At 37.1% G+C, this 125025-nt stretch overlaps 8 protein-coding genes, 1 long non-coding RNA gene and 3 pseudogenes across 14 annotated transcripts; 8 read left to right on the forward strand and 4 right to left on the reverse strand.

Annotated features, from left to right (window-relative positions):
• Positions 1-7707: 7707 nt before the first annotated feature.
• On the forward strand, positions 7708-12426 carry LOC137708138 (muscle M-line assembly protein). The gene is made up of 7 exons (XM_068447140.2): positions 7708-7979; positions 8836-9267; positions 9358-9410; positions 10092-10129; positions 10298-10616; positions 10726-11039; positions 11164-12426. The coding sequence occupies exons 1-7, from the start codon at positions 7967-7969 to the stop codon at positions 11963-11965; spliced, it is 1971 nt and encodes a 656-aa protein (XP_068303241.2). The 5' UTR covers positions 7708-7966; the 3' UTR covers positions 11966-12426.
• Positions 12427-12698: 272 nt separating this feature from the next.
• On the reverse strand, positions 12699-14112 carry LOC148689478 (uncharacterized). The gene is made up of 2 exons (XR_015958607.1): positions 13894-14112; positions 12699-12981 (listed from the first exon to the last, which is right to left on the reverse strand). It is a non-coding gene; the product is annotated as an uncharacterized LOC148689478 (long non-coding RNA).
• An 880-nt stretch (positions 14113-14992) lies between these two features.
• LOC137708360 (O-fucosyltransferase 36) lies at positions 14993-18527 on the forward strand. Of its 2 annotated transcripts, XM_068447416.2 has the most exons (4): positions 14993-16668; positions 17757-18006; positions 18126-18267; positions 18389-18527. In XM_068447416.2, the coding sequence occupies exons 1-4, from the start codon at positions 15347-15349 to the stop codon at positions 18397-18399; spliced, it is 1725 nt and encodes a 574-aa protein (XP_068303517.2). In that variant the 5' UTR covers positions 14993-15346; the 3' UTR covers positions 18400-18527. The 2 variants fall into 2 exon arrangements, with proteins under 2 accessions (XP_068303517.2, XP_068303516.2); XM_068447415.2 differs by having other exon boundaries at positions 14994-16668; positions 18126-18527.
• An 8196-nt stretch (positions 18528-26723) lies between these two features.
• LOC137708670 (uncharacterized) lies at positions 26724-30350 on the forward strand. Of its 3 annotated transcripts, none has more exons than XM_088688431.1 (9): positions 26724-26863; positions 27272-27529; positions 27636-27700; positions 27808-27906; positions 28390-28437; positions 28911-28980; positions 29116-29187; positions 29379-29504; positions 30050-30350. In XM_088688431.1, the coding sequence occupies exons 2-9, from the start codon at positions 27308-27310 to the stop codon at positions 30191-30193; spliced, it is 846 nt and encodes a 281-aa protein (XP_088544557.1). In that variant the 5' UTR covers positions 26724-26863; positions 27272-27307; the 3' UTR covers positions 30194-30350. The 3 variants fall into 3 exon arrangements, with proteins under 3 accessions (XP_088544557.1, XP_088544558.1, XP_068303894.2); XM_088688432.1 differs by having other exon boundaries at positions 27307-27529; XM_068447793.2 differs by having other exon boundaries at positions 26734-26863; positions 27278-27529.
• Positions 30351-32302: 1952 nt separating this feature from the next.
• LOC137708535 (26S proteasome regulatory subunit 7) lies at positions 32303-35536 on the forward strand. Its single transcript, XM_068447633.2, has 10 exons — positions 32303-32499; positions 32651-32732; positions 32836-32927; positions 33020-33097; positions 33227-33288; positions 33736-33880; positions 34011-34229; positions 34329-34510; positions 34627-34802; positions 35072-35536. Exons 1-10 carry the CDS (start codon positions 32416-32418, stop codon positions 35227-35229), a joined length of 1278 nt encoding a protein of 425 aa, XP_068303734.1. The 5' UTR covers positions 32303-32415; the 3' UTR covers positions 35230-35536.
• A 116-nt stretch (positions 35537-35652) lies between these two features.
• LOC137708534 (protein STRUBBELIG-RECEPTOR FAMILY 6) lies at positions 35653-43122 on the reverse strand. Its single transcript, XM_068447632.2, has 16 exons — positions 42792-43122; positions 41404-41536; positions 41241-41312; positions 41080-41145; positions 40341-40412; positions 40175-40246; positions 39804-39875; positions 39656-39721; positions 39477-39539; positions 39078-39379; positions 38400-38683; positions 37663-37934; positions 37415-37547; positions 36670-36806; positions 36422-36578; positions 35653-36235 (listed from the first exon to the last, which is right to left on the reverse strand). The coding sequence occupies exons 1-16, from the start codon at positions 42886-42888 to the stop codon at positions 36083-36085; spliced, it is 2151 nt and encodes a 716-aa protein (XP_068303733.2). The 5' UTR covers positions 42889-43122; the 3' UTR covers positions 35653-36082.
• A 6880-nt stretch (positions 43123-50002) lies between these two features.
• Positions 50003-50539, reverse strand: LOC148689479 (uncharacterized). Its single transcript, XM_088688481.1, has one exon. The coding sequence runs from the start codon at positions 50537-50539 to the stop codon at positions 50003-50005; it is 537 nt and encodes a 178-aa protein (XP_088544607.1).
• Positions 50540-51365: 826 nt separating this feature from the next.
• On the forward strand, positions 51366-53669 carry LOC137716469 (THO complex subunit 3-like; the record flags this gene model as incomplete). Its single annotated transcript, XM_088688482.1, has 7 exons — positions 51366-51571; positions 51667-51764; positions 51853-51944; positions 52099-52167; positions 52746-52803; positions 52891-52990; positions 53250-53669. Coding segments are annotated over 7 exons (714 nt in total), but the record flags the coding sequence as incomplete, so codon positions are not given.
• Positions 53670-55558: 1889 nt separating this feature from the next.
• On the forward strand, positions 55559-62355 carry LOC148689480 (uncharacterized; annotated as a pseudogene). The gene is made up of 5 exons (XR_015958130.1): positions 55559-55699; positions 61064-61203; positions 61652-61937; positions 62035-62108; positions 62185-62355. The product of XR_015958130.1 is annotated as an uncharacterized LOC148689480 (transcript).
• Positions 62356-63145: 790 nt separating this feature from the next.
• LOC137709061 (triacylglycerol lipase OBL1-like) lies at positions 63146-88084 on the forward strand (annotated as a pseudogene).
• Positions 88085-89696: 1612 nt separating this feature from the next.
• On the forward strand, positions 89697-91798 carry LOC137709060 (triacylglycerol lipase OBL1-like; annotated as a pseudogene).
• Positions 91799-92306: 508 nt separating this feature from the next.
• Positions 92307-98529, reverse strand: LOC137707660 (ATPase 10, plasma membrane-type-like). Of its 2 annotated transcripts, none has more exons than XM_088688943.1 (21): positions 98290-98529; positions 97751-97834; positions 97540-97659; positions 97347-97445; positions 97116-97253; positions 96894-97028; positions 96554-96733; positions 96262-96468; positions 95994-96113; positions 95703-95822; positions 95493-95615; positions 95169-95273; positions 94926-95070; positions 94615-94776; positions 94291-94529; positions 94153-94185; positions 93954-94035; positions 93582-93742; positions 93285-93458; positions 93011-93193; positions 92307-92913 (listed from the first exon to the last, which is right to left on the reverse strand). In XM_088688943.1, the coding sequence occupies exons 2-21, from the start codon at positions 97814-97816 to the stop codon at positions 92653-92655; spliced, it is 2853 nt and encodes a 950-aa protein (XP_088545069.1). In that variant the 5' UTR covers positions 97817-97834; positions 98290-98529; the 3' UTR covers positions 92307-92652. The 2 variants fall into 2 exon arrangements, with proteins under 2 accessions (XP_088545069.1, XP_068302672.2); XM_068446571.2 differs by having other exon boundaries at positions 96554-96729; positions 96890-97028; positions 98290-98428.
• Positions 98530-125025: the final 26496 nt, after the last annotated feature.

The following is a 125025-nucleotide window of genomic DNA, read 5'->3' on the forward strand; positions in this document are numbered from 1 at the left end:
GTCCACCAATGCACCTTCCGCCGAAGCATCGAGCATTTGCCTTTCAATGGGAAGAAGGCCCTCATAGAAGTATTGAAGTAGAAGCTCCTCCTTCATTTGATGTTGAGGACATGATGCAACAAGGGCTTTAAAACGCTCATAGTACGCTGGAAAAGATTCTCCTTGACTTTGTTGGATTCCGCTAATTTTCTTCCTCAAGAGAATGACTCTTGAAGTAGGGAAGAACTTCTCCAAGAACGCTCTCTTCATGCTTTCCCAAGAAGTAACGGTCCCGAGTGCCAATTCATAAAGCCAATCCTTAGCCTTTTCCACAAGAGAGAATGGAAAAGCTTTCATCTTCAAAATATTCCCATCGACATTAATGGGTGTCATGCTTGAGCATAACTTCAAACTCCTTCAAATGCTTGTTTGGATCTTCCATGGACAGCCCATGGTACTTGGGAATATGATGCAGCAAGCTTGACTTCAATTCGAACTCATCGGTCTTGCCTTGGGCCGCCCTAGGATATTGAATGCACAATGGCATGGCATTATCTAATCCCGAGGCAGAAAGCTCCTTGATTGTTCGATTATCCATCGCCATGACTTGTTCTTCTTCCTCCACTTCTTCTTCTTTAGATTCGGCCTCAGAACTAGAACTAGGTGGATTAGGTTCTGGTTACTTCATCTTTCTTCTCAAAGTTTGTTCAAAATCGTCGTCAAACTCCAAGATATTCTCACGAACGGGATGAGAACTACGAGTCATACACTTGTACCTAGAACAAGGAAACAAAACAAATCAGCAACCCTTATAGAGGGTACGGCAAACACACAAAAACTATGAAATAAGGCACGGTAAACACTAAAATAAAGAACAAATAAACACGACACTCTTGACCTTAAGACACACTTTGACACGACACAAACACAAGGGATTAGCAAGTTTGCTAATCCCCGGCAACGGCGCCAAAATTTGGTGTGAAAAATTATGTTAACACACAAATTAAACCCTATTTGTGACAATTGTAGTATATATGCAAGTAGGGATCGTTCTAACCGGGGATTAACTAGGGATGCTAATCAACTCTAAACTGACTTAAAAACACAAAATTAAACTTTAAAACACTTACCTAGACCTATATGACTCAAAACAACTTTAAAAGACTCAAAACAGCCCAAAACACTCAAATAGACTCAAACTAGACTCTAAAGGGTGATTTGGACGAAATTTAACTAACTTAGACTCAAAACACTAATCTGGACAGATTTAAACATTTTTCTAACTAATCTAACACACTTAATAAAATGGGGAATTGATTTGGACGAAATTAATTAAAATGGACAGATTGCAATTTAAACAGATTAGTCACTAAACTAGGTGAATTAAATGGGAAAAAGGCTAGTTAGGGGGTTCTTCTCCACACATGCACATATGTAACATAAATTGATTTCCAGATTTTATTCCTTTTAAATCATGAATGACAATGCCCCAAATTAATTGTGAAAAGCACAAATTAACTCTCAGATTTTCCTAGTTTCATTGAATTGGATGGAATACGCATCGACAATCAAATTATTCTTATCAAATTCCCTACATGAACTGCATAATAGAGATAAAATCAAAGATCATTAAGCTTTTTGAAAACCCTAAGCATTGACTAGGCATTCGTAACTATGAATTGCATGATACTCTTGCCTAGAATTTACTTAATACAATCATGACTAGTGATTTCCACTACTTATGAATATAAGGTCATAACGATTAGGTGAAATTTCCTTATATCCTAGCATCAAATTCATGTATGCAAACTAAGTATGCATCCTTAATCAACACACAAGAACAAGTTCTCAATAAATCAATTAAGTAAATCACATCCACAATTCAAGAAACAAAATCTGGAGGAAATCAATTCATATAAAACATATGCCCATGGTTTCGAATTCACCCCTAACTAAGAAAAACTTAGTTACACATGTTCATAACAATTGAGAAGCAAATTAAAATAAACATGGAAACGAAATGAGGGAAGAAAGAACTCCCAAAGTCTCCAATGGATGCAGATTTCTTGCGGCACAAGGTCTCTTCCTCCTATGGAAGCCACGGCACTCCTTCTTCTCCCTAGGACTTGCGGCACAAGATGTGATTTCTGAATGAATGATGGCTGATGTGAATGGATGAATGAATTGAATGTTGAATGGCTGCCTAGGGTGTCTCCAAGGGTGCAGCAACTTTAGGTTTAATATATATATAGCATGGCAAAACCCTAGCAATCAGATTTAGGGTTGAACCTAGCCAATATAAGTGTTTAGGGCCCCTAAGTTGCGGCATGGGTTTGGGGAATTAAATCCTAGCCCAATCAATGTCAGATATGGACTTATACAATCCAAATCCAAGAGAAAAAGGGCCAAATAAAATCAGAATCCAATCAGAAATAGGTTTAAGAATTTTCGTCCAAAATTGGGCCTTCTAGAAACTAAGTGTTTTATGACTGATTTTGGGTGTTCTAGAAGGCCTAAAAAGGGGGGAAGGTGTGGCACCCTTTTAGGGTCAGATAGGGCTTCTAGAAATTAGGTTTTTATGTCCACTTGCAGCTAGGATTAAGGTGGAACAAGATTAGGTTATGATAAGATAGGATAAGGTTTGGATAAGATAAGGTTGGATAAGGTTTTGGATAATGTTTCCTCTTTTCTTGCACTTTCCTTATCTTCCTTGTCATGAACTTTCCTTTTCTGATTTGTAGCATGTTTCTAACCTCTTTTGACTCCAAATTCGTCCATCCATGTTGCTCCATATACAAGCTATCCAAAATAAGCCCAAAACTGCTCTAAAAGGCTCAAAATTGCCTTTTCTTGCCAAGTTTGTCATTAGGACCTACAAACAAACGAAAATAGCTCAAAACACTATAATAAGTAGTAATTAGCTCACTAAATGTAAGGAAATAACATAACTAAGTAGCATAAATATGCTCCTATCAGCAAGCGGAGAAGAGGCCAAAGAGGCAGGGAGGTAGAAGATGACCAATTTTTTTTTTTTTAATTTTTAAGTTCCACGTGGACCCCTTAATGACACGTGGCATCCAGTCATTATCCACATGGGCGCCACATCATCAGTTAACAGGAGACTTAACAGCCAGACTAACGGATGCATGAGACTTTGTCCCAAAATTAACATTTTAGGTATGACTCTGGGACGAAAAAAACTTCATGTACCAAATGTTGAAAACCACGAAACTTGAGGGTAGTAAACTGAGATTTACCCAAGAAAAATATATGGGAGAAATGAGAGATGAAGTGAGGAAGAGTGGAGGAATGATGTATAATACGAAGGAAGTTAAGGTTTCAGAATAAAATCAATTGGCAATATAAGAGTAGCTCAACTTACTTATAAACTTATATAAGATCTCTCTTCCGATTAATGTGAGATTCATTCTCAATATAATTGGAGAGACGCTGAATAATGTATATATAAAATGATTCTTAAAATGAAAACTACAACTCTAGTACAATGAATGAAAATTGAAACAAAAGACAAAAGGACTATGAAACGGAGCCAACAAAACTTTTACCGTGTAATCTACATATTTTTCTTCTTTGTTCCTAAAGTTATATATATCTTTTTTTGACAACGTTCCTAAAGTTATATATATCCGAGAAATGTGATAAAACCAGATTTCATTGTTCCCCCCATGCAACAACCAGATCTCATTATTGACTGATATGACATGTTAGAGAAAAAGTTGTAAATAAATTTGACAGTGGAGTGGGTGAATTGGAGTGTACTAATTCAGTAATGTCTTAGGAAACTTAACTTTTTCATCAGCAAGAAATGTGAAAAAATAGATGAACCCCTACGTACGTGAGTACAATATCTGCATAATCTCAGAGACCAGAAGATCTTCCATTTATTCACGAATGGTTTGAAAGATGGAAGCAACCGTGCACGCGATGGTTAAACTTGGCTAATGAATTTAATTAGTCAGAAATTTACATTCAGGGGTCACAAATAAGTTTCTTCTGAAAATTAAATATACTTTTATTTATAATTGGTAACTACATGTTCTTATATTTTAGAACGATGTATCACAACATCATCATCAATAAAACCAAATACGTTTTTCATTGTATATAAGCAAGCCATCATTAAACCATTGATTTCCATTCATTTTTCATATAATGTGAATTCTTTACAATTTTGATCACTTAAAAAGTTCTCTCTGTTTTGGAAAAGTTGTAATTTTGGTATGTTTTAATTAAAAAAAAATGTTAATAAATGGTCTCCTTGATTTGTTTGTCTTAGCTATTATATGGGTCGTATAAAAATTTAAAGAAGAGATATTGGAAGTTATTGGTGTAATATCCCACGTTGTCCAGGAGAGTGATCCTTATATGTATATTCTCATCCCTACCTAGCACGAGCCTTTCGGGAGCTCACTGGTTTCGGGTTCCGTTGGAACTCCGAAGTTAAGCGAGTAGCCCGCGAGAGCACTCCCATGATGGGTGACCCACTGGGAAGTTCTCGTGTGAGTTCCCAGAAACAAAATCGTGAGGGCGTAGTCGGGGCCCAAAGCAGACAATATCATGCTACGGTGGTGGAGCGGGCCCGGGAAGTGGTTCCCCCCAGGCGGGGATGTGACAATTTGGTATCAGAGCCTAACCCTGGCTGCGTGTATGTCGACGAGGATGTCGGGCCCATAAGGGGGGTGGATTGTAAAATCCCACATCGCCCAGGGGAGTGATCCTTATATGTATATTCTCATCCCTACCTAGCACGGGGCATTTTGGGAGCTCACTGGCTTCGGATTCCATCAAAACTCCGAAGTTAAGCGAGTAGCGCGTGTGAGCACTCCCAGGATGGGTGACCCATCGGGTAGTTCTCATGTGAGTTCCCAGAAACAAAACCGTGAGGGCGTAGTCGGGGCCCAAAGCGGATAATATTGTGTTACGGTAGTGGAGCGGGCCTGGAAAGTGGTCCCGCTCGGGCCGGGATGTGACAATTGGAGTTAGTGGCAACCAATGCCCTCATGTGGGCTCCGTCATTGAATTTAATTCGCAATTTTTCAGCTCCTTGTTATTTGTACGTGAGTGCGTAAAAAAATTAAAAAAATAGGGAATTGTTATTAGCACTCTAAAAATTTCATTCTACATTCCTCACAAGTGTATTTTTCTTTCTAATTATAGAAAGTTTAGAGTGCCAAATGAGATTTTTGGAGTGCTAATAACAATTCCCAAAAAATAATTATTTTAGAGTTCATATGCTTAAAAATCTCTTCACTATCTATGATTTTTTTTTTTTCTTTTTTTAACAAAAGATATTATCTATACTAAAAAAAGAAGGTGAGTTTAGCCTCACAATGAGCCAGCAATAATATAGTTCAAATTCGTCTTTGACGAGAATTAAACCTAAAACCTCTCACTTACAAATAAAGAGTTTTATCACTAAATCACAGTACTAAATCACCAATGATCGTTAAGCTTTTCTTATCGTGATGGTTTTTTTTTATTTTTTATTTTTTTTTATTTTTTTTTTTTTTTTCCAAATCCTTAACGTGATGGTTGAGAGAGGAGGTTTTGGAATAGCATTTGTGCTCAGGAACGTTGAAGTTGACCAGGAAGGAGAGGAAACTCGTGAAGATTCCAGAAGGATAGGCTGCTGCTTTGGAAACTCGTGAAGGTGGCCAACCCAAAGCCTTGACGATACTTGTATTCTACCTTATGATGTACAAATACCCTCCTATTTTGTGTGGTCACGGTTAAGCCACGTCAATATTTTATATTATTTCTTTTTTATAGAGATAATAAGACAAAAAAGAATAGTAATATAAAATGTTGACGTGGCTTAACTGTGATCACACAAACAGGAAGGCACGGGAAGTGGGAGGGCAGAGAATCTGCGTACAAATATGGGATTTGGATCCTATTTGGATTTAAATTGTGAGGATCTTAAGACTCCTCACATTTTAGCCGTTCATCGTATATCGTGAGGTTATAAATTATTTTAAATATTTTTATTTAAAATTAAACGTAAATAATATCTAATAAAAACTTATCATACGATATACAATAAATAGTTGAGATGCGAGGATCTAAGTATCCGACGATCCTCGTCCCAAATATGAGACTTGTTAATTGGTTTAAATACTCATGTGATGGGATGGTATGGGATGAGATGGGATGGGATGTGATGCTTTACATTCTTAAAACTAGAACAAATTCGAGTTGCAAAGAATCTTTGATGGGAGTTGGACTAGTCAAGGTCAAATAGCATACCTACAAGTAGATCAATTAATCTCAAAACCTCCTATTCATCCCTAAACACACAAATTTGACTACAATGCTTCATGTTTGCATTGCATTTTATTAGGCTTTGTTCTAAGTTTGTTTTTACCCCACTTATCTGTGGAGGAGTTCTTCTGTCCAGAAACCGAGCTAGCGTCAAAGAGTTTTTTGAAAAACAGGGGAGTGAGGTAGACGTGTTTTTTTGCATTTGGACCGTATGATTGATGTGATTCCCAACTCATATGTAAACATTTCTCCTATCTAGACACTATGTGACATTCCAATAAGCTGTTAATAATTTATTAAGATGCAGTAGTAGACTAATAATTTTTCTTCTCGCATACAAAAAGATGGCACGTCAATTTGCCTAGTTGGCCTTGGCTCGGCCTCTTTGAAAGACTTTGTCGGATTTCTTCACACATGGCAGCCGTATCCCTTTAAGGGGAACATCAAAAGAAGATTGGGCAACTTTGTGTTTTGGTGCAACAATAAAAAGGGTAGGTGCAACTGTATACATTGGCTCTAGTGTTGATTTGTCATTTAAACATGTGTTCACTGATTTAAATAGTATATTCTAAAATAATTGCGTCGTTCATGTATTATAAAGTTGAATGAATTTAAAACACAAACATTAACAAGTCACGTAGTGTTACAGTTACAAGCATTAATATTTTTAATGATTCAATTATTACAAATACAAATTATACAATGGGAAGAACCTAATTCCATGCTAACCAAATATGAGATACTATTCTAACAATTCAGTCTATGATGAATGTGTCGTTCATCATCATGTATCTAAACTAGATATTAATAGAACCCTCTTGTCAACTAAAATCTCATAAAATTACCATTCTAACCCTCTTATCAAAGTGTACATAAATAAAAAAACATAGGTAGTAATGTAATTCACACAACCAAAATTTTGCTTTTTTTTAAGCCTCACCTACATGTGATTCTAACATATCTTTAATTAAAAATAAAAAACATAAAAAAAAAAATTCTCTCCCCTCTCTCCCAACTCCCATGTTCTCTCTCACTCTCTTCTTCCCTCCTTCCATTTTAAGAACAAAAATAGGCGTAAGCTAGTATTTAGAATTAGAAGGCTAAATGGTCACTCAGTTCTGATAATATTCCTCGTCACTTGTAAGTTGTAAGTGAAAGGTCTTAGATTCAAATCTGTTATCTATTATGTAGCTTAGCCGAACTTACCCTCCCGTTGTGCTAACAAAAAGAAAATAGAAGGCTAAATTGAAAATTGGGTACCTTTTGTTTTGGGTGTCCATAACAATGTCAATGAACATAAAAGGCCACTTTTGCATACCAATGGGCTCAAATTACAAGCCCGCATAAAAATATCAGAACAGAAGCAGCCCAGCGCCGACGCAGTGTGTGAACATAAAGGCCCCTGGAGTGAAATCTCTCCAAAATATCTATCATCAAATGGGCTGCATACAATTTTGAACTCATTCGTTATCCGTTCTTTGCTGCCACCGTTATCAGACAGTGTATGCGTCTGTGGCTCTCGCAGTGGCAAAGACCCTCTGTTTTCTTCCTTCCCCGCCACCCATATTCTCAATCCACCCTCCTCACTTCTCTGCTTCTGCTTTTCGGCTTTTGCTTTCTGCTTTTCTGGTTCGGTAAGCTCGGGTGAAATGCTGGCTGTGCCCAACAGTTGCTGCTGAGTCTGAAATTGGCTGAATGAGCTCCCATGCCTTCACTTGGTACTCTAATCCAGTCTCTTCCTGCATATATCTTGTGCTTTTGAATGTGTTTGGTTACAGTTTTAGAAACCCTTTGTGTCGAATTCAGTGAACTGTTTGTAGCTTTTTCAGTTTGTGGTTAAATTTACTGATTCATGGTACTTAGAGCTTTTCCATGGCACCTGCTGGCTGCTGCACTTAAATTTGCTGATATTATTTTTATGAATTTCGCAGTAAAGGGTATTTAAGGAATTTCAATTATGTGGCTGGTGACATTTTGCGTGTTGGTGTTCAATTGTCAAATGACTGATTTTTATGCAAATACTCTTATTGATATTTGTGGATGTTAGTTTGATGGATTCCCAACTCTTTGGCCTCCTTCGGTGTCAATGATTGCATTGGATTGGATAAGTCACTTGTTTCAATGTATGTTGAACGAAGAAATGGATGACAACTTCCAAATTTTGTCCAAGTTGAATGTAGAAGACATTTTCTTCTTGTTGGAAATGGTAGAAGATGGATTAGTAACGAAGGAAACTAATCCCTTCCAATTCACACATGAATGGTCGGATTGGCAGGGATAAGTTTCTTTCATGACTAGTCCATCTTCTACCTTCAACTTGGACAAAATCCGAAAGCTGTCATCCTTTTCTTCCTTCAACATATATTGAATCCACTGAGATCTCCAATCCAGTCCTAAATACCAAATGAGGCATTTGTTAAAGAATTTAGATTGTTTGGCTACTGGCTAGAAACATTTTATGTGTGTATATAAAAAAATGTTGAGTTGTTAAGGACTGATGTTTATGCAAATGCTACTTGCTGATATTGTTGTGGTCTTGAGGGTATCTCTTATAATGCCTGTCCTTGTTTGCAGAGATTGCTGCTGCACAGCCTGCCTTCCAAATTCATCTTGGTACACTCAGGTCTCAAACCCCTCTTCATGGTAAAGTAATTTCAAGTCCATTCGCCTTCGGAAATGACAAGAAACTGTCCTCTGTTTGGAAATTCTCTCGTATATCTATAAAATTGAACTTCAATTTGGGGCACATTAACATCCCAAGGGGAAGTCTCCAGATTAAGGCAGTTGCTACTCTTGAATCCAAAAATTTGGTTCAGAATGAGAATGCACACATGGGTTTCGACGGTTCACAGCTGGCCATGGATTCGAGCACCTGGACAGGTCAGCCCGAGCCTTCAAGTGAAGATTCTGAAGAATTGGATGAAAGGGAGAAGTTAAGGCGATTGAGGATTTCCAATGCTAATAAAGGGAACACGCCATGGAACAAAGGCAGAAAGCACAGTCCTGGTAGTGATATAATTATCCAATCTGCCTTTTGCGTTACCTATTTGCTTCCATTTTGCTTATCATGCGCTAATTATTAGTACAATATTGCAGAAACTCTTCAGCTGATCAGAGAGAGAACAAGGCTTGCAATGCAGAATCCTAAGGTGATGTCATGTAAGAAGAATTTGCATGTTCTCATAGAATGATCTTAATGCCTACATTCAAAACTTCGCTCTCTAATAAAACTTTTCACACATAAACTTAAATGATCTACTTGGTACTGTCTATGTATGGAGGTTGCGTCTCTTTGTACCATTCAGTCAGTGCGTGATACTTATAACGATGAGGTTTATCGTAGGCAAAAAGCTTTCCCAGTCTAGTTGGTTCCAAGGGAACATTAGCTATTTGGATATACAGGTCATTGACTTGTCAAACCATCTTATTAAGACCCATCTCTTGAGCTTCTTCCTAATTCTGCTCGATTTACTGCTAATCCTATTATTTCATAGATAATGGTAATCTCCCCCGAGTAGATAACTATCTTGCAGCTCTTCTACTTTCAAATGGGCAGGTTAGCTGGTCTTTGTCCTATGAAGAAACTAAATGTCTTGTTGATTGAAGGATCACTTTGCTAATGCTTGACCGCTAACCTAATTTAAAGCACATACTACTAAATTTGTAGCCAATCGAAAGATAGTGTATTGCCAAAAATGTATGGTTTACAAGGATGCAACAGGTTATGTGTTTTTATGAGATGGAGGTAACAGGTTCTGTAGATAATAAACATCATCTCAATTGAAAAACGACAAATTTGTTTGCTCTACTAACAATATTTGGCTGTACAGGTCAAAATGAAGTTGGTGAACCTTGGACATGCTCAAAGGTGGGTATTGCTTTCTTCTGTTTATAAGGACTTGAGTGCTGTTTTACCACTACCATCTTTGCCATCTAATTTCTTTGCAGTTTGTATCGAAAAGTCTGAGAATACAGGTTTCATTTTAGTTTTCCCTCATATCTATTTCATGCATCTTTGCTTTTATTGATCATATAGTGAAGAGACAAGAGTTAAAATTGGGCTTGGAGTGCGAATCGGGTGGCAAAGGCGGCGTGAGAAGCTATCATTGCAGGAAAATTGCTGCTTTGACTGGCAGAACTTAATTGCTGAAGCCTCTAGACAAGGATACGATGGTGAAGAGGAACTGCAGTGGGATTCCTACAAGATCTTAGATGAAAAGCTTACAGAGGAGTATTTAGAGAGTGTCGAGCAAAGGAAAATTATGCGTAGGCCAAAAGGAAGCAAGAGAGCACCCAAGTCTCTTGAGCAAAGAAGGAAGATTTCACAAGCAATCTCTGCAAAATGGAACGATCCTGTAAGTGCAAATATGGTAATCTTTGTTATTACATGTTTGGTAATAGTAGCAGGAACCTGAGCCTTGTTTTCTTTAAGATTGTATTTTGCTCATATGGTTCATGTATCAGAATTATCGCGACCGTGTGTGTTCTGCCTTGGCTAAATATTACGACACATCGTATGGACCTGATAGAAAGCCAAAGAAGAAGCCAAGTAGTAGTTCAGAGTCCACAAGAAGGATCCCTGCAAAGAAAAAAGTTAGTGAGAAAACCAATTTCTCTAGTAGCGAGATTAAAATCCAAAAGCAACGACTGAGGTTGAGAAGTAAAGCACCCATGTACAAGGATCCTCTCGCGAGTTCTAAGATGGAGATGATAAAGAACATCAGAGCACAAAGAGCAGCTGCTGAAACCCAAAAAAGGGAAGCCGTAGAAAGAGCTAGGTAAGTTCGTTGTGTATATTGATTGGTTGGAAAACTCTATGAACTCCTAACAGGGAATCACTAGCCTGAAAATCATCTCTCCTTCTTTGGTTTCCGTTTCATCTGTTGTCGTGGTATTTTACAGGTTATTGATTGCAGAAGCTGAGAAAGCAGCCATGGCCCTCGAGGTTGCTGCAACAAAGAGCCCTGTTGCTCGAGCTTCCCTCATTGAAACCCGACAGCTTATAGCTGAGGCAATTCAGTTTATTGAATCTATAGGGACGGCACAGATTTCTTCCTCCGAGAATGAAGACCCTTCAGTTGCGTCAAATGAAGCGATTAGTCGGGATGAAAAGGAGACATATACTGGGGTTGGGGCTGAAGCAGATAATGGAAGTGTAAATGGCACCCAAACTTTGTCCTCCCATGGGAATGAAGAACCTATATTTGCATCATACGAAGTGATTAGTGAGGGTGAGGAGGAACCATGCACTGCGGTTGCAGGTCGTACTGAAGCGGGTAATGTAAAGATAAATGGCACGAAAACCTTATCGAGTGCAAACGAGGACTCCAGCTTTGGCAACTTCACATCGCAGGATATGCTAGATGCTGAGGAGGACCTTTCCCCATTGCAGGATATGCTGAACGCTCTCGAGGACCCTGCCCCATTGGAGGATATGCTAAATAGTGAAGAGGACCTTCCCCCACCGAGCACCAGTGGATATGGTTTGCCTCCGTTTGGTTTTGAGGACCTAATAAAGCAATCGGATGGGCGCAATGAACCCAACGAATTACAACCAAATGGGGACAGTGAATGCAGCAAGAACCTTCAACTCAACGGGACCAAAGTTCAGTCCAGAGAAGAGGAAACGCCTTGTAAACCAGCGTCCGCCGCTACTAAAAAGTGGATTCGCGGGAGGCTTGTTGAAGTAGGAGAAGAAGCTTAGTGCTAAGAGAGGAATCACAACAAACTGTAGTGCAACTGTTGTTCCTCAAGATTCTCAAGTCTTGAGCTGAATTTGGTCGCATCGGCTTCTACCAAGCAGCAGTTGGTGTTCATCGGTCGAGTCGTTAAATTTGGCTACCGCTGTCCTCGCGTAGAGCTAGTACTTATTCATCGACGATGATTGTTATATATGATACTGAAACAAGTATTAGAGTTTCAGGGGGCTGCTCTCTCAATTCTGTCAGTACCAACAAAGAATTGCTTCTGTAATCTTATTTTATATACTGAAACTAGGTTACGAGTTTTACACATTTTTAGTCTGTAATATGGTGTGTTTTTTACTGCCTTGCGCAGCCTCTTGTTTTTACCGCATGGTGAAAATTTGATAAACTACTCCTCTTGTTTTAATTTTAAGCAACTCCATCTGTTTCCCCATGGCAGAAGGCTGGATAAGTTCCCATCCATGCAGAATTGTCATGACAGTTACTTTTTTCCTTTTTGAAGTATATAATTCAATTATTCTACGATCTAGTGGTATTTCTCTTCACTTGGAAGTGAGAGGTCTTAGCTTAAGTTCGAATGTCGTGAATGGTGAATTCGATATCAAATTAGGCTGTTCATTGTGTGACTTGAACTCCCCCTTCCTTTAGTGTAAAAATATCGATATTATTTCATAATTATTGGAAGAGTAAGATTAATCATACCTCCTTCTAATCCTATCCAATTCCTCATCGTACGTATCCAACACAATCATCTTTGGCGCATTATGTTGGATAATAAGTTGTCCACACAGACAAATAAAAGCATGTATAAGTAACTTACAACATGAAACACCAACGGTTTATGAGGCTGATGGTAGATTAACTAACTAGAACTAGAAGCACTAGTCTCAGGAGGTCAGGCGTCGCCTTCGCAGCGGCTGCCGTTGAGTTTGGAGTCGACGGCCTTCTCCACCTCCCGCCTCTTTTCTTCTTTCTCCTCTTTCCCTTTCTCTATCACCTTCTGTACTTGTTCCTCCTACAAAACCACAAACAAAGACCCCCCATCGGACATGAAACATCGAAAGGGTTGTGGATTCTCAGAATATTAAAAGCATCTCTGCTATGACGGAGGTGCCATAAATATGCTGTTATATGCTCGTCAAAACTTTCATGCCACGTCTCGTGCTATAATATATATGTAACACAAACATGTGAGGGTATGAAGGATTGTTAAAGATTGGAAGTCAAAAGGAGCTTAAAAGAGATTATAAGGAGTTGAGCTATGCACCGTCACATTCGCTAATTGATTTCGAGATTAAACTTCAAACTTTCTAAACTTTCTTTGATAGTAGGTGAACCTCTATGGGAAGCCCAACCACGGACTTCACGTCATTATATTTGTTCTAATTGATTTTAAGATGAAACCTCGAACTTTCTAAACTTTTTTGGAGAGTAGGGTAACCTATACATGCAGTCTAACCATGGACTTTACGTCACTCAATTTGTTCTAATTGATTTTAAGATAAAACCTCAAACTTTTTGAACTTTCTTTGAGAGTAGGTTAACGTATATATAAAATCCAATTACGAACTTCACGTCACTCAATTTATTCACAATTAACATTTTAATTTAAAAACACAATAATACGTGTGAGGATGTGAAGACTTGTCCACACTAAAAGTTAACCTATAATGCCTTATATAGTAGTTTTCCTATTATTCCATTTTCACTTGGATTTCAAGAAAACTGATAAATAAATAAAAAAAATAAAAATTATGTGCAGGACGTCAACTCATTATTAAAGAAACATAGCATAACGCGATACATTAAAAAATAATATACATTGTCAATTAATTTTAAAGTAAAATCTCAAGATGTAAAAGAAAATATATGCATTAAAGAATAAATTCCCGTTAGACAAGGAACATGAAAACGGAGCATAACGTACATCAATGACGCGAGGGATAGGCAGCCTATGTCCATGAACGGCGGCGCGGTTGGGCGCTTTGACTGTCATAAAAAGCGGCAGCTCCTCCATGTTTGCGCAACCTGGTGCACTTGGGCCAGTAATGCCTCCAGCTCTTGACCACCATCCAAACACTAGTCTTCCCTGCTGCTGCTTCATTATTTTTCTACAAATGAGGGCGTGATGAACAAATGAATCATTTGACACACGGCATTTATATGGGCCGCCACATGTCCTCTTAGTGAGACGTGTCACAGTCTTTTAAATTATTGAAACTTGTAGAAAATGCTGGAGCTTACTATTTCCTTGGATCCCACTAGAAATGATTTGATTCTGGACGCGTTGTTTATCACACCTTCCCGATCCCACTAGCATATTAGCAATTAATGTGATTTGTGATGTACATTTCAAACAATTATTAACAAGCAAACTGCCATCCACAATTTCTTCTGTGACAAGTTACATGAGGTGGGCCTCGTTGAAATTGCATCAAACACTCTTTTATTAGAAGCGCAATGAATTTCTTTTATTAAAACTCAAGTGATTTTTTGAGAGACAATTCAAAGTGTTTTTGAAAAAGCACAAAAAATATGTTTCTTTAAACGCTTCAACGAGATAAAAGTACATATTTTCTATTATCTAAAATATGTTTCTTTTATTGACTTGTAAGTTATGTTACTTCCTATATTAGCGATTAGTTTTATAGTGAAATCTCGATTTTATTTATGATATTAAAGCAAGTTGTCCCATATGTGAAGCCCAAATGCGACATGTGCTCAACATAACCCATGTGTATCAAAGTAGTTTACCCACGTGTGAAGCTCAAAGTTGCCCCGCATGTGCTCCACATAGCCCACCCACGTGTGAAGCTCAAAGACCACACATGCTCCACGTCACTTCGCTTATGTTGTTCATATGTTTGACTGAAAAAGTTATCATAGAGGAGGCTGCGTGTTGAGAATAAAATGGAAAAAATGACCTTTCATATACTTACCAATTGATTTTATAGTAAAATCTCAAACTTTTTTACCATTTTCTATAGGCAAATAAATAACCACTCGCCTACCGAACTACCAACGAAACTCACAGCAGAAATAGAGAGGTGGTTGAATGGGCTGAAGACCAAACCAACCTCAACCTGCACGGTGGGCCGCTACGTTGTCACTTTCGTCCACCGACACCCTCCATTGACAGCTCCATCCCACATTCCTCCACCACTGGGATTCCGCCTTCCCCCTCTGCTCTGCGTTTCATTCACTCCACCACTCTCCCCCCATCTCTCTCTCTCTCACTCTCTCGTCCGATAGTCTCACGCGAACACACACAAGCAAACAGCCGACAAGAAAGCGCCTTTTCCAACCGCCACTCCAACTGTCGCACGGCCAGAGACATTCCATTTTGCCGCTTCTCCGAAAAGGCAAAAGCACCAACCGAAATGGAGAGAACATCTTCGTCGTCCTCGGACGACGACGACGATCGCCAAAACCTAATCGAGCAAAACGACAGAAAGCTTCCCACCCCTCGATCCGATGCCGTGGCCGCCGCATTCCGCATTGCCGACGACGACATCGACAACAACAGCAACAACCGCCACTACTTCCACCACCAATTACGACACCATTTCACCTCCCTCAAACTCGGCGACCTCTTCAACAAGCGATCCTTCATCCTCCTCGCCATCTTCGTCCCTACCTTCGTCGTCATCCTCTTCTTCGTTACCGACATGAAATCCCTCCTCTTCACCACCGGAAACTTCTCCTCCTCCCCCTACGACTCCGCCTCCGGTAAGCTCCTGGAATCCGAGCTCCGCGCCCTCTACTTGCTCAAGCAGCAGCAGGTAAGCCTTTTCAATCTCTGGAACCAAACACTCCCCAATCCCACCAATTCCACTTCCAATCACTCCGATCCAGCCCAAATCCTGCTCCTCGACGATTTCAAATCCGCCGTCCTCCGTCAGATTTCACTCAATAGAGACATCCAGCAAGTCCTCTTATCTCCCCACCGTACCGGAAACTCCACGGAGCCCGATTTCCGGGATTTCGGAGATTTTGAAAACCCGAGTCTCGGCGATCGCTGTCGAGCTGTGGACCAGCAATTCTCCCAGAGAAGAACGATTGAATGGAAACCCAACTCCAGCAAGTATCTTTTCGCCATTTGCGTTTCGGGCCAAATGTCAAACCATTTGATCTGCTTGGAGAAACACATGTTCTTCGCCGCATTGCTGAACCGGGTTCTGGTGATTCCCAGCCCCAAAGTGGATTACCAGTTCAGTAGGGTGCTGGACATTGAGCACATTAACAAATGCTTGGGCAGAACGGTTGTGGTTACATTTGAAGAATTGGATGAGAAGAAGAAGAATCACGTCCACATTGATAAGTTTATCTGCTATTTTTCGCATCCGACCCCTTGCTATGTCGACGATGAGCATGTTAAGAAGCTGAAGGGAGCTGGGGTGTCGATGAATAAGCTCGAGTCGGCTTGGGTTGAGGACGTGAAGAAGCCAACCAAGAGGACTGTGCAAGATGTTCAGTCGAAATTTTCGAGTAATGATGATGTTATTGCAATTGGGGATGTTTTCTTTGCTGATTTGGAGCAGGAGTGGGTGATGCAGCCTAGAGGTCCTCTTGCTCACAAATGCAAGACTCTGATCGAACCGAGTAGGCTTATAATGCTTACTGCCCAGCGTTTCATTCAGACATTCCTTGGGAAGAACTTCGTAGCTCTTCATTTTCGGCGACATGGGTTTTTGAAGTTCTGGTACATTCTCTTTCACTTGATTGTTTTTCATAAAATGTAGATAGAGTTAGAAACTTAGGCCTTGTTTGATAGAGACGATTGGTTTGGGTGGACTTTTCACTATATTGAAGGCGTTTTAAGGAAGAAATGGATGTCTTCTTCCTTATTTTTCCTTATTTTGTGAAGGTTCGAAAGTTACTCGCGGATAAAAGATATCTCTATTAATCCAAAAAAATGGTAGGATTAAAAGGGGCAACTTTTCGTAACCTTGAACTTGGACAAAATAGGGAAGTTATCATTCATTTATTTCTTTAATATACCCTATAGTGAGTAGTCCTACCCAAGCAAATCCTCTCTAACAAACGAGGACTTAGAGTTCATATATAAGCAAACATTTTGGTTTACTTAGGCCTGGTTTGGTATTACTGTGCTTTGAAAAAAATCTGCTTCTGCTGTGAGAATAAGCAGCTTTGAAATAAAGCAGCAGAGTGTTTGGTAAACCTTTTTGTAAAAGTGCTTTTGAAAAAATAAAAAAAAGCAGTATTATAGTGTTTGATAAACTAAAACAGATGTGAAAAAAAAAGCTGGTTTTTTAAGACTAGGTTTTGCAGCTTTGTGTTTTTGGCTTTTGTTCACCTAAAACTGTGAAAAAAATGCTGAAGTTGAATGTTTACCAAACATAAAATAGCTCTTAGCTTTTTTTGATAGTCACTTTTTTGAGAATCACCTCAATACCAAACTAGGGCTTAGAGGTAGCTGTGATATTGATTAAACATTCCCAGACTGTTTTGGAATGGCTAAATCTAAACGAGCTTCCGACCTTAAATGTCTGATCTCCAGGCATCAAAAAGTGCAAAACCGTGGCTATAACTGGACTTAACGATGAAACAATTGATCATTTTAGGGAGATCGATGTGAGGGCTTTGGTTGTCACTTGTTAATTTACAATGATATCAAAGCGTCAGTATATAGTCTGATTACGGTGTGCTTTTTACTTATCGGATTTGCGTCTTGTGAGTTGTGGCATTAAACGATTGGGGTGCACGCCATTAGCATTTTTTGTTGGGATGTATTTGTTTACTGCCTCTAAATTCCTTGCTTATTTCCAGCAATAATAAACAGCCAAGTTGCTTTTACCCCATTCCCCAAGCTGCGGATTGCATCATTCGGGTGGCAGAAAGGGCCAATGCACCAGTCGTGTATCTTTCGACAGACGCGGCTGAAAGTGAAACTGGTTTGTTGCAGTCACTAGTTGTGGTGAATGGAAAGACCGTACCACTTGTTAAACGGCCTGCACGAAATTCTGCTGAAAAATGGGATGCTTTATTATACAGACAAGGAATCGAGGGCGATGCTCAGGTAGAGTATGCTACCATTTTAACATTCGATTGTCGCATTAGTATGCAGTCTGTTGTGATGCAGATGATCGCGACTGCTTAAGATCCGTGTAACTTATATGCCTTCATCATGTTTTGTAGGTAGAAGCTATGCTGGATAAGACCATATGTGCAATGTCAAGTGTCTTCATTGGAGCATCTGGATCCACCTTCACAGAGGATATCTTGAGGCTCCGGAAGGATTGGGGATCAGCGTCGTTGTGTGACGAATACCTCTGCCAAGGTGAAGATCCGAACTTCATAGCAGAGAATGAATGAAAAAAATAGTATATTCATTGTTTGGTGATTGTTGATATTCTTTGTGGTTTAACCTGCCTACGTCGTATGCTTCCTGTTTGTGGTAGGTTTGCCCTGAAATTAATTGAAATGTATATTAGTGTATGATAGCGGCATCTACAACAAGAAGAACAACCAAGCTTTATCCCACTAACTGGGGTCGGCTCTATGAATTCTAGATTGCCACTGCGCACGGTTTTGCTCCAAGTCTTTTGTTAGTTATAAGTACTTCGTATCTTTTTTTATGCACGTGTTGTTTGCAAATGAAGTATTGAAACTGCGAAAATTTCACATCATCATATATTATTGTTTCATCTAAAAACATTTAGATCTAACCGTATATTGATTCCTAGTCGAAAAATTCTTGAAACTGTTGGGGGTACTAAACGCACCCTCTTTTATTTATATACCACTGTTGATTTATCTCCGAAGTATAACATGCACACTACACTGACCAATTTGTCGAATTTTCGTTGTTACCAAGCAATAACTTGATTTAAAAGAAACTTGTGACACCAAATAGATGTGATAAATTATGACATAGCATCAGTTTGGTATCAAAATCATGGATGCCTGACCAAAACCAAAAAAAAAGTGCCAATTTGAGATGAAACGGCATTAAAACACTCGATTTAGAATTTGGAATTTGGAATATTTGGATTTGGATTTGGAATCCGAAACAGTTGCAAATTGGAAAATAAAATAAAAAGCAGGGATAGTTGAGTGAGGTGGTAATTAGTAAGCAAAGACAAATACGACATGTTTAATTATTGGGACGAGAGAAAAGTTATAAATTGAGGAAGTGAAAGAATGCGGGTACAATAAAGGCACAAAAGAATCGTTACATTGAAAACATCAAATTTCGATTTGATAGTTAACTTGACAATTTAATATATTGCTAGTATCTTTCGATATGCTAAAATTCATTGTCTTATTTATGTTTTTTTTCAAGCAAAAATAGTAAAAGTTGTGTGGTTACTGGTTTAAAAATAATAAGGGTAAATTACACTAATCTACCTTAACTTTGGGTCGCATCACAATCTCATAGCTTATCTTTTAAACATTGCAATCTCATATATCAACTTACAAAGTCGTTGTAACTTACAAAGTCGTTGTAATGTCAGACCTCCGTTAAAAAATCTGTTAAGTTAGCCATTAAGTGATGACATGGCCACAATGAGTTCCGAATTTGTGATGACGTGTCACCCACCTTTGCCACATGGCCAAACAACAAATAAATTTTTATTCAATTCATTTAATATTTTATTAGAAAATTTAAATATTAAAAAAAAAAAAACCCCCCACACCCAGATCCCCTTCTTTCCCTCTCACCTCTCTACAACTCCCGTACACCCACATCTTCTTTCTTGCATCCCACCCCTCCTCTCCCATGCCATGAACCGAACCATCAAAACCTCGTGCATGTCTTCCCCTCCGTTCCCACTTCCTACCAACATCTCACTTTCCGTCAGCTCGCCACCGCAGAAAGTCACCATGGTCATCGATATCGGTAGCTGGCTCTCGTTGGATTTTATATTCTTCCTCTGCCCGTCTTCACCTTCCACAACCCTTGAGATGGTCCTTGAAATACCCAACCCTACAAACGGTTTCAGATTGCAGGAAAGGGTTTTAGGGTGGTGCTCACGAAGGTCCTTAACTGAATTGACGCATACGGCTGCTTCCTTGAGAAGAAAGAGGCGCTTCTTTTTAAGGTAAATTACACAAAACTGCCTCAACTATTGGGTCAACCACAGTTTCATACCCCATCTTTAAAACATTTCAATGTCATACCTTATCTTACGAATTTGGTCAATGTCATACCTTTCATTAGTTTGTCTATCAATTCCTCTGTTAAATGTTGACGTGGCTTGAGGCGGGACCCACTCTCTATTAAAAAATTAATTAAATATTTAAAAAATTGATTAAATTTCTATTAAAATTTTAACTAAATATTAAAAACAAAAATAAAATTATTTAATAATTTTTTTAATACGGGACCCACCCTTACAAACCCATCCCCTCACCTTCTTCCCCAGCCTACCCGTGCCCCCCACCTCCCTCCACCACCAAAACCAAAACCACTCCCCCACTACCGTCCTTTCCTCCTTCATCTCCGCAACTGAGTTATCATCAACCCTCCCAAGTTAAACTATTAAAAAGGGCACCTCCTTCTCAAGCAAGCTGCCACACACGTCAATTCTGTCAAGGACCTTCATGAGCACCACCCCAAAAATCCTCACCTGCAATTTGAAACCGTTATAGGGTTTGGGTATTTTAAGGACATTCTCAAGAGTTGTTGAAGGTGAGGATAGGCAGGGGAAGAATATAAAATCTGACAACAGCAAGAAGAGGCAAAATTCGAGTCGAGATCTCGGACCCGAAAAACTGATTCCTTCAAGAAAATCTGGGCAAAAATCCACATTTGAATTCCCCAAACCATTTCCCAACTCGCCCATAAGGGGAATGGCGATGTCGGTCAAGCAAAGAAAAAGAGGGTGATGTCGGTCAGCAAAGAAAAAAAAGGGATTTGAAATTCCCCAAACCATTTCCCAATTCCCCAACTCGCCCATAGGTTGTTCAAGCTGTTAGTCATATTGGGATGGAAATGGTGATGTCGGTCAACAAAGAAAAAAAGGGGAATGGTGATGTTGTTGTAGAAATCGCCCCAGATTTGGGGATCGCCATTTTCCAAATCCTGAATTTCTTACCTACTTGGGCGAAGTGGGTACTTTATTTGGTTGTCTAGGTCGATTCAGGGAGGAATTTTTTAAAATAGAGCTTGAATTGAAGATGAAGGATGAGAGGACGGTGGTGGGGGAGTGGTTCTGGTTTTGGTGGTGAATGAAGGAGGTGGGGGGACGGGCAGGCTAAGGAAGAAGGAGAGGGGATGGGTTTGTAAGGGTGGTCCCATATTTAAAAAAATTATTAAATTAAATTATTCTTTTAGTTTTTAATAGAGTGAGCCCCGTCTCAAGCCACGTCAGCATTTAATGGAGGAATTGACAAACAAACTGATGGAAGGTATGATATTGAACAAATTCGTAAGATAAGATATGACATTGAAATGTTTTAAAGATACGGTATGAAATTGTGGTTGGCCCAATAGTTAAGGTAGTTTTGTGTAATTTACCCTTCTTTTTAATATTTTAACTTGGCCGAGTTAATGATAACTCAGTGGCGGAGATGGAGGAGGAGAGGACAGCGGTGGGGGATTGGTTCTAGTTTTGGTGGTGAATGAGAGAGGTGGGGGGACGGGTAGGTTGGGGAAGAAGGTGAGGGGGATGGGTTTGTAAGGGTGGGTCCCACAAATGTTTAAATAATTTTTTTACATTTTTTTATATTTAATTAATTTATTAATTTAGTTGGATTAGTGATATACCCTGACCCGATATGTCCATTAGGACTCCGAATCGAGCTTTGCTGGCCAACATCTAAAAGGAGACATAGCCACAAAGTGTAGTGATGTGGAAAATATGAATAAATATAAACCTAAAAGTGCCTAAATACAAGAGTGCGCTATGAGCGCGAATGAACCCAATTCACATGTGATGACAGAGCATAAGTACAATACAGTAAAATAGGAAGAGAAATTATACCATCGAAGGTAATCATCTACACCAAGATTTGCTAATAATTCTTGTCGGTACGAAAACTCTGCTACTAGAACCTGGAGGGGACGAAAAATAAAGGTGAGTGGTCCTGAAAATTAAGTTTTATAAAAACCTTTCTGAAAGCATCATAATCCCTCGCCGCAAACAAGTATAGTTTCCAAAATATACTTACTACGTATAGTATAAAAATACTTACCGTAACCTGCAAAATCTCAAGAATTCATTATATCTTGTAAATAAAAGCATAACATCCATAATCACAAAATCTCAACAATAGCATAATAAAATCAAATGATCATCGATCTATGCTAGCACATAAGTCGGAGTCGCCTAATGCAACCTATATGACTGAAATGATGCTCATCAATCTATACTAGCACACGAGTCAGAGTCGCTTAATGCGACCTGTATGACAGGACTGGATGTAATCATAATATACGCTCTAGTGCTACAATCACATGAAGACTAGCGCTATTTGCGATCACCTACGAGTCAGAGTTGCCTAATGCAACATGTACGACAGGACTGACACCTACTTGGATCTAAGGCGAGTGTGCGGTGCGGAGGTGAACATACATGTGAAAGATTGGCCCTGGCCCTCGGCGAGCACTAAAATCAAGGTGCAGCAATGATGCGTAGACTACATAAATATGAGCATGCCATAACAATTCAATAATTATAATCAACATAATAAACTTACATGTGCATCCCGTAGGATTAGCATATTTCATAAATTCCGTCATTTCACTAATTCTTATAAACTTTAGTCTAATCCAGGTGTACGTAAGAAATTCTTTTTCAAATGTATAAATGGAAACTATCAATCATTTATATATATGTATATATATATATATGCATATACTAAAAAAGGGAAAGACCCACTCACTTGAAGTCTGCGCTACAACTTCCTAGCACGAATATCAAGGCGTCACGAACGATTATCGCCTAGAACAAATATCAAATCACGTCTTAGAATTCTTATTGATAGAATAATAACTTACATAAACACATCTCCAAGGACGTTCTAGAATGATTTGAAACCCATTGACCAAAAGTCAACCATCGGTTGAAGGTCAACGGTCGACGGTAGGGTCTACAACCCTACGTAACTTGATCCGGAAGATCCACACCTCAGATATCCAATCCGTAACTTCCAAATATCCACATTATACTTCTAAAACAACATACTAAAATCTTAACATGATCCGACAGTTGGATCTCCACCAATCACAAATCAAATGGCGGTTAACGTTTTATTTTACGAACTTACAAATATAATTTGGGAAGATCCGTATGGCGGATTCTTGATCTGTAAGTTTCTAATATCCTCAAATATTATGTACTATAATCTATTAAGGTTTGGTGACGATCCAACGGTCCAATTGTCGTTTCATTTAATACTCAAGTGTTGGTCTCTATCAAAACTATAGGCTTACAACGAGATTTCATCAATCGAACATCACATATGAAAATCAGAGTAACCAAATTAGTCTAGGAAGGGTAGGTGAGGTATCGGCCCATGCGCCGCCCCAACTCGCTGAAAAATTTAATTATTTCCAAAAATTCTCAAATTTTACAGAAATGAAGAACTCAATGAGTAGAGCAAGTTTTATACATGTGGCCAAGTCCAATTTGGCTAGGAAATGCCCTAAATCGTACTCGAACCGCCGAAAACCCTAGAAATGGTGGGATTTGAATCGACTCCATTGATGTTTTGACGCCCCTGCTAGTGTTTGGGCCTTGCTCATGGGCTTAAAAGGAGTCAACTGGAGGTAGTGGTCGAAGGAAATCGTTGTAGGAACGGCAGATACGGGGCTAAAACCCCATCAATCTTGGGTGTAAAATGGAGAAGGGATGATGGTGATTGATTTCCAGGTGGTGGCGAACCTTGGATCGCCGGAAAAATGCCAAAAAACGAAGGAAAAGTCACCGGGTCGCGAGGGTCCATAGGGAAGAAACGGATTATGAACCGGGTCAAAGGGATATGGTGCTCATCCACTCTCACCTTTCCCTTCCTTTCTCTCCTCTCTAGTTGGTCACTCTCTCTTCCTCTTCTTTTTGGTTGGGCATCAGCCCTCTCATTTCTCTTCTCCGATTCGGCAGCAGCCCCCTCTGCTTTCTCCCTTCTCTTTTTCCTCCATTCATTCTCTTCCTTTCCCCTCATTTCTCACAAATAATCTTTAAATAATAATAATTAGGATAAATGTATAAAATAATAATTTGTAGTCTTTACAAAAATATTTTTCGTATTCGTAGTTCTGTAAAACTTTTATCGTAATTCAAATCTTGATTCTGCTTGCACTTTCATGTTCGTATTGTTGAGTACTTCAAGAATACGCTAAAAGAATATTTCGTACGTCTTACTATACGTTGGTCAATGAAAGTCAAAACCCTCGGCTCTAGGGCATTTTCGTAAATTCACATTTTAAAATTTTATAAAATTGTAGAATTAGGGACGGGTTGTCACAATTAGAGAGTGGGTTCCGCCTCAAGCCACGTGAACATTTAATAGAAAAATTGACAGAAAAATCGACCGAGGTATGACATTGTAATTTTTAAAACATAAGGTATGAGATTGTGGTTCGACCTGTAGTTGAGGTAGTTTTGTATAATTTGCCCAAACAATAAAACAGTATAATACTAAAAAGATTAAGTTTGTAAGCAAAATTTGCAAACTAAAGGATATGAAAGTTGATGATTAGTTTATTACTTGAGCGTTGATAAACGTGTTTATATCTATACTATTATACTATTATACTATTATTAAGAGAACCCTCATTGTCAACTTTTTGCCACTTTTTTTCCTATTTTACCCTGACTTTTGATACACATTACTTACATAAGGAGGGCAAAATAGTAATTTTGTATCTTTTGAGAAAATGACAATCATATCCTTATTGTTTCTATTTTACCCTCACTTTTGATACGCAATATTTACATAAGGAGGACAAAACAATAATTATGTAATATTAAGATAAAATATGCACTTATTAAGAGAAATTGTCTCACTATCATACTCTTTTTAAAATTTTAAAAACTAATCACACTCCTTAATAAAAAAAACAAAAAACAAAATGAAATTGTTCACACACACAGAGTGTGTGCTCATCGGTAAGTTCTTATTAATGACACATCATTTAGTTTGCTAATTTTGTTTACAAATTTAGTCTTCCTAATATTAACTAAAAAAAAAACACTTTAGTATTATATGAATTTAATGTAAGGCAAGTTGAGTTCCTTTAGAAAAAAAAAAAAATGAAAGACTGATTTGACGCCTATGCTTCATGGGGTCAATTTTGATATCCAAAGCCTAGCTTTCTTTTAAACGTTAGTTTTGCATTGTAGTTGGGAGTAAAATAGTACATTATTTGTTACTATTATATGTTTATATGATATTTTTGACATCTCATTTAGAGATGGTATAAGCTCTCATTATCAATTACTATTTGGATTTTTGGGGACTTTCATAAATTTAATACGACATTTGTTGTAAATGTGAGGTAATTGGAAACTAGATTAATCTCATAGCATTCTCACTTACATGAATGAGAAAGTGAAACGAATCGGAGAACTAAAGAATAGAGAATTAAGGCCCAGTTGGTTTTGTTTTTTATCACCAAAACTGCTTCACTGTAAAGTTAAGCAATAAAAAAATGTTTGGTAAAAGTAAAATATCCTACTTATTTTAAAAGCAATGGCCTCCAGACAACAATTTAAAAAAATAGATTGTAGGTTGCTTTTAAAAGCTGGTTTAATAAAAAGCGAAGTTGAGTCTTTAATGAATATTTTTTCTGTATTACGCTCATTAATTTAAAAAATGGCATTATTTGTCCAAAAATTGGAGAACAAAGTGACCACCACCACCTACCACTACAAAACCTAACCTCTTACACCACCATTGTCATTACTAGCACCACACTACAATCGCACTCCACCACCACCACCAACACCACTATAATTATCACCACAACCACAACTGCCACTGTTGCCACCATTGCCACTGTCACCACCACACTATAAACACAATAGTCACCACTACCACCACAACCACAATCGCCACCATTGTTGTTGTCGCCACCCCTACCACCATTGTTACCTATGCAGCCCAACTACCACACCTCGTTATTGGCACCACCACCATCACAACCATTTCCCTTAACCCAATTATCGTCGTCCTCGCCTACACCATCATGTCTATTTTTGTCATTATATACAATTATATCACTTTTATATTAAAATCTATCAAACGCCTACACTGTTTTTCATACTCACAACTCTTTTAAAAATCCAGTTTATCAAACGTTTAACAATTTTATTTAACAGTTAATTATTCATAAAGCACATCCGAAGTAGTTTAAAAAAAAAACACATATTTTTCGATTACATACATGTGATCTCATAGCGTGCTTACTTACTATGAACAAAAAAGTAAAATGAATTGAAGAACTAGATCAATTACTTTCATTTAATTAAGAATTTTAAGATACGATCGCATACATTTTCCTAGTTTCCCACATGTGAACATAAATGTGAAAAAAATGAATAAATTTAACGAAATATCTTTTTCTCGTAAGTAAGCAGTCAGATTCTCAAAATTCTATATAAAGTAAACATTTTATATCCGATTCTCGATATTCTATATAAAGCAGACATGTCGCAAAAATACGGATCAGCCCAGGAGCGACACACTAGGCCGAATAATAGCAAAATGACTAAATTCCATAGTCCACGTGGAAAAAAAAGGAAGTAAAACCTTCCATTCTAATTCCCCTCCCACTCACAAATCACAATCACAAAACTCACAATTTTCACCAACACGCACGCAACCATGGCGCCACTTCTCCCTCCTCCGCCTCCCTGTACCATCCGTACTCTTCCTTCCACTGTCCGTGACTCGTGACTCAGTATTTGGTGCTCGTCGCTTCCCAGCTGGTTGGTTGTATTTAGCTTTTCCTTTCTTTTCTTTTTTCTCAAAACTTTCAATCCTATAACTCTTACATTGCAGAATTGCATCATCGTATGATTTATTGTTTAATTTGTCGATTTGATTTGAAATATTTGCGTTTCTGTTCCTGTACTTCGTTGATTTGGTCTGTGATTAAAACAAAATTTTTAATTAATTTTAATATTTGTACCATTTAATCCCTGTCGAAAATGAAGATTCAATGATTCTTCGTCTACTTCTTGGAATATACCAATTCCATTGATTTATTTTAATCAAAAACAAAAACCCAAATCAAAGATTCAATTTTTTGTTATTTAAAAAAAAAAAAAAAAAAAAAAACCTCTTTTTGGTAATTTTAATGTGCTGAATGATCACGAAAACAATATCTGTACAAGAATTAGGGTTCATATTCTTTGTGGGAATTGGGAAGGATGAGAGCGAGAGTGATAGTTTTTCCGGTTAGAGGGAGGAACTGGTGCTTCAGCAGATCCGTTGAGCCTCTGGTTTCGGACTCTGCATCTTCCCCTCCCTCTCAGACTCCTTCAACTCTCAAAGACCTCTGGAAGAAGTACAATTCCAATGTCAATGACAAGGCCATTGCCAATCCTTTAGCTGTCAACGCTGAACTCCTCGTCGATTTTGTCTCTACCAAGGTCCATAGCAAAACCCATTTTCCTATTGTAAATCTTGCTGCTTTATTTTTGAATTGGGTTGTCTTATATCTGTTTGGAAATAATGGTTTTGTGTTTTGGTGAGTAGATGAACATAGCTTGGATCGGTCTGGAGAAGTCTCCTCAAGGAAGTTTTAAGAACAAGATTCATGGGTAAATGAAACTACAAACTCACTCAACATAGTTTGGTGATTTCATTTCATATCACCACTCAAGGTTGTTTCTGTATTTTTAACTTGAGAAAGCTTTTAATGGTGTAGATTGGGATTGAAGCTGTTGTCTCGTGTTAAGCCGTCTGAGATTTTCCTAAAATCGATCTCTAATGAGGTCACAGGTGTTGAAGTTAAATACCCTTCCAGGTTTATTTCTGTTTCTCTCACTTGCAAACCTGCTTTTTAAAATGGCTGTCGTTTTTAACTTCTTCCTCCACTTTCTGTTAGATTTATATGGAAAACAAAACCAACAGTCAAACATATAGAATAGCTCAGTTTATTCATTCGTTGCTATTTGTAAAGATAACACATTTAGTTTTAACGGCAAATGCAACAGCCCATGATGATCTGAAATTTTGTTTCAATTAAAGTTGATAGAGAGGACTTAACAGAAGTTATGTGGTGCTTTTTTCTATTAGATAGGCTCATGGGAATAAAAACTAAGCATTTCAACTTAGAACCTATTCCCATCACAACTCTTGACAATGCACACTTAGTAATTTTCAGTTGAAGTATGTCATCGTGCTAGATAAACAGTCGATCTTCTAGTTTTATTTGTACTTTTTCTTTGTGCGATATCCTTTCACGTTTTAAGTTCTGGTGTGCTGATCATATGTTAGGGTTTTGCAGCTTAAACGCACGACTTGTGCGTAGGAGGTTACGATATATTGCCATGAGGTATTCTCTTGCTTTCAAAGTTGATAATTAGAGTTTGAATCTACATGTTGTCACAATTATTGATGGTATCAATTATTTTCTCTCCTGTCCTTCATATTTACCAAGAACCGAAACACTGAATCTATATGAAATCAAACTGATGCATACTGTTCCTTGACCCAACAGAAATCAAGTAGCAGCTTTCATTCAATGTTTATTGTTTTATTTAAAAAGTTCTTATGACTAAACCCTAGATTTTGAAGAAACAGAAATTTGTGTTTCTTTGCATGATGTAACATTGAGTGAGTGATATGAAATTTGGCGTTGAATATTTAACCTTAGGGAACTAGTTTGCCTAAAGCTCCTACGTTGTGGTACATTTGGTGCTTGTTTCTTGAAGGGATACTGAAGATGGCATTAATCTTCATTGGATGTATTATACTAATCTATGATGAGATCAAACTGTACTGATATGAAGTTTATCTGATTATCAGGGGATCTATCATACACAAAAAGTATTTATATGGTTCGGTTACGTTGCTTCCTCTGACATCAGCATGTGCTGTACGTATGTGTTGACTTGAGTTTTCAACTCTGATTTTACTCAATCTGTTGATCCTTTAATTCTTTTTCACTTCTCAATTTACATTTCCTTTTGCCAGATCAACAAAATCCACATTCTTGATATTTTCTATGCAGGTTTTGCCTTTGCCTAATATTCCCTTCTTCTGGTGTTTATTCCGTACTTATTCTCATTGGCGAGCTCTCAAGGTGCGTTGCATACAGTGTTTTCATGAAACCATTTGTAGTCTGATTTCTTTTGTAAAATAAATTAGCAAATGAGTTAGCACTCAGTTGAAGAAATTTGTATCTACCCCTTCCGTCCTGATTGTTCCATTATATATTGCTATATTTCAATATGCTATATATTCTTTGTTGTTTTGTTTATGTTGATGTTCTAGGGAAGCGAGAGGCTCCTTAAGCTAGTCTCAGATAGCTCTGTGGCACCAATTTCCACTACCGATGGAAATAAAAATGAGCATATTGAATCTCAGCATGGAAGCAAAGAGAGATTCAATTCTCCTTATGTAAGTTATTTTATGATTTCCTGCAATTACAGACAACGCGATTGATTTTCAATGGTCTGTGACAGCAGTCCTAAAAGAACCCTGTATTGGTCTAAATTATTGTAGTTTTCTTGGTTTTTTATTGCATCCCTTTAACTACGCAGTTAGTGTTAGATAAACGTAATTTCCAAGAGCCTTTATCACATTTGCACAATTGAGACTTTTAGGGTTTGTTGTGGATGACAAGTTGACCTATCTTCCGGTTTTTTATTAGTTGTATGTGTCTAGTAAGTTTTACTGGTCGTTTAATCACAAACTGGGCTATCAATTACTTGTAAGTTTTGGTTACCCTCTCCGTATGAGATCTGATCGACACTTAAACGTGAGATACGAATGTTCAGGCCCTCCTGGAGGCAGATGCAAGCTTTGCTTGTACATACACAAACACACCTTTTTGCAAATGCATATAATATCTAATATCACGCACATTTATCTGTGTCAAACATACCAGCATTCAGTTTTCTGTCATTTTACTAATTTCTTGTTTGGTTGCTCAATGTAAATAGGTTTTGCAGCCATCGAAGGAGCTTGAGGAGCTTCTTTGCCATGGAGGCGAGCGCGAGGGTCTCAAAGACTGTGCTATATTGGATATCTGCAAAATCTATGATTTGAACACAAATGACGTTCTAAAGTACCGGGACTCGATGTAGTTACATAGTTGCATTTATTTTCTATTGGGGAAAGAAGCTTCTTCTTTTTCTTCATTTGTTGAACATTTGGCCTAAGGTCCAAGGAAATTTTGAACCATGAGGATGGACAGCATCCGTGGTCCATCTGAAATCAGAGGACTCCCACTCCCATTCCCAATTGCCTTTCCAATTCATCCTTTTGTTTACTTATTAAATATTATTATTTATATCTAAAAAATAAGTAAATTAAGACTTCTTGGTTTTGCCTTTTGTTTTCGTTTCAACACTCTTCGCTCAAGAATGGGGATTCGAACTTGGTGCAGGAGTTTGACACACTTTATTGGTCAACTGTCCGAATTAACATTTGTAATTTGAGTTTTGATTAAAGTTAAAAGTTTATAACAAAAACATGGAGGACGAAGTTCAATTCGTTAAGAGTATTTTTTATGCGACTCAATGTTTTGACTTACTTTTTTCATTTTCATCAGTATTGCTTTTACAAAATAAAAAATAATAAATAATAAATAATAAATTTGTAACAAAAACCAGAAAGGCACTCCTTGCCAATGTTCTAAAAAATGGCCTAGGTGGCGTCTAGACGCTGGGCGGTGGTGACCCGAGACGTTTTCTTGTAAATCGGTTGGGCTTTAGGCGGGCTAGGTGGCTAGGAGGTTTTTATTTTTATTTTTTTGAAATTAAAAAAAAAAATCCTATCTACATTACTATATTTCCTTATTTTCCTCCTATTTTGCATTTCATGTGGTTTTAAATTGTGAACTTATTCTACATGTGTCATCCTACAATAATCCTCACTATGGTACTATGGCATATATGCTTAATGTGTTTTTAAATTTTGGACTTGTTGGATACTCTTTTTGCATTTTATTTTTCTTTTATTATCTTATCCATGGATTTCATACAAGTTTAATTTTTGTAAGTGTCAATATGCTACAAGATATACAAGAAATTTACCTAAATCCCCCTAAGCCGCCTAGGTGCCCGCCTAGACCCCGCCTAAGTGCTAGGCGCCAGCCTACCGCCCGACTAGCGCCTAGCATGTTTTAGAACCTTGCTCCTTGCCTGTGTTGAACACTTGACCAATATATGCTTATGTTTGATATGCTTATGTTTGATGTGACAAGGTGGCCATTGGATTGAGCAGGAAGAAATTCGATTAAGTAGCATGTAAATTTAGAGTTTTCAATGGCGTCAAACTTGAAGATATACAGAGCGGGAAGATTCTGTGTCCCTCAACGATATTGGGAAAGGAGGATTGGAACACAAAGTCTCAATTGTAGAGGTAAACAATTTTAACCACTCGAATTACAAATTTCCTGCTAGGATTTAATTGTATAAAAATAGAGAGGAAATTGTAGTGATAGTCTCCCAACTTTAATTCAATTGAAGTAATAGTCACTCAACTAAAAATCCATGATCATTAGTCCCTTAACTTATCAAAACGTACAACTATGATCCTTTTCGTTAACTCCATTAGAACTTTTGTCAAAATAAATTACATGCCACAAACGTGAGATTGAATCAAGGGACAAATATGAAAAACTAAATGAGAAAAATTGTACGGTACGATAATATCATTGGCAATGGTATCAAATACCAATACTGTACCTAAAATTGTGATTTTGTACAATACCGTACCATTATCAATTGACACAAAATCGATATCGTACGATTGACAATTTAGTTGCGATGGTAACTTGACAAAAAATTCCACTCCTACTCAAGCCAAGCGCAGCCCACATACATAAACATTCAAGAACAATGCTATTCTTACACAAGGTTTTGTAAATTGTTTTTAATTAAATAAAAATTTTGATTAATTTAAATAATATAATTGTTCGCATTAAATGTCATTTGAGATGGTATAAAAATAGGGATGTGTTATCCACACACCTCTTGTTAATTTCTATCCATTGATATTCTTCAATTCATCCGATCCGACGGTCGAAAAACCAAAAAAAAGTGTGAAATAAGTAAAAAGAGACGTGTGGATATCATACCCCTAAAAATAAGGTATAATTACATGGTAAGAGTAACATTTGAACTTTCACCAATCCTTGCACGCGCAGATCACGTGACCAAAACCCAGAGTATCGTATTTGAGCATACAGCTAGCTTGAACAAAAAGAAAAGGTCGATTGAAATACGAAACATTTACCAGAGCACAGTCCCAATCTCCAAACTTCTACTCTTTCTCTCTCTAGTTTCTCTCACTAAACTCTCCGATGGCGCCAGAACCAGAAGACATCAAGGATGAGAAGAACCCTAGACCCCTCGACGAGGACGACATCGTCATCATGAAGACCTACGTAAGTTCTTCAACTCAATTCTTTTTCCAGAAACCCCAATCCCACCGATTTCAGATTCAGCGAAAACCCTAATTAATAATCCTGAAATTTCCCGTAGAGTAATTTCTTTGATTAGCGCTAATTGATTGTGGTGATTTAATTGGATATGCAGGGATTAGGGCCGTACTCGAAGCACATTAAGCAAGCAGAGAAAGAAGTAAAGGATTTGGCTAAAAGGGTCAATGATTTGCGCGGTATGTAGCTTGTTTGCTCGATTTGTGCCCCGAATTTTGAAAGTTCTAGTTGTGGGTGGTTAGCTTTGTGGATGGGCCGAGTTAAATTTGATTGCTTTTACAGGTATCAAGGAGTCCGACACTGGGTTGGCTGCACCCAGCCAGTATGATCTTGTTTCCGACAAGCAGATGATGCAGGAGGAACAGCCTCTTCAGGTTCGTTTCGGTTTGGTTACACACGCAACCATACACTCACTGATTTGTGTTATAATGTGATACGGAGGCATTGATTAATTTGTTGAAACCAGGTGGCTAGATGTACAAAGATTATCAATCCCAATTCCGAGGATGCTAAATACGTCATTAATGTCAAACAAATTGCCAAGGTCTAACCTCTTTTTTCATCAATTTTTTCCATACAGCTATTTATTTCTTTTTTACTTTTGCTCTATTTTTCAATCTTTCATCTGTTGATTTTCTTGTTACATTCTTAATGCTGTGTAATTTGTTTGCAGTTTGTTGTGGGTCTGGGTGACAAGGTTTCCCCAACGGATATAGAAGAAGGCATGCGCGTGGGGTAGGTCCTCCTATTTGTGAACTCTGATTGTTTTCCATCTTGTTTAAATCTTATTTGATTATCCATGAGCATCGCTCGTTTAGGATGCAGCACATAATGTTATGCTTGATAATAGTTGGTAAGCCACTCACCAACAAACATCTTAAAAGAATTTTCTGCAATAGTGAAATTTTTAAGAAATAGGGATAGTAATTTAATACAGCAATGCAGTTTTGGGCCTTCATTGCATACTTCTCATGTCCTTGCTCATCACCATGCTATATTATGTTTTGCTATAGCATTCCATATTTGTGTTTTTAGTGATGAAAATGTTTGTTCTCTTGGGATTGCAATTAGTGCTGTGTTTTATCCTGTGCTCACATCTTTAGCAAATTTATAGTGATTATAGTTGGGGTTTTGTTTAAAATCGTAGCGTCTTTCTGGTTAACCTTTAGTTTGCCACTGCAGGGTTGATAGGAACAAGTATCAAATTCAGATTCCTTTGCCTCCAAAAATTGATCCAAGTGTGACCATGATGACCGTGGAAGAGAAGCCAGATGTGACATATAATGATGTTGGTGGATGTAAGGAGCAGATTGAAAAGATGAGAGAAGTGCGTATGGTTTTGACCATTTTATTTGCATTGTTAGTTTGTTTCCTTGTGTTTAACATGTATTAATATCTACTGTTTTGAGTTTAGGATATAAACTTAACAGTGTGCATATATACTTGATCTATCTTAGGTTGTTGAGCTGCCTATGCTTCACCCTGAGAAATTTGTGAAGCTCGGGATCGATCCACCTAAGGGTGTTCTCTGTTATGGGCCTCCAGGAACTGGTAAAACTCTTCTGGCTAGGGCTGTCGCGAATAGAACTGATGCTTGCTTCATTCGTGTGATTGGGAGTGAGCTTGTTCAAAAATACGTTGGTGAGGGAGCTCGGATGGTCAGAGAACTTTTTCAGGTTAGAAATAGTTGCATGTTTTAGCATATTGAAATATTTTGAGTACTATTTTTCTGTTGCTCTATTCTCTAACTATGTGGTAATTTTTTTTGTTTTTAGATGGCGCGCTCAAAGAAGGCCTGTATTGTGTTTTTCGATGAAGTGGATGCGATTGGAGGAGCTCGGTTTGATGATGGTGTGGGCGGAGATAATGAAGTTCAGAGGACTATGCTGGAAATTGTGAATCAGTTGGATGGCTTTGATGCTCGTGGAAATATTAAAGTCTTGATGGCAACAAACAGGTTGGTTTGTGTATTTGTTTTGCAGTTTTACACGATTTATATTTGGTTTCTTTCTGATTTTTAATTAACATCTGCCTGTTTATTATACTATGGGGTTTTATTGGATCTTTTTTCAGGCCTGATACGCTGGACCCAGCCCTACTGCGGCCAGGACGGTTGGATAGGAAGGTCGAGTTCGGCCTTCCTGACTTGGAGAGTCGGACACAAATCTTCAAAATCCATACAAGAACAATGAATTGTGAAAGGGACATTCGGTTTGAACTGTTGGCTCGTCTCTGCCCAAATTCAACTGGTAAGGATGCTTTCTATACCATTGATAAACAAAATGTCATTGTTACCTAGTCCTCCTGGTGTTGTTATTTTTAGTTTGATCTGATGTTGTTATCATTTGCATCCTCACCTTACGGTAACCAAAGGTGAGAATACTGTGATTTGCATCTTCGTTGTAATGTTTGATGTGCTCCCATGGTCTCATGCTTGTGATATGACCTGCTACATCCCTCGTATCTTGACATTGTGTTACTGGACTTTGGTTTTGTGACATTGTTATCTCTTTCACAGGAGCTGATATTCGGAGTGTTTGCACGGAAGCTGGGATGTATGCCATAAGAGCCCGAAGGAAGACGGCAACAGAGAAGGACTTCCTCGATGCTGTTAACAAGGTCATAAAGGGGTATCAGAAGTTCAGTGCAACACCAAAGTACATGGTTTACAATTGAGCAGAGGACTTAGTCTAGTGTGTTGCCAGATGCCATCAAGAATTGATGCATTCTCTGGTGGAGGGAGATGGTTTCGGCTGCTTCATGTTTGTTGTTTAAACTTTGTATTTTGCTTGTTTTATAAACTAATCTCGTACAATTTATGCTTCACTAAGCTGGTCCAACCGAAAAACGATACGACACTTGTTTTTATTGCCACACCAATTGCTAGACAATTTCTTTTGCAGCTGTTCCAAGTGGTGATGGTGAATGTTTACAATTAGTGTTGAAGATGGTCAATAATTCAGGTGCTTGCTCCTTGTTATTATCCTCTTCTTACAAAACTCCATCTTCTGTTGCCATTTTGATGCAAACAGCAGAGACGCCACATGTAATGCTGCCGTGAATACTATCGACTCAATCTTAAATGTGCCGGGAAACAAATAAAGAATTTTGAAGTTTTACATTATTTACTGGAATATTGTACAGCTACAAGCCTACAAGAGAAATCAAGTGCGTGATTCCCGCAGCCTGCACTGCAAACTGATCACTGATACATTTGGCCGACCGGAATCCGGCACCACCAGGGCTCGTTTAATGGTGCACGCACTGGTTTTAATGTATACATAAAGTGAGAAAAATACTCAGACTTTCTCATTTGAAACATGCTCCAAATCCACCCAGTTCAATTTGGAAAAGTTCTCAAAAATGAAACACCTACCTCAACTGCGTAAAAATATTAACAGGCATATACTACCAAGGGTATACGTACGCTCGGTAACATATGGTGTAGCCAAGCGAATGTACTCAAAATGTACACGGTTTTCCTGAGGCGTGTCTTCATGTGTGTCCCCATTGTCACCTCAAGCTGTCCTCAAGACGGGTTGTCCTGTGCATCGGCATTGCCACCTCCATGGGATGATCCTTGATCATTTCCAACTGTTCTCCTGCTCATGTTGGCTCGCTGCACTAATCGAACTAATGCCTGAACCACTTCTGACATGGGAGGTCGAAATTCAGGCTCGGGCTGCACCATAATGTGGAAGGTAAGGATCAGATCTTCACTTCAGTTCACACTACACTATGAAAAGTCCCCAAACTCCACAATCCTATAATTTGTTATGGCATGAATAACCGACGGTTGTTCTTCATGCCGCAACAAGTTAGACATTATTAAATTGAGTGTAAATTCCATACTCTACGTGTGCATTACCTGGACACAGAGGGCAATCACATCAGCAAACCGTGACAGAGATTTAACTGGATAGAGCCCCTTGAGTTCTGGATCTACCATTTTCGAAAGTGCATCGATATCATGGAGCTGGGGTGTTGCCCATCGAACCAGAGATTGTTCAGACCTAGGCTTCAAGCTGTCAAGGAATTTTCATACAACAATTAATTTCACCAATCTTTACAAATGGCATTAATAAGATAGTAACACTAATCTATGTCAATATTTACTTATCGAATGGTTTCCGCCCACTAAGAAGCTCCAGCATAACCACTCCAAAACAATAGACATCACTCTTTAGTGTATATTGGCCAGACATGGCAACCTCAGGTGCGCTGTACCCAGATCCTGCATTGTGGTCCAATGCCTGCTCATGTGAAACTTAAACCATCAGCACTCCCACAAAAATAATGATCAATCCGACTGATGCAACAGGTATGCACGTGTTCTGTTACCACTTAAGCAAGACACCCACTACGTCGTATAATTTTCCAACAATCAGAAATGGGTGACACTTGAAGTGAGCTATAAAGTCTCAACCCTTAAGAGGCATGAAATGGTCGTTTAGCCGAGTTTCACACATGAATTTTTTCTTCCTAACAAGTATAGATGATTTTGGGTCATGGAATGTGTTCCATGATTACAGGAAGTAGTTTTTAAAGTGTTCTAAAGTCTGCTCCTACCTTATTTCTCTAGGTCCATTTAAGTAAATGTTAGACAAATAGAACCTTACTATCATTCACAATCATACGAAGATAGAAATTTGAGTATGCTTCCATTCGAACTCAGTATCTTTGATTCTGAGACTGGTGCATCTGAGTTACGAGTTTTCGTAAATCCTGGTAATTATAATCATCTATGTCTAAAATACAGCAATTCAGCTAGGATACAATTTCAGATAATGGAGTTATCAGTTCATATTGGATGTATATGAAAACAGTTAAAAGTTCAAATGTATGATATTCCAAATTTAACCTGATCAGCATTGGGGATAGAGCTTGCAAGGCCAGAGTCCGAAAGATGAGGGTTGAGCTCCACATCCAATAATATGTTGGTTGACTTTAAATTTTTGTGAATAATAGATGGTGAACAAACTTCATGCAAGTACCTAAAAGAAAGCATTGTAAGTACCAGCAACACATTTTTCCAGTCAACGAGGTTTCAAAAATGATTGTGAGCTTAAATATGTAAGCCAAAGCATGGACGTCCACTAACAAACTTACTCTAATGCACGTGCGGTCCCCAAAGCAATCTTGACCCGAGAGTTCCATGTCAATGGCTTGTTGTATTCATCTGATAGGTGCAGGAAGTCATGCAGCGAACCATTTTTATGGAACTCATAGACTAGCAGGTGCTGTCCATGCTCTGAACAATAACCCACCAGCTCTGTTACGTTTGGGTGATGCAACTGGGAGATGCTTGAAACGATCTCGGTGAATTCTTCGGACAACTCACTAGGAAGGACAGATGAATCTAATTTCTTCACAGCAAGAACCTGTAACATTGTTAAAAGTAGTAACAAATTATTCTGCTCTGTCTTCAGTCTTTGGAACAACTGGAATTGAAGCATTTGAATAAATAAATAAATAAATCAACAAATGCTTAACCAAGCATATATGCATTCAGGATATCATACTGGCTCTCCAGAACATTCACTCTGTGTGTGTGTGTTGCAAGGGTGTCCATACACCAGTGCGTGCATGTGTGTGTGTGTGTGTGTGTGTGTGTGTGTGTGTGTGTGTGTGTGAGAGAGAGAGAGAGCAGAAGATTTCAACCAAAAAAGTAAATTAAATGGTTGAATTAATATGAAAGTAAACAAGCAAGTTGGTCATCTTCAGACAGGATATGAAGAAGAAAAAGCATTACTCCTTTATGTAAAGGGACGTCACTGAATTAAAAGAGATTAAACCTTTCCAACATCAATGTCATGGCATATAGATTTATTAGGGAAACGGTATACCTTCCCATCATCGAATTGAGCCCGATAAACGCGTCCAAAAGACCCCTCACCAAGAAGGTTGTCAATGCTAAAGCTGCCAGTAGCCATCTGCAGGTCTGCTATTGAATATGAGGTCACATTTAAAGGAGCTTTGACAGTTTTCTTGACAACAATGGGTTTCTTTGCGAATTCATCCTCATCAAATGATTTATTGCGATCAACTGGTGGGGGTCTAAGATTTAGTATGGCGGGAGTATCAAAGGTCTTCAAGTCCAATGGGGCAGGGGTTTGTACAGATTTCATTTCTGCATTGGAGTGTGGGAGACAAAGCAGTTAACATTCAACAACCATTTCATGGTTAAAAATGGTTCAACAAAAAACTTAAAAGAATCTGAACAAACATGATTGAAATGCGGATGTGGCCTATTCAGAATACTTTTATTTTATAACACCGTAGATCTTGACCTTTCAATTTCAATTCAATGATTTGGGGGGTAAATTAATAAACTCAATCCAACTGATAAACAAAGAAAGCAGTATCATACACTAAAACCAGCAGGAATATTGCAGAAAATAAATATAAGCATATCCAGTCCAGAGAAGTCAAACCCAACAGCATGAATAGCAAACCATCGGAAAGGACAAAATAATTTCTGATAATGCTCAACTAAATGTAAAATGTAGACAAATTGTAGGTACCTTGCACTTCACTTGCAAGGGGATCAAAGGGCCGACTTTCAAACTTTTCCACATCTGAGGATGACTTCTTTGACCTTTTCTTTATGAGAAAGAACGCTACAATTGCAGTAACTACAAGAAGAGATATCACTATTCCTGCAATGGCACCACCCCCAATTCCTGATTTCTTATCACCTTCACCTGAACCACCTTTTGACGGTGAGTTGTTGCTGCCAGATTTGTGATTTCCGTTGCTCTTGGCTGGAGGTGTACCAGGTGGGGGTGGAGGTGCAGGACCTGAGTTCCACATGTTTCCATCCTTCCTGTAATGAAATTCCTTAGAACCATATTGTATATTGTAACCATATTCTCTCCAGAGTCCAGATTTGAAATAACTGTAGCTAATAATAGAATGCTTACTCCAGATTAATGTTTCTCAACTGCTCCGGAATCCAGCCGGTAAAATGATTATTTTCAATATTCCTAAGAAACACAAACAAAAGTACTTTAGTGGGCTGAAACTGAAAGCCATGACACTTTGAGGAAACAGAGTGGGGAGTGGTAATGAGTTATCTGGCTAAGTTGTATGGATATCTCACAGATTATCAAGGGGCAGATTGGCAAGGACATCAATAGTCCCTGTCAACTGGTTATTCTGCAAGAACCTGAAAGAAGACAATTCCAGGGAAGAGTCAAGACTACAAACCAGACAATCATTACCATAATAACAAAAGTTTCATTACTTACATTGTTTTCATACTTGAGAGGGAGCTAAAACTCTCAGGAAGGCTGCCTGACAGAGAATTGAAAGACAGATCCCTGAAGCGAAGAAAAGAATTATCGTCATTTGGTCCTTGAGTAAAACCAACATAAATTATTTAGCGACTTTCAAAGGAGATGATTGACACTTGCAGAATTTCATAGAAAAACAAAAACATAATTCTTCAAAGATTGTTTATATAGACTGATTGTGCAATATGGTAAAATGTTATTGCTAGTTATATTACTATTTTTTGGTTTTTGATAAAGGAATGGCCAAGTTGCAAACTACGCACTCATGCCAAAATGGACTTCATTGCAGGCTACTTATATACAAGAAGGATGGAAGGAGAACTCACAATACGGATAGAGAAGAGAGCTTTCCAAAAATGTCACCCAGCTGGTTCTGAATCTGATTGTGACTAATGTTCCTGCAGTCCCCAAAAGAATGAAACTGGTTTACTTTAAACACTTTCGATAAGTTGCGAGTCTTGTGACCAAAGTTATAAAGAATTATTTACTTACAGGTATATAAGAGACGCTATCTGAGAGATGGAATAAGGGATGTCTTGATTGAAGTTATTACCACCAAGGTTTCTACATAGAGAAGATGGCTTATGTTATAAAACCAATGTATTAAAAGAGTGAGGCGTGGGCAAGGCATCCAGGGGATAGCCCGGCCTAGGAGTGAGACATGAGGTGAAGCCTCACGGGACCTAAATTTTTTAATATATACACTGAGGGTACACATATATTATATTAAAAAAAAGGAACACATATATTATATTAAAAAAAAGGATTATTAATCAATAATCACCCTGAGCGCGCGCGCGCGCACACACACACACACACACATATATATATATATATATATATATAAAATAGAGGATGAAAAGCACAATGAGCACACATAACAATGCACGCAGACAGCACACACATCCATTACATAAAAAAATCAAAATCAAAATAAAAAGGCAGAGAGACAATAGTGCAAGGAAGAGGTATGAGGCAGTTAAAACCCTACCCAAAATTTGGGTTTGGGAGTTTGAAAAAAAAAAAAAAAAAAAAAACCCTGAGGCGCGCCTAGGCGGCTCCGGCGAAGCCTTTCGCCCACTCCAGCAAAACAGAGGCGTTAGCCTTAGCGCCCAGCCTCAAAGGCGCCCTAGGCGTGCCCCGAGGCTAGTTTTTTAAAATATTGTATAAAACAAACAAGAAGTGCGACAATACACACAGAACAGTAGATAAATGTGGTTATGAATCATACAATCGTGTCATGTTCGGAGGAAGTTGATACGGTATAGTGCCTGCAAGATTATTATTGCTCATGTCTCTGCAAAATTTGTCAAATACTCAAATCATGAGATCAAACTAATCAGCAAAATAAAATGGATCAATCAATTTGACACATGCAACCATTGATCTTACAGGTTGGTTAGTGCTGTCAGAGTCTGAAGCTGATACCCTAGCATCCCAGAAAGTTGAAGACCTGATAAATCACTGATAAAAAAGAGTAATGAAAGAAGAGGTATCAGAAATTAGCATACATGTGATAGTATCTAGGAAAATGAATGAGGAAGTAGGGAATCACATTTCTGTTACTCGTGAGCCCGAGCACTTAACACCTTTCCACGACTGGCCACATGGATCATCACCATTTTGAATCCATTGGGTTAGCTGAGATGGGGAATTTAAGCTACTGTACAAGACCTTCAGAGCACTAACTGTGCATTGAACATGCCAAAAGAAAATTCAATACAAGCAGAAGTGGACTATGAAATGAATTTTATGTAGTTGCAATAATGTGCTTTCTTCAGAGCAATGAAACTTGAAGAGAAGTAAAATAGGGTCCAGACTCCAGAGTGAATATGATGTAAATCAGATAAGATAAATGTAATTGCCGAAGCATCTTTGAGCCAGAAGGAGAGCAGCTACAACTCAAATTCTGAAGGGATTAGACTTGCCAACAATAATGGTACAAGCATGCAAACCAATTGAATTAATCTAAAACACGCTCAGAATTCGGAAATTCTCTGTCATTCATAAATTTCCCAAACCAAGAGTGCATCCTCACCTTCACGGGACGTAGAGGAGCAAGATAACCGTTGGTTTGAATCAACCAAGTTGATGTAACTTCTCTTATGTTGAACGTTTTACATATGCATTTTGTCATATGATAAAATTGTATATAAACGTATACTTCAGTTCCTCATTCATAAATTGATGCATCTAAGGGAAATAAGAAATTCAACTGAATAGGTCAGCCAAACCGACTTTAAATCCTGTAACTTCTAAAAATAAATTTCCAAATTGCATCCTTTTGAAATCCAATGGTAATTTTAACTTCCTAATAACCTATCCTAAACACTAGTGGGAATTGTTGATGACATAAAAGTAGCAATTGTAACAGTTTTTCATCATCACACAAAGTGGGAATTAAACGCTTTTGAAACTCAAAAGTGGCAATGATGGTCACACAGCGACATCTAATTATCACTTTGATAAAGAAAAGGACTAATTTTATTATCTTTTCAGAAGCTCGAATTACATGAATGTCAAACAGCAATCACATTAAAACCCAGAATTTTTGTTTAAACAAGGCAAAGTTAATCTACATCACTAATATCAGACCAGACTGTGCGCATAAACAGTTCCTCAAATGCCCCTTCATACAGATACAACTCTTCAAACCAAAAAATAAATAAACAAACTAATGAAAAAAAAAAAATCAAAAGTAAAAGCACAAATCTGGCTCCCAATAAGCAGTTCAAGAACAACTTGTAATTTCCTAAAGAAAGTCAAATCCACAATGCATTCAGTGGGTTTAGTATTTATTTAACACGAAAGGAAAAACCTAAAGTTTCAAACTTTATGAAGATTTGCCAAAAGTTAGCTCATGAGAGTCCAAATAAACTGATACTAATTCAAACAAACAGAAAAAAAAAATAGAGAAAATAAGAGTTGGGTGAGGCAACTGACCATCTGTGGGATCTGTGGCGGCATTGATGGAGCTTGGACTCCACCCAAAAATGCAGATGCTGAAAACCAGCAAAACCCACCTCCAAGTCTCCACCATCTCTCTCTCTCTCTCTCTCTTCTTCTTCTGAATTTACCCACAAAACAAAACACAAAGGTAATCAAACCATTCCCCTTTTGGGGTGAATTGGATTGCTTTTGTTTTCCCAAACAGCAGATTTGAAAAATGTTTTATTCCTAAGCTGGCAGACACGATTTGGCAGAAGAATCCGAAGCCACAGAAAAGAAAACCCTTTTGTTTTTACTCTCTCACTCTCTCTTTTGTTCTTAATGCAAATTTTCTGTCTTTTCCTTTCTATTTAGGTATGAGGAGGAAAATACAAAATACCCTCTTGGTTGCTGTGTACGTAGCTCTGTATCTTCTGTATAATTATGCTCTACTATCATCTTCACATTCTGTCCCTCTCTCTCTCTCCTCTTTCCCTCTTTCTCTCTTTCTCTCTCCTAATTTATTTACCAAGTCAGATTTTAAAAGTCAGAGCTTCACCAGCATCACACGGTTTCATCATTAGTGTCCTTCATTTCAAGACCGTGTGGCACTTACTTAAAAAACTTAATTAAACAAAAAATATTTTAAAATTTTAAAATCTTACAAAAAAAAAAAAAAAAAAAAAAAAGAAAACCCAAAAAAATATCCTTTAAAAATAATAAAACCCATGAAAGAATCCTTACTTTCAAGTTTCAAGTTCTAACTGAAATCGTCACCTTTCCATTTTTCAGTGGAGAGTCACGAGATTCTCCTAAGGGAAATCATTTCCTTTTTCCTTTTTTTGTTTTGTTTGTACATTCTGAAATTTTGAATGTGATACGAGCAACCTATTTAATATGATTATATCGACACAGTAATGTTTGTACATATATTTATGTTATCAGTACGAAATACTACTATGATTTGTTTATTATTATTTTTTTTGTGAATAATCAGATTTAGTCTTTGATTAGATGGCAACCAACTAATTTTAGTGAAAAGTTAGATTTGGTCTCTGATTAGATGGCAACGAACATAATGATAAATCATAAATGGAGGAGTAAATATAAGTGAGCCAATCAGCTGCGAAAGCAATGGATGAAACGGTGGGATTTGAATACTGACATTTTGGACTGCGAAGTAGCCGTTCCTCCCCCCCTCTCTCTTTTTACTCTCACTTGTCACCTCTCTTTTACTTCCACTTTTTCTCTTCTTGCCCTTTAAATCCACGTACGTAATGTAAGCTAGTTCCAAGGAAAATTATGGGCTTGTAGCAATGGTCTTTAGATTTTGCCTTAGCTTAATTTTAATTTTGAATTCTCGTATTAGTTTCTTTAGTCATTAAACGTAATAATATTTATCACTTATTACTACAGTTTAGTGATATTCTTCTTCATTTGTAAGTTAGAGGTTTGAGGTTCGATTATCACCAAAGACAAATTTGAGCCACATTATTGCTAGCCTATTGTAGGCTAAGCTCACCCCCTCTCCCTTAGTGCAATGACGGAGTTAGTGTAGGCCTATGGGGTGGATGCCCCCACTCATTTAAAAAAAAAAAAATGTATGGTTGCATTCCAATTCTCAATAACCAACCCTAATTAAACTACAATTAAAAAAATTGGTAGCCAACTAAACTAGTCTACCATTTTGCATCCCCAATGCCCTACCTGATAACAATTTAATTAACAATTAATTTAATTGTGCTTCCTTGTTTTCTTAACCCTAGGTCGTTAATACACACAAAACTCATCCCACCACGTACGGCAAAGTAATCCAGTCCTCATCTTCTCTAGATTTTTCCTCCCCCTTTCATTCAACCAAAACTCAATTAAATTTGGAGTTTTATAGACAGTTGGAGTTCAAGTAATCAATTATCAAAATTCAACACAAGAATTTTACTCCACAAGGTATTTTATACGACTTTACTTCATTAATTTGTTTTTGGCATTTTAATTTAGAGATCAATGGATGAATGATAACGTGATTATTTTTATAGAGAGAGATATTTAATGGTATTGGTAATGATATTATCATGCAATGCTTTCAAAACATGAAAACGATTCGAGGAATATTGTAATATGTTGTATGAAAAACTTTATGGATTAATATATTAGTGTTTTGTTCAATAAATTCTTGAGATTTTTAATTGTGACTTTGTTGTTTGAGGATGCTCCCCTTCATACAAATCTCTGGCTTCATCCCTGCCTTAGTGTAGATAAATTATCGTTTGTTAAATAAAAAAAAATTAACAATATGTTGCACCATTGGTTCTTTTCACTAACGTTGTCTTTTTGTTTCCGTTAATTCTAGGAGTATAGTAGCAATTTCAACTTAAAACTTCAAAAAACAATAGAAGAAGCTAAAAAATAAATGAAAATTTATAAATTAATATCTAAAACTTAAAACAAAAGGAAATTTGAATTATAAAAATACAAAATATAAGTTGGGGTTTAGTAAAGAAATATACATTTTGGATTTGCATTTTTTTTAAATAAAGAATAAAAATCTAAGTTGGAAAGTTTCCAACTCATTTCATTTGTTAATATTTGATTGTATTTACAAATTGAGTAATGCTAGGGAGACTCATATTTGTATACCATCTTACGTGGTAAATGCTGCATAAAATTAAAATTCAATAAGATGAATTCATTAATTGACATGGTATATACATATCAAATAGTACAAAAATGTGGTCTTCTTAGGCATCCTTTTTTATTTTCAGTGGTTGAAACAGCAATTGAGGTTAGTAGAATTTATTTTCGCTCATTGTGTTTGCAACAAAGCAGAGCATCTAGGGCTTCTTTTATTACCTAAGAAGGAGGATTTCATAATTGAGATGATCTTGTGCTATAATGACTATTTAATACTTTGGCTTCAGATGTAAATATTTCCATTCGATTATAATAAAATTTCTTTCTTTCGAAAAAAAATGGCATTTTTGGCATTTTCCTGACTAATTTTATTTACTTTTACTGTGAAATATAGTATCATATCATTCATCATGAAAGTATTTAGTACTTGAATTTTAGATTTTCTTTTATTTATTATTTTGGATTTGAGTGATAGGTAAAAGTGAAACAAACACAGTAACAGAAATCCAAACGATTTTTTCATTTTTTTGGTCAATGATGCGAATTATTATGAATAAAATCCTTTTAAAAATAAATGAGATACAAAATCAAGGGTTTTTTTTTTTTTTTTTAGTACATCGATATTTTTACACTAAGTAAATGAAGAGTTCAGTCAAACCACAAAATGGACAGCCTAATTTAGTATTGAATTTGCAAAATCAAAGAGTCTTCTTGTTATATAATCTATTGGCTAGAGCATGACATCTTTGAACGAATTGATATATACAAATATCAATGTTTTGGGTCGATGTCTTTCATGGATCGTTAAATCAACATAAACCATATTTATCATACTGGTTTTATGTCTCTCTTCTCACTTTCAAATCAAATTATTTGTCATCACATGTTAAAGAGTTTTTATTACAAATGATTTTTGACATTAACCTAACTCATCATGTTGATCTCTTAATTTGAAAATCGATCAACATTGTTCCTAAAATTGACCATCACAAATCAGTTTGGTCCTTGCTATTTAATCCGTAAAGTTTTCTCTTATTTTGCTGACAGGGCATACAAGTAGAGCCCACGTGTCCGATTAACTAGTGGCATGTGGAAAAATCTATAAAACCATAAAAAGACGAATTTAAAAACCCCTAAAAAATACCCAAAACTTAAAAAGAAAAAGAAGGAAAAGAAGAAGAAGAAGCACGCAGCATCATCATCTTCCTGGGGTGAGTTTACGTAACCGTAATTGGAATTAAAACAAGGAATTGAATTCCGATTACGAGGTATACCTTTGTTTATTAAACTTGGGGAGTAAAAGAAAAGGTAAGACCCATGCAAAATTTTGGAATTCAATTCCAAAATTTGGAAGATTTGGATTCCTTAGATTAGCATGATATTTGGATTTCTGATTGCTTGGGCAATAAGAATGACACTTTTGTTCCCTTTATGCCCTCACTTACTTTTTTTTTTTTTTTCCAAGATTGTCCTTTATAAACTCATTTACCCATATCTAATTGTGCATAACTCCATTATGCACACCTCTTTACTTTTTTATTTCTATACTCATTCACATTATACACAACTCCATGCATATGCCGAAAAGAAGATACTATAACTTGAGCGAGAAAATTTAAATATTAAAGTAAATACTTAAATTTATAAAAATAAATAAACAAAAACATTTTAGTGTGTTTATGAAATAAGAAATCAATTTAATTTTTTTCTTACTATTATATATTATATCAAATTTTATTAAAAAAAGTATATAAAATATTTGATTTGGGACAAGAGCATTTTAGTAATCATATTGGTTTATATTCCAATTGTGTTAAATTGGTAAATAACTTTATGAAATTAATATTATTTCTATACCGATTCTAGAACATTTAAGTAAACAACTCATTCAACTCCTTGTCAATTTAATTTTTCATATTTTGTTACGTAAACCGCCTAAGGTTCCCACAACCCAGCCACTACTTATGCCAGATCCCAACCAGCAACCACTCCTCCTTCCAAATCCCAACCACCAGCCACAACCCCTTGATTCTTCGACTCCGTCCTTTGATCTGTTGGCTCGACCAGCCACGGAGCCACCCATTCTCCCTCCGCATATCCTTCCATCGACCAGGCAGTGGCGTAGCCCGTGTGCTGATGCGACACGTCTTCTATCCGTCGATCTACTTATAACGCCGCTTGCAATTTCGTTCTCTTTCTGCAACACCAACGTTGCTCCTCTTGAACCCATATTCTTGCTTTATCCACTCTCTTACAGCAGCACACACTCTGACACTGAGTTCTTGGAAGGGCTCTGCAACTATGTTGCCAGAACGAGGAGCAAGAGACGCCCGTCAGACTGGGCCTTTTTTTTTTGTTTATTTGTTTTTTAAATTATTTTATTTGTCTAAATAATAATATTGGTATCATTTACATGGCACTAAATCATTGATTGTGTTGGCCACATGTGTGCTACGTCAGCAAATTAACGGAAAACTTGAAGGAATTAAACGGCAAGGACCAAGTTGATTTGTGGTAGGCAATTTCAGAGACAACATTAATTGATTTTCAAATTGAGGGATTTAAATAATGAATTAGGTCAATTTCAGGAATTGTCTGTGATAAAAATCCTATTTTAAACTTGTGCGATATTTGTGAGTAAAAGAATTTAATATCAAGTTGGTGTTTGGTTGGTTGACTGGAATAAGTGTCATAATGAAATGGACTCTGCCCTAAAATTTGTGACCATGAGAAACTGACTAAGATTCTTGTTCCAAAATTTGTGATCACGAGAAACTGACTCGAAACTCATTCTCAACTCTAAGCATTGAACTCTTGACATGGGCTCAAATTTGATTTCGAACTTAGTTTCAATTAGGAGCTAAGCCATAAATCAATCATTTTTGTTTCATTAATTTCAACTCAAATGAAATCATTCCACAATAAGAAATGAGCATTGATGAACTTTAATCGAATTGAAGCTTTTCTAAACATTCGTAAATATTGGCCTCTGAACTTTATACAACGTGGAACAATGATTATTCTAGGTAATTTTGTTAGAATGTCCCTTATTTGTCTCTTTAAACACTTTATTTCATATGAAAGTTTTAACAATTTACCCAAAAAAAGATTGTTGCTACAAGGCATGAGAATTTCAAAAACCAATACTGACGAATTTTTAATTTAATAATCAAGTTCTAATTGGATCAAAATCCAAATACTAATGCTTTAATCTTCTTTTTCCCAGCAAAACATCATCACCTAACCTTCCTTTTCCCAGCAAAACATCATCACCTAACATGGAAGAAATTAGTAGTTTAAGGTAGGTTTGCAAAATCTTAGTCATGACTCATAAGATGGTAATATCCTCTAGTTTTTAATTAATTTCACTAATCATGAATCTCGTGGCAATGTGTAAACATTTTGGACGTAAATTAATGGAAATACGGGCAAGAGTAAAGAATGAAAAGGGCTGACAAGTGTTTATACTTTGTACAGGTGGGGCCTGTGTCAATTCTTTACCTTTGTGTTGAAGAGAATTTTCAGTGTGATCGGCATACGAGGTGAGACATCACGTGTCATTATACAAATGGTGGGATATGTGTATTAAAAAGTTAATAACTTAAAAAATAAAATTTCTCACCACTTAAAAACACGTGGTGTACCACTCGTATTCCTATCCCAATAAAAAAATTATCATAATAATTTAATAATTTAAAAATGATATTATTTACATATTTTTTAATTCTCGGCCATTAAATTGAATTAAAGAGCATTAAAATTACATAAATTAACATAAAATGTAAAAAAAGGATGTGGATAGCACTACGCTAATCGAATTCCATTGAATACTGCTAAAAGGAGAGAATTTCAAGAAAAAAAAAACCTTTGCTAGGGATTTGACTTTTTTATTGAAAAGTTGAAAGTGGTGGATCATCTTATAACCAATGTTTAATCGCCATCGATCAGCAGTAGCTGGCAAATGGGTGGCAGCCACGGCTTTGTGCAGTGGAAAATGAGAAAACTCCACGTTTGCATGCAGACCCACATGGACATGTACGTTGATGTTGTTGCCCTCCTCCACTCTTCCTTTTGCCTTTTTATTTTCATCTTTTAGTCGTGTCAGTCGTCAGTCGTCGATGACAGGTGCTAGGTGCCATGTGGTGTTTTTCTTGACTCAATTGGCTCTTTACCAGGGCCGGTCTTGAGTTTTTGGATGCCCAGTGCGAAAGCTCAAAATGTGTCTTTTTTTAATACGGAAACATATGTTTAAAAAAAAAAAAAATTAATGAGGGCTGGAACCCAATCAAAGTTGGGGGGCTAGGCCCTTACGCCTAAATTATATTACTTGTGAAAATATACAACCGGGGGGGGGGACATAATATCTAAGCCCTGACAATAAAAAATACAATCATATACAACCATTCCTAGCAAAACTCCTTGAAATTTCAACCTTCAAGAAATTGTCTTCTGGCATTTTTTGAAGCAAAATTATCAATTATATCATCATACTCCAAGTCTTTAATCTCATCATTTTCAATGCATAAGATTGCTAATCCATTTAGCCTATCTTGAGTCATAGTGGTCCGCAAGTAAGATTATAATAATTTCAATTTTTAAAAACTTCTTTCTGCAGATGCCACGGTCACAAGTACAGTCAACAATACACGATAAGCAATCAAGACATTAGGACACATGTCAGTTTCTTTTACAAAGTTTGCTATTTCCATGGATGTCCAAGGGTTATTAGAGAGAAATGCTTCTTCAGGTAACATCATTTGCAACACCTGTAATTCAGAACATAAGTCGGCTCCATCTACATCCATGGTATTTCCATGTTTCAAATGTGCTTCAAGATTCATACAATTTTCTTTTAGTTGTTGATCATCCAATGAAATTAACTTCGGTGCATCAAACAAGAAGCCAAAAATAAATTCAAAAGCCTTTAACTGTTCAAACCTGTGTTTCAGTTGAGAAAGAGCAATATCCACTATAACAAGAAAATAATTTGTCCTAAATGATTCTTCTGCATACTGTTGTTCCCTGTCATTACCATCAACTTTATCATGATGTCTTTTTCTAGGTCTATGACGTTTAGTTTGAAAAACAGGGTCAATTTCCGAATCAGGTACAGTTTCTTTAACATCACGCATGGCAGAAGCAAAACCAGTTTCTCTGTAGTTTTCAAAAAAGGTAACAAGTGCTTCCAATGTCTTTACTTTGGAACTATCTCATGGTTTTTGGGGATTTAGGTTTTGGGTTGATGTTGATTGGGCTTTAGATTTGCCCAAGCCTCTTTTGGGAAGAGATCCCATCCAGATATATCCCACCAAATCCTAAATATTCGAAAATTCGGGCTCTTGAAATTTGATCCAACAGTTAGAAACAGGGGGCTTCTCTAAAAGTTATAATAATTGTAACCGTTGGATTAAATTTCAAGGGTCCGGATTAGGGGTGGGTTCAAAAAACCGAAAACCGAAAAAAATTGACAACCGAACCGGACCGAGGCCGAAAAAAACCGAACCGCAAAAAAATCGAACCGAAATTGTCAAACCGAATCGAACCGAATCTGACCAGTTCGGTTTCGGTTTTTGAGGCTCGGAAACTGAACCGAACCGAACCGATATATATATATATATATATATATAATTTTTTTGAATATTTATAAATAGTTTAGTCATACAATCATAACAAAACAGAACCTATTGCCAAGTTGGTTTCAATGAAACTTTACAAGCTAGAGGCATGGGCATGCCTCTAGGATTTATGAGGTTATTTTTAATTTTTTAATCTTTTTAACAAAACCCTTAAGCCTTAACAAATAACAACCCTGTAACTAAAGCCGCCGGTGTAAGTTGTTGTAACCCTAACCCTTAAGCCTCTTCTCTCTCATTCCCTACTTCCCTTCCCTGCCTTCAGTTCTTCTTCTTCAGAGTTCTTTCATGAACCCTAGGCCTAGGGGCCTAAACCCAGTAGTAACCCTCTCACAGTCTCGCGCAGCCTGAGGCCCTGAGCCTCATCTCTCTCTCTCGCTCTGTCTCTCTCAATCTCTCAGGCGACTCGCGACGGCGCGACCCTTTTCACTCTCAATCTCTCACACCTTGCCCTCGTCGTCAGTCACTCTCTCTCATCTCGCCGTCAGATTTTTCTTGCCGTTTTCAAGTCTCGACAGTCGACAGCAAAAGGTTAGCCTCCTCTCTCTCTCTCTCTCTCTCTCTCGGTCTTCAAGACTTCAACTTCAATCACTCTCTGTATCTCTCAAACTCTCTGTCTCTCTCAGTCTTGAATCCCAGGCGACATCGAGTTCGCGACCGGCGGACCTTTCTCACTCTCAAATTGTCTCTGTCTCTCACACGGTTCATCTTTGGGATGCTTGGAGTGAGTCATTGCTCTTTCAAGTTTTTATTTTTTCGTTTTTTAGGTACAAAGATGGGAATTTGATGTTATCTTTATGTGGGTGTTTCAGGTGGAAAATGTGCACAGCTAGCAGAACTTAGTGGGGAGAACATTAACATCACCTATAAACCTGATGGGACGCACATCGCCGTTGGTAATAGGGTAAGTTGAGTTGTTCCAAACCTCGTTCCCCGGGTTTTGTGCAGTTTCTGGTTCAGTAACTTCATTCTGTAGAATTCTGAGTGGTGGGTATCAGTAGCTAATAGCTATTTATTGCCGTTCTTAAGCTGTATTCTTGCCCGTTGTTCAAATGTAGGATGATGAACTAACAATTTTGGATGTTCGGAAGTTTAAGCCAATTCACAAGCGAAAGTTCAATTATGAGGTAATTATCCCCTATTTCACATTTCGTGTATGATGCTTAGTTATATCGTCTCATCAGCATGAGACTTTTAAAAAAAAACTATGATGCTTAATGGTGCTTAATCTTGAGAAGTCATTCAATTTCTGTATGATCTTCATATGTAACGTTAGACATTGACCTTAAGAGCTTATGGTTGTAGAACACAAATCACAAGATCGATTTCTCCACACATTTGATGTTAATCATATCTCCTCTATTTTCATGGTGGTGTTGAAGTCGTTAAATTTATGAAATTCAGAAATTGTCAATCCAAATTCTTTCTTTTTCATTGAACATTGGTGCTTTTTAATTTTTTCAAAAAATTTGACTTTACTATTCTGTATCCACATGATTATGTTTTCAATGATTTTTTGCTAGTAGAGCCACTAAGTAGTATGACTGATTCATAGTTGTGAAAACATGTGTAACTTATCTGTATACCATTTATGTGATCCTTCCGCCTATTGCTTCATCCTAGTACAAGGGATACCCCCTAATCCTGTTTATAGCATCTTCCTTTGCACCTCAAATACTTATTGGACAGTCTTCTAAGTTTCCAGGTTAATGAAATTGCTTGGAGCACAACAAGTGAAATTTTCTTCTTGACGACTGGAAACGGTGAGAAAAACTGTCTTTAAGTAATCTCTTTTCTTTCTATATGTTGGAACTTGGAATGGATATTTTATTATATATTCTTTTACTCAGGTACGGTTGAAGTACTAGCATACCCATCTCTTAAACCAGTCGACACTCTCATGGCTCATACAGCTGGGTGTTATTGCATTGCCATTGACCCACTTGGAAGGTTTGCTACAAAGATGTATTATCTTTTAAATTATTTAAGAGAGAAAAACGCTTTTTGATGTCATCTGGGCTATTAACTTGCTATATTAGTTGGTGCTGCCTATTGAACTCCACCATCTTCGATCCAATCACTATAAAAAGGGTTATATGCTCAATTTATTTAATTATATTTAATTTTTTTTCCAAAATATTCTCGTGACGCTGTCACAGGAAGACCTGCTTGCCTTGTACTCTTTCTAATGCTCTTTGTACCTTGACAGATATTTTGCTGTAGGGAGTGTTGATTCCTTGGTGAGCTTGTGGGATATCTCAGAGATGCTCTGTGTGAAAACATTTCCAAAACTTGAGTAAGTTCAACCATGTATATTCCTGTACAGTTCAATTATATTTCTGCTAACTCTACAGTTATTGGATGACTAGTTTGGCAGGTAGACTTTAATCATAAGTGCTATAAAAAGATATTGATTCATGTCCTCAAGTGCTATAAAAAGATATTGATTCATGTCCTCAAGATATTGAAATTTGGAATGTTTATTTTAGTCTTTTAGATGTGGAATACTTGAATTTTGCTGTTTATTTTAAGTTTGGACTTTTGGAAGATTTAAACTTTGATGTTTATTTAACTTTGGACTTTGGAACACTTGATTATAATTAAACTTTGAATTGAATGTTTATTTTCATTGTCTTTGAGTTGAGACTATGATTATATTAGAAATTTGGAATGTTTATTTTGAGTCTTGACGATTATGTTGAAATAGGACTTATTACAAAATGGATGCAAGTTGTTTTCATATACTTTTTTTAAGCTACTTGGGGAAAAAAGCAAAAAAAAAAAAACCGAACCGGCCCGAAACCGAACTGAGAAAACCGAACCGAACACAAACCGATAGAAAACCGAACTGAACAGTAATTTCGGTTCGGTTTCCGGTTTTCGCAAAAAACCGAACCGAACGGAACCGAACCCACCCCTAGTCCGGATCTCCGGATCCCTAGGATTTGGTGGGAAAGATCCGGATGGGATCTCTTCCCGCCTATTTTTCTTTTAGAGCACTTTCAGTGCAATCTCCACCCCTAAACTCAATCTCCCACCCCTAAACTGAATAGCTTAGGTAATTCGTATTAAAATATTAGTTTTTATTTTATTTTATAACATAATAAAAGATAACTTCAATTTCGGATAACAATAAAAGATTGGTTGGAAGTATTTGAAAATATTGAAATGTAGTGTAAGTGGTCTTGTTAGGTATTTATAGAAAAAAATTATGATTTTTATATTTTAATTAGTTTTTATTTTATTTTATAATTTTTAGTAATTTCTATAATTTTTTAGTAATTTAAATTGTGTCAAACGTCAGCCTTACGTCACATAAGTAGGGAGCTGGATTAGGTAATTATTGTCTGACTTCTCCATTGGGCTTGCCTTAAGTCCAATTGTTCAAGTGAGATGCGGAAGGAAGAAAGTGGATTAAGTTGCCTATCCCATACTATCAACTTGAACCAAAATTGAACCAAATTAACAATTAAAATCAGTCTAACTTGGATCCAATTTGCTTTGAATGTAGTATAAACTATTAATCGCATATTGTTGAGATCCATTTTCTGTATTTGCTTGTTACTGTTGCAAATAGGAACCATTAATTATTCATGTTATGCTTTCCTAACTGACATCATGTGTATATGTTTTTTTTCACAAATGATAATATTTACACTGAGAGTTGGGAGTGGAATAAGCCTTAAAATAGACCAGTCAAAATAATGTGAATTAAATACGTGAAGTCGAATTTAAGACCTATCGCTTACAAATGAAGATATATATCACTAAGAGGGGTGTAGTCAATTTGAATTTAAGAGGATTTTGATGTATTTTTTTAGGTGACTAATTTTAAAGGATTTTAATAGACTCTACAATTCTTTATGGATTTTGACAGATTTGTATTATAGATTTCTATGGATTTGTATGGATTCTTTCTTGGATTTCCTAAGATTTTAAAACAAATTGAGAATCACACGCAAAGCCGTAGGATCATTTTTAATGAAATTCCTGTGATTGGGATTAACCTCTCCAACTCTCTACAATTGAAAACCTAACTATTTTTCTTTTCTTTCTGGTCATTGCCCCTTCTCTTCAAAGCTGAGACGGTCATCGGGGATCGTCAACAATGTCATCGAGAATTCATTTATGTTGTTCATGGTGTCAATGCCAAGATTTGTTCATTTATTCCAAGATTTGTTCATTAGTTCCTCTAGTTGAGTCTGATCTTCTCCTATTTGTTTTACCATTAATGATTCATTTGTTGTTTTTGCAGCATTTGGGATGGCATGAAAATTTGGCATTGCGTCATCCGGGTGAAGCATTCACTGCTGTGAACTGATTTTATTTTTAATCCCCTCTATTCGTTGACAATTCCTCCGGCAGTTCATTTTTTTTTTCTGCTTCAAGAACAATGTAGTTTGCTGCACTGGAATCCATAAAGATAGGGAGCACCAGTTTGCTGCTGCATTCGAAGTTGTAAGCCGCCCGAAGTTTACAAGGGCAATGGTATAGTGTACACTGATGAAAAGCTTGAAAATGAGGAGAGGGTTAGACCAAAGTGGATCACTATTGGTTGAGCATGGGAGAAATGGATTCGAGGGAGATGGGAGGCAGAGTGATGGCCGAGAAGTAAGGAATGAGGAGAGAGGGCTAGAGCTTGAAATGAAATCCTATGGGGTAAAATAGGATTCTTTCTTGTCTTGGTTATATATTTTTGTGCCCATAAATTCAATAAAATTCACAACTTAATGAAATATTGGCAAATCTTTGATTTTTTGAATACACCTAGATTTATAATCACTCTAAAAATATTCATTAAAATCTCAATTGACTACCCATGAATTTGGATGTATTTTTAAAATCCTATGAAATCCTAATTTGACTACACTACGATTTCAAAGTCTTTTAAAATCATCTTTTAAAATCTTGATTCACTACACTATTCTAAAGTCTATTAAAATCCTATCAAATCGTAACTTGACTACACCCCCTAAATTATAGTTTTAAGTGGCACATCATGCTTGTATTTTAAGGACTGAGATTCTCTCCCCTCTTATTCATCCTCCTGTCTAACGCTTTTTTATTTGAACGCTCAAGATTTTATCATGTCAAGATGGTTGAATCCCTCTTGTGTCGCCTTCTCTATAGAGATAGAAAGAAAAGAAAGCGAGAGATGGGGGACTGTATATATCTGTAAGCAATGGCGGACATGGATGACTCCACTGCAAGCCCGTAGAAGAGGAGAAATATCAAACCCTCAGATCCGCCTTGGCAGCCAAGTCCAAAAATGCTTCATGGCCGATCCCTTTCCTCCTCCCTCCTCTTGTTGTTGAAGCAATGAACTCAACAGTGTCGCCAATGGCGGATCTAGGATTTTAGACTCGGGGGTCCCAACAATAAAGATAAAAAAAAATTATAGTGAAACATGTCCTCTCCACGGAACTATTGATCTCCCATTTTGTTGCAAAGTAGACACTCAATGATATTCATAGCAAAAAATGTCCTCTCCATTGTTGCTTGCACATCCATAGAGGCAACAAGCCTCTCCATTGCACCCAATGGCAGATGCAGGATTTTAAGATTAGGTGGTCTCAATATAAAAGTTCAAAAAAATATTAGACGAAAATATAAATTACAAAAACTAAATTTGTCCATAACGAAGTTTCATACTAAAAAATGTGTCATTATAGATTTATTGCAAACTAGAACGAAAATATTCAGAATATAATTGAAATTATCTAAAATTGGAATTGAACTACTTAGTTTGTGAAGACGGGGGAGGAGACTGGGGTTGTGCTAGTGGGTGGGGAGGCGACTGGAGAATGGGATTAGCCAATTATGAGTTAGATATGGAATTAGAAAAGTTCTGACTCTGTTTGAAAGTTGAACTATTTTGTTTAGTAAAAAATTGCAAAAACTATATATTAAAGAACGTTGTATCGACGCACCATTTTACTTAGAAGCTTTTTTCAAACCATACATCAAACACACCGTTTTCTCAAGTCATTTGAATAAAAAGTAGTCTTCTTTCTTCTTTCTGGTCTGCAGAATACCAGAACACTCTGCAGCTCCGCTCCCCTTCTCCTCCACCATATATGCCCAGACTTGGGTGATCCTTGGAGGTCCTCACAGAAATTTATCCCGGCTTCCGGTGGTACTAGGACCACCTAGGCCCCTTAACAGTTTCGTCCCTCTGCACCTGCCCAAATTATTAGAGGGTCCCGAAGGTCGATCACAAATGTTTCTTCGAGCTTTCGAAGGGTCGAGGGACCCCCCGGGTCCCCATATAGATCTGTCACTCGGCATCGCCTTATACAAAAAAAAGAGCTCGAAACTCACCCAAAAAAAATTTAAAAATTAAAGAGAGATTAGAATCGTAGGGAAGAAGAGCACGCATATGAGAGTGGCTTTTTTGGAAAGCTTTGTTTCAGAGCTTCTGTCGGAGGCAATTGCAGAGAGAGAGAGGGGGACTGCAGGCTGCGGCAGGGCGGAGACGCCTTCTTGAGGTCCACGAACACCGTCGTTCGGGTTTAATGAAGTATAAGGATTATTGTTCCGCGTGGCATAATCTTCAGCACCGAATCAACATGGAAATGTTTTGAACGGCTAGGAATGAAAGGAGGTCCACTCCTGCTATATTGACTAACCCAATTTGGATGATTGAGAAAGTGGGCTTTGTGCCAACCCAACGGCTAGTTTTGTAAAATCACCCAACGGCTAGATGTTGCAGACCACACCACCCGACAGATTACCGTGTGAGTTAAAGACCAAATTATAACCCCATGATTCTGGACTTGTGCTCATTCCTCATCAACAACCAAAAGGGCTTCGGAGCATAATCATTTTCACATGAGAATGAATTATATGAAATGAGCTCACCAGTATCGTAGTGTCTTTTCAATAAAATAATGGAATCCGTAAGGATTTTAAGATATAACATTATATTATTATATTCAAACGTCACGTGGTGGTAAACATGTTTCATGTTTGATCTCTATTGAAGTTTTTCTATCCCTTTTTTTTTTCCCTTTTACCCCTTATTCTCGACTTTCAATACTTTCACGCATTCTCGAAACCTAGTCTTTTTCCCATCTGGCATGAAATTAAATCAATCAGAATTGAGTATTATAACTTCTTTCCGGTGACAATCCAAATCTTGCACATCACGTTTGCTTGGAAGCAAAACTCACATTGTGAGATGGTTTCATGAGTTTGCAGTTGTTGGCAATATAAGGTATATGTATCTCCCTTTTTCTTCCCCCTCCTTTTTTTTTTTTTTTTTTTTTTTTTTTTTTTTTTTTTCAGTTAACAATAGACACAACAGTTAACAAAAAGGGAAGAGGCAATACCTTATCAAACAAAAAGAAGAAAAACTACTCCTTACTTACACATCATCTTCTTATTATATTTACTACAAACTATTCAAAAGACACGTGAGCCATGTGAAATGTGGCTATGAACCAAGTTACGTTACCACTAACACTTGAAGACAATTATAGTAATTTGTAATTGTATTGTTATATTTTTGCAGGTATTTTGAGGGACAAAACTTATTTTGTCTCCTTAACAAGGGTATATTTCTTATTATTAATGAAAGTCTTTTGTATAGTCGAGTTTTATCCATAACAATTTTATTTGGGTGTTGTAATTGTCACTCTAAAAAAATCATTGTGCACTCCTAACAATTATATTTTTCTTACAAAATCAAGGAAGTTTGAACCTTGAAGTGCACAATGAGTTTTTAAAATGTCAATAACAATATCCTTTTATTTATGTCCAAACCTAAAATTAGGAGGCTTTTTAATAGGTTGTGTAGCTTATAGTTACAGTCCACTCGAGAAAAAAATTATTGCTCTATCTTTGCATGCAGTGTCATCATTCCACATGTTATATAATATAGAATTAATATGTCTCACTTTTAAAAATATTAATAAAAAGAAATATACATGTTATAATTTGAGTAAAATAATAACATTACATGACGATGTTTTAGACACATTTAAAATTTACTTCCTATGATGGTCACCCTTTATTTTTGACGATGATAAAGAACTTTACAACTTTGACTGTTCGAGTCAACTTTAGACCAAAATACTCGTAATTTCCTTTGTGACAGCCCGTTCCGAAAATTTTAAAACGTACGCGTGAAAAGACGATTTTGCCCCTAGTGTGAATTTTCGTTGTGTGGTTGTTTTTTAGTTTGGTGTGGCTAGTTGTGGACCACACACATTTCCACACACTCACCCTCACCATTTTCTGCCCTGCACCCCCTGTCCCGAGCCCTCTCTCTCCCATTTTCCCCCTCCATGTGTACGGACACACTCCAAAACCCATGTAATCTTCACAGATCGAAGAAACAAAGTGCATATCCATGCTCGTGAGGTCCGTAGAAGTTCAGCCATACCCATTTCAGGTAAGGATACCTTCGTTTTCACGTCGAACTCGTGATGCCCGATTTTTGGCACTATTCATGCACACGTAAATTCTTATGTTTTTGGGAATTTCAAGCTAGTAGGAAGCTTGGTGAGGTCCTTAGGAGGCCCGGGGTGGTTCGTTTGAAGGTTTTGGACGTCGGGATCGTGAGGTTCGAGGTTGGCCGGAGTTGGGGGTACTTTCCCAGCGAGATTTCGTGGATTTTAGCACTTGAAAGTGGTATGATTTTGTTCCTCTCGTTGTAAGCTTCATTTTGGTACCAATTTTGTGAAATTTGGTTAAAAAACGAAGAAGATAGGACGATTTGAAGTTTTTCCCGATTTTTCGGCGCCGGCTACGGCGCCGGAGCCTCGCCGGAGAAGACGACGGAATATTCCGTCAGTTTGGACGGAATATTCCTAACGCCGTTGACGGAATCCATTAAAGTTAACGGAATATTCCTGACGGCGTTAACTGACGCCATCAGCGTGCCAGACACGTGCTTGCGCGTGGCTGGCGCGTGGGGGCGCGTGCGGCGGTGAAATTTTTTTCTAAAAATATGGGGATGTTCCTAAGGTTGAGTAGATCACATTGGTGTATTCATACACCCCATTTGAGCATTGTATGAGAAGTTATTTCTTAAGGTTGGTTATGTACTTTAAAATTAACGTTTTTATAGTTGTTTCGCATATAGGTGATACCTATCCCGAGGACGAGCGTGGTCACTCGAGGCAAGGGGGTTACGACCCTTCCACATACCAGTGAGTGGGCTTTTGGTTTTCCGTATATACCTATATACTTATACTTTTCCCATAAATTGATTTAAAACGTTTATTCGTTAATATGCCATGCATTATATTGCCGTTTGTTATGCATTGTTAGTTGCATATATATATATATATATATATATATATGTTGGGTGTTGTGGACGCATAGGTAAGTGCCAGGTGAGTTGTGATTTATGTTTACATTCAGTAGTGATTTGAGATGCATAGAGAGCTCATAACTTGCACCCCCGGTGTTAGTGCTTCCGCCCAGAGTTGGGCACAGTCCTTCACGTGATGTTCACCTCTTGCACCACACGCTCAGTTTGGATCCAAGTTAGGTGCACAGTCCTGTCGTACAGACCACTTTAGGTGGTTCCGACTCGTAGGTGACCCGCGATTATTCGCCCAGCCTTCACGTGATCGTAGCACTTGAGCGTACTTATATTTAGGGCTGGAAAAAAAATCCCAAAAATCCCAAACCAAACCGAAAAAATCCCGATCCCAAACCAAAAAAATCCCAAACCAAAATTCCCGAAATTTTCGGTATGTCATCCCGAACCAAACCGAAATTTTCGGTATGGGATTCGGTATTGCATCTCCATTTTTTCGGTATTCCCATACCGAATTGAAATAAATATTATATATATATATATATATTATTTTTTCATTATAAGAAAATTATTTCAACCGTTCATTGTTTTAGATTTAATCTGTGCCGTTCATTTGTTTTTAGGTTAGATCCCCATTTCAATTTTCACTTCCGTTCGATTTCCATACTTCCAGTAGCCTTCCTTCACGGCTTCACCAGAATCACCCATTTCAATTTGTCTGTGAGCTTGAAGTTGAGTGCGGATAGAGGTAGTCCTTCAAGGAGTGGAGTGTTTATGTTGCAGGAGTGCCTCTGATTTTGAATGACAGTGACTCTGTGGTTCAGTACTACGTCCCTTACCTGTCCGGCATTCAAATATATGGCCGCTCTGCGAAATTGGCAACTAAGACAAGGTATACATTTTACTCCATACTTTTGGCTTAATTCGATTTATCATTTGTTTTGTAGTTTAGAAGAATTTCGATATAGTTCTAGTTGGTTATAGTCAAATGCATGCATTGTTTGTATTTTCTTTCATGATAGTGAATCAGTGATAAGTGTACCGTTATCTCTCTGCAAAATGATTTTTGTCCTGCATTTACTCAGAGGTAAATCCAAAACTGAATTTGAGAATTTGTTGTTGTTCTTGATTGTATGGTGCATGCATTTATGGTAAACGGGTTTCATGGATTACTATGTTTGTTTACTCCTTGCATCAGAATATATACTTTTAACGGAATCAGTGTATACTGACTATTGCCCGTTGCTTACTTTAGTTTACATATTTGCTTTTTGTCAAAACATGAATGGTTTATTTCATTCATTTATGTTATTCAAAGATTGATGGTCGTTTATTGATAGGTAACCAGATGAGGACAGTGATAGTGACTTCAGGGATTCTAGCAGTGATGGTAGCTGTGATTACGAAACTGATAGGCTAAAATATTTGAGTGAGCAGCGGAATCACCAAATTCTGACTAGTGAAATTCCTCGTAGGATAGAAAGATTATCTTTGAGAGACCCGCATTTACCACCCCATGAAGACTGTTCCAGTGATGAGGGCGAATCTATAAATTCTCAAGGTTCCTTACTGTTTGAGTATTTTGAACAGGACTTTCGTTATTGCCGTGAGCCTTTAGTTGACAAGGTTATAATTTCATTTCTCTCTAGCATCAATAGTGATATATCTTGCTATTTATGACCTCCCTTTTTTCGGATGTTGTTATGAACTTCCCTTTCTACAGATACTCCATTTTCCTGAGCTAAAGACACTAAGAAGCTGTGATCTACTGTCATCCAGCTGGATATCTGTTGCATGGTACTATAGATCACTGTTTTCGTTTACTCGTTGTACACTGTCGTGTGACTAATTGGTTTTGGTATGACCTTTTCAGGTATCCAATTTATAGGATTCCAACAGGACCAACTCTAAGGGATCTTGATGCGTGCTTTCTAACATACCATTCACTTTTTACACCCATGAGAGGTACTTTTTAACTCTTTTAGTTTTGCTTAGGATGAAAGTTTGTTCCCTGACATTTGGTCTGCATAATTGATACTCTTGAGATGACATGTTATTTCATTTTGATGTTTTAGTCTGATTTTATAAATTGTAATCATACATCATAAATGAGATACCACGTTGTTTCGTTTGGTGCTTTGGTCTAATAATATATCTTTTATTCATATAGCTTAATGAAATAACAAACCATAAACCATATATTAGTTTAACTGCTTATGTAGTTAGATAGTTTTGTATGCTTATTTGAAGACCAAATATAGATAATATCTATGTTACTGCGACACCCATTGCGAAGGAATATGAGATAAAGACCGGTAATATGTATACTATTTATATCCAAAAAATATCTCTAAACAGTACTCATTATAAAGAGTCTTTGAACAAATTAATGTTAATCTTCTCGTAGCGAACTGCTTATTTGATGAATTATGGATGGCTAGACGATATTCAATTTGATTGATTATTTGTTATTAAATGATACATGAAAGTATTGAATAGGCAGATTTCTTTTGATTTCTGTTATATATTTTGAGTTATTTTTCTCACAACCATATATTTTCTATGTTGAATGCTCAAATTTTTGAACCATTTATTTTATTTATTGATTAGAATTTGGATATATGCTGAACTGTGGTTGTGATATATTAATGTGCATTGTTATTTTATTTGTTAGGATGGACGGGTCTAGTAGCCAATCTAGTACACCTATGGTCTCGGTATTAGGAAAACGAAAACAAACCCAACCTAGTGGTACCCTTCAACTAGGCACTCCCTCACCTCAAGATTATTTGCATAATGATTATTATGAAGATTGTTGGGATGATGATCCGGATATGGAGGGGGATATTGCATTAGAACAAATAGAAGAAGATGAGGAAGAGGGGGAAGAGGGGGAAGAGGAAGTAGAAGAAGAAGAAGAAGTAGTGAGACAATGGGAGGGTCCTCCTCGGAAAAAGGGCAATAGGAGAAAGGGTCCAAGTCCGGCGTGGAATGATGCTAAGAGGGTAACGATCACCGATAATAATGGGGAGAAATCTTTCATGGCTGAATGCAAGCATTGCAAACTCGTAGTACCGGCACACCCTATAATTCATGGGACGACGGGAATTCTTAAGCATATGAGGAAATGCCCGGGTTCTAGTCTCTTTGAGAATGTGGATCCGAAGCAACTTACATTGACACAAGCGAGGATTGGAGGTCCGGTTGTCACTCACACTTTCAATCAAAAAAGAGTTTGTTACTTTATTTATTTTAAAACCTTGGCTTGTAACTACTATTTTTGCTTTTGAGTTTGTTACTTTATTTATTTTAAAACCTTGGCTTGTAACTATTATTTTTTCTTTTGGGTTTGGTACCTAATTTATTTTTATTGCATGCATGATGCATGTGTAGTGGGCAGATTGAAACTTTGTTATTATTGAAACTTTGTGCACAAATGGGTAGTGGGTAGATTGAAACTTAATTTATGAAATTATATCAAATTTGTGCAGTGGGCAGTGGGCAAATTAGTATAAAATTAAATAACAAATTGGCAGTTTGGGCCTAAAAGCATAATATGTCAAATTTTCGCCCAAAAACATAATATGTCAAATTTTAGTCCAAAAGCCCAAAAGCATTTTGGGATTCCCGATTTGTCCCGAAATCCCGAAATTATTTCGGGATTCCCGAAAATTTGGTTTGGGATTGGTATTGAATTTGGGATTCCCAAAAATTTCGGTTTGGGAATCAGGACAAGGGTTTCGGTATGGGATCCCATATCGAACCACCCCTACTTATATTACACCCAGGCCTGTCGTACAGACCACTTTAGGTGGTTCCGACTCGTGCGCAGGTCTAGTTAGTGAGACGGAGATTTGAGCTCTAGATTCAGCCGTACAAGTCACGTTAGGTGACTCCGGCTGACAGATTATATGATATTGATGCGATATTATCTGAGCATTTGCATTTTACTTCAAGGTTTTGGCATAGCATGTCACATCCTGGCCCGGGGCGAATCACTTCCCAGGCCCGCTCCACCACCGTAGCACGATATTGTCCGCTTTGGGCTTACCATTCCCTCACGGTTTTGTTTTTGAGAACTCACGAGCAACTTCCCAGTGGGTCACCCATCATGGGATTGCTCTAGCCTCCTTCTCGCTTAACTTCGGAGTTCCTACGGAACCCGAAGCCAGTGAGCTCCCAAAAGGCCTTGTGCTAAGTAGGGATGAGAATATACATATAAGGATCATTCCCCAGGGTGATGTGGGATGTCACAATCCACCCCCCTTAGGGGCCCGACGTCGTCGTCGGCACACATACGACCAGGGTTAGGCTCTGATATCAATTTGTCACATCCCGGCCTGGGGCGGATCACTTTCCGGGCCCGCTCCACCACCGTAGCACGATATTGTCCGCTTTAGGCTTACCATTCCCTCACGGTTTTGTTTTTGGGAACTCACGAGCAACTTCCCAGTGGGTCACCCATCATAGGATTGCTCTAGCCTCCTTCTCGCTTAATTTCGGAGTTCCTACGGAACCCAAAGCCAGTGAGCTCCCAAAAGGCCTCGTGCTAGGTAGAGATGAGAATATACATATAAGGATCACTCCCCTGGGCGATGTGGGATGTCACATAGCATATTTCTGAGCATGACTTATATAAATATAAATATATATATATATATATATTCTATTTTCTGGGAAGTATACAGGTTTTACGGCGAGGGGTTAGAACTTATTTATTAAATAGTTTTCGAAAAGCTTTGTTTTTGCCCACTCACGCTTTTGTTTTGCGCCTCTCCAGGTTCTAGTTAGCTAGCACGTTTGGTGGCTTCCCTGAGGATTTCCCCGGCATATCTGACAGACCACCACCAGTGTAGGACCACCTTCGGGTGTGCTTTTGTTGTGTCGTTTTCTTTTGGACTGCATTAGGCTTTCATGCTCTGAACTTAGGGTTCACACTTACGCTTGCACTTGTTTGTTATTACCTTGTGTAAAGCTAGTTTTTATTTTTTTCGTACTATTTATATTATTATTTTATTAGCTTCCGCACTATGCACATGGTTATGTCACTTCCACGTGACGGTCAGCATGCCCTGATCTCGATCGGGGTATGTTATCCTTTGTCTGTTTGTTCGACTATTTCTTTTATACAAGCTGTAGTTAAACGGATTTGGATCCTTTCTTGAGCAAAGGAAACAGAGCCTTCTGACCCAAATACACGGGCTGTTGGATTTTGATCCAACGGCTACAATTATTATAACTTTTAGAGGGGCTCCCTAATTGTAGTCGTTGGATCAAAATCCAATGCCCCGTGTATTTAGGTCAGGAGGATCCGTCTCCCTTGCTGAGGTGAGGATCCAAATCCTAGTTAAACATCACTAATCTATTTTAATATACACTACCTAGAATCTCTACTCTATAGGATGACTCAAACAAGAAAGTATACTTTACAAGGGAAGCTTATACAAGCAAGTAATCTTTGTTTAGGTCTAAGTCCTTACAAAGGAAACATACACATATTTATAGATCTAGGAGGAACTCTCTTGAACCTCTCCTGGAACAATATGGAAACAAGAGGCATCATTCTCTTTTGTCTCTTAATTACACAAGATAAGGAGAAATCTCATTTACATCACAATCAAAATTTACTTTATTTCATGCTCAAACTATACTAGATAAGATTCCTTACTTTACAATACATCAAACAATATTCTATGATTCCATTGTCTGCTTGCCACGTTTTGTCTTGCAACTATCCAAGGAAACGAACTCCCTATCTCTTAAACTGGCAAAAAAGGCCTTTATTCAAAAGTTATAAATGCTTTCGAATCAAAGTTTACATACTTAATATGGTAAAATAATGATCAAACATGACACAAAACCACCCAAAACGTGGTTTACTTTTGCTTTTGTATTTGTGGCATGTAGTAACTAGGCGCTCTATCCCCAACACCTGAGACACAATGGCGATGAATAATATGACCCTATTTCGAGTTTAGCGACAAAAGGAAGAAGCAAATCAAAAGCTACCAATTCCAAACCAAAAACACTTGGATGATTCTGTAGCTACTTGCCATGCACACGTAAACATTCACAATCTATCCTTACCCATCTCTCTCTTACTTTCCCCTTCCCAAATCCATATATGTCAAAATTATAAACCCCATTTATTATTTCCCTCTTCCAATCGACCCATAAAAAAAAGTTTCAATCTTTCCCATAAAAAATGGAAAAAAACCAAGTACCAAGAGAAGACTCGTGTTGGAGTTGAAATTGACGGCCACGATGAGTTCCGCTACCTGATTGTACGGACGGAGAAGGGAGGGGTGCGGGACTTTTTTAGGTATTCGGTGTTGGCGGACATGGGAAGTGGGGCCTGGTTTCTGGAGATCTCAGATGATGAAACGATGGATGGAGTTGCAGAGGATCATAGATGGGTCATTGTGGTGTCGATATATAATTGCTTGGAAAATAATTGGTTTATTGGGAAGCCGATGGAGTGGATTGGTTACGTTGTGGACTTCATCCTCAACCTCGTGTCTCTCAATGGCGGCGTCTTTGGCTTGCTCACTGCTCTACTTCGTGGTAAAAACAGTAAAACATAGACAAAAAAATTTATTGTTACTTCAGTTGTTATTTGCACCCTGAAATAGGAGAAAAACTTTGTAGGACACTTTAACCGTGATTTGAATGCTAACCCTAGAAAAGTAGAGCATCCTCGTGTGTTTTGGTCGTACCTATCTTTGTTGGTCCCATTCCATGTAAGAAGTGTCATAGCCTTCCTGAAGTTTCTCTTCTAAAATGGACTGTTTGGTGTGCTGGTTGAGATAAGTTGTGATCAATTAAAATGGACTCGAGTCTATTCGCTTGTTTGTTGTGTCAAAATGTGTGATGGACATGACTGGACATCATGGGTTATGAATCCACACTAGAGTGGGTTATCTAACCTATCCTTATACATGGATTACAAGTATTGTCTTACAAATCTCTGTCAATCCAATCATATCCCTAAGAACCAATCCCATCTAGCCCACTAAATGGACCCATATTCCTCCTTAATTTGTTTTCTTCTAACATCTTCTTTAGGTTTTTTTGCAAAATTACATAGTGAAAACATTGGAAGCCATTTTCACCAATGGATCTATTTGTTTTAACTTGCTAACATTCTCTTCATAGTGAATGGAAGTTTAATTTTGTTTACAAAGGGGCAAAAGCATAGGTAAATACAAACATTAATGCTTTTTTGGAATTCTTTGCACATGTCTTTTTGTTCATGATTTGTGTCTCCTTTATAGGAAGAACATTTTTGGTCACAAGAAACTGACTTGAAACTTATTCTCAACTCTGAGCATTGAACATGCACTCAAATTTGATTTCGAACTTAGTTTCAATTAGGAGCTAAGCCATAAATCAATCATTTTTGTTTCATTAATTTCAACTCAAATGAAATCATTCCACAATAAGAAATGAGCATTGGTGTCTGAACTTTAATTGAATTGAAGTTTCGGCCTCTGAACTAAACATTTGTAAATATTGGTCTCTGAACTTTATATAACGTGGAACAATGATTATTCTAGGTAATTCTGTTAGAATGTCTCTTATATGTCTCTTTAAACACTTTATTTCATATGAAAGTTTTAACAATTTACCCAAAAAAAGATTGTTGCTACAAGTAATGAGAATTTGAAAAACCAATACTGACGAACTTTTAATTTAATAACCGAGTTCTAATTGGGTCAAAATCCAGATACTAAAAACATCATCACCTAACCTTCTTTTTCCCAGCAAAACATCATCACCTAACCTTCTTTTTCCCATCAAAACATCATCACCTAACATGGAAGAAATTAGTAGTTTAAGGTAGGTTTGAAAAATCTTAGTCATGACTCATAAGATGGTAATATCCTCTAGTTTTAATTAATTTCACTAATCATGAATCTCGTGGCAAAGTGTAAACATTTTGGACATAAATTAATGGAAATACGAACAAGAGTAAAGAATTAAAAGTGCTGACAAGTGTTTATACTTTATACAGGTGGGGCCTGTGTTAATTCTTTGCCTTTGTGTTGGAGAGAATTTTCAGTGTGATCGGCACACGAGGTGGGACATTACATATCATTATACAAATGGTGGGATATCTGTGTAAAAAAGTTAAGAACTTAAAATATAAAATTTCCTACCACTTACATAAAAACACGTGGTGTATCACCCGTGTTCCCGTCACAATAAAACAATTTATCATAATAATTTAATAATTTAAAAATGATATTATTTACATATTTTTTTAATTCTCGACCATTAAATTGAATTAAAGAGCATTAAAATTACATAAATTAACATAAAATGTAAGAAGAGGGGTGTGGATAGCACTACGCTAATCGAATTCCACTGATGACTGCTAAAAAGAGAGAATTTCAAGTAAAAAAAAACCTTTGCTAGGGATTTGATTTTTGTATTTGAAAAGTTGAAAGTGGTGGATCATCTTATAACTAATGTTTAATTGCCATCGATCAGCAACGGCTGGCTAATGGGTGGCGGCCACGGCTTTGTGCCGTGGAAAATGAGAAAACTCCACATTTGCATACAGACCCACATGGACATGGGCATGGACGTTGATGTTGTTGCCCTCCTCCACTCTTCCTTCTGCCTTTAGATTTTCATCTTTTAGTCGTGTCGGTCGTCGGGCCCTTGAATTTTGATCCAACATTTAGAAACACGGGGCTTCTCTAAAAGTTATAATAATTGTAATCGTTGGATCAACTTTCAAGGGTCCGGATCTCTGGATCCCTAGGATTTGGTGGGAGAGATTCGGATGGGATCTCTTCCCGCCTCTTTTTCCTTTAGAGCACTTTTAGTGCAATCTCCACCCCTAAACTCAATCTCCTTAAATGAACAGTAATTATCTACAAAAAAACAATAACTGCTCAAATACATCTTCACCCCTAAACTGAACAACTTAGGCAATTTGTATTAAAATATTAGTATTTTTTTATCTTATAACATAATAAAAGATAACTTTATTTTCAATTTCGGATAACAAAAAGATTGGTTGAAAGTATTTGAAAATATTGAAATGTAGTGTAAGTGGAAGAATCTAGTTAGATATTTATAGAAAAAAATTATGATTTTTATATTTTTAATTAGTTTTTTTATTATAATTTTTAGTAATTTCTATAATTTTTTAGTAATTTAAATTGTGTATGATGTCAACCTTACGTCACATAAGCAGAGAGATGGGCTAGGTAATTATTGTCTGACTTCTCCATCGGGCTTGCCTTAAGTCCAATTGCCCGAGTGAGTTGCGGAAGGAAGAAAGTGGATTAAGTTGCTTATCCCATACTCTATCAACTCGAACCAAAATTGAACCAAATTAACAATTAAAATCGGTCTAACTTGGATCCATTTTGCTTTGAACGTAGTATAAACTATTAATCACATATTGTTGAAATCCATTTTCTGCATTTGTTTGTTACTGTTGCAAATAGGAACCATTAATTATTCATGTTATGCTTTCCTAAATGACATCATGTGTATATGTTTTTTTTTTTAACAAATGATAATATTTACACTTAGAGTTGGGAGTGGAATAAACCTTAAAATAGACTAGTCATAATAATGTGAATTAAATACGTGAAATCGAATTTAAAACCTATCGCTTACAAATGAAGATATATATTACTAAGAGGGTGTAGTCAATTTAGATTTAAGAGGATTTTGATGTATTTTTTAAGGGACTGATTTTAAAGGATTTTAATAGACTCTACAATTCCATATGGATTTTGACAGATTTATATAGATTTGTATTATAGATTTCTATGGATGTGTATGGATTTTTTCTTAGATTTCGTAAGATTCTAAAACAAATTGAGAATCACACGCAAAGTTGTAAGATCATTTTTAATGAAATTCCTACGGTTGAGATTAACCTCTCCAACTCTCTACAATTGAAAACCTAACTATTTTTTTTTCTTTCTGGTCATTGCCCCTTCTCTTCAAAGCTGAGTTGGTCATCGGGGATCGTCAACAATGTCATCAAGAACTCATTTATGTTGTTCATGGTGTCAATGCCAAGATTTGTTCATTAGTTCCTCTAGTTGAGTCTGATCTTATACTATTTGTTTTACCATTAATGATTCATTTGTTGTTTTTTTGCAGCATTTGGGATGGCATGAAAATTTGGCATTGCGTCATCCGGGTGAAGCAGTCACTGCTGGGAACTGATTTTATTTTTAATCCCCTCTATTCGTTGACAATTCCTCCGGCAGTTCAATTTTTTCTGCTTCAAGAACAATGTAGTTTGCTACACTGGAATCGATAAAGATAGGGAGCACCAATTTGCTGCTGCATTCGAAGTTGTAAGCCGCGCGAAGTTTACAAGGGCAATGGTATAGTGTACATTGATGAAAAGCTTGAAAATGAGGAGAGGGTTAGACCAAAGTGGATCATTATTGGTTGAGCATGGGAGAATTGGATTGGAGGTAGATGGGAGGCTGTTGAATGTTTGATGTATTTTTCATATCTGAAACCATTACACGATGCAACATATATGGGAGAAGAAAAACGTGAAGAAGAAAGGAGGACCATGGCAGCTAAGCCAACATAATGATGACCTCCAATCCCACTAATCTTAATCTATTATCTAACTTTAGCTTTACAGTGAAGAAGGGCCGAAAGCAATGGATAAAAACAATAGATGATGGAGGACCGAAAGCAACAGCTAAACACCAACAACAGCTGAGCTATTATCCACCCTACTTTTAATAATGACACATCCAATACTCCCCCTCAAACTGGATCCAAAAGGTTGATAGATCCAAGCTTGCCAAGAAGAAGCTGAAACTGATGAGAGGCCAATGATTTTGTGAATAGGTCCGCAAGTTGATCCGAGCTCCTTACAAAATGCGTTTGGATAATCTGAGATTGAACTTGTGTACGAACATAGTGACAATCGACTTCAATGTGCTTGGTTCTCTCATAAAAAACTGGGTTGGAAGAAATATGCATTGCAGCCTGATTGTCACAGAAAAGGGACATGGATTGATGATTGAAAACACCTAAGTCACACAGTAAACCTTTGAGCCAGATTAGTTCACACGCAGTAGATGCCATTGCCTGATATTCTGCCTCAGCACTGGATCTTGCAACGACAGTTTGTTTTTTGCTTTTCCATGAGACAAGGTTGCCTCCCACAAATGTGCAAAATCCCGTTGTAGACTTACGATCAATGGAATTGCCAGCCCAATTTGCATCACAATAACCTGTAATCTGAGTGCTTGCATTTTTCTTCATGATTATACCACGTCCCACAGAACCTTTTAGATACCGAAGTATCCTTTTGACTAGGTTAAAGTGCTCCATCATGAGAGAGTGCATAAATTGGCTAACAATACTGACAGCATAGGTAATGTCGGGCCTTGTGATGGTCAGGTATATCAACTTACCAACCAACCACTGATAATAACTTATGTTTGGAAGAGATTGACCCTCTAAGCTGACCTTAAGTTTAATGTCAAGAGGTGTAGGGACCGGTTTAGCATCACTCATGTTTGCTTCCTTAAGGAGATCCAGAACATATTTGCGCTGGTTAAGAAAGAAGCCCTTGTGAGATGTAGCCATTTCGATGCCAAGGAAGTATCTCAGAACACCAAGATCTTTTATTGCAAAGCGTTGCTGAAAGGAGTGCTTGAGTTCTTTGATTTCTTCAGGGTTATCTCCGGTGATGATCAAGTCATCAACATACACAAGAACAACCAATGTACCAGCGGTGCCTGAGCGTACAAATAAAGAGGAGTCCGCATTGCTTCTTCCAAAACCAACACTGATAAGGACTGAACTGAGCTTAGCATACCAGGCTCTCGGTGATAGTTAAGACCATAAATTGATTTGTGCAGTTTACACACAACATCCTGTTTATGACTTTGAGAGTGACCCGGTGGTAATCTCATGTAGACGTCTTCTTCAAGCTCACCATGTAAGAAGGCGTTTTTTACATCCATTTGATACATAGGCCATCCTTTGTTGACAGCCACAAACAAGAGTACGCGCACTGTGTTCATCTTTGCAACGGGGGCAAAGGTTTCCTTGTAATCCACATCAAATGTTTGAGTGAAGCCACGGGCCACTAATCGTGCCTTGTGTCTTTCAATAGACCCATCCGAGTTGAATTTAATCTTGTATATCCACCTGCAGCCTACTATCTTCTTTCCTTTGGGCAGTGGCACAATGCTCCAGGTTTTATGTTGATCGAGTGCATGCAGTTCATCCTGCATTGCTTGCTGCCACACTTGGGATTGGTTAGCTTCTTGAAATGATTGAGGCTCTTCATGCGCAGATATATTACTCAAATAGGCAGTGTAATTAGGTGACAACTTTTGATAAGAACAGTAGTTGGATAAGGGGTGCTTGAGATTGTACGTAACAAAGTCTTGCAGTCTTGCAGGTGGGTGCCTTTCACGAGTTGGATTTCGTCGAGGTATGGTAGGAAGAGACTCTTCTGAAGGTTCTTCAGGACCAATACTACGTAGAGTTTCATCTTCTACAGGCATGTTGCTGTCGTCATATGAATCCGGTTGATTTGGAGCCACAAGATCCATTGTGTGAGTTTGATCACCCGCATTGTTGAGTATCTCAGTCCTTGGCAGTGGAAACATGTCCAAGATAATCTCCCCCTGACTTGTACTATCCAGAGACTTACTGTAATAAGAGTTAGTTTCATGAAATTGAACATCCTTTGAAACAATTAATCTCTTAAGTTGTGGATTATAACACTTATACCCTTTTTGTGTGGACGAGTAGCCAAGGAAAATGCATTTAGTTGCCCTAGGATCAAGTTTGTCTCGATGTAATGACTGAACATGAACAAAATAGATGCATCCAAAGACTTTAAGGTGAGACAAGTCCACCTTTCTGTTCTTGACTATCTCCATTGGGGATTTGAACCCCAAAACCCTACTAGGTAATCTGTTGATCAGGTAAGCTGCTGTCATGACGCTTTGAGACCAAAAACGTTTTGGTACATTCATTTGTAACATCAATGCCCTAGTTTTTTCAAGGAGATCTCAGTTTTTTCTCTCGGCAACACCATTTTGTTGGGGTGTACCAACACAGCTAGTTTGATGTATGATGCCATTGTTGCTCAAATATTGAGTCATGACTTGGGACATGTATTCTGTGCCATTATCAGACCTTAGGGTTTTGATTTGAGAAGAAAAATGATTTTTGACAAGGTTGTGAAAGTCCTTAAACACTTCCATCACCTCACTTTTTGATTTTAACAAATATAACGAGGTGGCTCTTGAATAATCATCAACAAAAGTTATGAAATATTTATAACCATCAAAAGATTCATTTGTTGGTCCCCATATATCAGAGTGTACAAGCTCAAAAAGATGAGAAACTCTAGACATCGAAGACTCTAGAGGTAGTCTTGTTGCCTTTGACAAATGACAAGTTTCACAGTGGGTTGATTCTTTGCCTAAGTCAGGAAATAAGGTGGATAAGATAGGTTGAGATGGATGAGCTAGTCGTTGGTGCCACAAGGTGGAAGCTTGAATGGAGGTATGGATGGACTTTGACTTGGCATGGAACCCACAGGAAGAGCTTTTTGATATGTAATAGAGACCATCAAGGTAAAACCCCTTACCAATCGTCCTCTTGGTTATACAATCCTGAAAAATGACAGTTTTGGTGAAAAAATGGCCAAACAATTTAAGGAATTTGTGATTCTTCCCACTGAGAGAAGTTGAAATGGAAATGATGGGACATATAGGGCCATAGACTCTATTTGATCAGATATCAGGTGGATTTTTCCCTTTCCTACAATCCTAGCACCTTCACCATTAGCAACAGATACATGTGAAGGATTATGTAGTTTCTCAAATCTATGTAACTTTGACATTTGATTAGTCATATGGTCTGTGGCACCAGAATCTACAACCCAAAAATCATGTAACTCATTTATTTTAAGAGCAGTTTGGAAAGCAGTTACGATACCTTTCAAGTCTGTCTGAGGTACATAATCAGCATCAGCTAAAAAACCTGCAAATTTGCCCATCAATGCAGTAGTACTTCCATCTTCATGATCAACCGATCCATCCTCTTTTCCCTTCTTTTGTTGGAGATACGCTGCGAACTCATTTAAAAGGATGGCAGGATTTGCAGTGAACTATTGATAGGTATCAACATTGTTGATAGATGAAGATGTTGCAGTGTTGGCACGAGGGTGTGCTCGACTTGTCTTTGGTGCGGATTTATCCTTCATGAAGTCAGGTTTGAGTTCTGGATGTAGGATCCAACACTTGTCTCTCACATGCCCGATGTTGTCACAATGTAGGCACTTTAAATGAGGGTTTTTTCCTTTATATCTTTTTTCATTTGTCAGGTAAGCCCTAGCTTCTGTCACGTTGGTTTTTATACCATTGTTCATGACTTTTCTCCTTACTTCCTCACGTTGGATAGTTGCACATATACTAGTGAAGGATGGTAGCTCCGAGTTCATGAGAATGTGACTTCTCAAATCCTCATATTCTGAGCTCAAGCTAGACAATAATTGAAAATTTTTATCTTCTTCAGTTCTTTTAAGGAGCACAGAGAGATCAGTTGTGTGAGGTCTGTACACATCTAACTCATTCCACATTCTTCTCAAAGAACCAAGATGTTGAACAAAGCTTTTACCTTCTTGCTGTATGTTGGAGATATCCTTCTTGAGTTGAAAGATGCGAGCTGCATTGTTTTGATTTCCATACATCTCCTTCACGGTGGTCCAAAGGATGAGAGACGACTCGGAATAGCTGAAGATTTCAGCAATATTCCTTTCCATAGAATTTAACAACCATGACATGACCAGTTGATCTTTACATAGCCACCCTCCATATTCTGGAGAAGAAGCATCTGGTGCAGGTTAACTGCCATTGATGAAACCGAGTTTGGATCTTCCACCGAGAGCAAGACTAACAGCCCTTGCCCATGGCAAATAATTAAACTCATTCAATAATACTGAACTGAGTCGTTGGTTTGGATTGATATCCATTTCAGAAGCGCTTCCAGATGAAGAAGCAATGATACTTCCATCTGCCATTGTTTTTGAAAAATAAACACAGCAGGTTCGATATACAGAACTGGCTCAGGATGATGCCCGCTCTGATACCATGTTGAATGTTTGATGTATTTTTCATATCTGAAACCACTACACGATGCAACATATATGGGAGAAGAAAAACGTGAAGAAGAAAGGAGGACCATGGCAGCTAAGCCAACATAATGATGACCTCCAATCCCACTAATCTTAATCTATTATCTAACTTTAGCTTTACAGTGAAGAAGGGCCGAAAGCAATGGATAAAAACAATAGATGATGGAGGACCGAAAGCAACAGCTAAACACCAACAGCAGCTGAGCTGTTATCCACCCTACTTTTAATAATGACACATCCAATAGAGGCAGAGTGATGGCTGAAAAGTAAGGAATGAGGGCTCGAGCTCGAAATGAAATCCTAGGGGGTAAGATGGAATTCTTTCTTGTCTTCGTTATATATTTTTGTGTCCACAAATCCAACAAAATTTACAACTTAATGAAATACTGTCAAATCTTTAATTTTTTTAATACACCTAGATTTATAATCACTCTAAAAATATTCGTTAAAATCTTAATTGATTACCCATAAATTTGGATGTATTTTTAAAATCATCTGAAATCCTAATTTAACTACAACACGATTTCAAAGTATTTTAAAATCCTCTTTTAAAATCTTGATTCACTACACTCTGATTTTAAAATCTATTAAAATCCTATCAAATCATTTTTTAACTACACCCCCTAAATTATAGTTTTAAGTGGCAGTCATGCTTGTATTTTAAGGACTGAGTTATCTCCTCTCTTATTCATCCTCCTGTCTAATGCTTTTTATTTGCACGCTCAAGATTTTACCATGTCAAGATGGTTGAATCCCTCTTGTGTCGCCTTCTCTATAGAGATAGAAAGAAAAGAAAAAAAAAAGAGAGAGAGATGGGGGACTGTATATATCTGTAAGCAATGGCGGACATGGATGACTCCACTGCAACACCGTAGAAGAGGAGAAATATCAAACCCTCAGATCCGCCTTCATGGCAGCCAAGTCCAAAAATGCTTCATGGCCGATCCCTCTCCTCCTCCCTCCTCTTGCTGCTCAAGCAATGAACTCACCGGCGTCGCCTTATACAGAAAAAAGAGCTCGAAACTCACCCAAAAAATTTTTAAAAATTAAAGAGAGATTAGAATCGTAGGGAAGAAGAGCACGCATATGAGATCGGCTTTTTTGGAAAGCTTTGTTTCAGAGCTTCCGTCGGAGGCAATTGCAGAGAGAGATAGGGACAGCAGGCTGCGGCAGGGCGGAGACGCCTTCTTGAGGTCCACGAACGCCGTCGTTTGGGTTTAATGAAGTATAAGGATTATTGTTACGCGTGGCATAATCTTCAGCACCGAATCAGTATGGAAATGTTTTGAACGGCTAGGAATCAAAGGAGGTCCACTCCTGCTATATTGACTGAGTCAATTTGGATGATTGAGAAAGTGGGCTTTGTGCCAACCCAACGGCTAGATGTTGCAGACCACACCACCCGACAGATTACCGTGTGGAGTCAAAGACAAAATTATAACCCCATGATTGTAGCCTTGTGCTCATTTGTCATCAACAACCAAAAGGGCTTCGGAGCATAATCATTTTCACATGAGAATGAATTATATGAATCGAGCTCACCAGTATTGTACTATCTTTTCAATAAAATAATGGAATGCGTAAGGTTTTTAAGATATAACATTATATATTATATTCAAACGTCACGTGGTGGTAAACGTGTTTCATGTTTGATCTCTATTGAAGTTTTTATATCCTTTTTTTTTTCCCTTTTCCCTCTTATTCTCGACTTTCAATACTTTCACACATTCTCGAAACCTAGTCTTTTTCCTATCTAGCATGAAATTAAATCAATCAGAATTGAGTGTTAGAACTTCTTTCCGGTGACAATCCAAATGCTTGCACATCACGTTTGCTTGGAAGCAAAACTCACATTGTGAGATGGTTTCATGAGTTTGCAGTTGTTGGGAGTGTAAGGTATATGTATCTCCCCTTTTCTTCCTCTTTTTTTTTTTTTTTTTTTTTTTTTTTTTTTTTTTTTTTTTTTTTTTTTTTTTTTTTCAGTTAACAATAGACACAACAGTTAATAAAAAGGGAGAGGCCATACCTTAGCAAACAAAAAGAAGAAAAACTACTTCTTACTTACACATCATCTTCTTATTATATACACTACAAACTATTCAAAAGACACGTGAGCCATGTGAAATGTGGCTATGAACCAAGTTATGTTACCACTAACACTTGGAGACAATTATAGTAATTTGTAATTGTATTGTTATATTTTCGCAGGTATTTTGAGAGACAAAACTTATTATGTCTCCTTAATAAGTGTATATTTCTTATTATTAATGAAAGTCTTTTGTATAGTCGAGTTTTATCCATAAAAATTTTATTTGGGTGTTGTAATTGTCACTCTAAAAAAATCATTGTGCACTCCTAACAATTATATTTTTCTTACAAAATCAAGGAAGTTTGAACCTTGAAGTGCACAATGAGTTTTTAAAAAGTCAATAACAATATCCTTTTATTTATGTCCAAACCTAAAATTAGGAGGCTTTTTAACAGGTTGTGTAGCTTATAGTTACAGTCCACTCGAGAAAAAAATTATGGCTCTATTTTTGCATGTGGTGTCATCATTCCACATGTTATATAATATAGAATTAATATGTCTCACTTTTAAAAATATTAATAAAAAGTAAGACACATGTTAAAATTTGAGTAAAATAATAACATTACATGACGATGTTTTAGACACATTTAAAATTTACTTCCTATGATGGTCACCCTTTATTTTTGACAATGATAAAGAACTTTACAACTTTGACTGTTCGAGTCAACTTTGGACCAAAATATTCGTAATTTCCTTTGTCTGTTTGTTCGACTATTTCTTTTATACAAGCCGTAGTTAAACAGATTTGGATCCTCTTCTGAGAAAAGGAGACGAAACCTTCTGACCCAAATACACAGGCCGTTGAATTTTGATCTTACGGCTACAATTGTTATAACTTTTAGAGGGACCCATTGTTTGTAGCCGTTGGATCAAAATCCAACAGCCCGTGTGTTTAGGTCAGGAGGATCTGTCTCATTTGCTCAGGAGAGGATCCAAATCCTAGTTAAACATCACTAATCTATTTTAATATACACTACCTAGAATCTCTACTCTATAGGATGACTCAAACAAGAAAGTATACTTTACAAGGGAAGCTTATACAAGCAAGTAATCTTTATTTAGGTCTAAGTCCTTACAAAGGAAGCATACACATATTTATCGATCTAGGACGAACTCTCTCGAACCTCTCCTGGAACAATATGGAAACAAGAGGCATCATTTTCTTTTGTCTCTTACTTACACAAGATAAGGAGAAATCTCATTTACATCACAATCAAAAGTTACTTTATTACACACTCAAACTATACTAAATAAGATTCCTTACTTTACAACACATCAAACAATATTCTACGATTCCATTGTCTGCTTGTCATGTCATATCTCATCACATTTTGTCTTGCAACTATCCAAGGAAACGAACACCCTATCTCTTAAACTGACAAAAAAGGCCTTCATTCAAATTTTACATACTTACTAAGGTTAAAGAATGATCAAAACATGACACAAAACCACCCAAAACGTGGTTTATTTTTGCTTTCGTATTTGGGGCATGTAGTAACTTAGCGCTCTATCCCCAACACCTGAGGCACAATGTTGATGAATAATACGACCCTATTTTGAGTTCAGCGACAAAAGGAAAAAGCAAATCAAAAGCTACCAATTCTAAACCAAAAACACTTGGACGATTGGACGATTTTGTAGCTATCTGCCATCCATACGTAAACATCCACGATCCATCCTTACCCATCTCTCTCTTGCTTTCTCCTTCCTAAATCCATATATGTCAAAATTATAAACCCCATTTATTATTTCCTTTTTCCAATCAACCCATAAAAAGAGGTTTCAATCTTTCCCATAAAAAAATGGAAAAAACCAAGTACCAAGAGAAGACTTGTGTTGGAGTTGATATTGAAGGCCACGATGAGTTCCGCTACCTGATCGTACGGACGGAGAAGGGAAGGGTGCGGGAATTGTTTAGGTATTCGGTGTTGGCGGACGTGGGAAGTGGGGCCTGGTTTATGGAGATCTCAGACGATGAAACGATGGGTGGAGTTGCAGAGGATCACAAATGGGACATTGTGCTGTCGATATATAATTGCTCGGAAAATAATTGGTTTATTGGGAAGCCAATGTAGTGGATTGGCTACGTTGTGGACTTTATGCTCAACCTCTTGTCTCTCAACGGCGGTGTCTTTGGCTTGCTCTCTGCTCTGCTTCGTGGTAAAAACAGTAAAACATAGACAAAAAAATTATTGTTACTTTAGTTGTTATTTGCGCCCTGAAATAGGAGAAAAACTTGGTAGGACACTTCAACCATGATTTGAATGCTAACCCTAGAAAAGTAGTGCATCCTCGTGTATTTTGGTGTGACCTATCTTTGTTGGTCCTATTCCATATAAGAGGTGTCATAGCCCCCCTGAAGTTTCTCTTCTAAAATGGACTATTTGGTGTGCTGGTTAAGATAAGTTGTGATCAATTAAAATGAACTCGAGTCTAATTGCTTGTTTGTTGTGTCAAAATGTGTGATGGACATGATTGGACATCATGGGTTATGAATCCACACTAGAGTGGGTTATCTAACCTATCCGTACACTTGAATTACAAGTATTGTCTTACAAATCTCTGCCAATCCAATCATATCCCTAAGAACCAATCCCATCCAGCCCACTAATGGACCCACATATCTCCTTAATTTGTTTTCTTCTAACATCTTCTTTAGGTTTTTGCAAAATTACATAGTGAAAACATTGGAAGTCATTTTCACCAATGGATGTGTTTTTTTTAACTTGGTAGCATTCTCTTCATAGTGAATGGAAGTTTAATTTTGATTACTAAGGGACAAAAGCATAGGTAAATACAAACATTAATGCTTTTTTGGAATTTTTTGCACATGTCTTTTTGTTCATGATTTGTGTCTCCTTTATAGAAAGAACATTGACTTGTAGAGTTTCCTATAATTTAGGATTTCTTAGTTTAGGATGGATCTCGTGTAATCTGGGAGAAATCTCTTTGTAATTTCCTGTAATTATTCTTCCTTATTTGGTTAGGCTTATGATTGTAAATGATACCTCTTCCTGAGAAGAATAAACATATCATTCAAAGCATTCTTTTCTTAGCACTAGATCCTAGCCCAGTTGTGCAGTGCCGTCTGACCAGTGAGCGACGTCGTCGTTGCTGACCCGAGAACGACCAACCGCGCAGCCAGTTGTGCATTGTACCCGTCTGACTAGCAAGCGACTACGTCGTTGTTGACCCCGAGTCCACTGCACCGACCTGCTATTGCATCACAGAGCCATATCCAATTACCCCAGATCGAGCTTGACTCACAATTTACAGACTCGTACATTGCCGCTGCAACCATCTATCTGACTTAAAACCACGACACTTTTTGCATCGTTCCACCATCTGAGGAGTTTCTAGACCTCTGCAACCTGCACCGTACACCACCTTGATTTAAAACCTCAACCATCTGTAATCTGCACCCACACATGCCTGTTACTGCTCCAGATTGCAGTGAGTTTAGTTGTCAATTCGTTTGTTTGTACAAAGAAGATATTGGACAAAAGGCAAAGAGACAAAAGATTGCTTGGGAATGGCAGTATGGACTTGTACCTCTCCAAATCGATTTGACCAACTCAAACATGAGAATAAGACCACGCATACCTTATTTTCTGATACGAAGGTAGATTCTGAAAATATAGTTGCGGAAGTGTCTGCCTCTACTAACCTCTACTAATACAGGTAACAATGGTAAGGCTTTAAAGGGTTCTGCCTCTGCTACGAATAATACGTGGATAATTGATTATGGTGCTACTGAACATATGACTTGTGATTCTAGACAAGTAGAAACCCTAAAACCATCCACCAAAATTGTTATGAGTGTCGCCAACGGTAATCCTACCCTTATTATCTGGGAAGGAACTGTCTCTCTTTCAGATACGCTTAGTCTTGATATCATGCTTGTTGTTCATTCTCTTGACTATAATTTATTATCTGTTGCTCAAATAATTATCGCCCTGCATTGTCTTGTGATTTTTTGGCCTTCTTTTTGTGTTTTTAAAGACATTCGAATTTGCAAGAAGATTGGTTATGGTATTAGGAAGGGGAAGCTTTACTACTTGGAGCTGACATCGAGCAGTTCGCGAATGTTGACTTAAGCTCTTGCAGTGGAAGGAAATCAGATTGATAGGAATAAAGCTTCGGAGATTTGGTTGTGGCATCGTCGACTTGGACATGCTTCGTTTGGCTCTATGTGGAGGTTTTTTCCTAGCCTATTTGTTAAGCATGATATTTCTAACTTTAAATGTGGTGTTTGTGAAATGGCTAAAAGTCATCGTACTTCGTTTCCGCCTAGTTTGAAAAAAAGTTCAATCCCGTTTATGATAATTCATTATGATGTTTGGGGACCATCTAAAACTGCTAAACTTGGCATTGCTCATTGGTTTGTTACTTTTATTGATGACTGCACACGTATGACTTGGGTTTGTTTGATGAAGTCCAAAAGTGAAGTTACTTCTTTGTTTCAATGGTTTTACAAAATGGTACAAGTATAATATAAGTCACAAATTCAGGTTCTCAAGAGTGACAATGGCAGTGAATATGTAAACTTTAAACTTCGTGCCTTTCTTGATCATCATGGTATTGTTCATCAGACTACATGTTCATATACTCCACAACAAAATGGTGTTGCCAAATGCAAGAATCATCAGCTTCTAGAGGTTGTCCGTGCTTCTTTGCTCGAGGCGCGTTTCCTGTTATCTTTTTGGGGAAAAACTCTCACCTCAGCTGCGTATCTCATGAATTGTGTTCCATCTCGATCAGTCGACTTTCAGACACCGTTCCACACTCTCTCTTCATATGTTGATGCTCCTACAATTCCTTATATTCCACCTTACGTGTTTGGCTGTGTGGTCTTCGTTCATCTTCATAAACATCAGAGAAGTAAGTTTGAACCTCGGGCCCTAGGATGTGTGTTTGTGGGGTATGCCTCAAATCAAAAAGGGGTATTGTTATTATCACCATCCGACGAACAAAATTGTTTGTCACTGTGGATGTTGCGTTTCATGAGAATGATATATACTACCAATCCCGAGTCTTCACTTCAGGGGGAGAATCAGACAGAAGTTCAAACTCTTGATTATACTATTCTAGATATAGATAGTGTGAATGATTTGGATTTACGTGATGATGTCTTGGAAATAAATGGTGATCATTCGCATGAAAACATTGATGTGAATGAATCGGAACTAAGTGGTAATGTCTTGGAGACATGTGGTGATCATTCACATGGAAACAATGTTGAAAACCTTGAAAGGGACGAGTTGACATCGCCAGATAACTCACTGCCAGTTTCTTAACCATCAGACAATCCTATGTCGCCAGCTACCTCACAGTCAATCTTAAGTCCCAATAACCATAATCAATCGTCTTCGATCCTGGATGCATCACTACCGTGTCGTCTCCCTGATCGCGTCAACTGAGGTATTCCTAAACTTACTTATGAAGCCGACCCTAAATGTAAAACTAGGTATCCGATGAGTAAGCCCAACCCTGAGTCTAATGTGTTATCCCCGTTAAGTAATTATATGTCTACTAGTCACCTGTCAGAATCAAATAAGTCATTTGTGCATCAATTATCTACTGTATTTATTCCTAACAATGTGCATGAGGCTTTAGATGATCCACGTTGGCAAACAGCAATGAATGAAGAGTTAAAGTCTTTGAAGAAGAATGCTACATTGGAGATCATAGACTTGCCAGTCGGCAAGAACCTGTGGGATGTAAATGGGTCTGTATGGTGAAGTACAAAGCTGACGGGACGATGGATGGCTTCAAGGCAAGACTAGTAGCAAAAAGATACACCAAAAAAAATATGGAATTGACTATACAGATACATTTGCCCCTATGGTCAAGATCAATACAGTCCGTGTTTTGTTGTTCTTGGTTGCAAATCTTAATTGGCCATTACAACAGTTCGATGTGAATAATATCTTCTTGCATGGGGATTTGACAGAAGAGATTTACATGGAACTCCCACCAGGGAGTAACGTTCCAGATATGCATAGACAAAAGGTGTGCATGCTTCGAAAATCATTGTATGGGTTGAAGCAGTCTCCAAGAGGTGGTTTGGTAGATTTACCAAGTCTATAAGAGCATTTGGATATAAGCAAAGCAACTGTGATCACACGTTGTTCTTGAAACGTCAGAATAGAAAGCTTATAACACTCATTGTATATGTGGATGACATGGTAGTTACCGATAATGATCAGGATGAGCGTGTAGCTTTGCAGAAATATTTAAGTACATAATTCGAGATGAAGGATCTTGGGTCTATGAAATATTTTCTCGGGATTGAGGTATCAAGGAGCAAGTCAGCAATCTTCTTGTCACAGAGAAAGTATATTCTTGACCTGTTAAAAGAAACTGGCATGTTAGCATGCAAACCCGTGACTACTCCATTGGCAGAATGAATGAAGTTGAGCATTGATTTAAACCAAGTACGAGTAGATAAAGGGAGGTATCAATGGTTAGTGGGAAGATTAATGTACTTGGCACATACTAGACCAGACCTTGCTCATGCCTTGAGTGTCGTTAGTCAATACATGCATGATCCAGGAGAACAACACATGAATGCAGTTATGAGGATATTGAGTTATTTGAAAGGAAGTCCGGGGAAAGGAATTTTATTTAAGAATAATGATTATTTTAGTATTGAAGGTTATACGAATGCTGACTGGGCCGGTTTGAGTGATGAAATGCGCTTAACATCAAGTTACTTCAACTTTGTTGGTGGAGATCTGTTTACTTGGAGAAGCAAGAAGCAGGGAGTAGTAGCAAGGTCAAGTGTAGAAGCAGAATACAGAAGTATGGCCCTTAGTATTTGTGAGATTTATGGTTTAAACTACTACTACAAGATTTGGGTGTCAAACATAATCAACCGATGAGGTTGTTTTGTGATAATAAGGCTGCTTGAGATATTGCTCATAATCCGGTCGAACATGATAGAACTAAACATGTAGAGGTTGATAGGTTCTTTATTAAAGAAAATCTAGAAGGTAAAATAATTGAAGTGCCTCCAATTGGAACGGAAGATCAAATAGCTGACATTCTCTAAGTTTCTATTGAAATGTTCTCTAAGTTTCTAGGTAAGTTGGACATGTGTAACATAAATGCACCAATTTGAAGATGAGTGTTGAGTTGTATAGTTTCCTATAATTTAGGATTTCCTAGTTTAGGATGGATCCCGTGTAATCTAGGAGAAATCTCTTTGTAATATCTTGTAATTATTCTTCCCTATTTGGTTAGGCTTAGGATTGTATATTATACCTCTTCTTGAGAAGAATAAACATATCATTCAAAGCATTCTCTTCTATTTTGTACAACTTCACCATTTTTTGTTTTGTTTTCTTGATTAGAAGAATGTAATGTAGGTTGTTTCTCCATATTAATCCTGGATGTGTAATTAGTAACTATAAATTTTGGTGACTGGGGAAGTAGGAAAAATGGTGGTGCCATAGAGGGACACAGAGACTTTCAAAGCACAATTGGACATTTAGATGGGAGGATAAACCTCTATAGGGGTGGAAACTTAGCAGAAATTGTATTCTTCTCTTTCTAAAGGAACTCGTATAAACGGTGAACTGGATAACGGGGGTCTCATGGATCTCTATATGACAGCTGCCAAGTTAGCGTACGAGAATGCCCAAGTCGTTAGATATATCGCGGTTGATCATTAGAAGGCAAGCTATTCTTGTCCAGCTCTGTCTTTGGTATTTTCGTGGCTAACTCATCTAATAAATACTGTTCTCCCCCTAAATTTGCCATGGGCCTCGTGGGCATTCCGAGAATTTACTCGAACAAGAAACTGGCTGGTGCTAGCATATCACTACTAGATGCCGCTAGTAGACGGGATCTAAATGATTGAGATTGCGCTTGAGTTCGACTTCTAACCAAGAGATTGTACCATTGAGTATGAGTGACTCAAATCAAGGTTCTTTCTTTGCCTTAAAGATAAGGACTTCACTTATGTGGAGAAATGAAACAATATGTAAATGGCAGGTTTGCTGGAAGTGTAAATGACAAAGGAAAGTAAATGACTGGTATTGTAGATTGCTTGTAAATTAAATGACTGGAAATGAGTTGTATAGAAATGTAGCTATTTAAAGTACAAAGCATTATAAGTACAAAAGGATGCTAAATACAAGGTCGAGCTTGTTCCCGAGAGATCGGGCAAGTTGCTCTAGTCTTGTGGCAATTTCTGGTGGTTTGGGAAATGACTTTGAAGGTTGTAAATAAAAATACAAAGGAGATTGATACTATTGAGTGAGCACCAGAGCTAAAAACAAGGAAAGTAAAAGAAGCCAACATGCTTGCAATGAGAAAGCATGCAATTGTTTTGATTAAACAAAGCTCTTGGCACAGCTCCACCATCCAAACAAAAGGGGAAAACAATATTTTAATGTCAATCTACCCCACTTGATGTAGCCAAATATTTTCCAAGTTAGCCTTTTTGCACAATCATCTTCCAAATGCCATATTTTGACTTTGAACCCAAATAAGTAAAATTGTGCACATTTTAAGTGCAAACAAATACTAACTAGTTTAATTTAGACAACGAAAGCAGTTGCATTTTGTGGATTTCTACAACCGCTGGAATGGTAAGAAGTATATTTTGATTCTTGAATATGACTTTTGGATCTCGTCAATAGTACTTTCAAATTTCAAAATTCTAAGTTTAATAGGTCCTATTAATTTTTCTTCTCCTTTATGGGATGATGAATGATAGATTTCCAAAAGCAGATGTCCGAGTGTTCATACTTTGCGGCAAGCCTAAAGATGCAAACTTGCTATTGATCAGCTTCAAAGGCACAGAACCTTTTGATGCCGGGTACAGATTTTGACTACTCTTGGTATGAAATTCCTAAGTTGGGGAAAGTACACATGGGATTCTTAGAAGCCCTAGGCTTGGGCGATAGAACGAATGCTGCAACCTTCTACAATCAACTTATAGGGATACCCAACGAATTCACTCCGGACAATTGTGTTGGTGTTAGCAAAAGACCTTCCTAAGGTACCAAAGCATCGGCCTCAAACATTATGAAACAAGGTGGAAGTGATCAGTATGACAAGATAGATCACCGGACATGGTGAAGAAGTCTGCATACTATGCTGCAAGAAGAAAGCTCAAGAGCTTACTACAAAAATGCAAAATTCGTGGTGCGCTTGCCATACTGTTCCCATCTGTGCTGGTGTTACATGAGGAGAGGGCGGTGATGCAGAGGTTTCAGAGCTGGCTTGGTGTGTACACATTTGGGCAGCCCCGGACTGGTAATAAAACTTAAGAGAAATAATCCGGATTATTTCTCTTAATCCTTCACTCACACACTTTATTTCTCTTAAGTTTTGGATTGAGGACATACTTGTTCAGTGTAGTCCCGGATTATTCAAATGTATAAGTTAAGGATTGAGTACATTTAAGTTTTGTACGTGAAAGCCTTGGATTATGTATGTGGAAGCCCATTTGAATAATCCAGGGCTACAATGAACAAGTATGTACTTTAAGTTTTGTATAAATGTATAAGTGAAGGATTGAGTACATACTTGTTCATTGTTACCCATTTGAATAATCTGGGGCAACAATAAACAAGTATGTACTTTAAGTTTTGTATAAATGTATAAGTGAAGGATTGAGTACATACTTGTTCATTGTTACCCATTTGAATAATCCGGGGCTACAATGAACAAGTATGTACATTTGGGCAGCCCCAGACTGGTAATAAAACTTAAGGGCAGTGATGCAGAGGTTTCAGAGCTTGCTTGGTGTATACACATTTGCTACGTGGAAGCCCATTTGAATAATCCGGTGCCAAAGTACTTTAGGGTTGTCTATTGCAACGATCTTGTGCCCCGGTTGCCTTACCATGACAAAACCTTATTGTTTAAGCACTTTGGGGTGTGCCTATACTACGACAGCCTATACAATGAACAAGTATGTACTCAATCCTTCACTTATACACTTTATTTCTCTCAAGTTTTGTATTACTATTAATTGTCCTCGAATTCGATCCTTTAACTTAACATCCCACATACTATTAGGCCAAGTCATATATAGAGAAAGTAAAGAATTTTACCCGGCAGTTCCTTCTTGATGCCACTACATTACACATTGCAGCATGCTTTTTAAAATCGGCACAATAGGAAGTTTCTGTCTAGTTAATTAAGGATCTCAATATTTCAAACTGTAAAATCGGTTCGTTGCAGACGTAGTTTTATATTTTATCTTCTTCTTTTACTGAGTTATTTTCTTCATCTGTGACGTGTGCGTCTTTGAAGAGAATGGAGGAGGAGCCGAACAGAAACTACTTTGGTATGAGATATCTGATACCGGAATATCTGAACGCTGTTTGGGAGCTAATAAGAGCGTTAACAATGGGCTACACATATGGGCCTGAGTACAGAGAGGGATGGTTCTCCATTTTGCTAAGGATCAAAGGACTTGCGGCTCCTGGTCTCTCTGCACATTGCCCTACAAATTACATCGATTCAGTGAGCCTCGGAAAGAACCGCCTTATTTAGATGTCCTCGTTTTAAGCAGAAAAACTTTCCTTGGACGGGTTTACCACCGGCATAGTTAAGAGAAAGCTTTCTTGGTGTACAAGCAAGGTGCATTATCAAGATCTTTTGTATGGTCAAATTCATTGCCACTAGTTTCAGTTAGAATTTGGTGGGAATTTTCCATTAGGGTACATGAATCAAGTTCAAACTTGGGCATCGATCAGTTTTTTATGCTGATGATAGAATAAAAAGGCAAACTTGCACGCTTTCTACATCTATCTTAGTACTCAAATCCAGCTATGGAAAAGTCTGAAATTTACATCTTCTTGCCAAATTTTGCGACCAACAAAAAAATGTAAAATGTTAATTTCAAGGCATTTTGCATCACCTATTGGAGATGTTCTTGTGATTTTGCATCACCTATTGGAGATGTTCTTGTGATTTTTTTCCAAGTAACCAATGATGCCACATGACAAACAGGATATTTAGAGTAATTTTTGAACACATGGCAAACATTCAATGAACTAGTGACGCCACTGAGACTATGCATTTATTTCAAGAGAGGATATCTCCATTCCATGGGTACTGATCTACAAATAAAAGGACATGTTCCTCCCATGTGATGTATTTATATTTTGAATGCGGTCCTTAGCTATCAATGTTATTTCACTGAAAGCTTGTTAGTCTTTAGTTTTTGTTCGAAGTCTCCGACATTAATGTAATAGTGTATTTCTATGTAAGTTATTATTATTTTAAATTAAAAATTAAATTTTTTAGTGGTTTATGTTAATGAAATTTTAAATAAAACCCATAATTTGTGGGATTAAAAAGAATCTTGAGGTACAATTCTACTCTTTTTTTTCCTACTTGTTGAGTGCAGTAATTACTTGGAACCTTGAGGTACAATTATATATATATATATATATATATAATTTTTTTAAGAGAACCTTGAGAGTTGTGTTGAGAGTTCGAATCTCATGTCGGGTAAAGCTTGAAAAATAATTAAAATAATCTTAGGTTGAATGTTCAAATTTAACATGTTAAGCACTATTCACAGGTTGGGCAAGCCACACTTGCTCTAACATTGTTTGCTGTGAGTGATCCGCACGTACGTGAAGAGGCTACTTAAGAGTGTGAACACATAAAAAGTAAGTATAAAATATACTTGAAAAAATTCTTTGTGCAGGACTTCTTATCCTTTTTTTTTAAATACATAAAGAAAACTTAATTTTTATCAGTTTTCTGCAACAATGGTCCTATTTATTAACAGGGTTGGTTATTTACATAGGGTATAGAATAATCCTTAAAGCATCAATTTTAGGTGTAAAGTCTCAATTTCAAATGATAATTTCACACTTTATAACAATTAACCATGTCGATAAAATGAATTAAACTTAAAGAAAATGTAGTAGAATTTAGGTTTTCTCAACAGGTTGACAGGATGCTCTGCACAAAGCCGGACTGCATATTCATTAAGTAATGCACTCACAACATGTTAACCATTACTTCATGGTGACTGGAAATTCAATGTATACAATGGAGAGAAGTATAGGCATACACAGAATTAATGCTCTTGGAGTTGTTTGGACTTATCTTTCTATTCAAAATTTGTGCCCACCTACTATATGCTTTAATGGTGATTGGGGATGTAGGAAAAGTGGTGGTGTCTCAGAGGGACACAGAGACTTTCATAAGTGTATTTGGTCACTTGAATGGGAGGGTAGACCTCTGCAAGGGTGAAAACTTAGCAGAAGACATAGTTTCTTCTGTTTCTGAACAAGCGCGAAGTCGGGGAATCCGACTCTTATGGACCTCTGCATAATGGCTTCCAAGGTAGCATATGAAAATGACAAAGTCATTAGAAAAGTTGTGTTAGATAATTGGAAGGCAAGTTATATCCATGGGAAATGAACTCCGCGCTCTCATTTTTCCCTTCTACATACTCTCTCGTTGTTTTTGTCCCTTAATTCTTACTTTGATTTATTCAATCTAAAAGTTCAAAAAAAAAAAAAAAAAAAAAAAGAAGGAATGATTGCAGGGGAAGAAAAAGGAGTGCGGAAATCATTTCAGTTAATTCTATTCTTGTTTGGTTCTCTCTTCATTTTTCTACAAATACTAAGGCCTGGTTTGGTACTGAGGTGATTCTGAAAAAAGCTGGTATCAAAAATAGCTGGGAGCTGTTTTTGTGTTTGGTAAACATTCAGCTTCAGCTTTTTTTCACAGTTTTGGGTGAAAAAAAGCCAAAAACAAGAAGCTGCAAAACCCAGCTTTGAAAAACCGGCTTTTTTTCACATCTGTTTTACATAAAAGTTTACCAAACACTATAATACTGCTTTGTTTTTTTCAAAAGCACTTTTACAAAAGAGTTTACCAAACACTTTGCTGCTTTATTTCACAGCTGCTTATTCTCACAGCACAGTAAAATCAGTTTTTTTTCAAAGCACAGCAATACCAAACCAGCCCTAACTAGTTTAGATTTGAGCTTTCAATGAAGCAGATGCATTTTGTGGACTTCTGCAGTTGCTGGAATGGTAAGAAACTACATTTTGAACATTTTTGGTCATAAAGCATTTCAACGTTATGAGCTTCATAAGTCCAATTCATTTTTCCTCTCTATTTTTTTGGATGATGATATGATAGATTTTTGCTCGCAGATGTCTACAAACTTGTTCATACTCTGTGACAAGCCTAAAGATACAAATCTGATATCGATCAGCTTCCTGGGAAGGGAACCTTTTACGCCAGTATTTGGAGTACCGAATTTGACTATTGTTGGTATGAAATTCCAATGTGGGGAAAGTTCACATGGGATTCCTAGAAGCCTTAGGCTTGGGGAACAGAACTAATGTTGTAACCTTCCGAAACCACCTTCAAATGAAACACATAGGGTATGGAAGCGGAAATTCTTCAGAAGGGCCCAAGGCATACTATGCTGTTAGAAGAAAGCTCAAGAGATTACTAGAGGAGCACAAAAATGCAAAATTTGTAGTCATGGGGCATAGCCTAGGCGGAGCTCTTGCCATCTTGTTCATGTCAGTGCTGGTGTCGGATAAGGAGATGAAGTTGATGCAAAGGTTGTTGGGTGTGTACACATTTGGACAGCCTAGGGTAGGGGATAGGAAGCTAGCGAGGTACATGGATGCGTGTTTTGATAGCCCGGTCCCAAAGTACTTCAGGGTTGTCTACTGAAATGATCTTCTTCCCTGGTTTCCTTATGATTATGAAAACTTCATGTTTAGGCATTTTGGGGTGTGCCTTCACTATGAAAGTTGTTACATCGAACATGTAAGTCTTGACTATTCAAGCCTTTGATTTTACACCCCGTTTAAAAAATTGTATTAGCACCCCCAAAATAGTCGTTCTGTACTCTGCTCAAAATTAATATTTTTCTAGTATGTACTTGGTTATTTTGTTCTTTGACATGCATATTTGAAGAGATTGGAGGATGAGCCAAACAACCATTACTTTGGAATGAGATACCTGATACCAGAATACCTGAATGCTGCGTGGGAGCTCATAAGAAGCTTAGCAACGGGGTACACACATGGACCAGAGTATAGAGAGGGTTGGTTCTCCATTTTTGTACGAATGACGGGACTTCTGTTTCCTGGTACCTCGTCATATTCCCTTACAGATTACATCAATTCCGCGAAGCTTGGAAAGGTGCGCATCATTCGGATGTCTAAAATTCACGAGGTAGAGTCATTTGAACGACTTCAGCCTTCGATCATATGATGATTTGGCTTGTTGTCCAAGTAATTTACTGCACTCAACAAGTAGAACTGTACCTAGTCTCTGGCTTTGTTTCACATTAGTTTTGTTGTTGTAAGGAGTGCAGAAAGGCAGAGCCCTTAACATTTTCACCAATAGATCAATTTTGATTCTGCCTGTGAAATGTCCAGATCTCAGCCCCAAAAAAGACTAGAAAGCTTGGTTATTGCATTATTCGAAATTCTCTGTGTAGGACGTTTGTCCTTTATTGAATTGTGGATTTTGTATCAATAATGTCAAAACATGTATCAATAACACGTTGATACATTTTGCTACCTACAAGTTATTTACCAATATTATCGACCGCTTATCAACACCATATTGATAGTCCGTTCTTTTGGTAAAGAAGGGACGTCCTATCCAGAGAAAAATCGATTAAACTAGAACTTTCCTTTGCCTTAAATATCACTCCAACAATGACATTCATGCTCCAATTCATCTTGTTCAATCCTTGACACAGTACAAAAAAAAATAGCAACAATCTTCTTTTGAATAACTACAAAAATTCAATGTGTATTACTCCTTTAAAAGAGCAAACCATATGTAATAATACATCAGATCCATTAAACAGAAAAGTCCCCTGTGCATGTCAGGTGAGTTTGCAGTTTCCTAATTTGATTACACAAAAAAGTTGCAACAAATACTAATTAAGCAAATGGATTTTCTGACCTTTTAGAACCCAAAGAATTGACCACCACCCCAAATGTCAATTTCTTGCAGATACTCAGCATCAATCATGTGAGCAAATGCTGATAAATTCGTGCCTTCAGAGTATCGATAACACGTTGATACATTTTGCAGATATCTGTGTATTTTTTTCATACCGTATGGGCTGATTGAATGGCACTCAGGTCCAAATTCTTGAGCCTCAGTACAGATTCTACATGTCCTCTCAGAGTGTGTATCTCCCCAAGCCTGGCAATTTCAGCGCGTCGCCTGGCCTGTTCCGCAATCAAAGAAGAACGCTTGCCTGTCCTGTTGATCTCAAAGTCTTGTAACCCTTGTAAGCTTTTCTGAGAAAGTATCCACTTAGCTGCCCTATCTTCCTTCCCATAGTCTTTCTTATTAGTAAAAGCTGTCTGTTGAATATCAAAAGCAACACAGAAATCGAAGTTAGCATTTCAAGCCGAATGCTAGAAAGTTTCAATGCAACTTAACTTAGAACATTGCACAAACCTTTCTATCGAATAACAGATTCCAGGCGTCCCCCGTCAAAGCATAGCGAATTGCAAATTTAATGATGTCCAAAGGAATGTAGAAAATCACACTGTACAACCAGATGATTCCGGCCCATCCCCATCCAATGCCGCTGATATATGCAAAGCTGATTGTTGCATATACAGCAATCAAAGTTGCCACCTAATATTTTTACAGAAACAAATTTTCAATACATGAAAATGTAAATCAGATTGTGAGGAAATTTTCTTAGATGCAATCGAAATGGGCATACCAGTTGAGCCACCACAAAAGCGCACATCAACATAGTTCCGGGCCTCTCAAGAAATGACCACCCCTGGCTTCTTGTCACAAATATGAGAGCCTGGCTGATGATACTGACTTGCAGATATACAGCAGACGAAACTTCCTCACTACTGCTCGATAAATCTCTTACATTGAAGGTTCTCTGCAAGTGATATAAAATCAGTAAGCATCACAGATGTAAACCGAGTTAATGTATATTCTGCTGCTTATTTTGCAGAGGATCTTAGAAAACAAAGTCAATAAACCTCATTTCTGTGTTTCATACCTCAAAGAAGTCAGTGTCAACAACAACCCAGTAGAACAATACAGTAACTAAAGCAAGGTATGTGCCAATGACAATGCCAGTAGCAAATATCTCATTCAGCTTCCAGCTATCAGGCTTCGGGGAGGGCTTTACGCGATCCTGTGAAATTGTCATGATGGTTCCTGCATTTAAAATTTAAATACAACGTCAGTTACTCATTGTTGATAATTGTCTCTGAATGTCTAAACATAACTGATCTACAAATTCGTTTGCATCTGTTATGTTTTTCTTAATATTCTTCTGCATGATCTAAAATTTCTTGTTATTGATGCTTGATCATCTTATTAGAATATAAGGAATAAATATTAACGCTATCACAGTTCAGTATATTACCGTCATTCAGTATGGCTATAATCAGAACCATGAAAGGCGGGAAGTCATATTCCCAGATCAATGCAAGAAGCACGAAACCAAGCTGCAGAAGGATGAAGTTTAAAGCATTACGGAAAGTTGAAACATAACCAATCTTCAAAGACTTAGCATTAAGTCTAAAAATTTATTTGAAGGTGAGACTATAATATAGAAAACTTACCACAATCCTAATGGTTATGGAGACAGCATATATCTGCGTATTCACGCAAACTAATCAGTTTACCATTCAAATAATGCGGAAACGAAGAACAAAGGTAAACAAAGAAAGGAGAAAAAGATTGCTAGTTTGCTATTCAACCGTGTAATTCTTCATTCTTTGGAATATAGCGCGACTGGTGAGGACAGCACTGACAATCACACTCAATCCAGGCTCAGTTAAGACTATATCAGAAGCACTTCTTGCAGCATCTGTGGAATCTGCCACTGCTATACCAATGTCTGCTTTCTTTAAAGCAGGCGCATCGTTAACTCCGTCTCCAGTCATCCCAACCACATGCTTCTTTTCTTGTAAAATCTTTACAATTTCATACTTGTGTTCTGAAAGTTGCAAATCAAGGATAAGCTAAGTGAGTGATCCAGAGAGAACGTACTTAATTTGTGAAACAGGTGTTCAATTAATTACCAGGGAAGACACCAGCAAAGCCATCAGCCTTCTCAATCAACTCATCCACAGGAAGAGCTTCATGTTCTTCTACGTGGCGGCCTAATAACGAAGAGGAGGGGTACATGTTTGTTCCCATACCAAGTCTCCGCCCTGTCTCCTTTGCAATTGCCAACTGATCACCTGATGTGAGAACAAGAACTCAAGAATCAGTGTCTGTCTTTGACATTTATGCTCAAGGGTTTTACAATTTCAATAAAAAAACAAAGTCAACGATAACATTTGTGTGTGAGACCAAGATTACCTGTAAACAAAGTCAATCAAAAATGTACCTGTAATCATCTTTACACAGACTCCAAGGTTAAGCGCTCTACGAATGGTCTCAGCACTGTCATGCCTAGGAGGATCAAACAAGGGCAACAACCCAGCAAATGTCCATGGACCTCCAGGGCTATCCTTAGTTTTTTCTGGAACTTCCTGGCAGTAGCAAAATTTGGGAGTTGTAAAATGTCAGAAATTTCAACCGGTGCTCAAAAAACCGTTACCAAATTTAGAACATAGTTTGTCTGGCGTACCTGAAAGGCAACTCCAAGAGACCGCAATCCCCTTTCAGCAAATTTTTCAATAATTGAATGCACCCTTCCAGCAATCTCGTCTTTCTCCGGGCATAGATCTAGAATCTGATTTCAGGATGACAATTAAAAAAAAAAAACAATAGAAATCATGTTTGTCGAACTGCAGCAATTATTACATATAAATTGTAAACCTAACTGCGTTTTCAGTACTTTCCTCACTCTCTACAACATTAGAAGCCTATACTATCAGGAGATTATGGTAAGGGGAATAATACTTGGGGGGCAAGTTAAGTTAGGGTTCTTGTTCTCTGAACACATCAGTACCTGTTCCGGAGCTCCTTTGCTGGCCCGATACCAGTTACCTTCCGAATCAATGTATGTAATAGCAGTACGCTTGTCCACTGGATTGAAGGGTAGAAAATGCACTTCTGTAATACCTGCTCGTGCCTATAGAAGAAAGGGTAATTTTAGGCATAAGATTAGAACGGAAAACAGACAAAACTCCAGGGTCGAAGTGTAATCCTATATCCCTACCTCCTTTGGATCAGCAAGCATATTGACGATGGCTGCATCAATAGCGTCCTGGTTCTCCATTCTAGCTGCTCTGGCTGCAAACATGATGACCGCGTCTTTGTCTAGATCTTTGTTGAAAACCTGCAAAGGTACATATGTTTTTTATGTATCTATTCAACCTAAACACATGACCAAACATGCCATATCAAGGACACCCAATATTCAAAAGTTGCCTCCATGGTTCGAAGATTACTTCCATGGAACAAACTAGCTGTTAGGATTAAGTGACTGTCACGGAGTCAGCTTTCATACCTCAACTAGGTTTCTATCAACTGTTAGGCGATTCAGGGTGAGAGTTCCAGTTTTGTCACTGCAGAGGACATCCATTCCTGCCATCTCTTCAATTGCTGTCATCCTTTTCGTAATGGCACCCTAAGTCACAAAATAAAAGACAAAGGTATGCAAACGATGTCAGTGAATATTTCAGATTATGCTATATAAGTCCATAGATTTCTTTGGAAGCATAAATTTTCTTGAAGGTTCCACAATATCGTGGACTTAAAGCTATTAAGAGATGCACCTGTTGAGAAAGTCGATGAGAACCAATGGCAAGTGTAACAGATAACACCGTTGGCATGGCGATCGGAATTCCTCCAATTAAGAGAACAAGAAGGTTGTTGATCCCATCCCTGTAAGAGCGGTGCTGTATTGGGAACATGACAATGATTTCAAGAATCATTCCCACAGCAATAGAGCAAATGCAGAAATTCCCAATGGAGGTAAGGACCTGCAGAAAAATCACGTTACTGATGTCACATCGCGATTTCAAACTTTTGAACCATCATGAGTTGCATGTTAGGCTATTTAATTACCTGCTGGAAATGTCCAACAACTTCAGTGGAGTCCACCAAATGTGCTGCCTTTCCGAAAAAGGAGTTAACTCCGGTTGCGATCACAACAGCTTCAATCTCTCCATGTTTACATGTTGAACCAGAAAATACTTCATCACCTGTCTTCTTGGTCACAGGTAGAGACTCTCCTGTAAGAGCTGACTGCCAGAAACAAATTCAACAATACTACTTCATTTCCGGATTCGTATTAAATTTATATTGAAAATTACAAGCACATCAATCAGATATCCATTTATCAACAGAAGTTGGCTCTTGCCTGGTTTCCAAAAAAAAAAAAAAAAAAAAAAAAAAAAGTACTTGCCTGGTCAACTTTCAGCGCGTCTCCTTCAAGCAGACGAGCATCAGCCGGAATGATGTCCCCGAGCTTAATGCTAATTATGTCACCTGGTACTAAAATAGCTGCATCTTGCTCTGTCCAGCGCCCATCTCTGAGAACCTGCATAAAAGACATGTGAGCTAATAGTCTATCGTGTGCCTGAAGATGATATTCTCTGAGCCAAAGGCATCAAGCAAACCGGCATACCCTTGTCTTCGGAGCTAAGCGATCCATTAGAGCTGATGCAGCATTTCCTGCATTATTCTCCTCTATGAAACTAATCGTTGAGTTGATGATAAGCAGGACAACAATCCCTACAAAGTCCTGCCAGTCAGGACCCTCACCCTGTACGAACATTCCATTACAGTATAAAGTTATGAATCAGAATTTACATTTCCCTGAATCGAAAATGAATACTTAGTTTAAGAGTTTACTTACTCCGCCATTAGCGAGGACAAGAGCCATTATAGCTGCAGCTTCCATAACCCATGACAAGGGGTTCCACATAAAACCAAGGAACTTCAAAAATTTGTTCTCCTGCATTGAAATGAATGGATGTGAATTTAGTTATGCCAGGAACAACTTAAATAATGAATTTAAATGAAGCATGTTTGGGAACTGTGGTGCTTACAGTCTTCTCTTCAAGCTTGTTAAAACCAAAAATCACCAATCTGGCTTCAGCATCTTCGGTTGAAAGACCTTGTGGTGATGTCCTCAGTTGTTCGAAGACTTCTCCCAATGGCAAGCGTTCCTGTTACATTGGAAGTGTTTTAAAATGCTATTGTAGGGGAGTGAATTCCAAAATGTGGTTGTTGTTGTAGTATAACTAATGCATAACCTACCAAATCGATACCATCCCGATTGAAATTCTCAGGATCCAACAATGGTTTCTCCAGATCTTCAGCCATGATTTAAGCTTTCAAATCCTGAATTTATCAAATGTGCATCTCGTCATTAGGCAGGCATCAGTGCCACAATCAAATCTCACCATTCGAGAGAACCGAAAAGAATTTACTGCATTCCCTAATGAAAACCGAATTCTAACTAGTTTCGATCTTAAAATTTCTATAGCAAGTGGCATTTGAGTGAATCACTATGTCAATCAGTTTGTGCAAACACAGAATTCAAAACCCATGTCCAACTTCTGCATCACTCCCATAAACTAACAAGAATTCCACATTAACATCAATGCAGATTAGTTAGGTGAGAGCTATCATCATTAACCACATAATTAAGACCCTTAATCACCATTAAGAACAAACTCCATCTGCCCAAATCACTAATTAGCATCATGCAAACAATGAACATAGGGAATAAAAAATACAAATGCAACCCACTATTGGGATTCACAACTCAACTGGGAACTTGACAATGTACTTACTGATGATTGAAAAATCTCGAAAATCGGGAAGTACCCGAGTGAGCACTTGGGGAAGAGCAGAAGCAGAGAAAGATGAGGCTTTTTAGCTCCTCCTCTTGCTCTGCTGGAGTGGGTACAGAGAAGAGTAAGGAAGGAGAAGCTATAAGCTGTTATAATAAAAGAAACGAAGTGATTGTGAATAGAAGTATTTCCTTTGACACCTCCTCTTCCATCTAATTGATTTGGTAGCTGACTGTTGGTTGTGTGAAAAGCGGATGATGATCTGCTTTCAGCATCATGTCTCAATTCAAGTCGCGCCATTTTCTCACGTGTTTGTTGTCCTTCTTAATTGATTACTGAGAGAGAGAGAGAGAGAGAGAGAGAGAGAGATGGAAGAACTGGGTTGGAAGAGGAAGGGAGGGTGGGAGGAAGAGCCGTTGGGTTTAACGACCTTTCAAAGCTTACCCTTCCGACCCAACCGTCTCTCCCTCCAAATTGCAAGCCCAAAATTGTCAAATACTATGACGGGGTCGTCAACGTGCGTGCTTGCCAGCTGCAACTAACCAAATACAAAAATGTACGAATAAAAAAAAATATATACAAAAATGTTTGAAAAAAAACAAATAAATACGAATATGTGGCCTGCATAAATTAATTTCTACTTTGTGGGATAGCGACGTGAGAAATCAAAATTACATGCGCCTCAAATCTTCAAAGTCTTGACAAAATTGTGAGAAATTGTGCGGGTTTATTTTCGCTTTTACACTGGGGTCCTACTATGATACGCATTAGAGAGTGTATAAGAGCAAGTTCGCTTATTTTAGGAGGACAAGGGTGAGGGAAAGGGCAAGAGCGTTGCCCCTTGGAAAGTGGTTGCCTTTATGCAAATTCACTAGTTTGGTAAGGGTAAGGGTGATTACTATTTATAAATATATAGTTTTTATTTTTTATGCCTTGTAAGTGTGTTTTTAACTGTTTACTTTGTAAGTTTGTTCTTATAAAACTTCTGGTTTAACTCCGAGAATTTAATTTATACAAAGCAAAGTACAGCATTACAAACAAACATAATTAACTAAAAATAAAAAACAAATGAAGAAGATGGTTGGGCATTTTTTATACTAAAAAATTAAAATTTTCCATAATTTTTTTCTCTTTTTGTCCATTTTTAATGATTAGATTAAGCTTTACCGTTGGGTTTCTTTTTTTATTGAATCCAACGGTCCAGAACGTGCCATGTGGCACAACAATACATTTTCAATTTTTTTTTTATTGTTGGAAATCCAACATTCCGGATCATTAGGCAGTTGGAAATCTGACGACTATCATCTCACCACATCAATTAGCAGTTGGCACAAAGTTTGGATATGCAGCAACAGAATCCACAACTACCAAAGTTGTCGACCCACTAGCCCAAGCCGCACGTATTTTACACTCGCCAGACAAAAAAAAAAAAAAAAAAAACACGCATGTAGCTAACCTCAGCTTTATCTGTTTGCTGAACTTGGCTTAAATTGATTGAGCTTCTGGCTAGGCAAGTGTTGCCCCACCAATCCACGAAATAGAGTAGTGGAAGTAATTTTTTGGGCTAAAGAGCAACTTGGTATCCCTTGCCTTGCCTTTTAGGTAATGGCTAGACTTGCTCTATGCAGAGTGATTTACATTAGGTCAACCCAAACTTACCGATGCTCAACTTTGTTTGAAACTCGATCAAAGAGTTTTGACCATCTGAACCTAACCCCACTCGACCTCAACTCAAGTTTTCATGGGTTAGGTTGATGCCTAGTTCACCATGTCTAACCCAACCCGGTTTCTAACCCAAAATTCGCACTACTTATTCCACTTCGTATTATATAAGCTAAGTATAAATTTTGGAATGAAAACTTGAAGTTTATTGGTGATTTTCATTTGGGATGAAAACTCTAAAGTGGATGGTGATGTTCAAAAGACCTACATAACATTATTCAATAATCTGAAACATCTATTTTTTTTTTAAATTATTCATGAAGAAAAAAATTCCACATCAATTATGTTCAAGTGTCATCATTTAAATTTTATCAAGTACTTTCACATTGTACTAAGGACACTCCATCAAGGATTTTCACGTTTTTCTTATACAGAGTTATAGAATTACTCCCTGTAGCATTATTATTATTATTATTATTATTATTATTATTTATTTATTTTTAAAGGGGACAATTGGCGGCAAGCCACAATTATCTATCTCTTCCAGATTCGGAGAGGCTATGGGGTTTTGTCCTGTCTGTGACCACAATCAAGCAGACTCATCAACTCGGAGAATCGAACCCGCCACCTTCCAAAATTTTTTGTTTATTGGGGAGCTACAGTTTGTGCCTTTACCACTGGGCCAGTTGCTGTGGTTTCCCTGTAGTATTATTTGGAGGGGGCAAAAAAAGGAGAGTTAGACTACACAATCCTTCATTTTGGAAACTAGACAGCTAGATAGTTGCAAGTAGAGGTGACAAATCAACCCATTGGGTTGTTAACGGGTACCCGTTAAGACAAGTTTAATTTGATATCACCATAATATAGAAGTGACATTGGTATTGGTGATGATGGTGTAAAGTAAAATCAAACTAAATATGTCTTAATTGGTACTCATGAACAATCCAATATATTGATGAGTAGTTTTAATTAGACCCAAAAATTTTCTTTCTACACCCATTAACAAAAATTATTCTTCATAATTCCCATTTTACCCTTATGCAAAATAATCTTTCTATTCCCATTTTCAACCTAACGGCTGAAACCCGTCCCTCACTAGACATAGCACCACCACCACGTGCCTCCTTCTCAATTTTATCTTCACTGCCTTCTCCCTTAACAAAAGTTACGTCGGACTTGATCTTGACACCTACACATCCTATTATGTCTTTAACTTCTTCGACGGCAAGTCGTTCACGGTGTTTGCCAACGATGATGCTTAGTTCCACCTCGTTACCGGCACGCTCCATCATTGCCAAGGTTTGGTCTAAAGTGGTAGTTCCAGCCCCCATCATCGTGGCCAAAAACACTAGGGTGAGAAATGATCCTGTCGATCTATAGGATACAAATTTGAGAAACAAGAGAGAAGGAAGAATAAGAAGTGAATGAGGAAGAGAAACGATGGCGATGATGGCATATTTGATGGCATATGGCGGAGTGTCGTCGAAAACAATGTTGTTCAGGTTTTGTTCTTTTTTTTTTTTTTTTTTTTCCTTTCAGTTTTTGTAAGGGTAAAATCGAGAGTTTAGGTGCAAAAATATTAAAGTTGGGTGTGAAAAGATGATAGTTGGGTTCAAATAAAATTTCCTTAGATTTGTTATCTCGAGTTATGGGGTCCAAATCTATGCATGCGAAAGGAAATACACTTTTCATGGCCTTTCTTAGACTTTCTAACCATATAAGGCCATCTCCAACCGAGGATTGGCCAGATGGCTCGTTTTAGCCATCTGGCCCTCCAAGATATTAATATTTTTAATGAATAGTACATGACCATATTTGCCTCCATCTCCAACCGAGGGCTAAAGGGTCATATGACTTGTTTTAGCTCTGTCACAAAAAACCGTCTCCAACCGAGGGCCAAAGGGTTATAGGGCCAACATAATTTATTATTTAAATTTAAAAACTACAACAACTTAAATTTAAAAAACTACAACTTAAATTTATGTTGTATAATTTTTATGTTGGTTAATGTTATTTAATATTGTTTAATGTTACTTAATTTAATTTAATGTTGTATAATGGCTTAGGAAGTTATAGAAAAAAATAGAATTAAAAAAAAATATGAAACAAATTTTGTAAAATAGAAGTTATAGGAAGTTATAGAAGAAAAAAAAACAGAATTTAAAAATAGAAGTTATAGGAAAAAAATTTTGTAAATAAAAAAAAATGTAAAAAATAAAAAATAACTGTTAGCTGACGTCAACTAGCCGTTGGATTCAAAATTTTCTTTAAGCAATCCTGTCGGTTATGACCTACAGGATTGCTCTGATTTTTTGGCTAGCCCAGCTGGCTGGCTGGCAGCATGCGCCCAGCCCTTTGACCCTTACAGATTTCGTGGAGGCCCACGAGCCCTTTGCCCTAGCCTTCGGTTGGAGACGATTTTTGGGCTATTTTCGGCCCTCTGAACGCTTCGGTTGGAGATGGCCTAAGCTATCATTAAAATCCTAAAATAAGAATCCCCCAAATAAGAAAAGGGCACAATCGCAACTTTTTCCTTGCCTACCATTACCATCTCATCTTAGGTCTATCTCTCTTGATGACACTTAGCATGATTCTTATCCTAAACAAATTAATCAATTATTGCATCATTAGTCCTACTGCATGACCATTGACCCACCAATTTTATTAGGTGTTGCTATTATTATTATTGCTACCTTTTTAGAAGTATATGTATGCCATTGGAGAAGGCTTTTCATGTTTTGTTAGGTTCCTTTCATGAGTCAACATTTCATCAAGTTAAGTGGCATGCACAAACAAAATCAAATTGCACGCCTTTCAAATCTTATCAAGCCATATTTCAATTTTCATTTATTTAATTTAATTTAGACAACAAAAAATTTCACTAAATATATTGTTTTTTTGTTGAAAATCAATGGATGCCCACTCAACAAAAGGAATCCACACTCAACGGTTGTCCACTAAACAAGCAAAGTTGTCCTTCCACTAGGAGTGGCTGATACTTGTTTTCATTACCCTTGTTTTTTTATATAAATACAAGCATATGGAATGAAGAAGAAAGAGGAAGATCAACTCAAGCCACACGACTAAGAAGAGCATGATACACGGCAGATAGAGGAAGGAATGAAGAGGAAGAAAGAAAAGAAAGGAAGGAGAGAGGAGAGAGGAGAGAATAGAGAAAGTTGTCTTTGTAATCTTATTACTTCAGATTATCAATAAAAGCATCACTGCTGCCCCGATGACGTTCTCTAGTCACACTGACTGTAGAGGAACCTCGTAAATTTTTTGTCTTCTTTTATTTATTTCACTGCACACACCGTCGATTTTACAACACGTTATCAGCACGAGAAGCTTTTGTGTCAGTGGAAAGCACAAAGCCACAAATCTTGTTCACCTATGTTGCCTGGAATCTCACAGATAAGAAAATCTTTTCATTTCATCATAAAATCTTTGTACTACTGATTTTCCTGTAGCAAATATATATATGTTGTTGTATGACTGTATATCATCCTTTGCAGAAGCAAAAGAGTACAGACTAAAAATTCTTAGAGAATCTGACAGCCATGTAAACAGTCTCGGAACTCTAACTTGCAGACCTCGGATTAAAATACTTTCTTCTTCAAAGTTGTTCGTCCGCCCAGTACCTACAACATATCAAATTGTCAGAAAATTCCAATGGTGCGATCATCACAGATGCCTGAAATACCAAACTAGTTTCTAATTTCCGCAGAAAATTGGACAGGCACCTTATGAGTACCAAAACTCCATTTCGGTAGCTCAGATCGAAATTATTTCTTCACGAAAGTTGTTTGGTATCCTCTTATCCATATCAAACTAAAATTTAAGCTAAATCAAACGGTTTGATCTTCTCATAAGTTGCAGACACTCTTGGCTCCAAAACTTATAGGAACCGTTTCGATTTTTTCGAAACTCACCGGAGGAGGAACACTAATTGGAACTTAGTGTTACTATTATTTCCTAGATAACTAAAATGACTTCGAACTGTGAAATAATAATAAAAGTAAAAGGAATGAAATAAAAGAAAATGGCAGACCAAGAAAAAAGAAAAAAAGAAAAAGATAAGGACTTAATCATTGCATTTTCTATTTTGGCATATTTATGTGCATGGTGTTGGTTTAAAGTCCTATCATAAGTTTTATTTATTTAAAGCAATTTATTTACAGTGGGTAGAATTATTACCCTTTGCTTTAAAGCTTTAATATTTATGTGAATGGTGCTTAATTAAAGCCCTTGTTACAAGCCTTATTTACTTAAAAGTAATTTATTAACCATAGTTGGAATTATCGCCTATTGCTTTAATTTATTTACTGTACTTCTTTTTGTTACAATGAGTACATACTAGACCCGAAGTTCCTTGATCAAATAAGAACCTGAAGTTTCTTGATCCTCATCACATAAAATGATTGGACCTGAAGTTCCATCATGCAAAAAGATCAGGCATGAAGTCCCTAGATCCTCAAGATCGGACATGAAATTCCTTGATGAGTACCTTAAGTTTAAAGAGCCGAAGTGCCACAACTTAATTGTAATAAATGCCATAAGAGTCTCAGTCCACAGACTATTAAATAAGGACCAGAAGTTCCTTGATGTATGTAAATGATGATATAATGCATATTTGCTGGAGAGTTTACATCTCAAAGTCTTGATGATTATTGCATATCCCTGGGTATTGATGTTAAACGCCATGTTCCTCATGTCCATACCCAAAAATGGTTTAGCAAAAACATTTATTAAGTTGATGAAATTGATTACCCGCGCTCTACTTATGAAAAAGAAGTTGCAAGATGGGTACATACCATTTTACCTAATTCATTATTAAGTTCGGTTGAGACCAGTTGCCAACCATCAATATTTCTCAGTACAACTTGTGTTTGGGCACCAGCCAAACATTACACATTTACGGGTTTTTGGTTGTGTTATCTATGTGCTTGTTGTATTGCCACACCGTACTAAAATAAGGCATCAATAAAAATTAGGAATTTATGTTGGATTTGATTCACAATTTATCATTCAATATTTGGAACCCTTGACTGGGGATATATTTACCGCATAATTTACAGACTATGATTTTGATAAGACAGTTTTCCCTCCGTTAGGGGGAGAAAGAAACATCGTTCCAGAAGAATGATGAGAAAATATCATTCCAGAACAATGATGAGAAAATACCGTTTCAAAAGAACGAAGAGAATCTGTATTATTTTGATTCATGAAGCAATCAATATAAAAACAAAGTGAGAATAATTGAATGATGCAACGATATGCAAATCAAATTTCAGATGCATTTAATGATGCAGCGAAAGTAATAAAATCACATATACTTGCTACAAATCTGCCTACATGAATTGTTCCTGTTGTACAAAATAATGTGGTAGCAAATCTGTTACACGCCTGAAGCGTGGCAGGCCCTTAGATTCAAAAGGTTCAAAACTTCGAAAGAAGAAGAATATGACACTACTGAACTATTGCATTCCCAAAGCATAACTATTGCATGCCGGAAGCATGACAGTCGCCGTATGGATACATGTCCCAAAAAGGACAATCTGCGGACATAGGAATGTTAATGTCTCATGCATGAAGCATGATAGACATATAGGTTCCAATGACTCAACTCCCAGAAGTGGAGATTAAAATCCCAGCTCTATAACGCTCAAGAGGAGGTTATGATCCGTATTCTCTAAATTATGACTATCCTGGAAGAAATAGTGTAATGACCTTGAAGAGGCAATGGATATCCAAAGAAATGAAAAGCTTTTATGCATGTGCATGCTCATGAGAATATAGGATCAATGATTGATGACAACCAATGGTAGTTTTGGTTTTTACAAGTAGCTACTAAATTCATCAATGATCTGTATTGATATTGAGTCACGTTCTTTTGTTCGTCGACGAAAGGAAATATTATTTGTCAAAAATGGAGAAAGGCAATTCCATTACAATCTTGTAAGAACGTGGAAAAATGGACCTATATATATGTGTATATAATACAAATAGCCAAAAGATGTTGAACCAAATGAGGTTACGTATGGGCATTTGTAATACAGGAATTACATTCACATGATATGACAAGTACATATGAATGGAGAATTATATACGAAGGGTTATGAGTTGCCCACATTATATCTCCATAAGTAAATCCCTCAAATATACATGGAAGCAAGTTGCTCTATATAAATTCCAAAGGAAAATGTGTCATGAAGTGTAGAAAATCCCTGAAGGATTCAGATTGCTTGAAGAAAACCCTGGAAGGGTAAAGCATAAAATATGTACTTAATACCAATGGATGATATAAATTGCCTTAGTGAGTACTATTATTATGATATTGTTGTAACATACTAAAATCTCTTGCAAGAGTCGATAATATTATATTTAGATTCCTGAAGAGTCTAAAAAGTTTATAAAGTGTTGAGAGAAATATTGTTTCGAACTATAGAATCGAACAATATGCCAACACAAATCTTATCCATGATGTTTATAAAGAATCATATGGATTGAAGGTTATGAGTTGAATACTCAAATTTTTTGGACACTAAGAATGATCATTTATCTTCGTGAAGGTAAAGATAAATTGATATTTTGTCCAGAAGTATCACATCTTAGTGAAGTATATGCTTTATTGTATTTGGCATAATACATTGAATGAAATAAAACTTATTTATTAACATCTTCGAGAAATTACATGCACATGAGTTAAAACAAACAAACAAGAGGAAACCTTCACAAATGTTGCTTATGTGAAGCCTCAGTACTTGGAATTACCCCAGAAGGGGGAGGCACTAGAGGTTGATTATTTGGAGCCTCAGTACTTGGTGAAATTCTAGACGGCTGAGACAATGGGTGTCTTTGGAATAAAGACTCGAACCCCTAATTGTCCTTTTGAGTCCGACCTTCGGATTCCAGTAGCTGATCGAGCTTTCTTTTCATGTTCATTGAGTAATTATTTGCAAGCATGTGTAACACTCTATTCTTGTGCTTGAGCTCTCAAATATCTTGTTTAAGACTTGCCACCTCAGCCATCAATGATTCAACTTGGTGAGTTCGAGCAAGTAGGCGTTGGCCCATATTAGAAACAGAGCTTGCACACTGAATACTGAGAGCCAATGAGTCTTGAACGGTCGACTCATCAGACCGGTTTGAAAGGATTCTGTTATCCTTGGGAGTGAGAAGATTCCTAGCTACCACTGTAGCGGTTAGGTCATTTTTCATCATAGAGTCCATAACCGTAAGAGGACCATTATAAGATAAGAAGGACGGGCACCATATATTATCCTGACGCGGCTTGTCTGTACTACTCCTAAGACTTAAATCTAAGCAAACGTTAGATGGGCAAGCCATTATTCAGAAATGATGAAGGAACAAGGAGGTTAGATAAAATTTCAAAAGTGCAAGAAGGGGAAATTTCTGCCGGCAACAATTTTCTGAATGTATCTAAACAAAATTGATATATCTATAAAAGAAGAGGTAACAGGGTCACCTGTTCAAAAATCAAAGAGACACCGCTCTCCGAATTTCAAAAGCCAGATTTTCAGGATAAAGTTCGTCAACATTTCTCAGACGCAATCTCAGCTTTTGGATATCACGTGCAACTTTGTCAAAGATCTCTGATAAAGTTGAAAACGCGTGAATCTTACTGTTCTAATTACACCACAGTTGCTGACAAGAGTAAAGGCACAACACCACTACTTGTTATTGGGAAATCCCTATATATGTTAACCTCTATCTTTCATAACAAGGCAGACCTACAAAGATATCTAACTCTTCCTCCTCTCCGAGAATGCATCTTCAACAAAGCATCTCGAAATACTCAGTTTTCTTCCTCTCTGAGAATACCTCTTCAAACAAGTCATACCAGAGAAAGAGTATCTCATATCAGGGTCGAAAGCAAAAGTATCTCATATCATGCTTTCTCCTTGTCATTTCCTTTGTCTTTGTTCTTATCTGCAAGACAAGAAGAAAGAGAGCAATCAGTCGCCACATGGAATCAAGCTTCTTATCTGGAACTGATTGCCTGTAACCTTTGCTTGGAAACTTTCCTAATTGCTTACCTAGCATTGCTCTCGAATACTCATTTTCAAATTGCTGATATGATGATTGGAACTACCAAGCATGATGAGTCGTTGAGAAGTGATGTTCTGAATGACCTTTCAAATGCAAGGTTTGCATTCCACTCCTGCATTAGAGGACAAATACTGCAAAAGAAGATGCCAAACTTGCATGGGGAAAAACTAGGGAAAATACCATTTCTGCAAGGGGAACAGATAAGGCAAGCAAAAATGATACATTGAAGCATGTGGAGTCAAGCACAACAAAACACGAACTAATTCATCCCCGACGGAGCCGAAGATCACTTGTCATGTGGAGTTGCTCATGGTTCCATTTCATTCAAGGACAAGTCCCAAGGATCTTGAAGAAATCACAAGTCCGATTCAAGGTCAAGTATCCACCACCCTGATAAAAGGAGTAAATTTAGACCTTTGGTGCAAGTCTAGCAGAAAGCCCTACAACCAAGTTTAAGAAAAAGACTGTGGAAAGTTAACAACAAGTACAGCACTTATTTCGGCAACTCTCCCCGCTAAGAGACTAAAGCAGAATAATCAATGATTAGCCTAAAGAATTTGAAATCAGGGGGAGATACTCATTAAGGGGAGCATCAAAATAATAGATCAAGATTTTAACAAGTTAATCGAAGACTTGTGGTCATCCAAGGAGGAGTGTTGTAAATCAATGGATGCCCACTCAACAAAAGGAATCCACACTCAACGATTGTCCACTAAACAAGCAAAACTGTCCTTCCACTAGGAGTGGCTGATATTTGTTTTCATCACCCTTGTTTTTTATATAAATACAAGACATGTGGAATGAAGAAAAAAGAGGAAGATCAACTCAAGCCACACGACTAAGAAGAGAGAGATACACGGCAGATAGAGGAAGGAATGAAGAGGAAGAAAGAAAAGAAAGGACGGAGAGAGGAGAGAATAGAGAAAGTTGTCTTTGTAATCTTATTACTTCAAATTATCAATTAAAGCATCACTGCTGCCCCGATGACGTACTCCAGTCACACTGACTGTAGAGGAACCTTGTAAATTTTGTGTCATATTTTATTTATTTCACTGCACACACCGTCGATTTTACAACATTTTTAGCCAATAATTAATCTCAGCTGTGTATGTTCCATACAGTATTCTTTTTTTTTCCCCCACTAATTCTAGCCGAAAAGAAAGCATTTACAAGTAGCATGTGACTTTGCGGTTTTACCTAAAAAATAAGGTAGAGAAATTTTTTCAAAAGTGGTACACATGTATCATAAATTATTATATAAGTGAAAAGCCATTGAAGAATATATCCTAAAGCATGACATATCAACCCATTGTCCACTTGGATTTTGAAAAATGAAATGGGAACGGGCATCAACAAAAAGCACTTTTGAGGAGCGGGAGAAATTTGGAATTATACAAAGGATAATACTTGCATTTTTTTTTGCCCCCGCGCCAAAGGATAATACTTGCATTTTTTTTTTGCCCCCGCGCGCGCAGGGGGTGGGGAGATGAGCTCATTTTTTCACGTGCAAATAACGTATCTTTACAGTAGAAACTTTACAATTGGAAACGTTAAATCATTTGAATCGAAGATCATTTAGTCATATAAATATATTAAGTAAGTGGATAGTTCCTCGTTAATATGTTACATAATACTTATATCGTTGATGTATGTGATACATTTAAATGACTAAATGATGTCCAATTCTAATTGTACATTATTTGCAAGTCTCCGAAAACAGAAAGCATGTCCGTATGTTCATACTCTAAAGATGTAAAGAGTAAGTCAATGATCAAGATGCTGCCACTTGCAATAGATTAGGTGATGAAGTGTTAAACTTGTTAGAAGTGAGTTTACTTAGTGTGCAGGGAACGTAACTAGTATAAAAAGGATAACTCTTGTATTGTTTTCAAACGGTTAATGACATCTACAGTAAAGCATTTCTCCAAGTGTAACACTGAACGTAACTAGTATAAAAAGGGAAACTCTTGTATTGAAACTTTATCCAAGTGTAGCACTGAAGGCGCCTACAAACACGTGACCAGATTCACTTTCTCTTTCTCGTATTTACTGAATTTTGGAGCTTGATAAAGTTTTTTCTCTGTCTGGATAATAACATGGCTTCCCATTCAGCATGCACATGCGCTGTATCTCTCTTATCATGGCCATATAATTCAATGAAGAAAACATGAAAAACTCTAGGGTACAATTGACCACATGCATGGCATACGAAATCAGTGTTTACCCTTGAATCTTCATAGAATTACGAACCCGAGGAACATTTCATTACCACTACCACCCAAAGTGTTGACTCTGTGATCAACCTAGACTGCTGTTCATGATGAATAAAAAATAATATAAAAATAAATAATTGCAGGTGAGTATTGAGCATAAACCAAACCCATTGGAGTCTTGGACCCTCCTTAATTAGCTATTAGTAAGGTTCTAAAAGACGCTAGATGCTAATTGGGCGGCGGGTTGAGGCCTAGCTCCTAGGTGGGCGCCTAGGCGGACTAGGCGGATTTAAGTAAATATATGGTCTTTCATATAAATAAATGTCTGTTTATACTTAATATATATATATATATATATATATATATATATAATTTCATCATAAACTAGAAAATGGAATGACATATATATTATGAAGTATTAGAACATAATGAAAACATGGGGAGCAAACATATAATGTGTGGTTATTTAAGTGTTTGATAAGCCTCTTATAATTTATTGGAAACAATAAAATGCAAAATAAAAGTTATTTGTTTTCTATCTAAGTGAGTTGCAACCTAGGCAGGTGTCTAGGCAGGTCTAGGTGAGCTAGGCGGGTGCCTAGGAGGTCTAGGTGGGCACCTCAGCAGGTCTAGGCACCATTTCTTAATTTTCAAACTTCTAGGCATTAATCAGGTAGGCGGCCAGCCGCCTAGTGCCTAGACGGGGATTTTTAGAATAGTGGCTATTAGCATGAAGGGGGCGTTGTTTTGGGTAAGCTTTGCACATTGGGATTGAGCTCGATCAAATGGACCGGCTTTGCTTCATTCGACGGAATTGTGAATCGAAACTAGGGTTTATCCTTCGTTTGGTGTAACCATCAATAGTTTTAGATGTTCACGATCCAATGGAAACTAGGGTGTACCCTTTCTAGACTGTTGTTAATTAGTAGAAGTAATTACATTTTGGACCCATCTAGTTTGGAGTCAATTAGCCTTTTTTTTTATTTTTTATTTTTTATTACACACGATAGGATATCTACATTAGACTACGGAGAGGGAGATTCAAACACGAAACTTCGAGTGTAAAGACGAAAACTCTTAACCAACTGAGTTACAAGCCACTGCGGAATCAATTAGCCTTTGGTCCTTGTTTTGCTACTGACAAAAAGTAACCTATGAATCCTTAGTTACTCTTTCATCCATTTAACAATCAAGTTAATATTTCTTTCTCTTAAGAAGCATTCAGTTTTTTATTTTTTGCTTACACCAATGGCAGACAGGGTAACAATATGATTTTACCATTCAACGTTTCATAAAATCATTACCAGCATTCTTTGTGTTAATAAAATTATTACTAGAACTCATGGAATTACGACCCGTGGTTAACTTCCTACATTCACGTTTAACGATGTTACAACATGATTTTTTACATTCAATGTCTAATTTAAAAGAAAAGTATTACACTATAATCGTCAAAGTTTACAATCTCAGGTTACATAATAATGGTAAAGTTATAGTTAACAACAAAATGACATAGTTATTATTACAATAAGACTGGTAACGTTTGTGGAATTCTTATTATGTAGGCAGTGGCGGATCCATATAGGGACCCAGGAGGTCTCGAGACCCTCCGAAAGCCGAAGAAACACTTGTGATTGACCTTTGGGACCCTCCAACAATTTGGGCAGGTGCAAAGGGACGGATATGCTAAGGGGCCTGAATGGTCCTAGCACCACCGGAAGCCGAGATAAATTTCTGTGAGGACCTCCGAGGATCACCCAAGTCTGGGCATATATGGTGGAGGAGAAGAGGAGCGGAGCTGCAGAGTTTTCTGGTATTCTACAAACCAGAAAGAAGAAAGAAGACTACTTTTTATTCAAATGACTTGGGAAAACGGTGCATTTGATGTATGGTTTGAAAAAACCTTCTAAGTAAAACGGTGCGTCGATACAACGTTCTTTAATATATATATAGTTTTTGCAATTTTTTATTAAACAAAATGGTTCAACTTTCAAACAGAGTCAAAACTTTTCCAATTCCATTTGTAACTCCTAATTGGCTAATCCCATTCTCTAGTCACCTCCCCACCCACTAGCACAATCCCAGTCTCCTCCCCCATCTTCACAAACTAAGTAGTTCAATTCCAATTTTAGATAATTTCAATTATATTCTGGATATTTTCGTTCTAGTTTGCAATAAATCTATAATGACACATTTTCGAGTATGAAACTTCGTCATGGACAAGTTTAGTCTTTGTAATTTATATTTTCGTCTAATATTTTTTTGAACTTTTATATTGAGACCACCCAATCTTAAAATCTTGCATCTGCCATTGGGTGCAATGGAGGGGCTTGTTGCCTCCATGGATGTGCAAGCAGCAGTGGAGAGGACATTTTTTCGTTATGAATATCATTAAGGGTCTACTCAGCAACAAAACGAGAGATCAATAGTTCTATGAAGAGGACATTTTTCACTATAATTTTTTTTTATCTTCATTATTGGGATCCTCCGAGTCTAAAACCTAGATCCACCACTGAATGTTGGCAATCATGTGTAGACAATTATAGTCCAAATTAAAGGGTACTAGTACCATTTTTTGAAGAGTATTATAGACTTACATTTCAAAATGATCTTGATCCACTAAATATGGTGAAAATGAAAAATGACCCACGTAACACCAATATATCCATGCAAGTAAAAATTAGCATACCAAGTGCCCCCATAATAAAATGGCAATTAAAATAATAGTTTGACAGCCGGAGAGAACGGTCATTGGTGTAACAATTTGTAACTTTACGATTGTTTTTTTAAATAGGGGTGTTAAATCCTAAATTAGTTTCAGGTTTTGATAGTTGCTTGATATGCAATCAACGGCTAGTTAATTTAATCTGAGTTTGTAACAGCTAGTTTTTATATGTTGGTTAGGTGAATATGTGTAAGGTTGAGATTAGAAATTATTTTGAAGGTTTTTTGTCTAGTGTCCACTGTCCAGTATAATTGCAGATGAGTGTAATAGAAAGAGGAATGAGCTGCAATGTTTAGCTCTTTTGCCGTCACTTTTCTCCAAAGGTCTCTGAAAACTCTTCTTCCAAAACTTACACAATATACCAAAAAAAAAAAAACCAATCATTATTTGTGAATCTAAGATGGGGACCAAATTGTTAAAAGCTTGAAAGTGCAAAGGTACAAAATGTAATTGTCCCTAATTAGTACTGCAATTAATTATTATAACAATCGAAAGATTGAGAGTATGATCAAATGAAGATTTCACTAATTTGTATAGCAAGTTATTGGTACGATAGTCATCAACTGCCATTTAGTCTAGTAGTGCTTCTCCTTCAAATATTGAAAGTAATCTTGAATTCCAATATCTCATTTTTAATAACAAACTTTTCTAGATTGAATAACGTGACAATAACAATCTTTAATCAAGTGGTACTCAATAAATATTGCCATGGTTGATGAAATTTCATAAAAAAAAAAAAAAAAAAAAAAAAAAAAGATTATGTAATGTTATAGAGGGCCTCGTTTAAAAAAAAAAATCCATCGTCTGGGTGCTTTATTGGGGCTAACTAATCACTCACACACTTATGTAAATAAGTAATACTAACTATCAATTATTAAATTAAAGCACCATTTGGGGGTTAAGTCCTAACCTATTAGCTAGCTAAGACATCCTCTCAATGAGATGGAGAGATTTGTTTTTCTTTTCTTGGGTAATAGAAATTTGTGTAACGATGAAATAAAAGTGGCTAGGTTGATGTTTTGTTTGAAGTATACACAACTTTATACTAGAATACAAAGAACCAATCTCATTAACAACGGTGCTTAAGTAACAAATCTAATTAGTAGTCATAAATATATTTTCATGTGTACGGGTCCTGGTACAAGATTAAGTTTCAGGGTGGGGAGACGATGGCTACTTGTAACATACTCCACTACTTTAGGATATACATTGCATGAGGATAATAATATCCATGGCATTAGGGTTTTTCCCCTTCAGAAGTCAACAAGGCATGTTCCTCGAAGGAACAGTCAAGCTCCTTTGACTCTTCTTCTGTTCTTCATGTTCCATCAAATTTGGAAACTAAGCTAGTCCCCCATCTTTGTGGGAACTCGTTAAAAATTTTCATGTTATTTGTAATACGTCCAAACAATCTCTTAAGTCAGCGTACGATTTTCTGTAAATTTATTAACAAAATTGACACTACAAAAAAATAATAAATAAATAAAGCACTTTGCTAGACAGAACAACTTTGTAGGCTGAAAGCACCATTCGTCAAAAAGATTTTACCTGACGGAGGTTCGTCTATGAAGAAATAGTCGGGCAAAACTCGTCGCCCCAATCCTTACACAACAAATACACTATTCAGTCAGGTAAATATGGATTAATTAACCCGACGAAAGTGGTCGTTGGGCGAGTGCGTTGACTAAAATGACCCGGCAGAAGTACTGTTGGTCGACAAAAACTATGTCGTCGGCTAAGACATAATTAAGTAATGTGGTGAGCTTGACCCGACAGCATAGTTGTTGGGTAAGCTACGGTAAACATTTTGCGCAACGGCGGTTCCTTTGGGCTGAGGTTTTTTAAAATAAAAAAAATATTAACACAATAATTAAAAAATATATAAACATTTTGCCCGTCGGGCTGCGGTTTTTTTTTAAAATAAAAATATATTAAAAAACAATAATTAAACATTTAAAAACATTAATTATTACAAAAATAGAAAATAATATGTATCACGAAAAATTGTTGGTACAATTAGATTACAAAAAACCAAAAAAAAATTGTTCGTGCCTAGAGGGCGACGTCTGCCCTGAAATGCCAATGTCAACACCAATCAGCCTAACAAAATTTGATGCAGAAGAATCAATGGGAGTCACCACAGTCGAAGACCAACCCTTTCACACTCCTTCAATTCTCGTTCATGGTCCGATGGATATCCCTGAGTTAAGCACATTAAAAAGTGATGTTGGTATTAACTTTGAAACCGCTAATCAAATTTATGTGCTACCTCTGAGACAAAACTGTGGAAACCCCCTGACAGGTACTCTCCAAAGGGAAATGTACGATATTTGCAAAGTATGTATCTACTCATCGGTTGTCACCGGTATACTGTGCATTAGTGAAAGATATGGAGGAAATTAAAATACCAACAATGGTGGAAGAAGCTTTGAAGGATCCAAAGTTGATAAAGGCAATCCAAACTGAGATGGCGGCATTACAAAAGAATGTTACATGGACGGCTGTTTCGCTTCCAAACGGGAAGAGACCGGTGGGATGTAAATGGGTATTTACCATAGGCACAAGGTGAAGGGAACAATTGATAAGGCAAGATTAGTGGTCAAGCGATATACACAAACTTTTGGTGTTGATTATTAGGAAACTTTTGCTCCCATCACTAAATGAATACCATCCGCATGTCATTATCTCTAGCAACTAACCTTGATTGGCCCATGAGACAGTTTGATGTAAAAAATGCTTTCTTGCATGGAGATTTGGAGAATAAGCTGTACATGGATCTCCTGCCTGGATAATGGCGTGCCGAATTCCATTGGAAAAGTGTGCAGACTTCAGAAAGCTTTATATGGCCTTAAACAATCACCTAGAACATGGTTTGGGAGATTCACTCAAGCCATGAAGAGGTTTAGGTATCGATAAGGAAATTCGGACCATACTTTGTTCATCAAATGCAAGGATGGTAAAGTAGTATAAAGGTGGATGATATGATTGTTATAGATGATGACATGAATGAGATTGAGCAACTACAAGAATATTTGTCTTCTGAGTTTGAGATAAAGGACCTAGGAGGACTTAACTATTTCTTGGGAATTGAGGTTGCTCGCTCTCAAGAGGGTATATACTTATCACAACGTAAGTATGTATTGGATCATTTGTCTGAAACTGGTAGTTGGCTTGCGAACCGACAGATACAACCATTATGCAGAATCATCACCATGCAATTTATCAAGACCAAGTCCCAATTAACAAGGAGTGATATTAGAGGTTAGTAGAAAGAATGATTTACTTGTCATTTATGAGGGTTGATATTGCTTATGCTGTAAGTGCGGTGAGTCAACTTATGCATGCTGCAAGTAAAGACCACATGGTAGCGCAGTGATGCGTATTTTGAGTTATTTGAAAAGAGCTCCTGGGAAAGGTTTAATTTTCAGGAAACATGGCAATGTGGAGGAAAAGGGGTAAATTGATGCAGATTGGCTGGAATATTACTGGTTGACAGTCTACATTAAGGTATTTTATGTCTGTAGCTGGAAATCTTGTGACTTAGAGAGTAAAAAGAAAAATGTTGTGGCTTGGTCCTCTGCGTAAGCTGAGTGGGATAGCACATACTATATGTGAAGTCTTGTGGCTTAGGGTTTTACTTAAGGAGATTGGTTTCAAGCCCAAGGTGCCTATGCTTTTATATTGTGATAATCAAGCAGCACGAGAGATGGCCAATAATCCGCTACAACATGATCATACTAGACATGTTCAGGTGGATCAACATTTTATCAAGGAGAAGCTGGATGCTCAGTTAGTGGACATTCCATGAGGATAGAAGAATAGCTGGCATATGTTTTAACACCTACTTGAGTGTTTTATGACTCACTTGACAAGTTGAGTTTAGGAGATGTCTAGGCACCAACTTATGGAAGAGTGTTGGCGTGAGTCAACATAATTGTTTTAGTATGTAATTAGGATTCTTTGATTTACTAGGATTCCTTAGTTGTCTCTTGTACCGTAAGTTATGTATAGCGTTGTACATACATACATACATACATACATACATATATATACATACATACATACATATATATATATATATATATATCCTCCGATTGAGAAAAGAAAATACACAATAGGCAAAACCTAAATTTATCTAAATGCACTGAAATATCTTTACAATTTTGTATGATATTTGTTCAAATTGATGCAAAAAAAAAAAAAAAAAAAAGTCATACCTCACATGGAGCTCCAAATAGTCGATTTTATATTTCATTGTCAAAGGTAAACATTTTTCATCATAGTATGTGAGTATTAATTTGTGCCTTTAATGGTTAGAATTTACTGTGCTCAACAATGGAGGGTGAAAATAAGTCTGAGAGCTTGAAGAGGAAAATTTTCGGGGTGCAAGTTGTATCTCACGTTGAACTTGTAGTAGTATTCATAAAACAACATTTTAACTAAAATCTTACAAGTCCACAAAATCATTTCATATATAAGTCAATTCAACATTCATATATTAAGTAAGGTGCTCAACAAACTGTGGGGTGTCAATAACCCAAATCTAATTGAGTCATGATCCATTGTATCACAAAACAAAATTATACTATATTTACTAGATCGTCGAGCAACCATTACTGCATTACATATCTCTAGAGAGATGGGGTTGTTTGCATTGGCTAGCTAACTCAACTACCCAACTGTGATATTTGGAGAGAATATGAATTCAAATACCAAATCCAAAAAAATCACCTAAGGTAAGATATGCCACTTCAAGTTCAAGTGAACAAACGATTGTAAAATATGATTCCCATTTCAAAATTATTTGAACCCTTATTTAATTGCAAAGTCCATGAAGCCACCATATATGTTTACTAGTCAGTAGCCCGCATATCACATCCTCTCAGATATGTTCTTGATGTTTAGATAGATGCAACTGGCAGCACTATGGACACATCTGACTGAAAAGAATCATCTTATATTTAAACACATTTCCTCATTCATAAACAGTTGGCATCGACATATACAGCTAGCTGTAAAATAATTAACCCTCTTTCACCTAAGACGTATAATTAAAATAATGCTAGTCATATAGGTTTGCTATTTTTTAATACAAGTGATACTAAAGATGAATAATTTACATTTGGAATCTTTTTGTTTTAAAAGGGAATAACTGCTGGCAAGCCACAATTATTCACTTACTCCAGGTCCAGAGAGGCTATGAGAAATTAACTCTGTTCGTGGCTACAGTTAAGCAGACTCATCAGCTCGGAGCATCAAACTAGAGACCTCCCACATTTTTTTGTCTGTTAAGGTGAACGGGAAACATATTTTAAATTAATTAAGCTACAATTGTTGACAAAGTTTACCAAATTATGCGTCGTTGTATAACTTAGTGAATTAAATATCTAATATTCCCCGTCATTTAAATTTAGGAAACAATTAGAAGCACATAGCGAAAAATTATTACAGGATATTAGAACATAGGATGATGTTATTCACGTACTCATTTTAATTTACTTTCCACACATTCCTCTCAATTTTTGATCATCAAATCAAATCAATTAAAAAAAATCAATAAAAAAAAAATCAATAAAAATATATTACAAATAAAAATAGATTTGTGAATAACATTTTTTCTAGAACATATTAACGCATGATGATATTTTATTCAATAATTTCTCTACACGGCACTAATATAATGAATGTCACTTCACTTGAGCTAAATTAATTGTGATTTGATAGTTTATTAGGCTATTGGGATTTGTGAGGACTAATGGCAGATCATCAGAATACTAGGGATAAGAATTGTCTACCTTTCCATTTCTGATGCCCTTTTATTTGTGTGGTCACGGTTAAATCACTTTAATATTTTATATTACTATTTATTTTTATCTTATTATCTTTATAAAAAAATAATATAAAATGTTGACGTGGCTTAATTGTAACTACACAAAACAAAAAGACACAGAAAGACAATGGAAGTAGGAGGGCAGACAATCATTTTCCGAATACTAGAATCCAGCCAAACCAATGTACCTCCGGAATCAAAATTGAGGTCAGATTGCCGGTTCATGGTTCCCAACTTCCCATAACCCATGCCACATCCCTCTTGCCTTGTCTTGATTAAGCAGCCCTCCTCTTTTTCAAGTTTTCCTGCCCACCTTTGGCCCTTTTCTAAACAATGATTCACTTCGACCCCACACTCCAACTAATATACGCTACATTTTTTTTTTCCTTTTAAAATACTTGCAACACTCTCATTTAGGCTCTTTCGTTTTACATTTTTTTTTAAAGGAGTTTTAACGAAAAATTTGCGGTATTGTTCATTTTAAGGAAAAATCTCATTTTTATATTAAAAAATCAAATATGGTATTATTTACTTTACCTCTTATTTTTGTCCTTATCGTTAAAATTCAAAGTTTTCAAACCCTTTTTATTAGTTTTTTTTTTTTTTTGAACTCTTCTTCTCATTTTGTAATGTTGTACTATGATCCAAATCATTTGTTTTTTATAAACTTTAACGAAAAGCTTCCGGTACTGTTCACTTTAACGAAAAACCACATTTTTATACTAAAAAGTCAATTATGGTATTATTCACTGTACCCTTTATTTTATCCTTATCGTTAAAACTTAAAGTTTTCAAGCTCTTTTCATTAGTTTTTCTTTATTTTTTAGGTTAATCTTTAAAGATTATCTCTTTAAAAAAAATTAGAATCATGTTTTCTGTTAAACATTAGAATTTTGACAACGTTAATTGAATGGTTCAACGATTTTTATTAGTTGATATTTTTTGTAAAGTTAATCTTTAAATGGTAATTTATGAAGCTGATAATTCATATTATCTTACAACATTGCATAATAAGAACGAGAGCCAATAAAGTAAAATAGAAAGTTGCGAGAGAGAAGTTTGCTATCAACCTCTTTTTTTCGGTAGAACGAGTCCATGTATTAAATTTTCTGGACAATACTCACTTCACAGTTGCACTTTCTGAACCACTCGTTGTGATTGATGTACTTTAATTCTGCAATTGGTAAAATCAGAAGCTTCTATTTTCTTAATCATCATTTAAAGATATATCTACACACATAAAAAATTATTCAAATTAGTGATCTTTTAGACATGCATATACTTCAAACAAATGAAAAATTCATCATGAGAATGTTAATTGTTACCGAAGTCATGATCTATTTTACACATAAAAAGGACAAAAATGTTTTTGGACAGTCTCGACTTGGGGACGTGCTAAATCAATAATTTGGTAAATTTATAAGAGAATACATTATAAAAATTTATATAGGTCCTACATAATATATAAATTAATAATTTCTTGATACATAGTGCTTGTGATTCAACTTTGAGACATTCTTAAAATATGACTCAATCATCGTTTGCATGTTCTTGAAATTCACACATTCTTGGTATTAAACGATCCACTGATAGAGAGCATTCTCTAAGTTGGAGAATTTTGTGGATTTGTGTCGGTTAACATCACCTTTTTCAAGAACAGTTGAGAGATACTCTGAAGACCAGCTGATCGTATTTTTGATATCGTCCTTTTACTCATTTGCAAGTTAAATGATTGTATTTGATATCGTCCTTTGACTCACTTGCAAGTTAAATTTTTCTAACACTCACTGTTGCAATTGTTTTTACTGCTACCTGAATTATATTTGCTGTACTTGCACAATGCTTTACGCATTCATCCGTCATTGTTGATTTCTTTACACATTTGAGATGAGAGCTATTGTTGTAGTATGACCGTTGTGTTACTATGGCTTTTGCTAATTTAAAAAGAGTTTTTGCTTGGTTATATGTTCATAAATAGAACAATGTACTACATTGAACAATATACAATCTATTTTTTGGGAAGGGTAATACTAGGGAGGCTAAATTTGTGTAAACTAAATGATATGGAAGTTGATGATTGGATTATTACTTAAGTTTTGATTTACGTGCTTATTTCTTATTGGTGACACTTCATTTAGTTTTTAAATTTAGTCTACCTTGTATGAGTGCATTTTTGCTCACCATCATTTATGTAGTGTATGCTCACCATCTTATTTATCACTGTTAGATGAGTTTGAATTTTGAGATTTGTGCTTATCTACTCCACAAATCTCGAAATTTAAATTTATCTAACGGTGATAAATAGGATGGTAAGCATACACCACACTAAATGGTGGTAAGCAAAAATGCTCTCACCTAGCATTACTCTTTTGCGAAAAACAAGTAGATTCATGAATTAATTTGTTAAATAATCACATAAAATTGTTAGTTCGCAAGACGAGAAACTAAATACAATGTACAATATTTAAATAAATAAAAAATATATTGATAAATTAATAAGTTATTAAATTAATTAATTGATTAAATTATTAATCCATAGTCTGCTAAATTAATATGATTTCCTTAGTCTCAAGATTAGTTATTTATAGAGGTTTAACTGTACATAAATTTTTATGCAGAGATGATTTTAAATAATGATTAAGAAAATGAACAGTTTAAATTATGATATTTATTCAATTAAAATATATTATTTATAATTTATTTGTCAAATATATTATCTATACTTATTAACAAAATCATGTTTATAAATCAAAACAGGGTGAAAATACAATTTAGACTTCTATCACAAAATAAAATCATCATTACTAATGCAATTTCGCACAAACCAAATTTTAATTTTTTTAACCTGACCCACATATCAGTAAAGCATCTCTAACTTAAAATAATATGTAAAAAATTTAGATAAAAATAAAACTCACCTTTTCTCTCACTCTCTCTTTCTCACATTTCTCTCAAACTTCTCTCCTTTTCATATATTTTTCTTCTTTTAAAAATTTTTATATTTACACACAGTGTGTAGCCTTCATCTAGTTTATAATAGAAATATTTTTACACATCATCTTTAAATGATGGTAATGCTCACCCTTTTATTTATCATTGTTGCATTTATCACCACTTAAGAGTGATGTGAAAGTGCACCCCTTTATAATTGAGGGAACAACAAGGTGGATGTAAGTAATTTCCGATTTTTTATTACATCAAACCCCACGTTCACTCCCCCTTCTTCATAGAAAACTATGCTGCTGAAGCTGCATATCCCTCAGTTTCCGAGCCTGACCATGTTCACATCCTTGCTTCAAACTTCAGTCGACTCCATGCTTTGAAATTGTATATATACTTCCTACCACCTTACCCTACACTCTACTCCTTCAAGCTCTCCTGAGCTTCGTTTCTTTATTTTTCCGTTTTTTCTTGTCCTTTCTATTTTCATTTCAAAACATCACCTTTCGACTAGCCTAGCCATCATCAGTCATGGTTATGGTTCAAGTACAATGCAACCGGGGTGAATCAGCCACAGTCAAGGCTTACTTGAAGCGAACCAGCAACGGTTTTAGCCGGAAATGCGCTGCCTTGGTGAAGGAGCAACGTGCCCGCATTTACATCCTACGTCGCTGTGCCACCATGCTCCTTTGCTGGTACATTGAAGGAGATGACTAGCTAATTTCCTTCTCTTCTTTTCACCTTATCCAACAAAACTTATTGTCTTAGCCCGTCATACCTGAGATTTCTTCCTCTAACAACATGTTTACGAGATCCATCATTCTTATATGATGCATCTCGCATGCATGTTGTTATAGAGATGTCATATATATACGTATGACGACCTTAGAACTCACTAAACCTCACTGTCCGGTCTTACTTTAACCTTTTTTCCTTGTACCTACACTACACTACTCCATGGTTGATGCTTGTTTCTGCTGGTCTAGTTTGGTTTCAATTGTTATGTCGGTTATCTTCTCCTCGCTCTGGAGTGCCACTACTCAGTTTTTTGACCTAATTGGGGGCCAACCCAATTTAGGTTTTTGGAGCACAGAAGAGGTTAAAATTTAAGCCCACACGCTTGGTTTTTAACAAGCCAAACCTTCAAAGCATGGACACTGATGTAGCAGACATGGAGGGGTCTCTGTATCTGACAGGCCTGTTTGATTGACCCATTGCTGCTTCAAGAGTCAATATTTACTAGTACAACCGGTGTTTGATTTTTTCCTTTTTTCTTCTTTTCTTCTCTCTCCCTTTTCCTTTTCCCTAATTTCTTTGGAGTTTTAGGGGAGAAAATGTTTTCACCCTCCATGTCAATGTTGGAGAATATAAGGCTTGTAATCATGGGTTTGTTGGGGATGTTGAAAGAGTAATGGAGCACTTGCTATTGCCAACATCTTGCATTGGCCAAAAAAGAGTAATAATTTGTAATTATGGGTTTGCAATGATTGTCATTTGGATTGGAATGTAACCATAATTAGATAAGTCGTTGACTCAACACTCTCAATTTCAACTTTGTAATTGTTTGGATTAGGAAAGATTATATGACTCTTAATAAGCGTAAAACTTACATGCAATGAAAGTATAGCTCTCTCTGTTTCTCTTTACATATCTCCTTAATCATATGATGAGAGATGCAAAAAGGGTGATAACCCGTTGTAGGAAAACTGCTCTCTTAAAACAATCGTATGAAATCCATTATAAACTTGAAAAAATACATCCATTATAAACAGTAAGTTCTACATCCTTCTTGGACCCCTACTCACATACACACAAGGTGTAAAATTCCACTACAAACAGCAAAGTCCACATCCAATCTTGTGACCCACTCACCATGGATATTGGATGGGCTCTCTGATGAAGGTGGGACAGAAAATTCAAATGGGATGTCAATGGATATGCTGTCAAGTTTGGGGAAGTTTGTAGATTCATCAAATGAATGACCAAATAATGGCTGACAATATATTAGATAAAATCTAAACAAGGATATTCCTGTCCTGCCTTGTAATCTAAATCTTTACCACCAATCATGTTTTCAAACTTAAACTATTAATCGTGTCTTTAAACCAACTACAGTGTGAATAATCATGTGCTTAATCTACCGCTTCCGTAGAGGAGTGTCGCCGCCCATATCACGCAGAGCAGCGCGGTGAGCTCCGTCTGCTTCATCTCTTTCTCCGGTGTGAACTGTTTAGCTTATTGACTCATTTTTCTGTCTTTTTTTTTGGGTCTAAGATGGAGTAATCTAAATTTGTAGACTAAATTTGGAAACTAAATGATGTGTCGCTAATAAGAAATAAGCACAATAATTATCATCAACTTTCATGTCATTTAATTTACTAAATTTAGTCTTCACAATGAAGTAAAGGAAGTCAAACCGTCATAACAAATGAAACGAAACAATAAGTCGAAATGATTAGAGAACATAATTTGAAATAGTTCAAGCGATGTTCTAATTTAATTTAAGTTACAAGAAAAGCAATATTAAATTTGGGTGTAATAATATCACATTGTAGACATTTGAAATTTCGGTGAAATGAATATTGACCAATAATTAAAATTTCAACGCTCACGTGTCACATAAATTTTACATGTAGCGTGTGACTCAACGAAAAATAAAAATAAATCAGAAAAGTCATCAAATAGGACACGTGTAAATACCTGACAGAAATGATTTATTTCATCTGATTATTTAAATCCAAAAATCAAGTTTTGGAATTCTATAAATAGGAAGCCAAGGCATTCATGAATGGGACCAATTCACATTACACCAAAACCTTGAAACTTTGAAACTCTAAAGCTCTCAAGCAAATCCCGAAGGATCAAGAAAGCCCTCTTCGTTCTTCATCAAATCCTCCTTCAAGATCAAGCCCCGACGGCCCTTGAAGAAAGTGTTCATCGTTCATCATCCGTTCATCCCAAGATCAAGCCCCAACGGCCCTTTGGATCAACAACATCAACAAATCCACACATCCAACCGTTCTTCAAGATCAAACCCAAAAGCCCTTGAAGATCCGCTCATCCATCAACCTTCAAGATCAAGCCCAAAAGCCCTTGAAGAAATCTACACAACCATTCTTCAAGATCAAGCCCCTACGGCTCTTGAAGAAAGTGTTCATCGTTCATCATCCGTTCATCCCAAGATCAAGCCCCACACATCCAACCGTTCTTCAAGATCAAGCCCAAAAGCCCTTGAAAATCCGCTCATCCATCAACCTTCAAGATCAAGCCCGATAGCCCTTGAAGAAATCCGC

The sequence above is a fragment of the Pyrus communis genome, chromosome 17 (assembly GCF_041283825.1).
Source record: "Pyrus communis isolate YQ-2024b chromosome 17, ASM4128382v1, whole genome shotgun sequence".
Taxonomy (NCBI): Eukaryota; Viridiplantae; Streptophyta; class Magnoliopsida; order Rosales; family Rosaceae; genus Pyrus; species Pyrus communis.

Bases quoted from the DNA above. Each gene is read 5' to 3' on its own strand.
- LOC137708534 (XM_068447632.2), bottom strand. From the start codon at position 42,888: ATGGTGGAGACTTGGAGGTGGGTTTTGCTGGTTTTCAGCATCTGCATT. The intron at 37,548-37,662 runs GTAAGTTTGTTA...GCTTTCTTTTAG, and splicing joins GGGACCGCACGTGCATTAGA to GTACTTGCATGAAGTTTGTT. The intron at 36,807-37,414 runs GTTAAATTTGGA...TCACATGAGCAG, and splicing joins CTATCCCCAATGCTGATCAG to GCATTGGACCACAATGCAGG.
- LOC137707660 (XM_088688943.1), bottom strand. From the start codon at position 97,816: ATGGCTGAAGATCTGGAGAAACCATTGTTGGATCCTGAGAATTTCAAT. The intron at 95,071-95,168 runs GTACGCCAGACA...TGCTACTGCCAG, and splicing joins CTCTTGGAGTTGCCTTTCAG to GAAGTTCCAGAAAAAACTAA. The intron at 94,186-94,290 runs GTTGAATAGCAA...GTGAATACGCAG, and splicing joins AAAGAATGAAGAATTACACG to ATATATGCTGTCTCCATAAC.
- LOC137708670 (XM_088688431.1), top strand. From the start codon at position 27,308: ATGAGAGCGAGAGTGATAGTTTTTCCGGTTAGAGGGAGGAACTGGTGC. The intron at 27,907-28,389 runs GTTTATTTCTGT...AGGGTTTTGCAG, and splicing joins GAAGTTAAATACCCTTCCAG to CTTAAACGCACGACTTGTGC. The intron at 28,438-28,910 runs GTATTCTCTTGC...TCTGATTATCAG, and splicing joins TTACGATATATTGCCATGAG to GGGATCTATCATACACAAAA.
- LOC137708360 (XM_068447415.2), top strand. From the start codon at position 15,347: ATGGAGAGAACATCTTCGTCGTCCTCGGACGACGACGACGATCGCCAA. The intron at 16,669-17,756 runs GTACATTCTCTT...GCTTATTTCCAG, and splicing joins CATGGGTTTTTGAAGTTCTG to CAATAATAAACAGCCAAGTT. The intron at 18,007-18,125 runs GTAGAGTATGCT...CATGTTTTGTAG, and splicing joins GAATCGAGGGCGATGCTCAG to GTAGAAGCTATGCTGGATAA.
- LOC137708138 (XM_068447140.2), top strand. The intron at 9,268-9,357 runs GTAGTGATATAA...ACAATATTGCAG, and splicing joins AGGCAGAAAGCACAGTCCTG to AAACTCTTCAGCTGATCAGA. The intron at 11,040-11,163 runs GTAAGTTCGTTG...GGTATTTTACAG, and splicing joins GAAGCCGTAGAAAGAGCTAG to GTTATTGATTGCAGAAGCTG.
- LOC148689479 (XM_088688481.1), bottom strand. From the start codon at position 50,539: ATGCGTGATGTTAAAGAAACTGTACCTGATTCGGAAATTGACCCTGTT.
- LOC137708535 (XM_068447633.2), top strand. From the start codon at position 32,416: ATGGCGCCAGAACCAGAAGACATCAAGGATGAGAAGAACCCTAGACCC. The intron at 32,733-32,835 runs GTATGTAGCTTG...TTGCTTTTACAG, and splicing joins AAGGGTCAATGATTTGCGCG to GTATCAAGGAGTCCGACACT. The intron at 34,230-34,328 runs GTTAGAAATAGT...TTTTGTTTTTAG, and splicing joins TGGTCAGAGAACTTTTTCAG to ATGGCGCGCTCAAAGAAGGC.